We start from the raw sequence: 144,179 nt of genomic DNA on the forward strand, positions 1-144,179 counted from the left end.
TAACTTTTCAGTGGAACTGCAAGGATGGAAATCAATTGCATTCTTGCTAAAACTTACATGTACTCATTCTGGCTTATTTCACATCAGAGATAATTTCACCATCCCGCTTAAAATCACCTCCTAAAGAAGGTTGATAAGCACACCGTATGCTGCGCTTCTCCAGATGGGCGTTTGGTACCATGATCATACACAATATATCTAACGCAATATATCTAACGTCATTTGCAGTCTGTCTGTTCAATTCTAGATGTTGTTTTGTAAATACTATTCAGAGCCTCCATGGAATTTTACTAAGTGTTTTCTCTCTTTTCAGTGCTGGGGAGAATGATAGGAAAGAAACAGCAGGCGAACTCTATTAATAACATGGGAAACCTGAGGCTGCCTTCGGGAGAGACTAGCTGGAAGGGGTTAATATCCCCGGGGCCTAGGGAACTCCTATTTGCATATGTTCAAAGGATTATCTCCCAAGATTTCTTTAACCCCTGAACTGGGGCTCTTTCTCTGTTCCCAAATGCCTTTCCTCTTCAGTACAAACCAGTCCAAACCAAAAAATATCCTACAACCCTCAAACCCCACCCGCATCAGCAAGATTTAGGAATCTGAGTCTCCGGCCAGCCATCAGCAGACAGAAGTTGGCGACTGTCTCCGTTCTGAAGCAGGGCTGAGAGGAAAGACTCTTAGGTGGAATGTGCAGCTGGGCCTAGGGCCCAGTTTATATTTTCCATCAGCAAACATTACCTTAGTTCAGGGTGAATATCTGTAAATGCCCTTTCCACTTGCCCTTTCTCAACATGAGAGATTTTTTTAAAAAAACTAGTATGATCTGGAGCGATAGCACAGTGGGTAAGGCATTTGCCTTGTACGAGGCCAACCCGGGTTCGATTCCTCCACCCCTCTCGGACAGCCCGGCAAGCTACTGAGAGTATCTCGCCCGCATGGCAGAGCCTGGCAAGCTACCCGTGGCATATATTCGATATGCCAAAAACAGTAACAGCAAGTCTCACAGTGGTGACATTACTGGTGCCCACTCGAGCAAATGGATGAGCAACGGGATGACAGTGATACAGAACTAGTATGATCAAGGGGCTGGAGAGAGAGTACAGCAGGTAAGGCACTTGTGTTACACATGGCTAACCTGGGTTTGATCCCTTGTATCCCATGTGGTCCCATGGTCCTTCCAGGGAATGCAGAGCCAGGAGTTACCCCTGAGCACCTGAGCACCACTGGGTCTGGCCTAAAAAGAAAGGAAAAAGAAAGCCTATTGTCATAAATCCTTTTGAATGCCAGAAAACAAAAACAACAGGGGCCAGAGTGAGAGTACAGCAGGTAAGGTGCTTGCCTTGCATGTGGCTCACCAGCGTTGAACCTCCAGCATCCCCTGTGGTCCTCCAAACCCACCAGGAATGATTCTGGTTTTTTTTTTTTTTTTTGCTTTTTGGGTCACACCCAGCGATGCTCAGGGGTAACTCCTGGCTCTGCACTCAGGAATTACCCCTTGCAGTGCTTGGGGGACCATATGGGATGACGGGCATTGAACCCAGGTTGGCCACATGCAAGGCAAATGCCCTACCCGCTGTGCTATCGCTCCGGCCCAGGAATGATTCTTGAGTGCAGTCAGGAATAACCCCTGAGTATCACTGGGTGTAGCCCAAAAAACAAACACACACACGAAAGGAAAAAACTCCAGTTAACACAGAACCAAAATAGGGGAACTTATTTTCAGTTAATTCTTTTTCGGGGAGGGGGCACACCTAGCTTTGCTCAGGGCTTACTCCTGCCTCTGTGCTCAGGGATCACTGCTAGTGGAGTTCAGGGCACCATATGTTGTGCTGTGGATTGAACCTGGGTCGGCTGCATGCAAGGCAAGCACCCTGCCCACTGTACTATCTCTCTGATCCCCTACTTCATTATTTTCCCCTCGGAACACCAGTGGTGCTTAGGGGTGGCTCCCCACTCTGCTTTGGTGAGGAGCATTCAATGCTAGGGCTAAAAGCATGTGAATTTTATTATTTTATTTTGGGGAGTGTTGATTTTGGTTGCACCTGACTATTCTTAGGACTTACCCCTGGCTCTGTACACAGAGCTCACTCCTGGTGGTGCTCTGGGGTCCATATGTGGCACTGGAGAGTGAATCCAGGCCAGGTGCTTATAAGGCAAGAGCCATCCCTGCTGTACTCTTAGAACCCTATGCATATGTTTTATTTATTTATTTTTTGGGGGGGCACACCTGGCAGAGCTCAGGGGTTACTCCTGGCTATGCACTATCAATTACACCTGGAGATGCTCGGGGGAACATATAGGAAGCCCAGAATTGAATCTAGGTTGGCTGTGTGCAAGGCAAGTGCCCCACTTGCTATACTATCTCTTCAGCCCCTATTTTTAAAAATTTTTAATTATTTTTTTAATTGAATCACCATGAATTACAAAGTTGTTCATGATTGAAGTTCAGGCAGAGTTTCAGCACCAATCCTTTTACCAGTGAATGCTATAAAGAAACCAAGGAAAGGGCAAATAGTACAAAACCCAAACCCCAACCCCAAAATAACAAGGGAATAGCTCCTTTTTTTTTTTTTTGGCTTTTTGGGTCACACCTGGCTCTGCACTCATGAATTACTCCTGGCGGTGCTCAGGGGACCAGATGGGATGCTGGGAATCGAACCCGGATCGGCCACGTGCAAGGCAAACATCCTACCCGCTGTGCTATCACTCCAGCCCCAACAAGGGAAAGGTTCTTGCAAGCATGGAACCCAGGTTCAATCCCTGATATGCCTGCATCCAGGTATAAATCCTGCATGCAGAGCCAGAAGCAAGCCTTGGGCGCTGCTGCATGTAGTCCTCAAACAAAAAACTGAACATGCCTTTTAAGTGGCCTACCTAGTTCAATCCCTAGGATCTCATTATGGTCCCTTGAGTACCTCCAGGCGTAATTCTTGAGTGTAGAGCCAGGAATAACCCCTGAACATCACCGGGTGTGGTCCCCAAACCAAAACCAACCAAACAAAAAATGAACAAAAAGAAACCAAGGGGAGGGTTGGAAAATCACTCAGGGATCTGAGGACAGCATGGAACACAGCAACACAGGCGTTGCATGCTGAGGCTGGGGGTTGGTCCCCAGCACCAAGTCCCAGAGCATTGCCAGGTGTAGCCTAAAAACAAAAGAACCAAGAGGAAAAGAAGTCCTGCATTCAATCCCATTCATGGCCCAAAACAAAGAAGCCAAAGTGAGGGATGTAACTGGCTCTAGGAATTCAAATTGTTGAGAACTCAGACAACATTTTCTCTCTGTCTCTCCAATCTGCTTCATTCTTATCTCTAGGACAGCCTGTTTTGCTACTCAGGCTTCATACAGATTATTACTGCAGCTAACTATTGAGTTAACCCCATATATCTTGGTTGCACAGAGAAACAAAAGCTCTCTAGAATTTCACAGATTTTGTTCTTCTGTTTTGCTTTGGGGAAATACCGACAGTGCTCAGGGGTCACTCCTAGCTCTGCACTCAGGAATCACTTCTGACAGTGCTCAGGGGACCATATAGGATACAGGGGATTGAAAGCAACTCGACCATGTGCAAGATATCTATATCTATCTCTCTCTCTATATATATATGTACACACATACAAGGGCTGGAGCGATAGCACAGCGGGTAGGGCATTTGCCTTGCATGCGGCCGACCCGGGTTCGATTCCTCTGCCCCTCTCAGAGAGTCTGGCAAGCTACTGAGAGTATCTTGCCCGCACGGCAGAGCCTGGCAAGCTCCCCGTGGTGTATTCGATATACCAAAAACAGTAACAACAAGTCTTACAATGGAGATGTTACTGGTGCCTGTTCGAGCAAATCGATGAGCAAGGGGATGACAGTGATGCAGTGATACACACACACATATACATATGTATATGTACATTCACACATATACCATCTCTCTAGTCCTATATTTTGTTTTATTTAAATGATCTTCAAATAACAGTGAATGGAGTTTTTTGTTCAAATGTTGCAGTAGTGATAGTAGAGAGGGTAGGGCATTTGCCTTACATATGGTCGACCCAGGTTCGAGCCCTGACATCCTATATGGTCTCCCGAACACTGTCAGGAGTAACCCCTGAGCACAGAGCCAGTTTTGGATGTGAATCCAAAACCAAAAACAAACAAAAATTTTAAAACAAACAAACAAAAGACTGTTCTAGTGAAAAGTCTCCTAACATCTTCCCTCTAGTGACCCCCTTCCCTTTCTCAAAGGCAATTAATGGAAAGTTTGTTTTAGCACTTATACTTGAAATATTTCCAGAGATATTTCAAGTATAAGTGATAAAACACATGCATTTGTCTCTCATAATTGTCTGACAAATGTTCTCTCCCTACATATTCATAGTAGTGGCAATATATCATGCACACACTTTTCACCAAATATTTGTCCTGGAGACTGTAAGGTACCAGTGCTCAGACTATGCCCTCATTCCTTTGTATTACAGGATTCTCTGGTACTGGGCGTGGTGTCAGGGAGCCCTTCCCCATGATGCTGGTGGCCATTAGCATTGTACCTTGTTGTACTTAGGATGATAATGTGGTATCCAGGATAGAATCTGAAGTCTGTGATGCCAGGCACATATGCGCTCTAGTCTGTGATCTCCCTGGCTCATAGGGAGATATGTCCTCTGTGTGTGAGTGTGTGTGTGTGTAGCTGGTGCTTCTTAGGGGCTGCTCCTGACTTGGTTCTCTTGGTTGAACCTGACTGTGCTTGGGGTACCGTGCAGTCACTGGAACCAGCCTTGGTCTCCTGCACAAGTTCTTTGAACTATTCCCTTGACTTAGGGCCCTACATTTTTTTTGGTTTGCTTGTTCTTGGGCCACACCTGGTGATGCTCAGGGGTCACTCCTGGTGTGGCTTGAGGAAACCATATGGGGTGTGGAACAAATCTTGGTTGGCTTCGTACAAGGCAAGCTCCCTACCCTCTATACTATCATTTGGGCCCATTATTTTGATTTTTCATAGTAAATTAACTATTTTTTCTAATTTTCCTTCCTGGTTTTACTGAGGTAAAATTGACAAGAATGTACATATAGATATATCTATGAAATGATTAACACAAGCAGTTCATATACCTGTCACCTCACAAAATATTTATGCTTTTTGAGTATAAGGTGAAAGCTTTAAGATCTATTCTCTTAGCAAATTTCAATCATGTTTATTTTGCTTTTGATTTTGGACCTTCTCAGGGCTATGGGTGGTGGTGTTATGGACGTCCTGAGTGCCGGGCTTGAGCTGCGGCTCGGTGCTCACCAGACACATGTTCCAGCTTTTTGAATTAGTGCCCTGGCTCCACATTTTGTTTGTTTTGGGGCCACATCCAACAGTATGTAGGATGTAACTCAGCGATAACTCCTGGCAGGGTTCTGGGAACCACATGGGGTGGTGGGGATTAAACCCAGTGAGTTGGTGAGTACAAGGCAAAAGCCCTACCTGCAATACCATGGCTCTATGTCCCACGCTCCCCAGCTGCATATTTCAGTTTTTCCTTTTGTGGGTGGAGGGTGGCAAACCCAGCAGTGGCGTCTCTTCTTGGCTCTGCTCAGGTGTGAGTCCTGACTGTGCTCAGGGGACCACATATGATGCTGGGGACTTCAACTGGAGTTGGCAACATGCAAGGCAAGTGCCTAAATTTCTGTCTTATTTCTCTGGCCCTCAATTATTATTTGTTAGTTTTTGGTCCTGGGGGACCATATGGGTGCTGGGGATTAAATCCTGGGTTGCTAGATACAAGGCAGTGCTCTCCTTCCTGCACTATCCCTCATGCCCCTGATAATAGTCTGATAATAGTAATAGTATCCACTATCTACTTTCTGCCAAAATCTAAGTCAGAAAACACAGGCATTTCAGCATGTTGGTCCTACTTTCTCTCAGTAGTTTTTGTGACAATTCTATAATAAGTTTAGTTGGGACTGAAAACAAATATTTACCAACTATTACGTAGACGGGGAAAATCCTGAGACAGATTTTCTCTTGATTTGCCATATGCGGTCGTCAAAGTGTAGTGCTTACTCATTCTCCCGCTCTGCAAATATCCATGAAGTATTTATTTTGTATACAGCTCTGTACTTGGCAATGAGGAACACGGGGTGTAATGGGAAACAGCACAGAGCTCCAAGGAATGGGTGTCTATTCAGGGAAATAACAAATTTATAAATAATTGTAATTAAGTAAGAATGCTCCAAGTAAAAAGCAAAGCATAAGAATGTAAATGTGCTTAGATTAATTTTTTTGATTGGGAAGACTCAAACTGGTGACCTAAGGAAGTCTTTTTTGTTTTGTTTTGTTTTGAAATGGAGTATTGCTATTTTTTAAATCATTGATTTAGCTGTTTGAAGTGGGCATGAACTCCACATTCCTTTTTTATTTTGTTTTTTTATTTTTTTCACATTCCTTTTTTTTTTTTTTTCTTTTTAGGTCACACCTGGCTCTGCACAGGGGTTACTCCTGGCTCTGCACTCAGGAATCACTCCTGGCAGTACTCAGGGGACCATATGGGATGCTGGGAATCGAACCCGGGTTGGCCACATGCAAGGCAAATGCCCTACCCGCTGTGCTATTGCTCCAGCCCCTCACATTCCTTTTTTAAAATAAATTTTTAAATTGACTATCTGTGAGATAGACCATTACAAAGCTGTTCATATTGGGGGCTGGAGTGATAGCACAGCGGGTAGGGCGTTTGCCTTGCATGCGGCCAACCCGGGTTCTAATCCCAGCATCCCATATGGTCCCCTGAGCACGGCCAGGGGTAACTCCTGAGTGAAGAGCCAGGAGTAACCCCTGTGCATCGCCGGGTGTGACCCAAAAACCAAAAAAAAAAAAAAAAAAAACCAAAGCTGTTCATATTGGGTTTCAGTCATACAATGATCTAGTACTCCACCACTGTACATTTTCTACCAACAATGTCCCCTATTTCCCTCCCACCATCCCCCAACACCCCCACTCCCCCCAGCCTCTCTCTATGGGAGGCACTTTCCTTCTTGCTCTCTCTCCTTTTCCTTTTTTGCATTATGGTTTGCAATAGAGGTACTAAGAGGTCATGGTGTTTGTTTAGGACATGAAGTATTTTTATCAGGATGGTAAGGCTAGAGTAGCTTTTTAACTGGGTGGCAGCTTTGGGGTGTGGTTGTGACCACCGAGGCTTCTGGAAGTACAGGGAGGTAGGGGGAGGTAGCCCATCCCAACCCCGAGAAAGCCTGGAGATTTCAGTCACAAAACCCACATGGCTGAATTTTCAGCAGATTATATCTTGGTGAGATCCATCCTGAGACTGTGGAGTCAGGCAGGGGGTATGGTGGTAGATTTTGGATTACAGAAGCAAGCAGCTTCTGGGGGCTCTGCTTGGGCAGCACCAGACTAACCTGCCCCCCTCTGATTTACCGGGTCTTTTCAGCATGAGTCTGAGATTAACTGCGGACTTTGATCTCTTTTGAGATCTCTCGCATACCTAACTTTTGGCCATTTAATTTCTTAGTAAACTTGGTTCCAAGTTGTTGGGGTCCGGCCAAAGGCACAGCAGCAATTTTGAGGTATCAGGAAGCCTGAAGGTGCCATCAGGCTATTGGTGCACTTGCCTCACAGGTACAGGTTGACCTGCTGGCTGCAACATACCCCCAGGAGGAGTCTTACCTCCTTTACTATCTCTGTAGTCCTACATTGGCTATTTTATTTACAAAAATTCAAGATATTTTCCAAAGTCCAAACTTACTATTTCTCTAAAAGAATTAAAAAAAAAAATGTGGTTCCTTGTATTGAACTGAGGGCCTTCCACTGAGGCACATTCTTGCTTTAAAGGCCAGTTTTTTGTCACCTAATGAAACACCAAGGTTCATCTTCAAGGGTAAATAGTAGACATCTTATCATTCCACAGAGTCATTTGAATTTTTTAAAATTTTGTTTTTGGTCACACCCAGCGATGCTCAGGGGTTACTCCTGGCTCTGCACTCAGGAATTACTCCTAGAGGTGCTCAGGGGACCATATGGGACGTTGGGCATTGAACCTAGGTTAACTGCGTACAAGGCAAATGCCCTACCTGCTGTACTATTCCAGCCCCATCATTTGGCATTTTTAGGAGTTAAATACTATACGAGTCCATTGTAATAGAACCAATTGATGACTAGGGTGTGATCAGTACTGGCATCCTGGTTTCCAATGTATATCAATGACACTCAATAATGAAAGATTCTTAAACTTCTTTTAAATTAACATATAAACAATCTTCAGGCCAGAGTGATAGTATAGTAGGCAGGGCACTTGCCTTCCACATTGCCAAGCAGGTTTGATTCTCACTATTCTGTATGATCCTCTGAGCCCTGACAGGAGGGGTCCCTGAGTACAGAGCCAGGAATTAGCCCTGAGCACCACAGGGTGTGGCCCATTAAAAAAAAAAATCCAAAGAAGAATCAAGAATTTAAAAGCCAGTTTTTCATGCTGAGTATTTTCACCTGAACAAAATTAATATAAATTTGCTAGATTTGTTTGAAGTTTATAATTACTAGAGTCCTTTCATTTCTAAAGTGGCCCATATTACTGTTATTAGTCTCTTTTAATGGTTGTTAAGGGGCAGAGTTAATGTTAGGTTCTCAGCAAACGCTATTTATATCACGAGGTTCTCATCATTTATTCAAATTTTTGTTTTTGAAATTTAATAAAAGCACTAATAATGATGTTGGTAGTGTAGTTTCTTCACATCCCCTAGCACTCAGGGGTCACGTGGTGATGGATTTGGATTCAAATATAGTTCTCAGCTGCAGCCACATGCAAGGCAAGCTCCTTAATCTCTGTACTCTCTGCCTGGTACTACATTTTCTTTCTTTTCTCTTTTGTTTTGGGCCACACCTGGCGGTTATTAGGGCTTACTCCTGGCTGTGTGCTCAGGGATCGCTTCTAGTGGGACTCGCGGGGACCTAATGGGGTGCAGAGGGATCAAACAGATGTCTGCAGCGTGCAAGGCAAGCGCCCTACCCGCCCTATCGCTCTGGTCCCAGTTGTACTTTCTGGACACTGGGACTCCAGGCTCTTAACATCCCTGGCACCCGCATGTTAATTACCCTGAGCACTTTCAAGAATTGGGCCCCCCTAGCCCCCCAATCATTCAAAAGGGGAAAAAAAAAGACAGAAACAAAAACAACTTCCTTTGTATTTGCGATAGATTTAGTTGGAAAAATGGCCCTTCCGAGGTCTCTGCTAAAAACATTACTGGGTTCTGGGAAAACCACTAGCATGTTTTCTCTGAGTGGGTGTTCCAGCTGAGACCTAGAGACAGATAAAATTCCACTTGTGCGCTCACCAAATTCCCACTCGGAAACAAATATTGTAACAACATTAGACTGTCTCGAGGAGGCAAAGGAATACTTTGCAAGATTCATTTCTCCACACCAAACACCGAGGGAGCAATAGAAACTGAGAAGAGGAGGCGGTGGTGGTGGTGGTGGGAGATGCGCCCGGACTAAGAAAGCACCGGAGCCCCGCCAGAAAGCAAGGGTGGAAATAAAATTCCGTGCGCCCGAGAATATGGACTGGGTATTTCCCATCTGCAGCCAGACTCCCGCCAAGGGGGAGAGGACTGGCGGGAGGGGCAAAGCAGCAGGAAGGGCTGTGTGTGTGTGTGTGTGTGTGTGTGTGTGTGTGTGTGTGTAAATCAGGCTCATCCTCCAGCAGTCGCCCAGGGGGAGCAAAACTGTGTAGGGAGGAATGCAGTGTAGGGAGGAACATAGCAGAGCAGACGTGTGTGTGTGTGTGTGTGTGTGTGTGTGTGTGTGTGTAGGGAGGAACGCAGCAGGCGTGTGTATGTGCGTAGGGGGAATGCAGCAGGCATGTGCGTGTGTGTAGGGGAAACGCAGCAGGCGCACGTGTGTGTAGGGAGGACGTAGCAGGCGTGTGTGTAGGAGGGAATGCAGAAGGCATGTGTATGGGGGAGACGGAGCAGTTGTGTGTATGTGTAGGGGGAACACAGCGGGCGTGTGTGTGTACGGGGAACACAGCAGGCGTGTGTTTATGGGGGGAACGCAGCAGGGGTGTGTGTATGTATAGGGGGAACGCAGCAGATGCGCGTGTGTGTGTAAGGGGAACACATCAGGTGTGTGTATGTAGGGGGGACACGGAGCAGGCATGTGTATGTAGGGAGTATCACAGCAGGCATGTGTATGTGTGTAGGAGGATTGCAGCAAGTGTGTGTGTGTGTGTTTGTACGGGGGAAACGGAGTGGGCGTGTATATGTATGTGTGTGTGTGTGTGTGTAGGGGAAACGCAGCAGGCGTGTGTGTGGGGGCAAACGGAGCAGGTGTGTGTGGAAATGGAGCAGGTGTGTGTATGTGTAGGGGGATCGCAGCAGGCGTGTTGTGTGTAGGGGGAAATGGAGCAGGTGTGTGTATGTAGGGGGGATCACAGCAGGCGTGTGTGTGTGTGTGTGTGTGTGTGTGTAGGAGGGAACGCACCAGGCATGTGTGTATATGTAGGGGGGAACGCAGCAGGCGTGTGTATGTGTAGGGGGGAACGCAGCAGGCGTGTGTATGTGAAGGGGGGAACGCAGCAGGCGTGTGTATGTGTAGGGGGATTGCAGCAGGCGTGTGTGTGTGTGGAAATGGAGGAGGCGTGTGCATGTGTAGGGGAAACGCAGCAAGCGTGTGTGTAGGGGGAAATGGAGCAGGCGTGTGTGGAAACGGAGCAGTTGTGTGTATGTGTAGGGGGATCGCAGCAGGCGTGTTGTGTGTAGGGGGAAATGGAGCAGGCGTGTGTGTGTGTGTGTGTAGGGGGAAATGAAGCAGGAGTGTGTGTGTGTGTGTGTGTGTGTGTGTAGGAGGGAACGCACCAGGCGTGTGTGTGTGTAGGGGGGGACGCAGCAGGAGTGTGTATGTGTAGGGGGATCGCAGCAGGCGTGTTGTGTGTAGGGGGAAATGGAGCAGGCGTGTGTGTAGGGGGAAATGAAGCAGGCGTGTGTGTGTGTGTAGGAGGGAACGCACCAGGCGTGTGTGTGTGTAGGGGGGGACGCAGCAGGAGTGTGCATGTGTAGGGGGATCGCAGCAGGCGTGTGTGTGTGTGTGTATGTGTAGGGGGAACGCAGCAGGCGTGTGTGTGTATGTGTAGGGGGAACGCAGCAGGCATGTGTGTGTGTGGAAACGGAGGAGGCGTGTGTACGTGTAGGGGGACCGCAGCAGGCGCGCGGTGTGTGTGTGTGTGTGTTAAAACATGGCATCTTCCTACTCGCTCGCCGACACCGAGCGGGGTTCAGGCCGGGCCGCGGGCAGCAGCCGCGCTCGGGTCCCGGGCCCGCACCCCGGCGCACGTGGGGCGTGCAGGCCCGAGCGGCCGCGCCAGCCCGCGCCGCGGCGCCGCGGGCCCTTTGTCTCTCGCGCCCGAGCGCGCGGCGGGCCGGCCACGCGCCCGGAAGCCTGTGCGGGCGGCGCGGGGCCGCGGCGGGGGCGTTCGCGCGCTCTTCCCGGCGGCGGCGGCGGCGGCGGGGGCCGCCTCGCGCTGGCGCAGTTTGGGGCGGGAGCGGCGCCCGCGGCGGTGGCGCCCGGCCGCTCCGGCCAGCCCGCGCGTCCCCGCTCCGGGCTCTTCCCCAACACGTTGAACTCAAACAAAACCCCGAGAGGGGCTCGTTCCCCCCGGCGACCCTCGCGCCCGGCCGGGGTGGCTCCCGTCGGCTTCCCGCGGGCGTCGGAGCGGGCCCGGCGGGGCGCCGAGGGCGAGGCGGGCGAGGCCGCGGCCCGCGCGGCGCGACTCGGGGACGAGCCAGAGGTCGCGGCCCGGGCGGGGGAGGCGCAGGGGGCGGCGACCCACCTGGGCGACGTGGCAGCCGCTGCCGACGCCGCCACCCCCCTCCGCGGCCGGCCGCCCACCCGCCCTCTCGCGGCGGCCCGCGCGGCTGCCGGCGGCCAGGCTGCTCTTCCGCGGCCGGACGGAGAGCGGCAGTGTGTCCCCGCCGGCGGCCCGCGCGCGCGAGCCGAGCCCCCGCCCGGCCTCCCGCCCGGCCTCCCCCCGCGCCCCCTCCCGCGGCCCCCGCTGCTCGGCCGCCAGCGCCGCGCCGGAGAGCGCAGCGGCGGCGGCGGCGGGAAAGGGCTGCGGACGACGCGGCCGCGCCGCCCCGGTGCCCGCGCCGCGGAGCAGGTAACAGCGGCGTTGGCACGGCGGGGCCCGGGCGCGCGTGTGTGTGTAGGCGGGGTTGTCGGGGTTCCCCCGGCGGCGCCCGCTGGGAGCCGGGGCCCCGACGCGGCGGCGTGGGCAGGACGCGGCGGGCCCCGAGCCTGGGGCCCCGGAGGTGGGTCGAGCCGGGAGTCCGGCCCGCGTGGGCCCGGCCGCGCGGAGGGAAGGGAAGTGAGGCGCCGGCGGGAGGCGGGCCCTGGCGCGGCGCCCGAGGCCGGCTGCGGGCGGCCGCCGCTCCCTCGGCCTCCGGGTCCCTGGCGGGCCTCCAGGCCCCCGGGACACACCCCTCCCGCCCCCCTCGCGAGCCTGCCCTGCCTTCTGCTCGCTTCCCGCCGGGACGGGACCGCGTGCCCCGCAGCGCGCCTTCGGCGTTGCCCAGGCGGAGCCGCGCAACTCCGGGCCAACCCCCTCCGAGCCCGCGTCCCGGCGGAGCTGTTTATGTGCTCACTCCCGCGGCTGCAAGCCGGGCGCCCCGAGCCCGGGAGGCCGCGGGGGGCGAGAGACGCGCCGTGTGCCCGCGCTCTCGCCGCCGCGCTGACCCTCTTCCACGTTGCCCTCTCCGAGTTCCCCTCCCCCACCCGCCTCGGAACTTTGGATCTTCACCGCGACCTCACTTGACCCCTCTCCTCCAGGGGCCACCCCGGGCAACGGGACCCCCTTCTCGGGATGCCGGGTTGGAAGTGGGTCTTAGGTAGTGAGTCATTTAATCCGGAGGGGACACCGTTGGTTTCTCGTACGCGCGCAGTTTTTTTTTGGGGGGGGAGGGGGGAGTGAGGGAGGGGGGGCGGTATCCCGAACAGTGCTTGGGCGCTCCGAGGCAGCTGGAGTAATACTTGTAAGCAGGCGTGGGCGCCAGCTCCGGCTCGGGCCTGGTTTTGAGTGGCTTTAGAAGTAGATCTGCTGTCTTTGGCACGGGCAGGTTTGTACACATTTCTCGCCATGCAGTGGTTGTAATGTCTCCATGGCACAGAGCTGACTCGGGGCCCTGATTGGCTGGCGTCCCTACTCGCCGCGTCTAAGCCAATCAGGAGGCGCGGCTTGCCCGGAGACTGGTTAACCCAGACTCGCTGGGGATTGGTGGAGCGCGGAGCAGAAAATCCTGGCGCTCCTCCTGGCCTCTCTGAAAACTGATTTGTTGCTGCTTCACTTCTCCCACCTTTTTTTTTTTTTTTTTTGCTTTACCCCCCTCCCCCTCCCCCTTTTCTTTTCTTTCTTTCTTTTTTTTAAATCTTACCCTGTTCCGTTTCATTATTGACATTGGTTTTCTTTCCAACACCCTGTGCTTGCTTTGTAACTCGTGGTAAGCAGCCTGCATCCTTAAAACGGTGTAATGTAACATACAAGCTTTCAAGATTGTCTCCGTGTCAGCATCCAGTGTTCCGTGGTTTGGAGAAGCCAGATTCAGTTTTCTTTGTTAAAGGTCAGATATTACATCCATTTCTCAGAACCTTTGCTAGTAGGTTGGGGGGGGGTGGCTGCGGTGGTGGAGAGGGTTAAAGAAAGGAATGACTGTTTTACTACAAGGAGGCTTCAGTTTTTGTTCATAAAGGCTGATTTTTGAATTCGTGATTTGAAAAAAAGCTCAGTACAAATCGTGGAGTGCTGGTGATGTCAATTTTTGTACCTGTTGGCTTCGGAGTGTAAGGGGAAGGAATTTCATTGAAAAAGTGATCTCAAGTTACCTTAAATTAATGATTTTTTCTTGATTTATGTTGGCATAATATTTTGCATACTGTAGAAACTACCTATCAGCATAGGCACCCCCCCTTTAAAAAATTATTTTTGGAACCATACCTGGTGTTGCTCAGGTGATGCTCAGGAATCACTCCTGATTTTACCTCTGGGTCCATATGGGGTATTGGGGGTGAAACCATCTGAGGAGTTTCCTTCTTCTTTTTTTTTTTTTTTAGTGATTACTGATGGTTAGACGTTTGCAAACCTGTAATCATTGTGGATTTTAGAAATTAGGTACCATCTTTGCCTTCTTTCCTTCAGTTTTTTATTTGAAACTTTACATGGTTGGGCTGGAGAGATAGCACAGCAAGTAAGGCTCTTGCCTCCCAGGTTTGATCCCTGGCATTCTGTATGGCTCCCTGAGTACTGCTAGGAGGGATTTCTGAGTGCAGAGCCAGGAGTAACCCCTGGGAAAAAAAAAACAACAACCAAGAAAATATACAAGGTAATTTTTTTTTTAAAAGAATCATTATTTTTTTTCTGATAAAGTATGGAATCACAACAGATTACTATTACTTTGAATTTTATTTTTATTTCTTTGGGAGGACTTTCCAGCAATGCTCAGATTCAGGGGTCAGTACAATTAATACTCAGCTGTGTGGCCTCCCCATTCAATCCTAGGATCCTGTGACACAGTGCTTCTTGCTACCAAGGGTTCTGGGACTGTACCTAGCAGGTGTGCTGTAGGAGATCAAACTCAGGGCCATTGGAGCTTTCTCCCGGTCCCCAATTGCTGCATATCACAGATTGAATGTTATTTATTCACTTTTTGAATGATACCTGACAGCTCAGAGTTTATTCTTTTTTTGTCTTTTTCTTTTTGGGTCACACTGACAATGCACAGGGGTTACCTCCTGGCTTTGCACTCAGGAATTACTCCTGGCGGTGCTCAGGGGACCATATGGGATGCTGGGAATCTGAACCCGGGTTGGCTGCGTGCCAGGCAAACGCCCTACCTGCTGTGCTATTGCTTTAGCCCCTCAGAGTTTATTCTTGACCCTGTGCTCAGGGATCACTCCTGGTGGTGCTGAAGATTGGACCTGGATCTGCCTTGAGCAAGGCAGGCCCCTTATTCCTTGTGCTATCTCTCTGGCCTGCATTCTGCTATCTTTATAGACTTTTTTAAAAAATTTAAATTTTGGGTCACACCTGGCTGTCCTCAGGGTCTGCTTGGCTCCGTGCTCCAGATTGTTTTTGAGGTATTCAGGGGACCACGTAGTGGCAGAGTTACTGAACCTGGGTCTCCCGTGTGCAAAGCTTGTACTCTTGCAAATTGAAATATCTTTCGTGGCTCGAAACACGTATTCAGCTGTACTCAAGGCAAGCAGCTTACCCACTGTATTATCTCTCTAGCCTCATTATTATTATTTTTTGAAGCAAGAAGGTTTTTATTGATACTTATTTAAAAAGATGTGAGAGGAAAGAAAGGAGAAGTGCGTGTGTAAGAGAGAACACAGGTTTCTCCAGAGTGGAAATAGGTAAACAAACATTGAGACAAGCAAGCAAGATAATGTGTTCAAGGGAGAACATGGACTTTAAGAGCATGCCATTTTTTTCCCCCATTTTCCCCGACCACTACCAGTAGTAACTCATGAATACAGAGACAGAAGTAACCCTTGAGCACTGCCTGTGTTACCACAAATGGGAAAAAAAATTGAGCATGCAGTTTCTCTGCTAAGAACTTTTGTGTGTGTGTGTGTGTGTGTGTGTGTGTGTGCGCGCGCGCGCGTAACTTTTCATTGACTTTTGAAATTATCTTTTTTTCCTCAGTAGTGCCAAGATCAAATGTAACCCAGGATCCCACACATATAAAGCACGCTACCTCTGTCTCACCTCCCTGCCCAGAAGTTCAGAGCCTTGAACTTCTAAGTTGACTTTCAGGATCTTCCTGATTGACTTCTGTTTACCTCTCCTACCCTCTCACTTCCTTTGCCCTCAGAGTGCTCACCATTTTTTTTGTTGCTTTCAAAAGAACTTGACCTTATGTCAAGTTCTGCCTTCTGTCTAGTTAGTTGAATCTAGGCCTGAGTATAGAAGCTTCCTTCCTCACTGTCTTCTTTAGTTCCCTGCTTCCCTTGGCTTCAGTTCTGGTAACTCATACTTGCCTTTGGGTCTCAGTGGAAGGAGCCCTTCCTTGGATGGGGGAGCCCTCCTTGGAACTTAATGCTGGGTTAGGTACATACATCTTCCAGTTGTTTTCCCAGTGCTTTACAACTTCTTTTTCTTGTTTTGCCACCCAGTTTGTGTTTTATTGGCCCTGTGATGCGCAGGTCTTGATGGTGGGAATAGCTGTTCTTTGCGGTGGTTTCTTGGTTCTCAGGTTCTCCTCATGCTTGTTTGCACTTTTATGTGGTATGTTTTCTTGGTAGGACTAGGGACTTCATATCTTGCCATTTTAGACTGTGTGTGTGTGGCGGGGGGGGGGGGGAGTGCCCCACACCTGGTGGTGCTCAGGGCTTGTCCTGGCTCTGTGCTCTGGGGTCACTCCCGGTGGTACTCGAGGGACCATGTGGTGTCAGGGATCAAACCCTGAGTAGTTGGTGTGCAAGGCAAGGGCTCTACCTGCTGCACTATTGCTCCAATACTCTTGCCTTTGTAGACTTAAGCTTCTCTGTCTGTATTTCATGAATGACCAGGAAAATCCCAGTGATGGATTTGCGGACAGCTGATGCCACCCCAACCCGGCACTGGCCACAGTCTGGGACAGCTTCACCTTTAGTTGTGCAGCTGTCTCAGCAACTCCTTGTCACAGAGTTCGTTGGTCCTAATCTTGGCCGTGAAGGCACACAAGCTGCAGCTTGTACTGCTTGCTCAGAGGCAAAGCGCTTTCAAGTTCTTTCATCACAGTGAAGCTGCTCCTTGTAGGACTGAGGCCATTAGCCGATTAGCTGAAATCCTAACCTGGTGAAAAAATGAGTTAGGACCCAAAAATTACAATTCTTTGTCTTTGTCCCTCCCCTTCTCTCCACTCCCTCCCCCTCCCCGTCTTTCTCCTCCCTTGCCCTCCTCTTCCCTCCTTTACAGCTCCCGCTCCCAGCAGTGCTCACTCCTGGCTTTGTGCTTAGGGACCACTGATGGCTTATTTTTGCAGGCGGTGCCGTATGTGATGCCATGGATCGAACCAGGGTTTTTTCTCATTGTTAAATTTATTTTCCTAGGTACATTTTTTGTGAAAAGAGATGTTCTTTATTATGGACCCGAGTATTCCAGGTACTGAATTGGTAAGTTTAGTTATATTTAAAAAAAATATTTGAGGCTTCTTCCCCTCTGGAGAAGCCTCTGTGTTCTCTCTTGAACACCTCTCTCTCTCTCTCTCTCTCTCTCTCTCTCTCTCTCTCTCTCTCTCCTTAATGTTTCTTTGAGAAAATTCCTGTAAATAAACATTAAAAATTTTTGAAAAATTGAAATTTAAGATAGTCTAATATTTCAAGGAACTAACCATATTGGGTCCTGGGAATTGAATCCGGGCCAACTGTGTGCAAGGCATGTGCCCTACCCACTGTACTATCTCTCTGGCTCCTGTAATGGCTTATTTTGTGTGGGAAACAGGTAATTAGAGACAGGAGAGTCGACCACCCCCAAAGGGAGGCAGAGGAAGAGGAGAAGAGGAATTGGGAGGGGTCTGATCTTAGAAGACTGAAGGAACTAAGCAAGTCTGCCCTTGGTATTGGCAGTAAGGAGTGAAGAACAGTGGCGAGGTAGAGAAATGTATCTTTCTGTAATTCTTTGGCAGAATCTGTCCATTATTCTTGTACTATCTCTCCAGCCTCTATTGATATCCCTTAGGACAGATATATTTTAATCTCGGATTGGGGGATGCTTCTCAAGGGAAGAGCACGTGTTGTTCTTGTGGGAGGGCTTTGACTGGTACCAGGTGTTGCATTGCTAGAACACTCGTGGACGTCTGTGTCCTGGGCGCCTTTGTACCGTAGGTCTGATCAGTAAGAGTCTGGTCATCCCCCTGCACCTCCTAAGGGAAGGTCGGTGTGGGGGTGCTGAAGAGATAGTATGGGGCTAAGGTGCTTGCTTTGCAATCTATTCCTGACTACTCTGGAATCACTCCTGGTATTGCTCAGGTGATTGCATGTGGTGCCGGGATCAAACTGAGATCAGCCTTTACCCTCTTTCTTTAATCTTTTTTTTTTTTTAAATTTTTTTTGGCTACAACTGTCAGTGCTAAGAACTTACTCCTGGCTCTGTGTTCAGGGATCTTTCCTGGTGGGGCTTGGGAGATCATATGTGGTTCCAGGGATTGAACCCAGGTTGGAAATGAGCAAGGCAAGTACCCTACCTGTTGTACTGTCGCTCTGGCCTCCTGTTGTTGGTCGCCCTAAAATTAGTTTCATAGTTTTGGGGTTTGAGAGATAAGACAGCGGGCAGGGCTCTAGTCTTGCATGCATCCCACCTTTGTTCAGTATCAAGTACTGTATGTGGTCTTTGATACACCGCTAGAAGTAGTTCTTGAATGCAGAACCAGGAGTAACCCTGGATCATCGCTGGGTGTGGCCTTAAACTTTCCCTCCCAAAAACAGTTTGATAGTTTTGTGGATTTGTAATCACAATGAGTAACTCAAAATCAATAATTTTGAGTTAATTTCTCTATTACGTATGAGACTCGGAGTTTCACTCGGTTAAATTATTGTGGTTTCCGGGATTACAGACTTGGTTTGTAGTATCCTGAGGTCACACACTTGGTGGGGATGCCGGGGTCTCACTGGTTTGAGGTGCTGGAGATCTGACATTGCTGTCCTGGTGATACTGAGCAGTGCAAGGGATCAGCCTCATACTCTGTTGCGAACCAGGTGCTCTACCACTGAACCCCCCGCCCCTGCTCCTCCCCCCACCCTGGTTTATTCTACTTAATGGATATGTTCTTCATTCAGTACCATTACAATTTTTTTTGGAGCGGGGGTGGGGGGGTGGCTTGCATGTAGCCCTACCCAGATTCCATCCCGGTTTCCCATATAGTTCCCTGCGCCTTGCCAAGAGTGATCCCTGAGCAAGAGGAGCCTAGAGTAAACCCTAGCAGAGCCGGTGTGGTTCAAAAACAAAACAAAACAAATTTTTTTCGGGAGGTGGGGGGGTCTCTGTGGTTTACATTCTTGCATACAATATTCCAACACCAGACCCTTACCAGAGTGTGCTCCTCCTCAACCCACAGCCTCTCCTCTCTCCAGTACCGTTTGTTCAAAAGGTGATTTTAATTCCTTAAGTATCAAAATCAGGTTAATTGAATCTTTCTACTATTGTCCTTGTTGCCTTCCCCTCCCTTCCACTATCAACCGGCAGTACTAAGGACTGACTCCTGGTTCTGTGCTTAGGGATCACTCTTGGCAGGGCTTGGGGGACCATAGGGAGTGCCTGGAATTGAACCCTGCATACAAGGCAAGTGCCCTGTCGCTGTACTGTTGCTCTGGTCTTTGGAAAATGTGAGGGGAGAGAAAGGGAGAAGTCCATGTTTGAGATAGAACATAGGCTTCTCCAGAGTGGAAATAAGCACGGGCTTGAAGAACAAATAAATTCCTTCCTTCCTTCCTTCCTTCCTTCCTTCCTTCCTTCCTTCCTTCCTTCCTTCCTTCCTTCCTTCCTTCCTTCCTTCCTTCCTTCCTTCCTTCCTTCCTTCTCCCCCTCCCTCCCTTCCTCCCTCCTTCCCTCTCCTTTCTTCCTTCCTTCCTCCCTCTCTCTCTCCCTTTCCTTCCTCTCCTTCCTTTCCTCCCTCCCTCCCTTTTCCCTTCCTCCCTGTCTCCCTGTCTCCTTCCCTTTCCTTCCTCTCCGTCCTTTCCTTCCTCCTTCCCTCCCTCCCTTTGGTGCTCAGGGCTTATTCCTGGCTTTGTGCTTGGGGAATCACTCCTCGTGTTGCTAGAGGGGTCTTACATGGTCTGGGGATAGGATCTGGGTATGCAGCATGTAAAACAAGGCCCTACCCACTACTATCTCTCTGACTCTGTAATTTTGATAATTTATGCTCTTTTTGGGTTAATGTTGTCACTGGTTTGTCAATTTTCTCGATATTATAAGATGACCATCAGTTGTTTCATTGATTCCCGTACCCCCCAGCCCTAGTCTTTCTATTTTAAATTTCATTTATTTCAATTTTGTCTTTTTATTGGGAGATTTGGGAGTTGGGGGGTTGTTCCTGGCTCTGTATTGGGGTGAGCAGGGGGTCTGTCTTGGTTGTGATCAGGGAAATATGTTGCTGGGCATTGATTTGGGCTCTGTCAAATGCAAGGCAAGGCCCTGCACTCTCTCTGGTTCTCATTTCTTTGTTTTTCTTTAATATGCCTTTTTTGCTGCCTTTGGTTAATTTTGCTTTTTTTGCGGATTTCTTGAGTTGGAGACTCTAATGATTATAAAACTTCCTTTTTAAAAATAACGTATGTTGGGGCTGGATCGATAGCACAGCGGGTAGGGCGTTTGCCTTGCACGCGGCTGACCCGGGTTCGATTCCCAGCATTCCATATGGTCCCCTGAGCACTGCCAGGAGTAATTCCTGAGTGCAGAGCCAGGAGTAACCCCTGTGCAATGCTGGGTGTGACCCAAAAAAGCAAAAAAAAAAAGATGCATTTAGTGCTATAAATTTCTATCATGGCTGCTTTAGCTGGTTGTATAAATTTTGACATTTAGAAAAAATATTTATGGTTTTGTGTATTTAATCCAGGGCTTCATATTTTCCAGGCAAGTGCTCTTGTGTTAGGCTAGATCCTTGCCCCCTGTATTTATTTTAATTTTAATGAGCCGTATCTGTTGGTGCTTGAGGGACCTTGCCATGCTGGGGATTGAACCCAGGCTCTCTGAAAATTATGCATTCAAGCCCCTTGAGCCATCTCCCTGACCTCAGTGTATCTTAAAACTTTCTGTTTTCTGGGGACTGGAGTGATAGCACAGCGGGTAGGGCATTTGCCTTGCACGCGGCCGACCCGGGTTCTAATCCCAGCATCCCATATGGTCCCCTGAGCACTGCCAGGAGTAATTCCTGAGTGAAGAGCCAGGAGTAACCCCTGTGCATCGCCGGGTGTGACCCCCCCCCCAAAAAAAAAACCTTTTCTGTTTTCTCTTTTTTTGGGGTGGGGTTTGGGGGCTGGGTCACACCAGGTCATGTTCAGAGGTCACTCCTGGTGGTGTTGGGGGACCATATGAGGGACCAAGGATAGAGCTGGAGTTGGCCTTCTGCAAGGCAAATTCACTGCCTGTACTACCCTATTTTCTTCTTTTTCCCCCCTGCTCCACACCTGGTTGTGTTTAGGGCTTACTCCTGGCTCTGTGCTCATAGATTGCTTTGGGCAGGGTGCGTGAAATTGAACCTGGTTTGGTGTGGAGTCCTACCTGCTGTACTGTATCTCCAGCCCCCATCTTTTCTTCCTTTTCTTTTTTGCTTTTGTTTTTGGCGGAGCAGGACTCTCCAGCAGTCCTGGAAGCTGGCAAGGCTATTCCTGTTGGCGCTTGGGAAGCTGTGCTGTATGTTGGGTCAAACTTCCGCATGCTTGGTGGAGGCCCACGCTCCAGCCCCCTAGAACTAGCTCCTTGAATTCTCTCTTAAGGCTTCCGCTTTGAGGGGCTCGAGCGATAGCACAGTGGGTAGGGCGTTTGCCTTGCCCGCGGCTGACCCGGATTCGATTCCCAGCATCCCATATGGTCCCCTGAGCACTGCCGGGGGTAATTCCTGAGTGCAGAGCCAGGAGTGACCCCTGTGCATCGCTGGGTGTGACCCAAAAAGCAAAAAAAAAAAAAAAAAAAAGACTTCTGATTTGATCCATGGATAATTTAGCATGTTGCTTAGGTTTTAGGTGTCTGGAGATTTACCTGTTATCTCTCTTACTAATTTTTAGTTCGGTTTTATTGTAGTTGGAGAACATACTTATGATTTCAGTTCTTTTAAATTTGTTGAAGTTTCATTTTATAGCCTAGAATATGGTCTCTCAACATAGACTGCATGGCGTATGGTTTGTGGGCATTTGGAAAAGTAAATATTCTTTTGTTGGGTGTAGTGTTCTGTAAATATTATTCCCCAATTGATCATGTTGAGTTTTTCTATGTCCTTGCTGCTCTGTTTAATTAGAATCAGTTGTTGAGAAAGAGTATTGAAGTCTGTGAATATCATTGTAGATTTCTCTATTTTCTCCTTTCATTTCTGTCAGCTTTTGTTTCATTTACTAGTCTGTTATTTGGTGCATCCACTTTTAATATTCTTGTGCCTTCTTGGTGGCCCAATCTTTTATGATTATAAAAAAATCCTCCATCTCTGATAATTTTTCTTTCCTTTAAATTTTACTTTTTCTGATATTAATATATAAAATGTAATTTATTTAATTTAAATTTAAATAGGCACATTTGACTGGTGGCTGCCATATTGAGAGTGCAGTTCTGGAAGATGGAGAAAGCTTTGACACAGTAAATTTAATTAAAAGGTAAATGTTACAGTATGTTAGAGATGCTAAGAGAGATGTATGGTTAGCAGAAAAAGGGAGATTGGGGCAGAGGGAATTGGGGATATGATTTTAAATGGACAATCAAGGAGAAAATTACTGGGCTGGGGTTGTGCTGGCAATAAATAGAACATATGTTTTACAGGTGTGAGACTCTTGGTTTGCCAAACAAATAAAAGAAAAACAAAAAACATGGAGGAATCGTGTGACATTTGAACCAAGATTTGGAAAATGTGTATTTGGAACATAGCAGAGAGGAAGACCCTTGTAAGAACTTTAGCTTTTACTATCAGTAACAGCGAGAACCACTTGAAGATTTAGGACAGATTCTGATTCATTCTGACATTTAAAATGACTTTGGAGGTCATTGTGGCTGGTGTGTTGAAAATTGACTAAGTCAAGGGTTGGAAGCAGGTAGGTCATTTACAAGACAGAAATATAAGTTGAACTATGTAGTAGCCAGAATAAATTTGGGGCTGAAAATTTGACACTTCGGGATATATTTGAAATGCTTACTTAGACATATTCAAGCAGAAAAAAGTCTTATTTTCCATATATATCTGAGTCCCTGTCTTTGTGGAACTTACACTTTTCTGGAGTATGTGTAACAAATACAATAGGTGAAACAGAAGAATAACACCTATGCTGTTAGAAAATGGTTAAAAAAAAGTCAACTTTGGTGTTGTGGGACTGACTTCCTGACAACATCTTATTTGAGCTTGTGTTTGGAACATAGCAGAAAGGACCTTATTGGAAGATCCTGAGGAAATAGTTCTAGATGCCAGGGGGAATAGTAGTTTAAGTAAAGGGCTCTCACAAGAGAGAGGAGGCAAAATGTGACTGGAGTGTCATGAACAAGGCAAAGAGGGGATGCCAGCTCTGCGGTTCTGAAAATGTGTATTTGGAGCATAGCAGAGAGGAAGACCCTTGTAAAACTTGAGCAGTGCAGACCATTTTAAGGAGCCTGGCTCTTACCCTGAATGAACACTGGAAGGTAACGTATAGCTTTACAAAAGAGAGGCATAATACGAACTGTCGTTCAATTGAATCTTTCTGAGTTGTTCTAAAGACTGGAGGGGACAAGGGTGGGAGCAGGAGGTTGGCCGAGAGACTGAAAGTAATCCAGGTAAGAGGTGATGGTGAGGAATGATTATATTTTGGATGCATTTTGAGGGTGGCACTGACAAAATTGGCTTATTAATTGGATGCGAATGAGAGAAGTCAGGAATTAGTCCAAGTTTTGTGACCCTCTGAGTAGTTTGTGACTGTAGAAGGCTGGAGTGTCATTGAGACGGGTGAAGCAGGTTTGAAGGAGGTGGTCAGGAACTCAGTGTTTTGTTTTTCTTTTTGGGCCACAACTGGTGGTTCTCAGGACTTAACACCTGGCTCTGTTCTCAGGGAATCATTCCTGGCAAGGCTTGGCACCACATGTGGTGCTGGGGACCAAACCTGGGTCGGCCATGGGCAAGGCAAGTGTCTTAACTGCTGTATTTTTGCTTCAGCCCAGAAGCCCAGTTTGGAACACGTTAAGTTTATAGTTTCTCGTAGGTATCCAGATAGAGAAGTTTATGAGGCATTTGGAATTATAAAGTTCTTTATTGGTGCCTAACTCAGTGGTGCTTAGGGCCATACCTACCTCTGTGTTCGGGGGCCACTCCTGGCATTGTTGAGAGGCCACATGTGCTAGGATGCAAAGTAGTCATGGCTGCAGCTGCACGCTAGGCCACAGCCTTAATTAATCTTTGTACCATCTCTCTGGACCCTAAGGCATTTAAATTATGAATATTGTTGTATTTTTTATTTTGGGCCACAGATGCCAGAGCATAGTGGTTATTCCTGTCTTGGTGTTCAGGAGTGACTTTGGTGGTGCTTAGGGGACCATAGATGGCTTGAAAACCTGGGTTGGTAGCATGCAAGGCAAGTGCCCTGCATCTTTTTAATCCTTATTTCATGTTTATTTTATTACTCTTTTTGAGTGGGAACACACTGAAAAATTTAGGGTTCTCGGGTCACTCCTGGTGGCTTCAGAGAGTTGGCCTGGGCCTCCTGCATGCAAAGCCAGTGCTCCAGCCCTTTGGGACATTGCCCGTTCCTAGTATGTTTTTCAAAATATGAAATAATGGCATATAACAGTGCACTGACTGTTTGAAACTATGTAACTTTTTCTTAGGAACATATGTGTGTGTGTGTGTGTACATACATACAATTTTTTTTTTTTTTCATATGGGGCACACACAGCCGTGCTCAGGGCTTACTCCTGGCTTCATGCTCAGGGATGACACCTGGTAAGCACCCTGCCCCTGTACTATCTCTCCAGACCTAGAAATAGTTTTATTTAGGAGATTTGAGTGAGATAGAGATGGAGATACCCATACCATAAAGCAAAGGAAGAGAACTTAACATACTCTGAGCTGGGATTCCAGATTGGATGGAGTACACCTGCATTTCTAAATATCTTAGGGTTTTTTTTTGTTTGTTTGTTTTTTTGTTTTTTGCTATTTTTTTTCTCTCTTTGGTCCATACTCTGTGGCCCTCAGGGGTTACTGCTGCCTTGCACTCTGGAATTACTCCTGGTGGTGCACAGGGGACTCTAGGGGATGCCCATGATTGTACCCGGGTTGACTGCATGCAAGTCAAGCACCCGCTGTACTATTGCTCTGGCCCCAAATATTTAGTATTTAGTAACATATTTAGTATTTTAGTATTTTTAGCATGCTCCATGCTCAGTCCTGGCAAACTGGCAAATGTTAAACTTTGCTGGTGAGAGAGAAATTGATTCACTGTCACTGCTTTTTGCTTTTCCTACAGTTGATAGTGCTTTCAACTATCAACTTAAATAAAGGCGTCATTAAAGACTTCAATAAAGAAATGCCAATTTTTTTTTTTCTTTTTGGGTCACACCCAGCGATGCACAGGGTTTATTCCTGGCTCTGCACTCAGGAATTACTCCTGGCGGTGCTGGGGGACCATATGGGATGCTGGGAATTGAAACCGGGTCGGCCATGTGCAAGGCAAACGCCCTACCCGCTGTGCTATCACCCCAGCCCCAAAGACATTCCAATTTTAGGAATAGAAATATAACTATATAGTCTGAGTGTTTCTACTTGCTTTCTATTTTAGGTCCTATTTCCTCTGGATTGTGCAAGATATTTAACCCTGTTTTATTTGAGGTATGACTTAAATATCAAGCATCTTAAATAAGAAAAGGGGAACCCTTTAGTTGTGGAAGTCAGAATGCCAAGGAGAAGGAAAAATGTTGGGGGAAATCCTTTTCGGAAGACTGCAAACTCTCAGAGAGTTGTTGGATCCAGTGTTGCTGGTCACGAGGAGCCAGCCACTGCTGTCCCCGCCGTATGTGAGACAAACACTGATCAGGAAGAACTCTTCGCCAGTATCTCAGAGATGTTTTCTGATCTGGATCCCGATGTAGTGTATTTGATGCTTTCTGAATGTGATTTCAAAGGTGAGAAAAAAGGTTTAGTTTGAACCCTTTTATAAGACTTCATGTAAATGCCAAGTTCACTAGTAATATAGAAACATGACTTATTTTGTTTTATTATTTGTTAGAGCACCTTCTTTGGGCAAGGAATGTTGAGGAATATGAAGAAGAATAAAACATAGTTTCTGCTTTCAAGAAATGTGTAGTTCTAGATGTAAGATAAAGATATGTGTATATAGATGTGTGTATGTTTTATTTCATTTTATTTTATTTTTTTTCTTTCCTCTAGAACAGGTGGGCACTGTTGATGTTTTGGACCAGATAATTCTTTGTTGTGAGTGCCTCAACTGCGTTGTAGGGTGTTTGGAAGCAATTCTGGCTGGTACTCATAGATGACAATAGTATTCCCCTCCCCTGTTGTGACAATTAAGATTGCTTCGCTGTATTGTCATATGTCCTTTGGGGTGGGCTCCCCAGGTGAGGACCATTCCCCTAAGAATTTAAGGTCTGCAAAGACAAATCTTAAAAATTGCTTTGTTTTACTGCTGTATCCCCAGCTTCTAAAATACATCACTCAAAGTCGAAACTCGGTAAATATTTGAATAAGAAGCTTCTTAGATTTGTGGGACCGGGAATTTAAAAGATCAGATTAGAAGAAAAATATGACTTCAAATATTCAGCTTTCTGATCAAGAAACATTTAGATTTTCAGCTTTGCTACTTAACCTCTCTGGGTCTCAATTTTGTTTTGTTTTTTAATTCTTTTTTGGACCTCACCTGATAGGCTCAGGAGGGAACATTGCTTGCTCTGCACTCGGGAATCCCTTCTGGTGAGCTTGCAGGGCTGGCTATGTGGAGGGCCAGGCATTAAATTGTAGTTGGCCATGTGAAAGGCAAGTGTACCATACCCACTGTATTATCTTCCCAACCTCTGTCAGTTTTCTTGTCTGTTAATAAGAAAAATAACAGTACATACTTCATAGGACTTTTTAGTTGAGGATTGAGTTTTTCCTCTTTTGGTAAAGGTTTATTAATAATAAGGTTAGTAACTTATAATTCAGAAGTAAAACTCATAGTTGACAGGATGAATATATTAAACGTTGATGATTATTGGTTATAGTTGATATAAGGTAGAATTATTCTAAGTTTGGGAAGTTTGGTATTGTGTGATAAAACTTTTCTCCCTCTCTTTTGGGGGGGCGGTGTGCTTTTTGGGTCATACCCACCGATGCTCAGGGGTGACTCCTGGCTCTGCACTCAGAAATTCCTCCTGGTGGTGCTTGAGGGACCATATGGGATGCTGGGAATCAAACCTGGGTTGACTGCCTGCAAGGCAAACACCCTGCCCGCTGTACTATCGCTCCAGCCCCAACAACTCTAGTTTTCTTACTTCACGTCTTTAGAGCTTATTTGCTATACATACACTGGCATAACAGTAGGGAGTTATGAGAAAAATAGGTCACTTTATACTCTAACAAAAACCATTCTTTTCTAGATCTTCTCTATGCCTTGTTCATAAGTACTGTTTTGAGGAGCTTAAATAATAGATTAGATAAAAAATATTCTGCCTTTTATCATGAGTTTAATGATTTTTGCATTTTGCTCTAACCTTTATTTTTTAGTAGCTCTCTTTTCTTTGTTTCTTTTGGGGGGAGTGGGTGGACCACATCCAGCTATGCCCAGGGCTTATTCCTGCCTCTGTGGTTAGAGATCACTCTTGGTGGGGCGTGGAGGAACCATATGGGATGCCAGGGATCGAGCTCCGGTAGCTTCATGTAAGGCAAGGGTCCTACCCTTGTACTATCTCTCCACCCCCTAGTATTTCTTTCTTTTGGGGTGGGGGGAAGGCATTCTGCTCCGGGCTTCCTTCCTGACTCCTCAGGCATCTCTCCGGGGACCATATGGGGGTTCCAGGGATGAATGCATGTTGGCGGGTGTGAGGCAAGCACCCTACTTTCTATACTATCTCTCAGGCTCCTGCTTTTCAGTTGTTCTCTAATCCAGTTAGTTGTAAGTTAGCTCTAATTTATTTAATTCTGTTTTTCTTGAATAATTAATGTTGTAGAAAGTATCTTCAGATAAATAGCCTTTCCTTCTTTTGGTGTTTTTCTTTTGTTCAAAGATTTATTTTCTTGTGTCATAGGACAAGAACAGTTAATGGCTCATGTAAGCACCCTGCTAAATTGTTTACCGGAGGGGTTTGCTGATTCGTATAAATGTATTGTATAAATGTAGTGTTTTCATTTTCATTGTGGTCTTTTCTTTGTGTAGTGTATTTTTTTTTTTTTTCCTTTTTGGGTCACACCTGGCGATGCACAGGGGTTACTCCTGGCTCTGCACTCAGGAATTACCCCTGGCCGTGCTCAGGGGACCATATGGGATGCTGGGATTCGAACCCGGGTCGGCCGCGTGCAAGGCAAACGCCCTACCCGCTGCGCTATCTCTCCAGCCCCATGTGTAGTGTATTTTAATGGAAATGAAATTATACTTTTTTTGGTTTTTATCTTTTTTGCCACACCTAGTAATGCTCAGGGTTTACTAACTTTACTCTTATATCTGCACTCAGACGATGCACTGCTTCTGGTGGTAAAACAAGGGACCATATAGGATATTGGGGATTGAACCCAGGTTGGCAGTGTGTAAGGCAAGCACCCTACCTCCTGTACTATCTCTTCAGCCGCTGGTTTATCTTTTGATTGAATAGGAATACTGAAAATGGAATATTTTGAGTATTTTTGAATATTGAATAGGAATTCCCAAAATTGAATATTTTGGGTACATGGTTGTTCATTAAATATTTTTTGGTTTTGTTTTTGATCCATACCTAGTACTCCTGGCTCTTCTGGAGAGTCACTGCCTGTGGTATTTAGAAACCGTTCGGTGTTGGGGATTAATCAGAGTTGGCTACATGTAGAGCATGGCGCTAGCTTATTGAGTTATCTCTGTATGTTGATTCTTGTATGAATTCATAGCTTTTTATTGTTTCATACCATTATTTTTTTTTTTTAATTTTGTCTTCTTTGTTTTTGGGGGCCATACCTGGCAGTGCTCGGGTACTTGTGGCTCTGCACTCAGGACACCTGGTGGGGCCTGGGGGACCATATGGGATGCCAGGGATTGAACCTGGGTCAGCTGCTTGCAAGGCAGATGCCCTACCCTCTGTACTATTGCTCCAGCCCTATTTTAGTATTTCTAACAATATGTTAAACCTTTTTTTGGGAGGCTGTGACGTCTTGTGGTGTTAGGGGGCAACCATGTGATGCTAGGAATCGAGTCTGGGACTTCTATATGCTTGCCCTGAGGCTCTTGACTCTCTCTCTCTCTCTCTCTCTCTCTCTCTCTCTCTCTCTCTCTCCCTCTCCTTTTTTGCTTTTTGGGTCACACCTGGTGTTGCACAGGGGTTACTCCTGGCTCTGCGCTCAGGAATTACTCTTAGGTGTACTCAGAGACCATGTGGGATGCTGGGAATTGAACCCGGGTCAGTCGCGTGCAAGTCAAACTCCCTACCCATTGTGCTATCGCTCCAGCTCTGACACTCTCTTAGGTCTAACAATTTCCTTTTTTTTTTTTTTTTTTTTTTTTATGTGGGGGAGCTGGGAGTGTTCAAGCCACATCCAGCAGTGCTTAGGGGGCTACTCTGGGCTGTGCTCAGGGTTCACTCCTGATGATTTCTCAGGTGGTTCTCACTGCACCATATGCAGTTCTGGGAGTTGAACCTGGGTTGATTGCATATGTAGCAGCATTTTAACCCCTGTATCATTTCTTCAGTGCTTCTGTCTTCAGGATCAGAGGGTGAAAGGGAAGGTCCTGGAGCACCCCCACTGTTGGGGGCCACCAGTGCCATAGCCAGTGTTGCCCTGGTGTAGTTATATGGAGCTGGGGATGAGACTCAGGGCTTGAACAGGTAAGGCAGGCACTCTAGCACTGTGATATACACGGTTACAAAGTTGTTCATGATTGGTTTCAGCCATACAATGTTCCAACAGCCATCCCTTCACTGGTATACATTTCCCACACCGGTGGTGGGAAATGTAGCAGTCAGTCTTTATTTTTCATTTGCCTCTTCCAATCCCTTTGATTTAATACTGTTTTTATTATACACGTTTTTTGCTCTCTCTCTCTCTATGTATATACACACACACACACACACACGTGTGTGTGTGTGTGTGTGTATAGCACTGTCACTGTAGCACTGTTATCCCATTGTTCATTGATTTGCTCGAGCGGGCACCAGTAACGTCTCCATCATGAGACTTGTTGTTACTGTTTTTGGCATATCAAATACACCACGGGTAGCTTGCCAGGCTCTGCCATGCGGGCGGGATACTCTCAGTAGCTTGCCGGGCTTTCTCAGAGGGACAGAGGAATCGAACCCAGGTCAGCCGCATGCAAGGCAAATGCCCTACCCACTGTGCTATCACTCCAGTCCGTGTGTGTGTGTGTGTGTGTGTGTGTGTGTGTGTGTGTGTATATACATATATATACACACACATACATATGTATATATATATATTCACACACAACACTTTTTGGAGGGCTTGGTTGTTTTTGGGCCACACCTGGTGATGCTCATGGGTTACTCCTGGCTCTGCAATCAGAAATAACTCCTGGCAGTACTCAGGGACCATATGGGATGCTGGGGATTGGACCCAGTTTTGCTGTGTGTGAGACAAACACCCTGCCCTCTGTACTATCACTCCAGTCCAAATATATATATTTTAACATCATTTTTTTCTGTTGTGGGTTTTTTTTAGGCGTTTGTGCCACACCCAGCAGTGCTCAAGGTTACTGCTGGCTCTGTGCTTAGGAGTCACTCCTGGTGGGGCTGTGGCGACCATATAGGGTGCCCGGGATGGAACCTTGGGTCACCCTGCGCAAGGCAAGCACCCTATCTGCTACACTATCTCTCTGACTTCCTGTGCATTTTTTTAAAAAAGAAAAAAGTACTACTTATATTTGCTTGCTTTTCTTCTTTTCTGCATTAGGATTTTTTTTTTTTGTTTGTTTTTGTTTTTGGGCGATACCCAGTGTTAATCAGGGTTTACTCCTCACTCTGCACTCAGGAATTATTCCTGGTGGGCTTGGGCACCATATGGGGTGCCAGGGATTGAACCAGGTTCGCTAAGGTAAACGCCCTACCTGCTCTACTATTGCTCCAGCCCCTGTATTAGAAGTTCTTGCTTTTATTTTATTCCTATAGTCTTCTAACTTATCTGTCAGGCTTGGCTCTTCCAATCCCTGTTTGTTTTTCTTCTTTTGGGAACATTAATTGGGCATGTCCTAGGTGCTAGTCTTTGCTTTGTGCACAGCACTTTCTTATGGATAATTTCAGGGGCTGGAGCAATAGTACAGCGGGTAGGGCATTTGCCTTTTTTTGGGGGGATGCATTTGCCTTTTATGGATAATTTCATTTGATCCTTACAACCCTACAAGGTAGGTTTTTTTTTTTTTTTTTTTTTTTGCTTTTTGGGTCACACAAGGGTTACTCCTGGCTCCTGCACTCAGGAATTACTCCTGGCGGTGCTCCGGGGACCATATGGGATGCTGGGAATTGAACCCGGGTCGGCCATGTGCAAGGCAAACCAGCCCCCAGGGTAGGTTCTTTTTTTGGGGTGGGAGGGGCAGACTTCGTGCTGCTCAAGGCTTACTCCCAACTTTGCTCAGGGATCACTCCTGCCAGAGCTCAGTGGGCCGTTTGATGTGCTGGGATTGAACTTGGGTTGGCTGCATGGAAGGTGTGTACCTTAGCTGCTGTACTCTTTCTGGCCCCCAAGGTAGTTTTATTATCCTCAAATGAGGAGATAAGGGCTCTGGAAAATTAAGTGACTTGTCCAGGTATGTTCTAGACAGCAAGTAAGGATTTGTTTTAATTGATTCTATTAGACTGTAGAGGTCTTTTAAGTACATTAGCAATTTTGTCTAAAATATGTCTAAATACCTGGCAGGGGAGATGGTCCCAGAGCAAGGCTTATTCTTTGCACTTGGGATATGCTGGCAACATTTTTGTTTTGTTTGTTTTGGGGCCACACCTGGTAGTACTCAAGGCTTATTCCTGGTTCTTTGCTCAGAGATCACTCGGTGGGCTTGGGGGACCATATGGAATGCCAGGGATCAATCCAGGTAGGTCACATTCAAGGAAACACCGTACCTGTTGTACCATTGCTCTGGCCCCGAAATGGAAAACTTGGCCACGTGATTTGAGATAGCAGGGGAGTGTGGTCATACTCTCCTATAAAAAGAGAGCAGAACAAAATATGTCTAATATGTAGTATTTGCTGAGACTCTTTTTGGTATTAAGATTGAACTATAGTAGCAAATTAGATTTTTTTTTTTTGGCTGAATCGAAATGCTCAGGGGTCGCACCTAGTTCTGCACTCAGGAATTACTCCTGGCAGTGCTTGGGGGACCATATGGGATGCTGGGGATTGAACCTAGGTCAGTCTCGTGCAAGGCAAATGCCCTCCCCGCTATACAGTCACTCCGACCCTGGAGTGGTTCTTGAGCAAGAGCCAGGTGTGAGCCGTGAGCATGCTGGAGGATGCCCCAGAACAATAATAGCAACAAAAAATAGAGTTTTTTGGAGAGTACTTGAAATGAGAGTTAAAAGGACATAATAGGTGAGTGTGATGGAGTAAACAATCTTTTTTTTTTCTTTGGGTCATACCTGGTGATGTTCAGGGTTTACTTCTGACTCTGCATTCAGGAATTACTCTTGGCATTGCTTGTGGGATGATATGGGATACCAGGGATTGAACCTTGGTTGGCTGTGTGCAAGGCAAACTTCCTATCCTCTGTACTATGGCACCAGCCCAGAATAAATAATCTTTTGGTTGGGGGAACCACACCTAATGGTGCTCAAAGGTAACTCCTGTCTCTGTACTCTGGAATTACTCCTAGTGATGCAAAACAAGCACCCTACTTGCTGTATTATTACTCCAGTCTTGAATAAACAATTGCCTTTTTTTTTTCTTTTTGGGTCACACCCGGCGATGCACAGGGGTTACTCCTGGTTCCACACTCAGGAATTACTCCTGGCAGTGCTCAGGGGACCATATGGGATGCTGGGATTCGAACCCGGGTCGGCCGAGTGCAAGGCAAACGCTCTACCTGCTGTGCTATCGCTCTAGCCCCAAACAATTGCTTTTTTAAGCTTAAATAAACCCTAATAATGTACCATTGTAAATAATTTTATATTTACAAAATAGAGATGCTTTTATAAATTAAATAAATTGAACTGACTAACTTAAAGGCTATTTATTTGATGACTGTTCATTAGCTTGGTTTCTTAGTATTATCTGAAAGGAATAACTGCATGTCTTTCATTCAGTCCTTTGACTAATATAATCTGGCATGTTTATAAAATATTAAAAAATGACTGAAAATACTTTCACATTGTGTTCGGAATTGCACAAGCCGGTATCATTTAACATGGATTTTGGCCAAATAAAGTTTCAGCATTTTTAATGAATACATATTTTTGTTATTATTGTTATCCTTATTGTCATACAGTTGAAAATGCCATGGATTGTCTGTTAGAATTATCTGCCACTGATGCTAAGATAAAAGCACCTTCAGAAAACCTCCTTGTTCCTGAGAGTGACGTAAGTGCACTGGAATGTGAAATAATGGAGAAGTATACTCCTGAAGAAGATAGTGAAGAATCAAAAATGGATTCATTTTTGGACATGCAGCTAACTGAAGACTTGGATTCCTTAATACAGAATGCTTTTGAAAAATTGAACTCTTCTGATGACCCATCTTACTCTTTTTTGCCTTTACAAGATGCTAATGGTTTTAGTGACCCGAATACATTTGTGAGTTCAGATTCAAGTAGTAGTGTGGTTCCCATTCTTTCTACACAAAATATGGATTTGAATAGTGAAGATTCAGAGAATTCTGCCTCTGTGTCTTGTTCAAACCTCTTAACTTTACATTCGGTCTCAAATGAGTGTGAAGGCTTTGTAAGTGATAACAACTCACTGGCACTGGAAGAGACTTTTGTCACTCATCCTGTAAGTGTGGGAAGCAATACTGTGGTGGGGTGTAGCAGTCTCAGTCAGAGTCACAAAGAGTGTTCAGAATCTGAGAGTGCTGAGGCTCAGTTCTCCCAAGACCCTGGACATTTGGATATCCATGAACCTCAGGCTTTAAATCTTCCTGTGCAGAATCCAGGAGTTGGTTTACAAGATGCAGGTGGTGATCAAAGTTCTACTTCTGCCTCTGATGTGTTTGTACCTTCTGAAGAATTCAGTTTCAAGCCTCACAAACATGATCTGGCGCCAAAGGGCAAGGATGTGAATTACTGTCCAATAATCACCCCTCTCCCTCTGCTGCTGCCACCGCCTCCCCCACCACCACTTTGGAATCCAATGATTCCTGCTTTTGACCTCTTTCAAGGGAACCGTGGCTTTGTAGCTCCTGTTGTAACCACAGCTGCACACTGGAGACCTGTCAACTATACATTTCCATCCCCCGTAATTTCTCACACTTCCCCAACGAAGGTTTGGAGGAATAAAGAGGGAACAAGTGCTTATCAAGTACAAGAAACTCCGGTTCCTCAGGTTGTAAGGAAGAAGACATCATCTTATGTTGGACTAGTTCTTGTACTTCTCAGAGGACTTCCGGGATCAGGAAAATCTGTTTTGGCAAGGTATTGAAGTTTAATTGAATTTGGAAAAAGTAATATGTAAGCAAGAATATTTATAGCAGATAGAGGGTATGAATATTGCAATGCTTTTGTTTAATGGAAATGTTTAGTAATTTAATAATCAGTAAAATGTTCTTACTAATAATTTTTAACTTTGTAGCTAGCAACTCAAACTTTCATCAAAGAACTCCATATACTCATACGGTTTTGTTTTTTTTTTCTCTTTTCTTTTTGGGTCACATTCGGCGATGCACAGGGTTCACTCCTGGCTCTGCACTCAGGAATTACCCCTGGTGGTGCTCAGGGGACCATATGGGATGCTGGGAATAGAACCTGGGAAAACGCCCTACCCACTGTGCTACTGCTCCAGCCCCCTCTTAGATGTTTTTTAAGATTTTTTAATTTTAATTTTTTTTTAAGCTCATTAAGGTTGTTAAGGTCTCTACTTTTAACGGTGACCTTACACTTTGAGTGGAGGAAGTAGATCAGTATGTATGAAGTGATCAGATTAGGGAGGTGTTGTGACTCATAATATGAAGCATTTACAGTTACTGTCCACTGGTGAGCCCCTGGGTTGGATCTCTGGCACTGACAAAATTTTTTTTACATGAGCAAAAGAGTCTTGCTTTAGGTCAGTTTTCTTGGGAGTACATAATTTTACATAGAGAATTTTCAATATGATTTGTTAGAATATATTTACATAGTTATTCTTAAAATTCTTATTTGATTTATAAAGACATATTAGAAGAAAATAAAATTTGTGAAAATTATTCCATTTATTATTTACAGGACTTTGCAAGAAGATAATCCGAATGGTGTGATTCTTAGTACTGATGATTATTTTTTTATAAATGGACAGTACCAATTTGATGTAAAGTACTTAGGAGAAGCACATGAGTGGAACCAGAATCGTGGTAAGAACAAATATCAGATTTTGTATAATATTAAAAGTCATACGTAAAGGGAAAAAATCCATTTGTTATTTGAGACAAGTAACTTAAACAAGTTATTAGTAAGTTTAATTTTTTTTTTTTTTTTTTGTTACGGGTCACATCTGGCTGTGCTCAGGCTTTCTCCTGGTTCTGCACTTAGGGTCATTCCTGGCAGGCTTGGGGAACCATGTAGGGTACTGGGATTAAACTTGGGTCAGCTGCTTGCAAGGCAAGTTCCTGACCCACTTTGCTATTGCTCTGGCCCCAGTTTAATTGTATTATATATAGTATGCATAACATTTAACTTACGACTTTGGTGCTCAGGCCTTGCTCCTGGTTCTGCACTCAGGAATCACTCCTGGTGGAATGTGGGGGACCACATAGGGTGCTGGGGATTGAACTTGGGCAGCTGTGTACAAGGCAAGTGCAGTGCTCTGCCTGATGTATTGTCTTCAATCCTAACCAAAAATAAATTTAATTAATTTATTTTTGCCATACCAGGAGTTATTCCTGGCTCTGTACTCAGGAATCACTCCTGGAAGTACTCGGGGACCACATGAGATGCCCGGGATCGAACCTGTGTTGGTGGCTTGTAAGGCAAGCACCTTACCTGTTAAACTATCTTCTAGTCCTAGCCCTGGTTTTATTTTTTTAAATATTTTTTTTTTAATAGAGCACAGTGAAATGGACATTAGTGCTCATTATTAGATTATGAACTTGGCATCGAAGCTGCCTAGGGCACTTGTGACCACACTCCTGATTTTCCTTAAGTCCTCTAAATTGCCACCACTGACACTTACATGCACCTCTCATGGCCATTCAAATCCTCTAGAGCCTATATCCCTGGGTAACACAACCTTGACTCACTTGTTCTCACCTAGGTCCACTTGAACCTCGAATACAAAGACTGCTGGTTATTTAAAATTGTGATCCCCGGTTTTCACTTAGGCTTACCGCTGAGTACTTTTGACCTTGATTCCTGTTTATTGTCCCGACCTCTTGAAGTTGGTGCCACAGGCCTTGCCAAGTACTTGTGTCTATGTATCCTTGTTTGACACCTTTGCCTGCTTGATTTTGATGGTATTGCTGCTCTCAGGCACTCATTACCACAAATTCCTGGTGTTCATCTAAGTTTGTACTAAATTAGAGTCGTGGCTGTTGCCTGACCCTCACTGCCATGAGTTTATGGCTGCTGCCCCGCCCTCTCCAACTACAGGTCCCCAGCCCTGGCTCTTGAGTAGCACCAGATGTCATGAGGAGGCAGAGCGACTCACCTGCACTCAGGTGGCAAGAAAAAAGTGAGAAGAGCCCTGAGTACAACAGAGTTAAATAAACTTCCTGAAGAGTTCAGAGCAATACTCCTAGTAATACTGAAATATTTTATAATATAATAATAGTCATAGTCAGCAAGGACAAAGAAAGTATGAGCGAAGTCTAAACAGAAACATAGAGCTAAAGAATGTAGTAAGTGGGTAGGGAGATAGCACAAAGTACAGAAGTGTTTATGCCCTGGATTCAGTGCTCAGATCCACATGGTTCCCCAGGCATCTCCTGGTGTGGTCCAAAAACCAAAACAAAAGATAAAGTATATAGGGGCTGGAGCAGTAGCACAGCGGGTAGGGCATTTGCCTTGCATGTGGCCAACCCGGGTTCGATTCCCAGCATCCCTTATGGTCCCTTGAGCACCGCCAGGAGTAATTCCTGAGTGCAGAGCCAGGAGTAATCCCTGTGTATGGCCAGGTGTGACCCAAAAAGCAAAAAAAAAAAAAAAAATAAGTATAGTAACTAAACAAGTAGTACTGAAAAATGCAGTGTATGGGGTTCACTTCACGATATAGAAGCTGATGATTGAATAAGTGAGCCCAAGGATATGAGTAGAGGAAATGATAGAGAAACCGCAGAAAGTGAAAAAAAAGAACCGGGATCTGTGAATCTGCTCTCTGTTACAGCACTTGCCTTTAATGTTTGAGGCTTAATTCTGACACTGAAAAAAAAAGTGAATAACGCAATAAAAAAATATCCTAAGAGATTAGTGGGACAATTTGAAAGAAACAATATTTACAGCATAGACAAAGAAGGGAGGAAGGGGCTGAATTCTAATGTTAAAAAGTAATAACCGAGAACTTCATTTTGAGGAAGAAAATACACTCAGCTCCAGGAATCTCAAAGTATTCCAAATAAAAGAAACTCGAACAGATGCATACCAAAACATGTTTTAATTAAAATAGCAAAAAATCAAATCCAGGGAATTCCCCCAAACAGCAAGATAGCACATGTACGGGAACTCTCATAAGACTTGCCAATTTCTGAACAAACCCTGCAGACCAGGATGGCATGGCAAGCTATACAAAAGTGCAGAATGGAAAAGACCTCCAATCATGGGCACTCCACCCAATTAGGCTGTTGCTGAGGCTTAAAAGAGTGATAAATCACTTTCCAGACAGGGTAGTAGACAGGGTAGCAGCTCATCCCTAATCCCGCTCTGCAGGAAATGCTGAAGGATCTTCTTTAACAGGAAAAAGAAATCACAGTTGGAAAAATAGCAAGATACCTCCAAACAAAATGTAGAGAATAGTAATATTTGGGACTCTTAGAATGATCTTGAAATTTATTTGGTTTAGCTCTGTGTCTAAACACAATGATAATTTCAAAACAAAAATGTCTAGAAGAAACAAGCTATAAGGAAAAAGAAGAGAAAAGATCAGAGACAAACTGCAGTGACAGAATTCATATAGGAAAAATGGCAGTTCCTTTTGGGGCTGGAGCAATAATACAGTGGATAGGGCATTTACTTTGCACAGTTAGATCTCTGGACCCCATATGGTCCCCTGAGCCCTGCCAGGAGTGATCCCTGAGCACAGAGTCAGCAGTTAGCTCTGAGTATCGCTAGGTGTGGCCCCAAACTCCTCAGACCTGCCTCAAAGAAACCACAAAAAAACCTAACCAAGAGAAAACCAAAAAAAATGCCCCCAAAATGGCAATGCCTTTTATCAATAATTTTACTAAACCTCAGTTGTCTGAAAACATCAAAAGGCACAGTGGCCAGATTGATCTGGAAACAAACTCCAAAATTTTGCTATTTAGAGAAGATTCATTTGAACTGCAGTGATAGGCTCAAATAAGAGGTTGCTAAGCAAATAACCTTAAAAAAGGCATGTATAGCTATATTACACAAAATAGATTGATGCCGAGGGTTGGACAGGGGCAAGATGTGTGCACTCAAGCATCTTACTCCTGTATTATCTCTTTGTTCCCAAAGCATTCTTTACTACTTGCTGAGATACATAACAAGATTTTATAAAATTTTGGTGCAGGAGAGATAGTACAGCAGATAAGGTTCTTACCTTGCATGTGACTGACCCAGGTTTGATCCCTGGTAGCCAATGATCTCTGAATGTAGAGTAGGAGGAAGCCCTGAATACTGCCTGGTGAATCCCAAAACAAAAACAATTCAGTACATTTTTAAGATTGAGATAATACCTAGTATCCTGGGTCACAATGAAATAAAACTAGAAGTTAATCAGAAAAAAACAAAAACTGGAAAAATTAAAATACATGAAGACTGCATTGTATACCATGCTACTGCAAAACAATGAGGAAATCAGATGGAAGCAGACAAAAATGAAGTGACATATTGAAACATGTGGAACACAGTAAGAACAGTACTAAGAAGGAAGTTCCTAGCAATATAGACATAACAGGAAGTAAGAAAATCCCAAGAACAAAATAGTCTAATTTTCTATGTTAACTAGCTATTTGCTGTTTGATATACAAGATGATTAATTGAATTGTTTTCTTGTGTATTGGAAACTAGTATGTTGTAGCTTATATCTACCTCCATATGAAAATAGAGTAGTAAGGGACTGGAGAGATAGAGCAGCAGGTAGGGTGTTTGCCTTGTATGTGTCCTATCTGGTTTTAATCCCAGCATCCTGTATTGTCCCCTGCACACTGCCAGGAGTAATTCCTGAGTCCATAGCCAAGAGTAACTTGAGCATTGCTGGGTGTGGCCCGAAAACAAAACAAAACAAAAAATAAAAGAGTAAATTAGTACATGCTTATCGGTCCATTTTTAAAATGTACAGATAATATTAAAATTGTCATTCTTTGTGTTTTTCAGCAAAAGAAGCTTTTGAGAAGAAAGTGTCTCCTATAATAATAGATAATACAAACCTACAGGCATGGGAAATGAAGCCATATGTTGCTTTGGTTTGTACTATGAATTGTTGAATTTTTAATAAAGGGTTTAAATTTTTGCAGGGATGTTAATTGAACAAGTGTTTCTCAAGTATTCTAAATCCTTGAACGGTATCGTAGGGCATTCTCTAGTCTTTGCAAAATAAGATTTTTCCATTAAACAAAGATTATTGAGTTTTCAGTGAGATTCAGTTGTCTTAAACCTGAGTTTTGGAGACCTGAGCAATACACAGAGGACAGGACTCTTGCCTTGGACACGGTCAAGAGTTCGATCCTTGGTAATATGGTCCCCTGAGCCATATCAGGAGTGATCCCCGAGCACAGAGCCAGGAGTCAGCCTTGAGCACTGCCAGGTGTGGCCCAAAACTCAGGGAAAATTTTTTTTTTTGGGGCAGAGAGATAATACAGTGGGTTTTAGGTGCTTGCCTTTACATGCATTTGACCTGGGTTTATTCTCTGCCATCACATATGGTCCGCTGCACACTGCCAGGAGTAGCCCCTGAGACAGAGCCAGGAGTAAGTCCTGAGCACCACCAGGGGTAATTGCACTCTCACAAAAACCTAGTTTTAGATGTCTTATGAAAAGATAGTGCTATGAAGTGATATTTTGTGACTGTAAAATTTTATTGACTCTACTACTACCAGTTTCCTTTTATTTCCTAGTATTATTGTGTCCTTATTCAGGAAGTTAGTGCTCAGGTTACTAAAAAACTGGCTATTCTTTTTTGCTTTTATCGCATAGTGGCTTCTTTTTTTTTTTTTCCCCTGTAGTGGCAATACTTGGGGGACCATATATGCTTCCACATATTCAGACTGGGATCAGCCATATGCAGGCAAACTCTTTAATCCCTGTAGTAGCTCTCTGCTCCCATCTGTGGCTTATTTCTCTCATACTGTTATGCAAAATGTTTTTCTTCTGTTTATTTTTGTTTTGGTGGTGACACCTGTTAGTGTTCAGGGTTTACTCCTGGCTTTGTGCTGAGTGGTCATTCTTGGCAGTTATTTGGGAGACCACATGACTGGGTATTAAACCTGGGTCCTGTGTGCAAGGCCTGATCTGGCTATACTATCTTTTTGACTTATGCACAATGCTTATATAATTTAATAGGTCTTTTTTTCAGCTGATTTTACTTACTGTGCTTCAGATAGTGTATCTTATATTTTGTGGGCCACACATAGTCTTCATTGTATATTCTTTTTTTTCATAAACTACCCTTTAAAGCTAAAAGTCAGTTATTTGCTTGCAGGTTACGAATACTGATTGATGGGCTATTTAAACTATTTCTTACCCATTTGGTTATTGAGAAACCCACTGTCTGGCTCTGAATAGGTTGTGTTTAATTTGGTGCTTGGGTGAAGAGGTAGAAGTGAGTAATAGCATAATTCATTATAGGGCATCATATCACTGGTCTGGGTTTGCTTTGTGTGTTTCTGTGAGCAGTGAAAGAAAGTAGCAGTGATCACTTGGCATTTTTGTAAAACTGGGAGGAAACCATAGTGGAGGAAAGGTCAGAGAAGTAATGGGAAATGGTTGGGCTGATTATGGAAGGGCTCATAGATCACTATAGGGAATTTAGATTTTACATTGAATTGCTTGGATGATACATTACTCTGCTCCTACTACCAGAACATGACGCCATAGATTGGGTGCCTTAATGAACTGAAAAGAATTTTTCCATTGTTTTGGAGGCTAGCCTTAGTCTGATAGTCAGGGCCTGGCAGGATCATTTTTCTGGTGAGGAATCTGCCTAGCTAGCAGAGGCTGTCTTCTTTCTGTGCTCTCATGAAGTGGAGAGCTATGTTTCTAATCTTGGGAAAGCACAGTGATCTTACCAGATCTGAAACCTCACTTGGCCATAGTTACTTACCTAAAGACCTGATAAAGGGCTTTGAACAGAGAAGTGACTTGACAGGATCACTGCAGTACATGGTTGAGACTGGCCATAGTGGGAACAGGATGGAAGTAGATGAGAGGACTATAGCAGCTATTAAAAGAAGAGATTCTGGGCTGGAGAGAGCTCAGGGGAGTAGAGTGCGTGCTTTCCACACAGGGAACCTGGATTCAATCTCTGGTATAGCATGGGAGCAGTCCCTGAGCAGTGTAACCAGGAGTCCCCTTTGAGCAACACCTGATGAGACTCCCAAACGAAAAAAAAAAAAACCAAACAGAAAGGCTCAGGCCATCAGTGGCAGTGAAAGTGAAAATGATAATTTGATCTGGAGTTAAATATGAGTTCAAAGTTTTTGCTTGACCTGTGTAGTTGGAAATTGTAACCAAGGATTGTTACCTGCTAGAGAGGAGAAGAGTATAGGTAAAATAGTTTGTGGAGGAGTGAGTGGGCATGGATTTCAGGACTGCAGGTTTTGGTGGTGGTGGGCATGGCCACAGTGCTCAGGGCTTAGTCCTGGCTTTATCCTCAGTGATCACTTAGGGGACCATATTAGGTATCAGGGTTTGAACCTGGGTTTGCCACATGCAAGACCAGTGCCCAACCTGCTATGCCTCTCTCCAGCCCCATCAGGGTTATAGATTTTATTTATTTTATTTTTTTTGCTTTTTGGGTCACACCCGGCAATGCACAGGGGTCATTCCTGGCTCATGCACTCAGGAATTACCCCTGGCGGTGCTCAGGGGACCATATGGGATGCTGGGATTCGAACCCAGGTCGGCCGCATGCAAGGCAAATGCCCTACCCGCTGTGCTATCACTCCAGCCCCAAGGGTTATACATTTTAAAAAGTTGTTTCATTCAGTGGGTAATTGAATCTGTGAGTTTGGAGTTCAGGAGCAAATTCTGGACTAAGGAGATGTAATTTTTGAGGGGCTGGCTCCCTGCTTACTCTCTGACCCCATAACATTTTTTAGTGTTTTATGAATTTGTCATCTAGGTCCAGGTATAGTGGAAATGTCTACTGATGTGGGTTTAAGAGAGGCTAGGAGTAGAGGAGTTGGAGAGAATATAATAATTTGTTTGGAGTGTTTTCCTGCACATCAGAGAGGAGAAATGTAGAGATTGTTGGCAGCAGAGGTTGGGCCATCTCATAAAGAACTTAGATTTTCGTTGTATAGTTGAACCTATATTCAGGCTCACATTACAATCATTGACTTGTTTGTATTCTTTTACTGCAATGATATATATATAAAAAATAATAATGAACTATATATCCTGTGTGTATATATATATGTATATATATATGTATATATATATATATGCCTTGCATGCACATACAAAGTAATAGCTGATGTTACTAGAAGTTATTTACAGAGTCAGAACCATTGTGCATTTTATCCTTTTAATGCAGGATAAATATTTAGGTCCTTTTCAGGTTTGTATTTTTGTGGGTTTTGTTTTTTTGAGTCACACCCTGGCAGTGTTCAGGGTTTGCTTCCAGTGGTGTTTGGGGGGAATCCTGAGGTTCTGGGCCTCCTGCATGTAAAACATGGGACTGTTGAGCTCTCTTGTCAGCCCTAAAATGCTTTTAATGTGGGAGCAGATACACTGAATTTCATGGAAATAATTATTTTTAAATGATTTTGTCTTTGTTTTATATAGTCTCAAAAATTTAAATATAAAGTGCTTTTTCGGGAACCAGACACATGGTGGAAGTTCAAACCAAAGGAACTGGCAAGGTAAACTCGGAGACTCTGACTTTTTTAGTTTTACAGATCATATTAAGTCTACCTCAGATTTTTCCTTTTATAAATATTGAAAGAAATGAATTAGACTGCAGCTTCATCACTTAAAAATCATTTACAGGTTTTGTATTATCTAAGGGGATTTTGCTTTTCAGTTTGTGAAGAACTTGCATCCTTTCCTAATATGAGCTAAAATTCCAATGGTGTCATTCAGTGCCTTATCACTTACTAGTAATAAAATCTCAATAATCAGAGACTAGAATAGAACCTTGGATTTGGCATTCCTGAACTAGTTTACCACGTGGACAAATGTATGTGTGTAATACCTTTTAGAGTATTGGAAGGAAATGAGGAAGCATTTGCAGAAAGGATAGCAAATATCTAACTCTGCCCCATGCCGGAGGGTGGTGGAGAGAAAATGTTACATGGACACAGTATGTTTTGCTGTGTGCAATGTCACTGTCACTGTCGTCCCGTTGCTCATCGATTTGCTCGAGTGGACACCAGTAACGTCTCCATTGTGAGACTTGTTGTTACTGTTCCTTTAGAAATAGCTCTGACTTAGTTTTCATTAGGGTATTGTGTTCTTAACCAAATTCAATACTAATTACAGGATATCTTAATGTTAGTAACTATTTATATAATGCCGTGCCACCACCACCATTACCTAGTTAGAGAACATTGCCGTCACTTCAAAATAAAGTGTATGTTTGCTCCCTATTATTCCCTCCCCTCGGCAATTCCTAGTCTGCTTTCTTGGCCGTATGGATTTGATGGATTTGCCTATTCTGAACATTGCATATAAGTGGAATTATTTACGTGGCCTTTTGTGTCTGTCCTCTTTCACTTAGCACAATGTTTCAAAGTTCATCCCTACGGCAGCATGCATCCGCACTTTATTTCTTGTTATTCTTTTGACAGTTTTCTAGATTTGCTTTTCCACTATTTTCAGGATTTTTGTATCATAAATGAGAGACTAAGTGTGTAGTATTTTCTTCTTTGTCCTGCCTTTCATAGCTTTGGTGTCATGGTTTTAGGTTCATAAGCTTGAGAAGTGTTTTTTCTTTTTTCTCTTCAGAAATTTATGTGAGTGGTAATGTTTGATAACTTCGTTTATGAAATTGTCTTGATCTGGTGTTTCTTGAGTTAGAAGGCTTAGTTGCAATTTGTCTTATATTAAAGATTTAAAACTTACTAAAACCTGATTTTCTTGCCAGTTAAATCTCTGCTGCATCTGTTCTTTTCAACTATTATTATGTGTTTATGTATTTTTTCCTTTTTTTCTTGATTATTTTCACCATGGATTTTTAAAATTAGCCTTTCAAATTAACATTTTTTTTAAAAATTTTATTGAATCACTGTGAGATAGTTACAAGCTTTCAACAAATAAACAATCCTTACTTGGTGTATTTTTCTATTAAAAAGTATATTTTATGTTCAAATCATTAAAAAATTCTTTTATTCTATGTTGTTTTAAATGTGCTTTGCTTTGTTATTTTGAAAAAAATCTTCTCTAAGATTAAATTGTTTTTTTATGAGCCTTGATGCTATAAATTTCCCTTAGGACTTATATAAACTGCTCCCAGAATTTAATGTAAATACTTTCTCTTATTGTTTATTTTCTAATTTTATTTGTAATTAGAAATTACAATTTTTTTGTTTTGGGGCCATACCTGGTGGTGCTTAGGGCCTGCTCCTGGCTCTGCACTCAGGGGTCACTCCTGGAGAGGCTCTGAGGACCATTTGGGGTACTAGGGATTGAACCTTGGTCAGCCGTGCGCAAGGCAGGTGCCCTACCCACTGCACTGTCAGTCCTGTCCTTTAGTTTTACTTGTCTATTTATTTTTTATTTTTTAGGGTAGCAGTATTCAGCTATGTGAATCACTCCTGGTAGGGGTTGGGGAATCATATGAAGAGGGTATTGGGGATTAAGCCCAGTTTGGTTGTGTGTGGGATAAGCTCCTTATCTCCTTGTAGTTTTACTCTAACCTCAGTTTTATTCTTTATGTTTAATTAAAATTTTTGTTTGTTTTTTTGGACCACACCCCGAGGTGCTTGCTCTTGTGCTCGGAGATCACTTCTGGCTGCCTTGACCATATGGGGTGCCAGGGATTGAACCTGGGTCGGCCAAGTACAAAGCAAACACCCTGCGTACTATACGATCTCTCCAGCTCCCTAGTTTTACTCTTTAATTTTGTCATATAAAACTGTGTTTATAAGATTTTTAAGCAGATGGCTTAAAAATTTATCCTTTGAAAAATTGGATTTCAGCTTCAGTAGTCAAAAAATTTATGTGATAATAAGTCTATGATATATATTATTATATATATATATATATATATATATATACTGCAGAGCCAGGGGTAACTCCTGTGCATCGCCAGGTGTGACCCTCCAAAAACAAAAAAACAAGTAGTGCTCTATCACTGTGACCCTCCAAAAACAAAAAAACAAGTACGTGCTCTATCACTGAACTGTATCTTCAGTCCCAGAGTAGGTTTATTTTCTGTTGTTCTTATATTACTAGGGTTTGATCCCAGGGCCTCAGGCATGTAAAACCTGAGCTTTAGCACATAACCGCATCTCATACCTTCAGAGCTTCAGAATTTTTAAAGAGAAGTGCTCTGGGGCCCTGGACTCAGCATGCTGGGCCAGACATTTGAATGCTGGGCTCTGAGCATGCAGTGCCCTTTGGGTACTGGGGACTCTAAGACCCACGGCTATGGTTATATCCCTTGATACTCAGGTGGCGATCTGGTGCCAGGAATTAAATGGTACTTTTAATGTTTTTCCCACCCTCACCTCCGCTTCCCTCCCACAACTTGGCTGTGTTGAGGTCTTACTCCTGGCTGGTGCCTAGGAGTTAGTCCTAGTGGTGCTTAGAGGATCACATGTGGTACTAGGAATTGAGCTGATTCAGCCACATGCAAGGAAAGCATCTTATCCTTCTATCTCTGTGGCCCCTCAAGATAATGTATTTATGACTGAGTTTATGGTCATTGTAAAGGTTTCATGTGTACTTGGTAAGAATATATATTGGCTGTAATAGTCTGTTGGAGACAGGCCTAGGCACCCCCTGCCTCTGTCCCTGTAAACAGGGACTGGATGAGGAGGGGGCCTAAGCACCCCCTACCTTAGTTCCTGTAAACGGGAATGGGTATGGAGAAACTTGGCGTGAGGATGAGTCATCCCCTGACAGCCGACCTTGACAGGCGGCCGAAGGGCCATCATGCTCTGGCAGCCAGCCTGGAAAGGGGGTCGAAGGGCCACCATGCTCTGGCGACCTGCCTCGTGAGAAAAGTTGAAGGGCCACCATGATCTGGCAGCTGGACTCGAGAGGAGGCTGAAGGGAGGATTGGCTCGTATCTGCCATGGCCATGCTCAAGGCCACATCTGCTTTCCCATGTTTCTCAAGGCTGAGAGAAGGAACCGAAAAACAAGTGATATTGGCAAAAATAAAGTTGCTTGCACCACTTGATTAATAATGTTTATGTAACCTGCTGATCATTGCTAAAACAGGACTATATAAACCCTCTTGGATTTCAGTAAACTTGCTGTATGCCGCATATTGCATGCAGTCCTCCCTAGCCCATTCAACTCTCATTCCCTCTCTCCGGCTGAGGTTCAAGTTGGCCGCGCGGGCCGAGGCAATATTCAGATCAGTATACCATACTTACTCTGTTGATCAGATCTGTAGCTTTACTTTAAAAATACTTGCTTGACGGGCCAGAGGTACAGCACAAGTTGTGGAGCATATGTGTAGCATGTGTGAGATCTTGATTTCCATTCCTTGGACTGCAGGACCCCATGGGCACTGCTGGGTGTGGTCTTAGTATCCCCACCTCGATACCTACTTCCCCTGTCACTGATGGTAGGCACTTGACTTGTATGCAACCCAGTCGTGGTTAGACCCCTGACTCTCCAGAAGTCACTCTTGAACACAGAGCATAAGTCCTGAGCACCGCTGGGTATTGCCCAAGCCCCCTCACCCCAGGTTTTTGCCTAAGTTTGGGAGATGGCACTATGAAGCCTCTGACCACTGTCAGGTGTGGCCCTGATGACCCTGGATCACCACCAGGGTGGTACATGCTTGTGCCATAGCTTAGAACCACTTGACCCAGTTTGGCCAAGCATGTTGGGAGTGCCTGCATCCCCGGAGCCCTGCTGAGAGGCTCCTTCCTCCCTCTAAATTTGCTTGATCGGTGAAGAGAGTAATAAAGGGGGTCGGCGCAGTAGTACAGCACAGTACAGCTCTCGTCTTCATACTGCTGACCCTGGTGTCTAGCTTGGCGCCTCCTCTGGCTGGCCAGTGACGGCTAGGAGTGATTGTTGAGCTCACGCTAGTACTTGAAAACTGCCAATTGTGGCCCAAAAGCCAAAGAAATTTTAAAAAGAGACCTAAAGAGATCTCTTATGGCTTCTTATGATTTTTGCCTATTTTCAGTTTATGTGTTTTGAAGATGTTTTTTGAAAATCATGAAATTTACCATTTAATTGGCCTCTTACCCATGTCTAATAATTTTCCTCAATCCTGAAAATTAATTTTTCTTAGATAATCTAATTTATCTAGTATTAATAGTACTAATACAGGTTCCTTTTAGTTAGTATTTAAGTTTTATTTTCTTCAGATTTTTATGAAATGGGTAATTTCTTTAACTTTACTATAATGTACTTCTTGCAACCAGCATGGTTGGATTTTTTTTGTAAAATCCACTCTATCTTTGTCATTGAACTGATAAGTTTAACTTTTATGGTTAAAAAAAACTGGTCTTATTTCTTACTGTTCCCTGTGTGCTTTCTACTTATCTTTTGTAAGACTATCTCATCCTAGCACAGAAAGTTACATATTTGAATTATTTTCTATCATTTCTTATTTGGATTTTTATTTATATATTTATTTTTGAATGATGAAAAGTTTCTTGTTTTTTTCTTCTCTACTAATTGGGAAATTATTTAACTTTTTTTAGGGAGCTGGGGCTTTTGGACCACAGCCCTGGTGGTGCTTACAGTCTTCTGGGGGTGCTCAGGGTTTGGTCCTGGAGAAAGAACCTTGCGTGTCTCGCAGATGCAGAGCGTGTGCTCAGCCCTTTGAGCTGTTTCTCTGGCCCCGTCAACATTATTTTTATTCCTCTTCAAATTAACAATTTTTTAAAGAAATTTTACATTTTAATTTTCACGATTCAAAATTTAAACTTAAGTAGTTTTCTTAGCCTTTCTATAAATAGGAGGACTTTGAACACTGATACTTACCTCCTTCCTGCCACTGGGTCACGTCCCTTGCCTCCCTTCTGCCTTATGTAGTATCATCAGAATGTGCACAAATTATTTGTTTTCCAATCATGTAGTTGTCACTTTGTGATTAATTTTTCTTTAATCATAGATCTTTCATCTGGGAATTTCCTTCTGCTTGATACTTATCTTTTATGGTTTCCTTCATAGTATAGGTCTGCTTCATATTAAACTTTTTTTTACATCTGAAAATCTTTTTTATTACCTTCATTCTTGTAAGATATTTTGGCTGGGTAGTACAAGTTCTTTTACTAAAGTGGTCAAGTTCTGTTACTGAAGATAACATTTAACTCTTCTGACTTCTATTGTTATTGTTAGCTGTTAATTACAGATAGAACTAATTAAAAGATTCCAGTTGCTTTTAATGTCTTCTCTTTGTCTTTGGTAAATGACAGTTTTAGTGCTTCAACTTGTGAATTTCTTGTTGTTTACCTTGTTTGGGATCTGTTGGGCTTCTGAGGTCGGGGATTGATGTCTTTCATCAGTTTTAAAAAATTGCTAGATATTTTTCTTTAAATTGCTTCTGTCCCACATGCTCTCTTTGCTCTTTCTGGGACTTGGATTAAATATATACGAGACCTTTTTTGCTCTGTCCCCTGTGTCTATGTCTCTTAACCTCTCTCTTATATTTTCTATCTCTTTGCTTCTCTGTGATCTGAAACCAGACAAGATCGAGGTAGGTAATTATGAAAGCCAGCTTTGCCCAGGTAGCAAAAGTTCATTTCAGCCCTTGGATTCAGTCTGATAGAAAATAATGGCAGTTGATATGTTTTCAAGAAAAGACCCTTAAACATACCCGATGGCAGTCTGGCCAGTGCAAATCCAGAAGATGGGTTTGAGTGACAGCGCCCTCAGTTTGGAGCCTGAGTATTCCCATACACTTAACTAAATGTTAGTTTATAAACAGAAACACACAAAGGAATAAGCCACCTGAATGAAAACACAAAACTTACAAGTTTCATATTTAATTGTCCAAAGGCTTTTAATACTAAGACTTTTCTTTGGTTGAGCTTAAAATATTAAGATGTACATTTGTTTTAATTTACTTGGAATCTAGTTTTATAGTAATAGGAGAACGCTTATTTTTATCTAGTCTGCATAAAATAGAAACCTCTGTGGTGAATTTTTTTTATACACTAGTTAATAACATATTAACTAGTATATAAAACTAGTCCAGGAATGAAGTTCAGTGGCAGAACATTTGCTTGTATATGTGAAGCCCTGGGTTTCATTCCCACATTGCAAAAATCCAATAGAATTTTTTGAAATGATGGTCATAATCTATTGTTAGATATTTGGGCCTCCCAAGCATTATGGGTGGCCATTAGGCTATGCACAGCATGTGCTCAGGAGGCCATTGGTAGCTGGGATTGAACCATGGATTTTGTGCATATTGCTCATGCATTCTAACCCTTTGATTTACCAAAGTCCCAAGGATAAGAACTATTTTTTGCAGAATTCGAGAATAATTTTTTCTTTTTAAAAGTAATTGGACTGGGTAGCATTTTCAAGTTTGTAAAAGATTGTTTGAAATTATAAATTAAATGGTAATTTAAGACATCTCAAGTAAATGGAAAATAAAAATTATGCAGTATATGTTATGTTATAATAAGCCAATATGTTTTATGTGTTTGAAAAATATGACTGTTTTTCTTGATGTTGTTTATGGTTAAAAAACCCCTTAAATTATGAATATTTCTTTTATCCTTTCCTTCTCTGAAATTTTCAGGCGTAATATTCATGGGGTCAGCAAAGAAAAAATATCAAGAATGTTGGAGCACTATCAGCGTTTTGTTTCAGTGCCAATAATAATGAGTTCTTCAGTTCCAGAGAAAATTGAACGTATTGAGTTGTGTGCATATTCTTCTGAGGACAGAAATGCTAGGTTGGTTAACATTTCTATGTAGAATATTCAATGTGAGGCATAATTTTAAAAAATATTATCACAGTTTTAGAATTTGTGAAATCACTAACAAGCATCTTTTAAAGTAAGGTAGACATTTCTTTGAGAGAACATATATATAGTCTTGCCTGGTGAAGGATATATCTATATATAGGTGGTTGTATAGCATTAGCAAGAAAAGTCAAGTTTGGGGTCAGAGAGATAGTACAGTGCTGAGGGCACATATCTTGCATGCAGCCTACCTGAGTTAAATCCAGGCACCACATATGGTCCCCTGAGCCCGCCAGGAGTGACCCCTGAGTGGAGAGCCAGGAGTTAGCCCTGAACACAGCCTGGTGTGGCCCAAAAACCAAAAAAATGGAGAGGAAAATTTATACAAGCCACAACGGGTTTTATTTTCCATTGTCTGCAGGGCTTGTGATGACTTTTCTATGTAGTATGAAGATTCTGGCCTTTACTAACACTTCTTGATAATTCAGTATCATTTGTTACTTTATTGTCTGTTATTTTAATGTAGTTATATCATCTTTTAATTTCCTTAGAAATGAGTAAAAATATTATTTTAAGCTAGTATAAAAATTAATTTTTTTGTGCCACTCCAGGCTCTGCTCAGGGCTTACTCCTGGCTCTGCCCAGGGATTACTTCTGGTGGGGCCTGGGGGACTGTATGTAGTGCCGGGGCTAGAAATCTGATTGATGCGAGCAAGGCAAATGCCTTACCCACTGTACTAGTTCTCTGGCATCCAAATTTAAATGATTTTTGTTGTTTTGTAGTTACTGTTGTTGTTGTTTTGGGGCCAGACCCGGTGATGCTCAGGGTTTATTCCTGGCTTTGCACTCAGGAATTACTCCAGGCAGTGCCCAGGGGACCATATGGTATGCTAGATATTGAACCTGGGTCAGCTGTGTGCAGGGCCTCACCCCTTATCCACTGTGTTGTCTCTCTGGCACCTAAATTAATTTTTAACCCCCGACAATGCTCGGGGGTTAACTCCTCACTCTGAACTAATTACTCCTGGCGGTGCTGGGGACCATATAGGAATCGGGAATTGAACTCTGGTCAGCTGCATGTAAGGCAGACGCCCTACTCTCTGTACTATGGCTCTGCCCCCCAAATTAATTCTTAATGGCATACTTTATAAGGCTTTTGAAAGCTTATAATCCAAGATAGTACTGAGTCTAAATATTTAGGGCACATAAATTTTGGATTGATAAATGAGTGAAAAAGAACTATTGTTTTCTACCCTTATCTCTCATGGGAAGCCTTGATAGACTTTCTCAAAAGGAGCAGAGTTGGGAAAAGGTTATTTGTAACTGTTCTTTTATAGAGGCACAATGCTGTGAAGTGTTTAAGAGCAGGGCTTCTTAATCTTTCGGCATACCCAGTGATGCTCAGTGCTTACTCCTGACTCTGTGCTCAGGGATCATTCCTGGAGGGTTCAGGGGACTCTCTGTTGTTCCTGGAATTGAACCTGGGTCAGCTTTGTGCAAGGCAAGCTCCCTACTTGCTGTACTATCTCTCCAGCCCTAAGAGCAGGGGTTTTGGGTAGTATTTTTTTTTTTTGTTTTTGGGTCACACCCGGCGATGCACAGGGGTTACTCCTGGCTCTTCACTCAGGAATTACCCCTGGTGGTGCTCAGGGGACCATATGGGATGCTGGGATTAGAACCCGGGTCGGCCGCGTGCAAGGCAAACGCCCTACCCGCTGTGCTATTGCTCCAGCCCCCTTTGGGTAGTATTTTTTGGCTTCAGAACTGATTTTTAATCTTTGACAGGTTCTGAAATCTCTTTATATTTTAGCTCTTCTTTCTCCAAATTTGTATAATTACTTTGTTTATAAAGATCTTAAAAAGATTATGATTTAATATGTTTATATGATTTAGATTTCAATCTAATGTTTAGAAAACTCTTGGATATGATTTAATTTGGGAAAACCTCCTGGGCATATTAGCACTTTGAGAGCTCCTGGGACAAAGCAAGGATGGGACTGGAGAGACTGAAAGGCACTGGGCTCGCATGCAGTAGATCCTCGTCACCTCCAGGAGTGATTCCTGAGTGCAGAGTCAGGAGTCAGCCATGAGCACAGCGGATTGTGCTCCCAGCATAAAAGGAAGAAAGGGAGGGAGGAAGCAAAAGAGAGCTGATTTCGAAGTTAATGCTGAGACTAGTTATAAACTTTTTTTTTTTTTTTTTTTGCTTTTTGAGTCACAACCAGCAATGCTCAGGGGTTACTCCTGGCTTTGCACTCAGGAACCACTCCTGGCGGTGCTTGGGGGATCATATGGGATCCGGGGATCGAGCCCAGGTCGGCTGCATGCAAGGCAAACGCCCTACCCGCTGTGCTATCACTTCGGCCCCTAGTTATAAACAATCCAACAAGGAATATCGGAGAGAGAGAGAGAGAGAGTGAGAGGGAGATACTGCTCCCTGAGTGAAGCTTAGGCATTTTCCTCTGTAGCAAATGGGTGGTGTAGAGGCCAAGCTATCGCACATTTTAATCTTAAATAGTTGGAAAAGAGCAAGGAAAGTGTGGAAACAAATTTAGAATCTTACTTACTAAAATGCTTGATGAGAATACTATTCTCATGTTTACTGTTCAATTTGAAAAAGGGTTGAAAACTTCCTATTCCACATACTTTGCTAGGTGTTGGGGTACAACAAAGATATGTGCATAATGCATAGGGACAATTAAAAATAAGGTTTTGTAGATTGAGTTTATTTCTTGAATTTTCAGAATTTTAGCATCTTACATTTCAGTTGAATACTTCTTTACAACATTAAGAGGTTTTTTTCTCAATAATGAAAAAAAATTTTGCAGCCCAAGAGACCAAGAAGACACCACCTTTGAAAAAGAAGAAAATGTTTTATCGTCATCTTTGAAGCACCTAGAGTTGATTGAAGAGAGGAAACCCAAAGAAGCTGTATTATCTGAGAATGTTACATATCTTCCTCACGCAGACTTAAATAAAGAAACAAAAGAAATGAGTGGTATGAACCTTAGCATTCAGAGTGCTTTGATTCAGGAGGCCCCAGATACGCCTTTTTCTGATTCTGAAAACCAAGTTCAGGTAAGAGACAAAACTGAAAAAGAAGAGCATGTGGAGAGAGCTTCTAAGATAGAGTGTAGCAAACCGGATTTTGTTGAGAGAGTGTCACCAACTATTTGTTACAGTGAAAATAATCAAGAAAACCGTGACCTTTCAAATATTGTACCACTTCAAATGGAAAAACCTTCTTCAGGTGAAATAGCAGAAGAAAGAGTAACGGTAAAGAAAAAAGCCTTTGGAAAACAAAAAAGTAAACCAGCTGTAGAAAAGCTCCCGAGAAATGAACTGTCAAATTTTGTTGGTGACTGGCCAGTAGATAAGACTATTGGTCAGAGGGTAAAAAGAAACCGAAAAGCTGAAAAAGCTTCATCTGTACAAAGTGACAAGAAGCATAATCACCCTCCATCACACACGGTGTTAGATAGTAGTCAGTCTGTGAATTTGGATCATTACCAGCAACAAGGATCTCTGCAAGAAGGTATAGAAGAAGCCAAGTGTGATGATTCAGAAGCTTTCAGTAGTTGTAAGTTTGATACTTACAAAAATACCGAAAATACCACATTCAGTGCTGTGGGTGACTGGCCTTGCTCTGAGTCTTTAGGTCAGAGGGAGAACAGGTCAAGAATGCCAAAGACAGGTTTAAATGAACCTAACCTAGAATTTAGAGCTAATGACAGTGTGAATGAAGTATCTTTATATCCAGCACATGAGGCCTATTGGGGCACAAGTCCTGAAGAACTGAAATCACTGGGTTGTTCCCCTCTTGGAAGTTCAGAATTGCTTTCCAGTGAGATGACCCACAGCAATAAGACCTGTTTAAGTAAAACGATTCACGGGCCGCATTCACTGTCGCTTACTTTTCCTAGTAGTGTTCCAGCTACTTCCGGAGCGGTACGAGCACACATTTCAGGTGAATTTTCAGAAGGGACACCAAACGAGTTCCTTGGCCTAGAAGTAGGCGTGTCTTCTCAGACTGAGCCACAAGATTTTGCTCTTCTTTGGAAAATAGAAAAGAATAAAATTAGTGTTTCAGATTCTGTAAGAGTATTAACAGGAAGATTAGATGGATTTAAACCAAAAGCTTTCAATATTAACACAAAATTAGATGTTCAAGAAACAATTCCATACAGGGTAATGTATGATAAAAGCACGTATGTTGAAGAGAGTGAGCTTACCAGTGCTGATGAATCTGAAAATCTTAATATTCTTTGTAAACTATTTGGTTCTTTTTCATTAGAAGCCCTTAAAGACTTATATGAAAGATGTAATAAAGATATTATATGGGCCACAAGCCTTTTGTTGGATTCTGAAACAAAATTATGTGAGGATACAGAATTTGAGAATAATAAAAATTCCTATGACGAAGAACAAATTGGACCATTTTCTCTGGGACTGAATTTGAAGGAAATTATTAGCCAAAGAGGATCCTTTGAGGATTCTAATTTTTCTGTGCCACACTATAGTCATGGAATTGGTATCGGTGACACTAATATGCAGTCCATTTATGATTCAGAAAAAGCAAACTTAGAACAGACAGAAACAAGAATCACAACCACTGACAAACCTGCATTAGCAGCGAGTATATTTCCTGACGGCAATGCAGATCTAAAGAACACTAAGGAAGCCCCAGCTGATAGTCATGCTGAACTTTTGGGATTATATAATGCTAAGCAGTCATTTCCAGGTATTCTCAAAGCTACTGCTGACAAAGACAAAAGTGAAATTGAGAATCTAGAAGTCAGAGACATTGGAGACAGTAGATGTTCTTTGAATTTGTCTAATAACTTAAATTCTATATTGAGCACATCAAATCTTGCACTAAATGAAACAACTTATTTCACCGACTCCTTTGAAATGAGGAAAAATGAAAAAGTTCCAAAGGATCATGGAAAATTTACAAATACAGAAGAATTTATGAGTGAAGTTGAACAGGAAATGGAGAAACTTTTAATGACAGGGAGTACTTTGTCAGCTGGTGGTGGTGGTGAAGAAGGTAAAACAGAGATGTTGAATGCCACGCCAGTGACTGCCAAATCTCTGACCATAGACTGTCTGGAATTGGCCTTACCCCCCGAACTGGCTTTTCAACTCAGTGAATTATTTGGTCCTGTTGGTATTGACTCAGGTAAGGAAAAATTAATTATCTCATGTATGTCATTGCTTGACTAGAGAATATAGATTTAGGGTTGTATTTTGCTTTCTAAATTATTTCAGATGTTAATTGAATTAGAAAAGTAATTTGTGTTGATTGCCCTGGTTTCTTTTTTCTGTGTGTGCATTTTGTTTTGGGGTCACACACCCAGCAGGTTTTACTCCTGCCCCTGCACTCAGGAATCACTCCATGTGGAGTGCTGAAGATTGGCTGAATCCAAGGCAAGCGCCCTACTCTCTGCTATCGCTCCTGCCCCAAGCCTACCCTGCTTTCCACACAGTGTGTTTGTTGAGGTTTTTGAAAAATGAATCGAGGTACCAGAGATGAATTTTTTTTCTTTCTCGCTCTTCTTTTTAAAATTTTTTGAGACTTGAACAAGGCTTTTTTTTTTTTTTTTTGGCTTTTTGGGTCACATCCGGCGATGCACAGGGGTTACTCTTGGCTCATGCACTCAGGAATTACTCCTGGTGGTGCTCCAGGGACCATATGGGATGCTGGGAATCAAACTCGGGTAGGCCGTGTGCAGGGCAAACGCCCTACCCACTGTGCTGTGGCTCCAGCCCCGACATTTTTATTTTTTCACCATTCTGAAGGTTGGGAGTCTTTATAGTTGGGAGAAAAATATTAATTTTCTGGAGGCAGAGGAATCTCCTTTTCATTCTTGTGGGAGATTAATTTCTTAAAGCATAATTACTGAAGCATTGACTAATGGGAATGAATCAGTTAAAAATATTTGAACAATGGGACAAATAAAATAAGTGTTTTAAGCTTTGTGTATTGTGTTACATAACTGAAGACAGACTCAAACATTTTCTAAGAGATTTAGTAACTGGAAACATGTTAGTAATTTATAATACAGATTAATTTTATAATGCCTAGGGTGGTTGAGCATATTCTGCAAATGTATAAAGAGTAACAACTGACTTCTTTTTTCCTTTTTTCATTTTCCCTCATAAGGATCTCTCACAGTTGAGGATTGTGTGGTTCATATAGATCTCAATCTAGCTAAAGTGATTCATGAGAAATGGAAAGAGTCTGTAATGGTTGGTAGACTTTTTTATAAAGTACTTTTTTCTCTATTTTGTCATCATTGCTTTTCAATATAACATCATTATTATTTATTATTATTATTATTATTACTATTATTATTATTCAGGCCAGAGTGATAGTACAGCAGATGGATATTTGTGCAGCCCACTCAGATTCGATCACTGGCATTCCATATGGTTCCCAAGCACCACTCCCAAGAGTGACCCCTGACCACAGAGCCAGGATTAAGTCTTGAGCACTGCTAGGTGTGCCCTCCAAACCAAGAAAACTGTAACCTCCCTTCTCCCTCCCCCTGCCCAAAAATACCCAAGCCTCCAAAAGCATAATATGCTGTTAGAGTTCTTTTGAATTTTGACTGTGAGAATGATGTCTCCCCCTCCCCTTGTTTTTGTTATTTTGGGCTATACTCAGCAGTGCTCAGGTCTTATACCTGGATTGATGCTCAGGGGTCCACCCCGGGCAGTGCTCAGTAGGTTTTATGTGGTACCAGGGATAGACTGCATGCAAGTCAAGTGTCTTAACCTCTGTACTATGTCTCTGCACCCTCTTTTTAGGGGACGGAGTGAGAAGAGGTTAATTTTTACCAGTTAACAATTTTTTTTTCTTTTTCCAATGTTTTTGATTATTTCCAGACTGGTCAAGTTAATATAACTTATGATGAAGTTCATTGTGATTTTTTTTTTTTGAATCAGTAATAGTAAGTTTTTGTTCTCTAAGTTAAATATTTGATTTACTATCAAAGTTGTTTTGTTTCTGGGCCATGCCTATAGTGCTCAGTTTCTACTCCTGAAAAATAATTTGGTAAGATGTGGCATATCGGAGGGGTTGGAGGGAGAACTCAATAGACTGAGGGCATGCTCTGAACGCAGGAGGACTTAGGTTTGATCCTGACACCATGTGAGGTGTGAATAGCCCCTGAGCTGAAAACCAATCTCTCCCCCCCAAGTTTATAAGTTTATAAATATGTAAACAAATGCAGTCATGCTTCATTTTTCTATTTTTATGACCACACCTACCTGTGCTTGGGGCTTACTCTTAGCTCTGTTGTCAGGGCTCATTCCTGGTAGTTCTCGGGGATGGTTTGCTGGTGCCAGGGATGGAATTGGGGTCAACCAAGTGCCTAGATCCCTGTACTGTCTCTGGCTCATACGTTGTAAATTTATTGTATTATATTTAACAAGAACTATTTATAGAAAAATAAATATAAAACTATATATCTATAAATCACTGTATCACTGTCATCCCGTTGCTCATTGATTTGCTCGAGTGGGTACCAGTAGTGTCTCCATTTTTGAGACTTGTTGTTACTGTTTTGGGCATATCGAATACACCACGGGTAGCTTGCCAGGCTCTGCAGTGCGGGCGAGATACACTCAGTAGCTTGCGGGGCTCTCCGAGAGGGGCAGAGGAATCGAACCCAGGTTGGCCACGTGTAAGGTGAACGCCCTACCTATGTGCTATTGCTCCAGCCCTTATTTATAAATAATTAGATAAATTTAACAAGAACTATTCATAGATAGATAAACTGTAGAACTGACTTCTAGAGAATAATTATGTAACCTTGTTTACTAATGTACCCTTCCTTTGCCATGCCCTGTTCTGTATTTGTGTGTAGGAACGACAGCGACAGGAAGAGGTATCCTTGGGCAAACTTACACGAGGTAAAACAGTCTTTTTTGTTCATGTTCTTGTCTTGACTTTGACTTGGTGTATCTAGATCAGTGTTAACTCATTTTATTACTGTTTTTTGAAGTAAAACTTTTTTTTTTTTTTTTTTTTTGCTTTTTGGGTCACACCCAGTGATGCTCAGGGATTACTCCTGGCTCTGCACTCAGGAATCACCCCTGGCGGTGCTCGGGGGACCATATGGGATACTGGGAATCGAACCCGGGTCGGCCGCGTGCAAGGCAAACGCCCTACCCGAAGTGCTATCACTCCAGCCCCAAAGTAAAACATTTTATTTGGAGTTTTTGAAGGGAAGGAGGAAGAGAAAGTGGGGAGAGGGTGGAGAGTCCGTGCTCAAGAGAGAAGCTGGGCTTCTCCAAGGGTGAAGAGAGTCCCTACACACATCCTAGCATTAGACACGAAAGCCTGAAAGTGCACATCTCAAAAGGGGGGATGTGGGCAACACCCCTGTCCGGATGACACATGTGCTCGGCCGCGGGGGCACAAGCAGCACATATTGGGTAGCATATGTGCCAGTCTTAACTCATTTTACATTATACTTTCTCAAAATACATGATCTAGAAATTTTGGTTTGCAGATAAAATTTATTAGATAATATTTAATGTTTAATAATGACAAATAAATAAAACTTAAAGAAGTTCTTACAGTATTTAAATTTAACCAGTTCTGTGGGATACTTACGTTGTTTTAATACATATGGTCAAGATAATTCCTATTAAGATACATGTTCGTGTGTTTTGGAACATGGTTGAAATATTACTTGGTTACAAAATTACAATGTGAGGCATAAAAGAAAGTTTGCCTTTTTAAAAATAGGCTAAAATGAAATTAGTTTGTTTTGGGACAGTGTTCAGGGCGTACTCCTGACTCTGCTCAGGAGTCACTCCTCGCAGGGCTCAGGGAACTGTGTGTGGTGCTGGGGATCAAACCCAGGTTGGCCACATGCTAGGCAAGCACCCTACCCATTGTCTTATCTTGACTGCCCCTGAATTAAAGATACTTGCTTCCAGAGTTCTCTTGGGTAATGCTGTTCTTAACTATCAGTGTAGGGTGGTAGGCCTGTTAATGGGACCCTCCTTTTGTCGTTGAGTTCCTCGACATGCCTTGTTTTTGTTCTCCACACTGGAACCCACATTGAGGATTCTTAGGATCTACTTTAGTTAAGTTCAAACCAATAGTTGTGCTGTAGCTTCAGCGGTTAAAGCTGCTTGAGATGGAGAGGACCTTAAGTATATCAGAATTGTGTCAGTGATTCTGTGTGCTGTTACCTCACTCCATAAATGCTAAGGTTTCTGTCAGAATGTATCCATATCGGGGCTAGAGTGATAGTTCAGCTGGGAGGATGTTTGCTTGGCACTCTTCTGAGTGCAGAGCCAGGAGTAATCCCTGTGCATCACTGGGTATGACCCTAAAGCAAAAAAAAAAAAAAAAAAAAGGAATGTCTTGATATCTCTTAGAGATGCTGAACTGTTAAACATTAAATCCTGTTGTGAACTTCTTAGAATATTCAGTTTCTTTTTCATATTGAATTTCATTGACTCGGTATCTTTTCAGTGACTATATACTAGGAGCTGAACTGCATTACAAACTTGCTGTGCTTACCACTGTGTGTATACGTATATATACATATGTACATATGTATATATATGTATCCATGTCTATCTTCTGTGTGTTGATGTGAAATGGAAAAGATACTGAATAATACTCAGATTATTGTTCACTTGAAATATTCCTGCTTGAATATAGTATTTCTTTTAGCTCTGTAATACATGACGTATTTATAATTTAAAAGTAAAAACTTTGTTTCTGGAATTATCTCTTATCGAGATATTTGTGACAAAATGAATAATTCTTAATTTTTACATTTATTTTTGGTGATTTGACATTACTTATACTGTTTTTGTAGATCCTTCCCTGGTTGAACATTGTGGTTTTGATAATGCTGAACAAAAAACACCTCAGAAAACAGGCAAAAAATTGCTAAAGACTTTAGCAACATCTGAAATGCTACCTAACTTATTGGATCATTGGAACACTCAAACTAAAAAAGTTTCACTCAGAGAAATAATGTCAGAAGAAATCGCCTTACAGGAAAAGCATGGTTTGGTATGGCTGATATGAATATCAAGTTCTTGTCTGACTCCGGGTCGTGTTTACTCTGTAGAATACTATACTATTCTATACTACCAGATTCTATACTATTCTGGAATTTCTATTTGAATGTACAGAAATTACTGTTAGAATTTAAACACTTAATTTTATTTTTTGTGTGTGTTTTGCATTTTGGGCCACATCCAGTTGTTTGTGCTCAGGACTTGCTGCTAGCACTGCACTCGGGGCTCGCTCCTGGAGGTGCTGTGGAGAACACGAGGGTGCCAGGGAGCAAACCTGGGTCTGCGGCGTGGAAGGCAGCCTCCCCGCCCGCTGGACTGTCTCTCCAGCCCCGTGAAGGGAAGCATTTATTCAAGCATTTTGATTTACTGAGTTATTTATAGTTGGGCTTTAGACGTAGAATGTTCCAGCACCAATCCTCCACCAGTGGAATTGAAACATTTTAAATATAGTTTAAAGTTGGAGGTTTTTCCTTAGTCTTCTGTTACGGAAACCAACTGTATTAAATCTCTATTTCCTTAATTTTTCAGGTGACTTAACTGCATATTTCTTGGGAATTTACATTAAAAAAAATTTTTTTTGGGGGGTGTGGCAGACCTGTGTTCAGGGCTTACTCCTGATTACGCACTCAGGCATTGAACCCCACTGGCCATGTGCAGAGCAAACACCCTACCCTATCTCTTCAGCCTTGTGTTTCTTAGTTTTTAACTTTTACTGGTATAAATGTTTAAAAAGATATGAAAGAAATCTATCAAGTTAAAATCTGTCAAGTTACTTGAAAAAAAAATTTTTTTTTTCTTTTTGGGTCACACCCAGCGATGCTCAGGGGTTACTTCTGGCTTTGCACTCAGGAATTACTCCTGGCGGTGCTTGGGGGACCATATGGGATGCCGGGGATCGAACCCGGGTCGGCCGAGTGCAAGGCAAACGCCCTACCAGCTGTGCTATCGCTCCGGCCCCAAGTTACTTGAAAATTTGTAATAAAAATTCTAAACACTTCCTAAGGAAGTGTTCAATTTTTTTTTTTTGCTTTTTGGGTCACACCTGGCGATGCACAGGGATTACTCCTGGCTCTGCACTCAGGAATTACTCCTGGCGGTGCTCAGGGGACCATATGGGATGCTGGGATTAGAACCCGGGTCGGCCGCGTGCAAGGCAAATGCCCTACCCCCTGTGCCATCGCTCCAGCCCCCCGATTTTTTTTTTTTTTTACTCCCCATGGAAGTGTCCATCTTTTAAAGTTTTTGATGGTGCTGAAGGGACTAACTACCAAGTGACCGCATGGTGCCAATTGAACCGTGATTGGCCAGAGAAACACTTAAGTTCTGTAATGCCTCTCTGGTCCTCCTCTCTTTTTGTTTGGGGCAGCCCTAGCTGTGCTCGGGGTTTACTCTGACTGTGCTCAGGGATCATTCCAGGTGTTCATATGTAGTGCTGGGAATCGAACAGGGGTAGCTGCCTGCAAGGCTAGTTGCCTAATCCATTTGTTCTCTCTGGCCCTGGAATAATGGTATTTTATTTTTTTGTATTTTGTTATTGGGCCACATCTGGCGATGCTCAGTGGTTAGTTGGCTCTGCACTCAGGAATCACTCCTCGTGGTGTTTGGAGGGCCCTGTGGGATGCCTGCGATTGACCCCTGGTTGGCCGTGTGCAAGGCAAATGCCCTACCATCTGTCCTATCACTGGGACTCACGGCCCTGAAATAAATTCTAAAGATAAAAATTTTAGAAACTGAATTGTAATAAAAAAGAATGAATTCTGTTCCGTTTTCTCTCTAGCCTCAAGTTAAAACAGAAGCTTCACTTTGAATCTTATTTTTGTTCCTTATTAAATGAATTAAATGAATGTTTTGTATTTATTCTTAGTGCTTTTGGAAATTTTGAAAATAAATTTTAGAGAATTTTAAACAAAGGAGAAAGACCTTACAGGTTATTATTTTGGTTATATATTATTCCCTGGCAGTGCTCAGAGCCTGTTCCTGGCCTGGTGCTTGGGGTCATTCCCAGTGGTGCTTGGAAACTGAGGTACAGGGGAAAGCACCCAGGTCTTCTGCAAGCAAAGCATATGCTGTGTTCCTATGAACTCTCTCCCTGGGCCCCCTTAGCAGTTATTTGTCTGGTTAAAAAATTCTTAGATGGCAACCTTATACATTGTTTAATATGCTTTAACATTTACAAACTCCAAGGAGCACCATTATATTTAGAAGAAATATATTGAATTGGGACATTGGATGAATGATATTTTTTCACTTTAATATTTCTCAAGACGCCTTGTTAGTGCCGGAGCAGTGATCCACCGGGGAGGGTGTTTGCTTTGCACATGCCTGACCCGGGTTTGATCCTTGGGGAACCAGATGTTCCCCACCTGGAGCACTGCCAGGAATAATTCCTGAGTGCAGAGTCAGGTGTAACCCAAAAAGCCAAGAAAAAAAAAGAAAGAAAGATAACTTGTTAATTAAATTGAATATGTGCTACTGCTGGAATGTTTGTATATTTACATGATCCAAGAACAACCTCTGGAGTAGGATCTTACAGTTCAGTGTTTCAAACATCTTCCTTAATATATATGCAATATATTAGAGAAGTGAATTATCTTTAATAAAAAGGGAAAACATTATGGCTAAATGGTATGACCATCTTTTGTTCTCTCCTGAAACTCATCTTTATAATTCTAACTAAACTCTCAGTATGATAATAAATGAGCATCACAGAAATCCCAGTTAAATGCTGTTTTACAGGGGAGCATGGGGGCAGAGAGTCACAACTGGTGATACTCAGTACTTACTTTTTTTTTTTTTTATTCGCTTTTTGGGTCACACCTGTCGATGCACAGGGGTTGCTCCTGGCTCATGCACTCAGGAATTACCCCTGACGGTGCTCAGGGGACCATGTGGGATACTGGGAATTGAACCCGGGTCGGCCGCGTGCAAGACAAGTGCCCTACCCGCTGTGCTATCGCTCCAGCCCCACTCAGGACTTACTCTTGGCTCTGCACTCAGGAATTGTTCTAGGTGGTGTTCAGGGAACCATCTGGAATGCTGGGGCTTGAACCCTGGTCTGTCACATGCAAGGCAAATACCCTACCCACTGTACTATTGCTCTGGAACATTTTTTAGTCAGTGATTTTGAGTAGAGCTTCAGGAAAAACATTTCTCTTTTTTACTTTTTCTTACTTTGATTTTGGACCATACCTGGCTGTGTGCTTAGGGGTCATTTCTGGCAGAGCTTATGGGACTTGGTGGTGCTGAGAACCGGGGCCTTCCCTATGCACATCATGTGCTCAGCAGTTGAACTCTGTGGCCCTAAGGATTTTTGAGATGTTCTGTTTTCATTGTTCCTGTGATATATTTAATTTTTATCCATTCGTTTTGTTGGTCATGTTTTTACATATTAAGACTTATCTATTGTTGTTTTATGTCATAAATGACCTAAATATGGCTAGACTTCAAGACAATCTATAATTTTTTTTAATTTACAGTTTTTTTTTTTAGCCACTGAAATGTCATAATTTTCAGGCATTAAGAAGATCTTGATAGCAAGTCAAAAAAATTTTTAGCGCTCTTGCAGTGCCAGCAAATTGCCTTAGAAGTAGAAATCACATTAAGAATATTTATCAGAGGGGCTGGAGAGATAGCACAGCGGGTAGGGCGTTTGCCTTGCACGCGGCCGACCCGGGTTCAAATCCCAGCATCCCATATGGTCCCCTGAGCACGGCCAGGGGTAATTCCTGAGTGCAAAGCCAGGAGTAACCCCTGTGCATCGCCAGGTGTGACCCAAAAAGCAAAAAAAAAAAAAAAAAAAAAAAAGAATATTTATCAGAGGGCTTGGAGAGATACAGAAGGTAAGTCACTGGCCTTGCACATGGCTGACTGGGATTCGATCCCTAATGCACCAGATGGTCCCTGAGCACTGTTAGGTGTTTATCCTGAATGCAGAGCCAGGAGTAAGTACTGAGTACTGCCGGGTATGACCCAAAAGCTAAAAAAAGGGGGAAAAATTATCATAATCATAAGTTAGAATTAAAGTAGTATATTTTTGGTTTGGCAATTTAAACGTACTCATGTATGATTTATTAAAAAAATAACAACAGTAACAATTTTCATATTTTTTTTCCCCATCGGGTTTTTGGGCAACACCCAGTGGTTTCAGAGCTTAACTTGCAGCGTTTAAGATTTCCTGTCAGTCTGAATTTGCAATTTATTTGTACATTATAGTTTCTGCCCATTGAGGAGACTATGTTTTTGAAGATGCTGTTCCCAGCATCAGTGTCCTTATTAAGAGGACCCAGGTGAGAAATTTTTCTCAGGTCCCAGGAAATGCTGGACTTCTCCTGAGAAACTTTTTTGCTTTTTTGTTTTTGACACTGAGAATCTTTGTTTCTCTCTTTGCTTTGGCCACTAAGAAGCTTGTGGAACTGAATTTTTGACTTGTTAGTAATTGTACAGAATTTTGTGTCATGCTTTTATATGCTAATTTTACTTGCTAACTTATATTCTTATCTTTATTTTCTCTACTGACTTTATTATTTATATCCTGTTCAAATATATATATGCACGTGCATGTATATATATTTATATATATTGTTTTTGTATATTTGCATTTTATGCATATTAAATCTATTCTTTTAAAATATATTATGTTGTATAATATATACAATCAATATATATGATTGAATGTGTTGAGTGTATATGTGAGTTTGTATATATTTATATGCACAGGCACACATGTGTACGTGATTGTGTTTGTATATGTATTATGAGGAGCTTCAAATACTTTAGAAAAAATGGGATATAAATAGTGCAAGAATACTTACATTACTAATTTCAGCATTAAACAGTGAAGGAATCTGATTGCTTTTAAATTATTAGTATTTTTGCAACAAAATAGCCATGCTTTTGGATCAGCATAATTAGTATTTAAAATTTCATCTTAAGGATGATTTTGTTTTGTTTCATTTTAGAAAAGGGATCCACTTATGTTTGAAAAAGATTGTGCCACTAAACTAAAAGAGAAGCAGCTCTTTAAGATATTTCCAGCCATTAATCAAAATTTTCTGGTGGACATTTTCAAGGACCACAAGTGAGTGGTGGAAGTATTGTCTGTAGTTTCTAGTGTGATGTCATTCAAATCATGTATCATGCATCTTAAGCTTTTTTTTTACTTTCCTGATATTAGAAATAAATTAGATAATTATAAACTATTCCAATGCAAAATACACAATGTAGAAATAGAGCAGTTTTCTAGCAATTGGTTCCTTAAAATTGTTTCCTTATATATAGTTATGTGTGTTTGCATACATGTGTCTGTTTGTGTGTCTATGCATAAATATATATATTTCACCAAGTAAAAGTTTATGTACTTTTTGTAGTTTTACTGGCATTTATTTTTTCTTTCCATACTAGTGATCTGTTCTTTTAACAAAGTCCGCAGAATATTCAGTAGGTTTTTTTTTTTTTTTTGGGGTGGGGGGTGGGGGGGCTGCAGCTGGCAGTGCTCAGGCCTGACTCCTAGCTCTCTGCTCAGGAATCACTCCTGGTGAGGTTCGAGGGGACCATATATGGTGTCAGGAGTAGAATCCAGGTCAGCGCCTGCAAAGCTAGTGCCCTATCTGTTGTACTATCACTTTGAACCCTCCACAGTATTCTTTAAGGTGATTTCTTCAGTGCTGTGATTTATTTAAATAGATCTCTATTTATTTTATTGTTATCTTTGACTGTAAGGAAAGTTGTAAACTATGTTGCACTGAATATCATTGAGTATATCATTTTGAGTACGTGAATGAATGCTATTTGAAGACTAGTTCCTAAAAGTGAAATTGCTAGTCCAGAATGTGCATTGAAATATTTTATAGATAGGAGCTGAGGAGATTGGTTAAAGGACAGGATTGCATACTTTGTAGGAGTCTGATTTGATCCCGACATCCACAAGGTCCCCCACGCGGCTGTGTAAGGCCACGCCAAAAATGAGTGTTTCCAGACAATACCAAATTTCCTTTGGTAAAGGCTCTCTGTTGTAAATATGTGCACTGGCAGTTTGAGTGTTCTTTTTGTTATCTTCTTGCTTTGATATGTGTCTTTTTAATCTAGTATTATTTCTTCTTTTTTTTGGGAAGCAAGATTGTTTTTATTGAAATTTATTTGGAAAGATGTGAGGAGAGAGTTCTGAGAACGTACGCAGAGTGGAAATAGGCAAGCAGAGAAGCATTGAGGCAGACCAGTGAATACGTGTTCAAGGGAGAAAAGGGCTTGAAGAGCAAGCCTGTTTCTTTCTTCTTTTTTTCTTTTGTGCTTTTGTGGCCATACCCTGCAGTGCTCAGGACTTATTCCTGACGCTTTGTCATGACGGGGCCTAGGGGGCCATATCGGGTACCGGGGAGCAAACTTGGGTTAGCCATGTGCAGGAAAAACGCCCCGACTGTGGTTCTGTCTCTCTTGCCATAGTATTATAGCAATCATACATGTTTGTGCATGATTGGATGTAGTATTTTGCTTTTCCAAATCTGTTGGGTGAATAATCTTCTCCATTGATATAAAGTATAACAGTATTTGCTGCATTTCCAAATTAAATTTTTTTTCTTGAATACTCTCTGAAATATTTAAAAATTTTGGGACCACATCAGGTGATTTTGGGAACTTCTTCCAGAAATGCTTATTTACCAGTGGGTAGCAGGGATTGCATTTGGCATTCCTGCATGCAAAGCCTGCAGTCCAGCCTTTTGACTCATTTCCCTGGCTTACAATATTTTTTTCTTATCTTAGTAATACAGTACGTACTCCAAGTATCTATAGATACGGAGGCAGTTTTATGACATTTTAGAAATTTGTACTACATTTCTGGATATGCCTGGATAATGTAGGGGTGAGGATAGTGTCTTAGGTTTTTTTGTATTTCCACTTGGAGTTTTCTTTGACTAGACTGTAATAAAAAGTGAAAATTCACACTGAGGCCGGAGTGATATACAGCAGGTAGGGTGTTTGCCTTGCAGGCAGATCACCCGGGTTTGATCCCCTGTGCCATACGCTCCCCGACCCCACCAGGAGCAAACTCTGTGTCCTCGGAGTGTAGGGCTTGGAGTAAGTCGTGCACACCACCAGTTTCCCCCTCTCCAAGTTTTTTTTTTTAAATACACACACAAACATTAGTTTAAAGATGTATTATTTACAGAGTATTTGAAGAAATTTTAAGACAACTGAAGCGAGTTGTGACTCTAACAAAGGGCCTAAGAGGTGTAGGTGATAAGATGAAGGATTTGTCGCAGGCAGTCTCCTAAAATGAAAGGCTAGAAAATGAGTCATTAGTATGTTACCCCTGGTATTTTGGGGGCGAGGGTTTGGACACAACTGGAGGTGCTCAAGGACTGTTCCCTGGTTGTGTCTCAGGAATGACATTTTCTTCTGGTCATTCTTTTCCTCACTGAGCATTGGATCTTAATGTTTAAAAGTTAGCCAGTTGATCATATTCATTTAAAATATTTGACGGATTTACCTGTGCTTATGTTTTCACTTAGCTTTTGTTTTTATTTACTGACATGTTTGTGTTTAACTCTACAGCTATTCGTTAGAACACACAGTACAGTTTCTAAATTGTGTTCTTGAAGGAGACCCTGTAAAAACAGTGGTAGCCCCAGAGTTTGTTCACCCAAATGAGAGTGTCATTTCTCATACTGCACCGAAGTCAAAGGAGAAAAAGGTATGGTGTTATTTTTTTTTCCACTATAATTTGTAAAAAATTCTACTTGAAAATATGAAAAATTTTTTAACTTGTTTCCTCTGACAGGATACAAGACAAACCCCCAGTTTGCTTGAGTTTTCAAGGAGGCTTCCTTTGCCCCATGAATGGGCAGTTAAGACATAAGTCCAATTGGCAAAGTGAGAAAGGGGCAGAATATGAATGGTTTATTGGGGAAATTTTATGATTCTTTTTCCCCTTTTGAATAGGTTGTAACTTGAACCACCAATAGCGTACTTGGTTTAGAGTATTCATTTAGATGCTGGAGTGATAGTATAGTGGTGAGGGTATTGTCTTTTCGTGCAGCCAACCTGGGCTTGATCCCTGCACCACATATGGTCCCCTGAGCACAGAGTGAGGAGTAAGCCCTGAGGAGCACTGGATGTGGCCCCCCGCCCCCCGCCACCCACCCAAGAATATTTGCTTACGCAAATAATAAAATTGTTTTGTTTCAGTAAGAAAAGTTTATTGTAAAGTAGAAGAGAAAGGAAAAGGAACTCCTCACATGTGGAGGAACTTAGTATTGGATTAAGTTCTCAAATAATAAATTTATAAGTTGACTTTTTTCCCCCTTCCAATGTCATTGTGCATGAGAAGTATTTGAATTTCCCTAACTTTTCCTCTGTAGAGTGTACAGTACTAGTATGAGGCTTACTTGAGTATCAGTGGGCTGGAAATAGGATGTGATTTTGGGGCATAACTGTGTTGGCAGCTATATTTAACCTCCTAATAAAACTTTGTTCCTAAAGTGAATTTACCATTTTATGTTCCTACTAGCAGTGTGGTAGTTTGTTCGTATACTCTGACTCATGATACCTGTCTGATTTATAGCCACCTGGGGATATGTGAAGTTGTTTTAAAGTATCAGGGGCGGGGCCGGAGTGATAGCACAGCGGGTAGGGCGTTTGCCTTGCATGCGGCCGACCTGGGTTCGATCCCCGGCATCCCATATGGTCCCCCAAGCACCGCCAGGAGTAATTCCTGAGTGCAGAGCCAGGAGTAACCCCTGAGCATCGCTGGGTGTGACCCAAAAAGCAAAAAAAAAAAAAAAAAAGTATCAGGGGCTTTGAAAAATTTGTTTCTTAGGCCACACCCAGTGGTGCCCAGGGGCTCTTCATGACTTTGTGCTGACAGTGCTCAGGCGCCCATGTGCAGTGCCTGGGGTTCAGCTCCAGTTGGCTGGATCTGTGGCAGGTGCCGTCATCACGGTGCTAGTTTTCTGGTCTTTGAATTTGCTTTCTAATATAAAGAAGGAATTTCTTGCTGTTCGCCGATCCCCTAGAGATCAGAGGCAAGATCTGCCCTTTAGGGTGCTCAGGAGGGCAGAACTGGAATTGAGGGGGGAAATTGGCAATTAAAAGTTGTTTTCATTGATTTCTTATGTTTTCTGTTGGATATACTGGATGATAAAGGGTGAGCAGCTTTAGGATTGGCTAGTTGGAATGATTTCAGTTTGCTTGGGGGTGTAGGGGTCGTTCTTGGTGTCCTGCTCTCAGGCCTCCGTGATTATGATATGAGGATAGTGACCATATGAGTGAGTCTGTGGGGGAAGTGACTGGGGTAGGGTCTGTGGATGGGGCATGTGCATATGCGAGGCAAGCTGGCAGGCTTATTGTTTGCTCACTTTAGGAATTAGCTAGCCCCATGGTGGGGTTCTATGTCTGTAGGGGTTAACAAGATTCCAGATGTCAGAGGACCGAAAATATAAGAAATAAAATGATTTAAAAAAAAAAAAAGAAATAAAATGATTTAATGCAGAAGTGATATCTCTGTGGTTTTAATTTGCATTTATGTTTATTATTTCCAGTAGTATTAATATCATTATTAATTTTTGGCTTTTCAGCCACAGTCAAGAGTGCTTAGGGGTTACTCCTGGCTGTGCATGCAGTCAGGGATCACTCCTAGAGGTTCTCAGAGAACCATGTGGGATGCCGGGGATTGAATTCAGGTTGACTGTGCGCAAGGCAAGCACCCTACTGCTATAATGTCACTCCAGCCCCTCTTTTCTGTGCTGTTATAAATAAAATTATTTTCTAAATTTTATTTTGGGATTGAAGTTATTTTATATACTAGTCTTAGTTTTAGTTACTTTTTAAAAAAAATGCAGGCCGTTATCATTCTGCTAGTCTTTACTTATTAATAAAATAACTCATGGATAACCTTTTTAATCTCCCTTTGGTTTTGGGCTGCACCTGCTGGTGCAGGGGCAACTTCTGGCTTGGTTCTTTGGGGGAGTCACTCTTCATAGCACTCAGGGACCGTGCTTTGCTAAGGATTGAACCCAGGGCCCCCGAGTGTGTGTTCAGCCCTTTGAGCTCTCTCTCCATTCCCTTTCCTTTATTTCTTTGTATCCTTCATGGTTATTTAGTGGATCCATAGGGCTTGGGCAAGGTGCTGTGCACAGAGCAGGACCCCGGTGACGGCACTGGGGCCGTGTTAGTCATGGCTGGATTGTACAGTCTGTATCAGGATGCAGAGTGTAGGAGACGATGCTGGTCATTTCATTCCAAATCAGATTTGGAATAAAGATTTCTCCCAAATATTAGTTGGGAGTAAAGATTACGTTTTTCTCTCGATAATTCAGCCACTGTGGTTCATTCCGGTGACAGGAGAGGTTAATGGGGATATGGTGTGTGCATTTACTCAAAGTGAAAATGATGGAAAGATGTTGCAGCCTAAAAAGGAAATTTTGAGTTACATCATACAATCGTGAAAAGATAGTTTTATATTGTTCTATGTATTATTCTGTGCATTCTGTGTATTATTCTTGAGTCTTTCATCCAATGTTGACAGTTTCACTATACTGATAGAAAATGTCTCAAGATTTATAAGCAGAACAGTGTTGTCTTTGCTGTATAACTGAATATACAATTCTTTTGGGTGGTTAGGGTGATCCACACCCAGGGGTGGTAGGGGGTACTGCATTCTTGGTGCATGTAGTTTAGGGAACTGTGTGGTCTTTTGTGGATTGAACTGATTCTATCCTAATGACTTCCTCCACAGACTCGCTCATATGGTCACTATCCTCATATAATAATCACAGAGGCCTGATAGCAGGAAACTAAGAATGATCCCAATACCCACTTATGCATGCAGCTTTTTATCCATCTTGATTTTTGTTATCTAATTAAATCTTGATAAATTTAAACAAGTTTTTCACACCTTTTAAGGTAATAGTGATTTGATTTTTTTTTTCTTTTTGGGTCACACCCAGCATTGCACAGGGTTTACTCCTGGCTCAAGCACTCAGGAATTACTCCTGGTGGTGCATGGGGGACCATATGGGATGCTGGGAATTGAACCCGGGTCGGCCGCATGCAAGGCAAATGCCCTACCCGCTGTGCTATCACTTCCGCCCCATGATTTGGTATTTTTTTGTGTGTGATTTGCTGTTTTTATTGCATGAAAGAGTTCATGAGAGTTGTTAGTAACATACCTCAATTATTTGTATTATTAGGTAGCCACTGGGAAGAATTGGTTTCTTGACAAGAAAATTGAAAATAATAGGACCCATTTTTTCCATTAGCACTTTTTACTTTTACCATGTTTTATTGTATAATATTTTTCAGACAAAGAAATCGAAGGAGACTGAAGATGTGCCAGGGGAACCGTCTTTCCAGGACTTTGAGTACCCAGAGTACGATGACTACAGGGCAGAGGCTTTCTTGCATCAGCAGAAGAGGATAGAATGCTACAGCAAGGCAAAAGAAGCTTATCGAATGGGGAAAAAAAATGTTGCTACGTTTTACGCTCAGCAGGTAAGTGGGAAGCCTATACTATTTTTCTAACGTACAGTGTTTGAATAATCTTGAAGCAGATAATATTTGGATTGTTATTATTTTGGGTTTGGGAACTGTGGACTAAATAAGATATCCAAATATATAATGATTGTTTGGTTCTAAGAACTTGATCTCTGAAATGTTCTTTTTCTGTGGTTGCTTTTCCGTATGGCTTACATAAGTTGGAGGTTATTCTTACAGGCCATTTTTTCCATTTGGGTAGGTTCTATCCAGTAGGTTTTCTGGTGGAAATACAGTAGTGTTAGTACAGACTAGCAGATCACTTCAGATTGGGCTTATAACTTGTGTTTTCTTTCATGTTTGAAATTTTAGTAATATGTTTCTTTTTCTTTTGGTTGGGCTTGGGGAGAGCTTTGAACCATACCTGGCTGTGTTCAGGGCTTGCTCCTGGCTCTGTACTCAGGAGTCACTCCTGGCAGTGCTCAGGGGACTATATGTGATGCTGGGGATTGAACCTGGGCAGGGACTTTCCTTGGCTGTACTGTCTTCAGTCCCTTTATTGGCACTTTTATAGCCGAGAAGGAAAATTAAATGGGGATGTGGGACATGGCACAAAGGCCAAAAGAGCTTGCTTTGCTTATGAGAGCCTCAGATTCTATTCCTGACACCTCATGGTTGGCTTGCCAAGTTGGCCTGAGAGTAAATAAAAAACCCAAAAATATAAATTTGTGAAATAGATAATGTACTGTACTTTAGAGAAGTGAAATTTGTAAATTTGTTAGGCCCTATTTAGCATTGTAGTAAATGAAACACAAATTAGTTTTTCTTTTTTTGTGTGTGGTGCCACATCTTTCTTTTTCATGATAGCGCCAGCCAAAGTGTCAGATTGGTATTATCCTCAGAACCTGTAAACCATGAATGACAACCGCAGTGGCGACTAGAGGTGTTAGCAGGGGTTAAGCCCTAGATTATTAAAGTATATGGGAGGTGTGTACGCCAGTTTCTTCTATATGATTTTTAATTTAGAAAATATACTAGAAATGTTTTGTAGTTTAAGAACCTTTTTATTATTATTTTGGTTTTGTGGTCACTCTAATGTTGTTCTGTGCTTGGGGGTTGCTCCTGGCGGCACTTTGGGACCATTTGGACCTGGAAGTGAACCTGGGCCTCCTCCCACAGGACCGTGCTCGGTCCTGTGCTCTCCCTCTGGCCCCTCGAGAGCACCACGGCACTCTGGCTGTACTTCAGGCCGCTGAAGCCCAAGGGAAGTTTTGGCGTGTTCTTGAGTCGTATCATTTAAACTTTCAGGTTGTCTGCCCTTTTTTCTTTGCCTTCACTTTTGGGTGGGCACTCTTTGCTTCCTCATTACCTTCTAAGTAGAAAGTAACAAGTCTTTGCTGAGCCTGTGTTTGTGATTAAAGGGGAGTCTCCATGAGCAGAAGATGAGAGAAGCCAATCACCTGGCCGCCGTGGAGATCTTTGAGAAAGTCAATGCCTCCCTGTTACCACAGAATGTTTTAGACCTCCACGGATTACATGTGGATGAAGCGATTGAACACTTGACAGCAGTTTTACAGCAGAAAACTGAAGGTAGGACTGTAGCAGTGAGAACATTTTAACTGAAACTATGTCTCTGGCTTTGGGGTGCCAGGAATTAAACCTGGGTCGGCTGCATGCAAGAAAAGGACCCTACCCTTTGTACTGTCTCTCTGGCCCGGACAGGTTGATTTTTTTTAATAGGCCTGCAGTCCATCTTGAATTTAGTGAATTTGCTAACACCCATACCTAGAGGGAGCTTTATGTCCTATTACAGCTTCTTGATGAGGAGAGGCAGAGGCACAGGTAGGGTAGGTAACTTGTCCGTCTGTGGTCATGTCACATGATCCTCGACTGGCCCATCCTACTTTTCAGACCAAGGCTGGCTGAGTTCAGAATGTTTAATTAATAGGGTTGTTGTGAGTCTTAGTTAATACATGTCAGTGAAGCAATGCTGACTCCATGTATGTGATAATTGTCAGGTTGTCATCACTATTGTATTATTGTTATCACTGTTTCAGAGAGAACTTCCGGTAGCATACAGAAATCTCCCACTCCACAGAAGTTCTTTTTTGTAGTCTTTAGGTAGAAGAATTGCAGGGAGCCTTCCGTACTGACAGTATAAATGAGGCATAGATTAAAATTGTTTTTGTCTTTTGGGTTACACTGGCAGTTCTCAGGGGCTCTTGTTCCTCCACGAACCATATGTAGTGCTGGGGATTGAATCTGGACCTTCTGCATACAAAGCATGCACTTTTCCCATTGAACTATGTTTCTGGCCCCCATAACATACATTTTGGTGGTGGGGAATTGGACACACCCTGAGTTCTTGGGCCTTACTCTTGGTTCTGTGCTCAGGGTTCACTCCAGGCAGTGCTTGATGTGCCAGAGATTGAACCACAGTCGGCTGAGTGCAAGGCAAGCACCTTAACCCGTGTATGATCGCTCCAGCCCCCAAAACATACATTTTTATGGGACTTTTCTTTTTTGGAGTTTTAAATCTGTAAATCTATATGAAAATAGTTTTACATCGTGTTTGATTTCTTTTTTTTTTCTTTTCTTTTTTCTTTGGGGGGAGGGCGGTTGGTTATACCCAGAGATGCTCAGGGCTTACTCTTGGCTCTGCTCAGGGATCACTACCAGTGGCATTTGGGGACCATATAGGGTGTTGGGGGATGAATGTGGGTTGTCTACACTCAAAGCAAGTACCCTACCCACTGTACCACCTCTTTGGCCCATTCATGGTGTTCGAGTAGTCAAGATCTTTTTTCTATTGAGAATGTACAATGAGTGAATTATAACAGATCTGATTCCTGTTGTAACAGAATTTAAGCAGAACGGTGGGAAGCCCTATCTGTCTGTGATTACGGGGAGAGGAAACCATAGTCAGGGAGGAGTTGCTCGCATCAAACCAGCTGTCATTAAATACCTCACAAGCCATAGTTTCAGGTGAGTATAATTTTCCTGTTCTTAGTAATGATAGTTACCCATATAGAGCCAATAAAGACTAGAAGTATGCATAGAATAATTTGTTACAATAGTCATTTAACTCTAATGTCTAGTCTTAGCTACAGTGTAATTCATGCATTTAATTTATGCCTGCATGATGATGAAATGTTCTCATGTTCTCTTTTGGATTTATGATGGTCTTTAAACTGGAAGTGGAAGAAAATGTGTTTGTGATGAATGTAATCTGAAAAAATCAGTTTGTCTAAGTTTTGAATTCTCAAGTGAATACATTAGGTTTCTTTGATAATGTATTTGGTAACATATTACTCATAGTTTATGGTCATTTTATATTCCTTTGCAAGATTATTCTTTTGAGGATTTTTGGAGGAATTGGGAGCTTATATGTGGTTATAATTTGGATTTGTTAAAACTTTAGCTAGAGTACTCTAGTCACTCTGAATTTATACATCTTCTTAAGTTAAATGCCACTGAATGATCTTAGCTGACAAGTACGAAATCTCCTTATTAATTACTTATTATTTAGTAACAGGAAATGACAAGAGAAATCCAAGAATAAAGATCTGGAGGCCAGAGAGGTAGTACAGGGGTAAAGGCATTTGCCTTGTGCACTGCTGGGCCTGGTTTGATCACCATGGTTCCCTGAGCACAGCTGAGAATAACCCCCGACAAAGAATAGTAAACCCCTCAAGCACTAGAGGATGTGACCGCTAACCTGTCTGATGATGCATAAACTCTCTGAGGATTTATGTCATTAAGTGCCCCCTTCCCCTACATCTAATCTTAATTATTGTAGCTTACTTTATGTTGTATATAAAAAGTTAAGTAATGTATTTTGACCAGAATATTATCATTTTGGGGTTAATGATCTATTTTAGAGACTAGTCTTAAATTTCAAACTGAGGGAGTCATAGCGTGAATTATACGTAACTGTGTTTTATTGGAGATTATTAAACTTGGTACTGATGTAGTGCACAGAAATAATGTAATGCAGATGCTTTTCACACAGCTCTATTTCATGAAGGTCAAATTCAGGCTTGACAGTTTTGTAACGTCTTAAACTATAGTAACTACGAAAGTTAGAAGTAAACCCCAGCTTTAGTATTGTGCTTATTTTGACAATAGATGAGAAGTAATATAAGCATAGATATTGGTTTGAGATATTAAATAGAGGCTGATAAATAGTAATTTAACGTAGACCCATGGAATTGGTTATAATCTTATTGCCTTACTGCTTTAAAATTTTTATCTTTAAAAATAACTTTTTTTTTTTTCCAATCCTTTTTGCAGGTTCTCTGAAATCAAACCAGGGTGCTTGAAAGTCATGCTAAAGTAAAATAAATGTATTTGATTTAGAAGTGTAAAGGTTTGTAGGATAAAATTAGTTTTTGTAGTAAATTCAGCTTTATTGTAAACGTGTTGTATTAGAAATAATGTCCGGTTATAGAACAGAAAAGCATTATGATGTTTTTCAGAGTTCAAGAGTTTAATTTTTTACTGAATCACATGCCAAATATGTTGCCTGTTATTAAAGAGATTTTTATTGATTACAAATGTTTAAGAAAATGATCAGCTGCCGTTTTAAAGCTTGAATTACTCTGATTCTCTTTCAGAGAAAATTTTACCTTTGTATTAATTGTTGTTTGACATTCAGCAAAGTTCTGAAGGTGTTTATAAAAGGTATTTAACTTGTCTAGAGACCTGGCTCATGCCCTTCAGAGGCTTGTATTGAAAACAGAAGAAAAGGTAGTAGTAATGAAAGAAAGATTTAATGGTAACACTTGAATGTTTCTTTTATTTTGAAACCGAACACGTAAAATCCTTTCATTTTGCCATATCTTACAGAAAGAAAGGCTTGCTGTTGTACTTTCGTATGCTTTCTATTTGATCTTGACCTTTTTATTGTATTTCTTCCTTTGGTGTGTCTGCATATTCTGGGAACAGAGTTGGGGTCTAAGATTATATTGTAGTTTTATCCTTCCATAGGCTGAAAAGGCTTCAAAGAAATAGAATTGGTTAGATAGCTACCAAGTGATGCTATCATATAAAGCGTGTAATTTCTAAATTGCAACAGGTTAGAATTCTGTTAAATATAAAAACCATTTTTGAAATAATTATAAGGAGTCACCTTTGTAAAAGGAATCTTTCACTAATTGTATTTTCTTGTTGAAGAAAAAATATTCTTAGTGTGTCAATTAAAATTTTTAATGTAGGTTTAATGCTATAAGCTGTAATTTCCAGTGTAAACAGTGATCCAGTTTTGACTTTGAAATGGATAATACTTTCAACATACATAATTTCAGCAAACTGTTGTGTTATTTTGATAGGCCTAAGAAATCACTTGAGTCAGGATATATAGGGTTGATTATTACGGAAAGAATTCTGAGTTATAGAATAATTTTCCCAAAAGATCAAACATTTTAATGAAAGAAATTTCAAAAAGATGTTTTATGTATACGAAAGCATGCTTCAACAAAAGAGCTATATTAGTAATTTGTATTTGCACACAAAGATGTTTATTATTTAAAAGTGGTTAGTTGCTGTGTTAAATATTCACATTTTGTGATTTTTTTGAAAAAAAAAAAGCCAATAGTTTTGCATTTGTTTTTGTGATGTTTATATGAATTACAGACATTAAAAGTAAAGCAGTTCATTTCTAGAAATTATCTAAAACTATAATTGATGTAATAAACTAATTTTCTTGCATAAATTAATATGACTTAAGAGCTTTGAATAATAATACTAAAATCTGGAGTTACAGAGTATATGCCAGTGTGTACTCATCTTCACTTTTTGTATTCTCTTATCCAGTTTAAAAGAACATCATCTGAGTACTTCAGCTAGACTTATTTCAGTATCATTATAACTAAGGTGGGAACATTCAAAAAGAACAAGAGGTGAGGTATTTTTAGGGAAGAAACCAAAGGAAAGAAGCTGTGTTCCATATTGTATCAACTTAAATTTATGCCTTAGTTTGTTAGATCTAGTGCTATTTTTTCTTAATTGTTATTCATAAATATATAGGTGAATTTTGAGCATCACATCCGTTTTTATGAAGTTATTTAATTTGAAACTGCCTCCCCCACTGCTATTTTGCTTAGTTTAAACAACACAAAATTATAAAAGAGAATTTTATAATCTCTTCTGTTGTGACTACTTCTAGACCATATGTATCAAATATTGTTTGGGAATTACCATTTTTTTTTCTCTTGTTCATATCTAAATTCTCTGTCAAAAGTAAAGACTGTGTGAATTATCAAAGTTTTCATGTGTTGGTAATGAGATAATATATGCCTCATTAGAATTTCTCTTTGCAAAGGTATTTAATGTTTTATAAGGACAACATTTTTGATGTGTGGAAAGTTTTAGTGATGATTACTTTCTCTCAGTAATTTCTTACCAGTTTCTATTGGGGGGAGAAAGAGCATTAATGTAACTATAGGGCAAGTAGGGTCTGTCTGTCTGTCTGTCTGTCTCTTTCTTTTTCTCTCTCTCTCTCTTTTAATTTTGAATCACTGTGAGGTACAGTTACAAAGCTTTCATGAGGGGGTTTCAGTCTACAGTGTTCCAACACCCATCCCTCTACCAGTGTACGTTTCCCACCACCACTGTCCCCAATTTCTCTCCCTGCCCCCAGGCCCCTCCTCTCTCCCCTTCCTCCTCGCCCCATGGTATCACTTCTTAACAGTATTTTCATCCATTCTTTTAATTTGTGGTAAGAAATGAAAGGATGTTGTCTTAACTTTACTGGTCGTTCATATATCTTGACGATTTTAAAGTTGAGTTCTCCCTCCAGTCCCCCATTGTGTTAGTGTTTTCATTTTAATTTGCTCTTCGATGGCCTTTAAAATAAAGAATATATTATACAGTAGAAATCCTGACTTAACAGGTGTTCGTCTATTTTAACACGTTTTGAGAAGAAAAGTTAAATGATTCTGTTGGATTGTTTCCAGTCATTTTTCTTTTTCTTTCTAAATTTAAGTGTGTTTTGTTTCTTTTCAGGGGGACGGGGGATTACGTTTAGAAAAAGGACACTATAATAGTGAGGTTGGTTATTTCTGCGCTGGGAATTGGAAAACTTAGAAACTCAGGAAATTGCTCTGACAATGTTTTAACTGCTCTCAATTTAAGAAAAGTGACAATGTGTGTGTGTTGCGCATATATATAAAGCCCATAAAAAAAGTGTGCTGTTTTTTCCAAGTGCTTTTTCTAAGTGCTTTTTCATTGTGCAATGAGGTGAAGTTTGATAATTTTTCTGTGTAGTGGTTAAATAATAGTTATTTTTATTTACGTGCTTAACAAAACATTTAAATTGTTTTTCACTTGAAAGTTTATGTAGAATGTATGTTAAATGGTGCTTTTTTAAAGTGTAATTCATGTTTACAGTATTAATTCCTCTTTGCAGAATTTAATAGTATAACAAGGCTAGAAATACATCTCCATTCTAAAGTCTTTTGTAACTTCATATTAGATGTTGACAGTTTTTGTTATTTTCCTTGAAGTTGAGCATTTGACTTTTATAGTCCAAATGATGAACCTGTTATTAACAAATGATTGAATTACTGTGATATTTCTCATTCAAGTAAAACATTTCATCTGTTGTTGGTGAATATATTATAACATTTTCAGACAGTATATAGAAACAAAATGCTTTTATTTGTACTATAAAGAAATGTAATTTTGCTGTTAACGCTGTACTTTTTTATTGAAAATGTTTTATAACTTTGCTTTTAAAATTTCTTATGAAGCCATTTGCAAATTGCATAATTAAATAAAATACTTTAGCCACAGTCTTGTGAGAAACTTTTATTTGATGTCATCTGAGTTTAGTGGTTTGAATTATTTTTATACATAACTTTGTAGTTTTAGGGAAAAGAGTAATAACTTTCATTTCTGTACCACAACTGTTTCAGTTTAAGTTACATTGTCACTGTAAATAAGAATTCTCTTCTGAAACAGATAAGTAGATTAGCTAGATTTTTTTCTCTTCACACTCTCTTTTGACTTTCAAAATTAAGAATAATATCTTTTGGGGGTGGGCTGGAGCAATAGCACAGCAGGTAGGGCGTTTGCCTTGCACTCAGCTGACCAGGGTTCGATTCCTCCACCCCACTCGGAGAGCCCAGCAAGTTACCGAGAGTATCTCGACTGGACGGCAGAGTCTGGCAAGCTACCCGTGATGTATTCGATATGCCAAAAACAGTAACAACAAGTTTCACAATAGAGACATTACTGGTGTCCACTCGAGCAAATCAATGAGCGATGGGATGACAGTGATCTTTTGGGGGCTGGAGCAATAGTACAGGGTATGATGTGTCCCTTGCAAGCAGCTGACCACGTTTGGGTCCCTGGCATCCCATATGGTCCCCTGAGCACTGCCATGAATGATTCCTGAGTGCAGAGTTAGGAATAACATAAACTCTCCAAAAGGAAAATTCAACATAACTAAACCTTACAAGACTCAGTCAAAGCTCTTTGTGAGGTTTAAAAGCAAGAATTTGAGAGGCCAGGACAATAGTACAGCAGGTAGGGCACTTCCCTTGCATGCAGCCAACCGGGTTCTATCCCCGCATCCCATGGAGTTTCCCTGCGCCCATCAGGAGTGAGACCTGAGCACTACTTGGTGTTTCCCAATAACCAAAACAGAACGAACAAACACCAAACCCACACTTGTCCACGCGCGGTTGCTCCATCCCAAAGAGAGCCGTTCCCTCTGAGACTTGAATGCCTCCCTTGCTCTTGGTCTTGATGGATAGGCTTGGTCCCCAGGGACAGCCTTGAGTTAGAAGTGACTTAGTGAGGAGCCCATTATAGCTTTACCAGCAGAGGTCAGAAGCAAACCTGTAAATGTAGAACAACTTCCACCATGCTTGGGTAGACACTTTTTGCTTGGTTCTTTTGGAGGAGTTCACGTTACTTACCAGGTATAGTTGAGGTTCAGTCCCTTCTAATTTTTTGTTTTGTTTTGGGGCCACACCCAGTGGTACTCAGGGACCTTGGGGTGTCAGGGATTGCATCCAGACGTTGTGCATGCCAAGCCTGCACTTAGTGCCTTGGTGTTCTCTCTGACCCAGGCTTATATCTTTTATTTTTGGTCTACACATGGCGGTGCCCAGGGATTCTCCTGGCTCTGCACTCAGGGATCGCTCCTGGTGGGACTTGGGGAGTCATGTGGGGCACTGGGGTTTGAACCTGAGTTTGCCGCGTGCAAGGCGGGTGCCTTACTCCTGCACTGTCCCCCTCCCCCTGTATCTTTATTATTTTCAATCTATTTTGTGAAACCATGTTTTTGCTAAGGTACCATGATTTATGATACTGTTAGTCATACTTTTCATGCGTCCATCTTTTCAGCACCCAGTACCAGAGTCTGCCTCCCTCTGTCAGTGTCCAAGGACCCTTCCCCGCCACTGCTTGTCAGCTCAGTTCTGTAGACAGAATCCTTGATGACTTGGATCACCTTTTCCCTTACATGTTCCTGTTTCTCTTTTTAAAATCTTATATTTGGGATAGATCTCTCTCTTTCTTAAAAAAAGTGGAGGCGGTGACCCCTGTACATAGAACTGACTAGAACTAATCTGCAATTCCACAAAATCAATCGATGATTAAAAAATGTTTTTTAAAAAATGCATGTATTTTTATAAGTAGATAAATTAAAAAATTAATATAAATAGTTCTGTGCTAATACTTTATTGGGGGGGGGCACACCAGGCAGTGCTCAAGATTCCCTGGCAGTTCACTCAGGGATCACTCCTGGTGGGACTCTGAACCTGTGGTTGCTGCGGGGGGGGACCCTGTTTTTTTTTTTTAATACCTAGTTTTAGTAATGATTACTTGGTATCTTAAATCCATTCACAAACATTAGCCTCAATTATTTGGGGGGGTTACATCCCAATGTCAGTATTCATTGTGGTAATATATTTGAAGATCACATATGAATAGAAATTGAGCCAGGCTGATTTTAGAAAGGATACATCTATGAGCTTAGTGAGCCTCAGCCGTTTTTGTGCCTAATTGGAAATTATTGATTTTATATATATAATCTTAGCCATATCTTTCAGGGTGAGTTGCTACCAAATGAGATCATTTCCTGTTCAATCTATATCAAGTTATGCATTAACCTAAATGATAGGGCTAATGTGTCACGGGCCATTTAAGACAATGCAGCTGTATTTCAAATTTCCTTATTTGGTTCCATGATGTCTTTCTACCATAGTTCCTTTTTAGTGTGTTGGAGAAGGTTTGAGGAGAGGGAATAAGTGATATGAAATGTGTCTTTAGCAGACTTACAATGGGGAGAGTTATTTTCAGGGAACTTGAGATGTGAATTTCAATACTTTGGTGAGCGAGCAGACTGGCACATATTAGCAGTGTCCAACTTGGTGATTTTATGGGTTATGCTGGGAAACGTTTGTAAGGGGTATTTCAATCTGGCCAGCTCTCTTTGGGGTTGCCTGCATTTCCACGTTTCTATAATGTTCCCGAACAGGACTTTCGGGGCTTTTTGTAAAAGCATCTCCTGGTGTTTCTGCTGTTTCTCCCCGAGGTGACCTTCTCCCCCAACTCCCTCTCCATTTTCATCCTGACACCCCTCCCCGACACAAGAGCCCTTCACCTTCACCCCACATGCCGTCTTGTTCTTGGTCACCACAAATTGAAGGTTGATCTTTGGCAGTAAGGTCCACAGTCAGGTCCACCTTTTTGGGAGCCTCTTGACCAGTCTCAGGAAACTGGACTGGTCTTTTGCCTTAGGACATTGTTCAGGTCCCGTAAATGTGAGCAAACTCACAGCCCCATTGAGGCGAAAGGCTCCAGGGTATCCTGGCTGCGGGCATTCACCGGAAGTACCCCGTGTCACCAAGAGCCCTTGCTTAGCACAGAGCTGGAGGAGGTAGGTGCACATGTGCTTTTGCCACGGGAAGGCCGGCAGAGACACTCCCTGGCCTCTCAGCTCAGGTCAGAGCTGTAGACCAGTTCTCAAACACTTGCTTTGATATTCCCCTACTATGTCTTTTAATATCCCACATATGAGGTGGGGGTGGTCTGGGGAATCAGCCATGAAGGGCTTCCAGGAAGCCAGGCGCTGAAGCAGAATTTTGACAGAAGGGGGAGGAAACGTGTTCTGTGCATTTGGGATGGAGAGGCTAAAGGGGCAAAGAAAAGAGACAGGATAATCCTAGCAAGACTTTCCCTTATCAAGAGTCAAATATCACCAGTCGAGCCAAATTAATTATAAAGATTGAATTGACTTTTTATTTTATTTTATTTTATTTTTTGCTTTTTGGGTCACACCCAACGATGCACAGGGGTTACTCCTGGCGCTGCACTCAGGAATTACTCCCAGCAGTGCTCGGGGGACCATATGGGATGCTGGGAATCGAACCTGGATTGGCTGCGTGCAAGGCAAATGCCCTACCTACTGTGCTATCTCTCCAGCTCCAGGAATTGACTTTTTAAAAAGTAGTTTGCAAACTGGCAGTCCCCCATGAAGCAACTAGAAAAGTGTTGCACAAAAGTAGAGAAGACCTTGGGGAGGTGGTTCAGTGGGAGGGCAGATGTGAGACCTTGAGGTTTTGATCCTGGGAGTGTAGGGGTGTATGACTGATCAATAAGACATCCAGTGCGATTTGGACAGGCGTATTCCTCCCAGCTCTGGTTAAGGACGACAGGATTAAGGGGCTGGGGGTACAGTACAGCTGAAGGGGTCCTGGGCACATTTTTTACATGCAGAAATCCCATAATGTCCCGAGTATCACTGGTAGTGACTCGAGCTGTGAGACAGGAGTAGTCTCTGACACCGTTGGATTGGCCTCCGAAAAACAAGCAAAAAGAACTACAGGGTTAAATAGGCTCTGAAATCATTCCCTGGTGTCTGGGAAAACTAGACAAGGATCAGAGTCATCATAGAGACCCAGATGATTACAACATAATGTTCACCCCTGAATTAACTCCATCAGACTCAGTGCTTACCTCTAGAATTCAGTCAAAGCAGTTACTACCAAGAGCATTTTTGCTACAGACTGTGGGGAATCTTTCTTTCACCTTCCAGAATTTTCTTCCAGTTATCAACTTGGACAGAAGGAGGCTTAGGGCAGTTCCTGGCTAAAGCTCAATTTTGAAACAATTTACAGTATTAAAATTAAAAAACAATTCTAGGCTCTATGATTTACAACACTGTTGGTGATAAGGTCTCATGCAAATGACACAGCACCACTCCTTCCACCAGAGGGTCCCCCATCAGCCCACCTTCCCACCTGTCTCCCACCACGCTAAGCTTAGATCTGTAGACCAGTTCTCCAACACTCTTGCTTTTGGATATTCCCATCCTATGTTTTATAATATCCCACATATGAGTGACATCATTCTCTGCCTCCGCTACCTGGCTTCACTCAGCGTGATACTCTCCAGACCCATTCCTATATTAGAAAATTGCTTGATTTCCTTTTTTCTTTTAGCCAAATAGTATTTCATTGTGTATCTGTACCATAATCTCCTTATCTAGTCATCTGTTCTTGAATACAGGTTGTTTATAGATTTTGGCTATTGTGAGTAAAGCTACAACAAATAGAGGAGTACGAATGTCTTTTCTGAATAGTTTTTGGGTTCTTGGGATAGATGCTAAGAGGGAATTGCTGGATCGTATGGAAACTCCTGGTTTTTTTGGAGAAGTGTCCATATTGTTTTCCAAAAATAGTTAAAACTGAGTCTCCATTCCCACCAACAATGGAAGATGTTGGACTTGGGTTCTGTATAAAAGGGAGCCGTCATCCTGGTTCTTCCTGGGCTTGTTCAGTAGTTTGGTATTAGAGAAGGAAGGAGGGAGTGGGGTGGCTCCTTGCTGCATTGCTCTTTAAGACTTTGTTCCACTGTATGAGGATAGCTGAGTTTTTAATATCAGGCAGATTAGCTCATTATCTGTCATCAGAGTCTTATTTGGAGAGTACAGATGAGTCTGCTCCTCTAGACTGCTCTTGGCCCTAATGTTCTACCATTTCTCTGAAGTCATTTAGCAAATAGGCTTTCATTTTGTTTTTGTCAAGCGATCAACTCTATTTTTATAAAGAATATGCGGCATGAATGTCTGCTGGGGTCACCCTGTCCTTTGAAACTAAAAACAAAATTGCTCAAATTAAATCCTTTCATTGAAATAAGAGTCACAGAAAAAAAAAAAGACCGAGCATTTTAACTTAAGCAACTAGAAAATAACAAAATCAATCAAAGAAAGCCATAATGGGATGGATTGTTTGCTCAGAAATAAGAACAGTATAAAAGCAGTCTCTAGCTTTCCTTCCCCTGGCAAAGTCCACACAAATGAAATAGACAAAATAAGAAATGAGTGAATTAGAAAATAAGAATGTAATGAGTTGATAAGTAAAACCAAGAGCTGTTTCTTTAAGGTATATAAATATAACTCTGACAAGACTAAGAAAAGAAAAAAAAACTTTAAAAAGAACCCATCCACTTCACGCATGAAAACCATACTCAGATATAGACGAGATAAAAGGTTTATCTCACGTTTCTTATGAGTAGTTTCAACTGTTTCATAGCATGTCTTGGGTAGATTTCAATGATTATTAGCAGAAATGGGCATATTTTTATCTCTTAAAATAATGAACCATCTTCGTCTTCCAGCTACAACTAGCTCTAGAAGAATGATCTTGCCCTCTAGATAACACTAAGTATATTTCATCCCATTATTATCACAGAGTTTATGATTATTTTGTGTATGTGTGAAAAAGTGGACTAGGACCATCATCATATGAAGCTTTTAAAAAATGGAGTCAGACACCTCCACTGCAAATAAAAAGAAGATCTCCCTCACGTGGAATATAAAAAACATAGTAGGGGCCAACAAACAGCCAAAGTAATCGGAACTGGAGATTTGTTTGTAGAACTGGGCTTCCTTGGGACAGTGGTGGCGGCAAGCCAGCTCTTTGGTGATAGGCATGGTATTGAGATGATGGGTGCACGAAAAAGAGACTTAACTATTTTTTTGGGTGAGGAGGCTCCACACCTGGTGGTATTCAGGGTTAACTGCTGGCTCTGCACTCAGGAATCCTGCAGATCAAACCCCAGTCGGCCACGTGTAAGACAAGCACTTATGCCTGCTGTCCTATCTCCCCAGCCCTAGAATTAACAGTATTGCAAACCCCTGTATCTCAATTAAAATTTTTTTAAATACTGTATTTTTTTAAAAAAAAACAAGGCATGATGACTATGTGATGAAATATGGTAAAGATGCCCATAGCGGGGCTGGAGCAATAGCACAGCGGGTAGGGCATTTGCCTTGCACGCGGCCGACCCGGGTTCGATTCCCAGCATCCCATATGGTCCCCTGAGCACCGCCAGGGGTAATTCCTGAGTGCAGAGCCAGGAGTAACCCCTGTGCATTGCCGGGTGTGATCCAAAGAAAGAAAAAAAAAAAAAGATGCCCATAGCTAAACAAAGCTTTTTTTTTTTTTCTCCTTTTTTTTTGGTTCACACCCAGCAATGCTCAGGGATTACTCCTGTCTCTGCACTCAGGAGTTATGCCTGGCAGTGCTCAGGGGACCATATGGGATGCTGGGAATTGAACCCGGGTCGACTGTGTGCAAGGCAAATGCCCTACCTGCTGTACTATTGCTCCAGCCCCTAAACAAAGCTTTTGGGAGACTTGAAACCAAGGTCAGTCGTGAGACATGCTAACTGGATCAGATCACTGTGTAGAAAGTGAACTTCCTTGACTGTGGAAAGACATACTTGGCTTTGAGGGATCGAGCCGGAGCAGCAGCTGCAGTTTGAGAGCCATCAGGGGCCAGGCTCAGCCGAGAGGTGTCATTCCTACCAGCTGCTCTTCAACCTGCTTACCACATGGGGACTCTGCAGCCGGGCCTGCTCTTTGATTTTCGGTGTCTCTGCTCTTCTCATTTGTCGTCTGCAGTTTCTAACTTCAGTTACAGAGTTTCATTTTTACCCATACAATGACAGAAAGGTTGAGACCATAAATAAGGACTGGATGCACTTCTGGAACATTTATTTACGGATCATATCAGATGGTAAAACATCCTTTCACTAAATCAATGCACAAAAATATTTGTTATATTTTATATCAAACGCATGGTCTTATATTTGCTATACACATATGCAAATGAAATAGATATTGCTGTGGGGTATATAATACATTATATATCACATGCAGACCATATCTATTGTACCTTAGAATCCTTAGGATCCCAATAGTTAGCAAATAGAGGAACCTATGTATTAAATAATCTATCGGTTATCCTAGAGGTAGTTGGTGATTGGCAGTCCTCTCACGATAAGAAAAGAACTCTAAAACAAATTGTTAGTGGTCTGGGTTTGTTTCTTCAGAGTCTGGAAACAGTGTTGTTATGATAGTATATATATATATATATATATAGATATGGGTCCTGTCCTCTCCTTTCTGGAGGGGCTTCTCTTGATTCCCAGGAGGGAGGCCCTACACCTAGACTTGTAATTTTCCACCAACCAGGCTGACAGTTCAAGAGAGGGCCTGAGAATGCAGTGCTGCTCTGGGATGCAGTGCTCAGGGCCACCTGGGGATTTTTCAGGACATCAGGGTTGCCCTTGCCATGCTTGGGAAACCATACGGTGCTGGAGACCCACTGGGGTTGATCACTTGCAGGCGCCTTGTATCCCTGTACTATCTCTCTGGCCCCGTTTGCTTTTTTATTTTCACATACAATATTATGTCATGAGCATCTCTTCACCGATCACATGATTTTCCTAAATATATTTTCCTAAATATTATTGAAAACTGTGCAGTAACCACATAAAATAATTTACCCACCCATTCATTTTTTTGGAGGTCTTTATTGAGACATATTTGACACAACATTACGTATAGCTAACCATTTCCTGTTGACATTCTGAATGGTTGTAGACTGGGGTGGGTCTATATCTGGGATAGCTATTGACTGAACTTTTTTTACATTCTATAAAATATCGATTGCTTCAACATCAGATTTTATTATTGGCCACTGCATTGCTGGCAGCCATTCAGCTGCAATATTAGAACAATTTACGGGGACTGGGAAAATGCAGGCATTAGATGAACTCAATGAAAGTCAGACCCAGGCAGTGGATTGGAATCAGGTTTTGGCCTCCGCCTCTGCAGTTTTCCTGGCTTTCCCGGTTTCCTAATTAGCTCAGGAGGGCGGCCAGAATTTTCTGAGCATCACATTTCCATATGGGAAAATGCAAAGCAGGAAGGGAAGGCCTCGGCCCTGGTCATAATGGTAAAACTGGCTGGCGAGGAACTGCTTCCTCAGAAATGCCTAAGCAATGTTTCTGGAACATTTCAATGACTTCGTCTGAACCCCATTGCTATGATTGCTCTAAGGGAGGCTGGGCAGCCCGGAACTGATAGCTTCTCTTTCACCATCTTTTATTTTATTTTAAATCTTACATTTTTTGTTGTTGTTGTTGTCGTCGTTGTTTTGGGGCCACATGCAGCGATCCTCAGGGCTGACTCCTGGTTCTGTACCCAGGAATTACTCCTGGCAGTGCTTGCAGAACCACACAGGATCCCGGGGACTGAACCCTGGGTCGACCGTGTGCAAGGCAAGTACCTACCTGCTGTGCTCTCACTCCAGCCCCTCTTTCACTGTCTTAGACTGGCCATCATCAGTCATCTGCTGGCTCAGGATACTTTGCCCCTCCCGAAGTAGAGGCTTTTAACTTGCAGTTACTATTTTTGTGGGGGTGGACCATACCTGGCAGTGCTCAGGGGCTATTCCTGGCTCTGCTCAAGGGTCATCCCTGGTTGTGCTCAGTGGAATATATGCAGTGCTGGGAATCTGACAGGCTGGGCAAGTTCCTTAACCCCTCGTACCAGCTCTGGTCCCAGCCAAGTACAGACATTTTGGAAGAAATGACTGCGGGGCAGGTAGCTCTCCAAATTGGCAGACAGACATGGACACTTACTGTAGAGACAGAAAAAAACCACAGAAACGGTTTTTTCCAGGTAAATTCTCAAAGCTGTATTACTGTATTACTACTTGGGCTGACCCTCCACATTATAGCTCTGTGATTTCACAGAAAGTTTTTTCACCATCGAAACCACAGCTGCCTTTCTTATAGACAAAAAATTCCCAGCAAAGCCTACCCCCCTACAAAAAAAAAAATGGAAGTGAAACTAAATGTATTAAAACATCACTGAGGAGAATTAACTACTCTTTTAGTACTTCATGAAAAACTGCTTTTAATGTTAATTTTTTTTTGATTAGGGAGTTAATCCTCACCATTATTGAAGGTTTGCAGAAAGAAGAAAATGGAAATTTATTTCCAGTTTCATTGTTCAAAGATGTCACTGCTACTCTAATAATTATATCCAGTTATTTATTTATTTATTTTTCTTTTTGGGTCACATCTGGCTATGCTCAGGGGTTACTCCTGGCTCTGCACTCAGAAATTACTCCTGGCGGTGCTCAGGGGACCATATGGAATGCTGGGGATCAAACCTGGGTCAGCAGCATGCAAGGCAAACGCCCTACCCACCCTATTATCGCTCCAGCCCTATATTCAGTCTTTCAGACATGAACTATTTAAAATTATTTTCTTGACTTCAACTAAAATTTTCCCACTAATTTATCTTTGGTTTATATGAAACTCTTTCAAAGATAAAATTGTTTTTTAAAATCAGATATCGGATATTAATCAGACATATTTAGTTGTATTAATTTTCAGTTTTTTATCAGATATTTACTTGTACTATTATTTATTTTAATAAATCAGTGACCTTTTGCAAAGAACATGTTTTCTGTACCTTTTTTTACATGTTTATTTTTAAGTGCATGTATACATCTTATTGTGTTTTTATAAATCAATTAAAAAATAATTTGTTTTCTGGGAAGGCAGTGTTGTAGGAGCCAATTTTTTTTTTAATCACTTACTGGCCATGTGGTCTTATATAAGTTATTTATTGAGCTTCAGCTTTCTCGTTTTAAAATGAGATCATGGAGGATAACAATAATTTTATTTTTTGCTATTTTACATAATTCCATAAGCATCAAATGGGTAAACTGAATATAAGAGATAAAAATAGAAGAAAATAACAATTCATATTTTTATTTGAAAGTATTACAAAGCCTCACTAGTTTAGATGATTAACAGAAGGCATTACAGAGAACAAAATCAATCCCATATTTTGTATAATAAATATAGTAAACCATTTATTTCTGATAAACATTTAATGACTTAAAATTTGTAGTTAGGAAAACAATGTTTTTTTAAAGAAGTTTTCCTTTTTAAAGTTCCTTGTGGTTAAAGAATAAAATAATACATATTTATAATTAAACTTGAAGCTTTGTGTATGATTTTGAATGTTATTTAAACAGAAAATCTTCCCAAGGAAAATGATTTAAAATGCTTAATTTTCACCTAAGTGCTTTAAAAAAAAATGCACAGCTTATGTAACAATGATAAGAAGAAGAAGAAGAAGACGACAGGTCTGGTTTGAAACCAGATCTTGTAATCCTTGACTGCACTTGTCGCAAACATGTTTTCCTCTAATAAGCATCAAGCATTTCCCACTACCTCTTTCTTTTTGAGCTGAGACACAGAATAAGTTTCCCGGAAACCTCACTCTTTCATTTCTGAGTACACCTTTATTTTTCCCATGAGAAGATGCAGCTAAAATAACCTAGGATATCTTTCCCAGCTCTGATTTTCATGTCATGGGAATATTCAGACAAGACTTCTAAGAGGTTTAGTGCAGAGAAATTTTTGGAATTCCTTATTTGGGTGTGTGTAAGTGGTGGAGGTGGGGGGTGTTCTGTCTGGATTTGGAATTTGCATCTGGTTGCAATGAGCTAAATGTGACTTGTGTAGGCTCAGTGGCAGGAAGATAAATGTTGCATGGTTCAGCTGTGGGCCAATGATTCTCCTCTGAGAACCCTTTCCTATAAGAGCATTTGTTCTTACACAAAACATTTTGGCAGAAGCAGTGACAAACATTCATGAGAAGAAGGCAGACTTGCTCAATGCAATTATAGAAACATTTTTTTTCAGTCCAGTTTAGATAACTAATAGATGCCTATTGTGGAAAAGTAACGCGGCTGACCTGGTTTCGATTCCTCCGTCCCTCTCGGAGAGTCCGGCAGGCTACCGAGAGTATCCTGCCCGCAAGGCAGAGCCTGGCAAGCTACCCGTGGCGTATTCAATATGCCAAAAAACAGTAACAAGTCTCACAATGGAGATGCTACTGGTACCCACTTGAGCACTGCTTGTGATGAACAGCCGGACGACAGTGCTACAGTGCTATTAAAAAAAAAAAAGGAAAATGGAAAACATAAACATCACTAGTGTTCTGTCATCACCCACCTCTCTTTTGGCATTTGCATTATGCAGAGAATAGCTGGTTGAATTCAAATGAAAGTTTTGTGATTTTTTTTATTGTAGACTGCTTTTTTCTAGATCAAAACTTAAAAAAATATATATATAGTAAAACGAAATTGCCTGTTTCTTAGTGTAGTCACCAACCACAAGGAAATGAAATCAGTGCCTTTCAGAAAGTTTTTGCCTTGTCAGTATGTCTCTTTCTTTTAGTCTATGGCTATTTCTCCCAATTAGCTAGAGAGCTCATGTCCAGTCTCAGCTGAATGGCATGATGTTTGGTTTTGTTTTGCTTTAAAAATGATTTTTGGCCTAAGTGTAATATGTAAACATATATAGACTTTCATGTGGATGTTCCAAGCTAATTCTCTCTAGGTATCAGTTATAACCTGAACAAAATCCACAATATTATTTAGTTGGAGCAATATTTGTCAGTTGAGCAAGTGGTTATACCCAAGGCAAGAAGTTAATGGATGAGGAGTAAAAGATGTGCTCATTTGGATCTGGCTTGTCAAAGTTGTTCTGAATCTGGCTGACCAAATTATTGCAGGTTTGCCAACTGGTGAAACAAAAATTTTCTATTGAAGTAAACAACAGCTTAAGAAGTATGATACTTTCTGGTGAATTCAAAGTGTCCCCATTTGTGTTTCTCACCTATTCTATTTTAAATTTATTTTTATTATTATTTTTGGGGGGTCACACCCAGTGATGCTCAGGGGTTACTCCTGTCTCTGCACTCAGGAATTCTTCATGGCAGTGCTTGGTGGACTACATGGGATACTGGAGACTGAACCCAGGTCAGTTGCATGCAAGGCAAACACCCCTATCCACTGTTTTATCACTCTGGTCCCTCTATGTTTCAATTTTTTAAACTTTCTGGACCTTGTCCATCAGTGCCCAGAGGCTACTCCTGACGTGGTGCTTTGGGTGTGGAGGGGAAGTGTGGTCACTCCCAGTAGTGCTTGGAGGATCAGGCAGTGCTGAGGATTAAGTTGAACCTATGAGAAGCATGTGCTCCAACCCTTTGCATTATCTCTCCCTCCCTCTCAACTGTTCTTGATACGGTAAACAGAATTTAAAAAAACAAAGATTTACCTACACCCAAATCTAAAAATTTCCACATGTTCTGGGAATTTATGCAAAAATATAGCACTTGTGCTATTATGTAATCACAGTACCTAATGACACCTTACTTTCCTCTCAGAACGTACATACTCTGACTTCCATGAGTGAGTTCTGTGTTTCCATCAGATGTGTTTAAGAGACCAGCCTGTGCCTATTATGAACTGCCAAGACATAGGAATGGTAGTGTCTTGTGTGAACCAGTGCATGCCTGTACCAGCTTCCAGAACGTTATTCAGGAGAGTGCTCACGCAAGCCACATGCCCTTCACATTGTCAGCACCACTATGCAGCCATGGGTGAAATTCCTTTTTCTATTTGTACCATGGCAATGGTTAATCACAATAGTATCTAAGATGAATGTGTATAAGATTCAAGCCTATATGCTAAAGCAGGAAATGAGAGTATCTTGGGAGAAAAGAAAGACACAAAAGACAGAGAACTTTCTTGAAAAAGCTCTAAGGACAGGATGGGCTTGATGAAAATCGTGTTTGTTTTCTGGGATGAGAATCAGGGTAGTTTTTCAAAGTTTAAAATTCATCTTTATCAGTGAGTCATGTAGAAAGTAGGATTAGGAACCAGGTGTGTGTGTCTGTGTGTGTGTCTGTGTGTCTGTGTGTGTGTCTGTGTGTGTGTGTGACTGGTGTGGGGGCGGGGTTAGCCACTCATCTGGTATTCCAGAAGGGATAAAGGCTCCTTTCCTTAAGTGATACAGATGTATGATGCTAGGGTCAAAGGCACCAGAGATAGTGGCCAAATCCTGCTTGGTTGCCATGACAAAACTTATTAAAAGTTTGGCATCATGCCACGTCATTTACTGTGCGTGAACTTGAGCAAAACACCAAACCTCCCTGTGCCTCTGTTTCCTCCTTGGCAAATGTGCAATTTACCCTCCCTGTAATTGTTGGGATGGTAAGGAAATACATATATAGTGTTTTATTGGCACATACCACTTTATGAGAGAGAGAGAGAATTTTATTTTATTTTATTTTATTTTTGCAGTGCTGGGCATCAAACCCAGGGCTTCACACACACAAGGTGAGTGTCCCACCGCTGGCTCCTTTTCTTGCCCTGACACGTGTGAAATGCTCAGAACGTCCTGGGCCAGTGTGGCTGCTACTGTTGTTCTTATGTTCTTGGTTGTGAAGATCTAGGGAGCCCAGAAAGCTAAGATGCAGGACAGGGGTTGTCACATTGTCCTAACGGGCTCCAGTCACTGTGGAATTTTCCAGGATGCACTAGCTCCGGCTGTTTGTCTCTAGGTGTCCGCTTTCCACCGTAACGATGACTTTCAAGGAGAACACACTCCACAAGGACCAGGAAGGTGGAGGATGGAGCAGCTAAATGGCTCGCTCAGGGGCAGGCAGAGGAGAGAGTGAGCCTTGTCCTAGTGAGAAGGCAGTGGCAGCGGAGGATGGCGAAATGAGGCAGTTGGATGATGGTAAGGCCACCTGAGCATGGAGATGGATAAGATGGGAAAAGGAGAGGGCTGGAGAGAGAGAGAGAGAGAGAGAGAGAGAGAGAGAGAAAGCGAGAGCGAGAGCGAGAGTGAGAGAGAGAGCGAGCGAGAGCAAGAGCGAGAGTGAGAGAGCGAGAGAGAGCGAGAGAGAGAGAGAGCGAGAGAGAGCGAGAGAGAGCGAGAGAGAGAGCGAGCGAGAGAGAGCGAGAGAGAGAGAGAGCGAGAGAGAGCGAGAGAGAGAGAGAGCGAGAGAGAGAGAGAGAGAGAGAGAGAGAGAGAGAGAGAGCTCAATGGCTAAGTGCATACCTTGCTTGCAGAATGCCCAGGTTCCATTCTAAGCACTGTAAGCTCCCCTGAGCACCAACTCCGAGCACAGAGTTGGGAGTAGCCCCAGTTCTGCTGGGTGTGTATCCCCAAGCAAAGCATAAAAAAAATAAATAAAAAGGGCCAGAAACATGGCTCAGCAGTAGAACAGACTTTACAGCTTTGCATGTGTGAGGCCCTAAGTCAGATTCGTAGTATGAGACAGTGCACACGAGCGAGCGAGAGAGCGAGAGTGAGAGAGAGAGAGAGGAGAGAGAGGAGTGAGGAGAGAGAGAGAGGGGAGATAGAGGGGAAGAGAGAGAGAGAAAGAGAGAGAGAGAGAATCCCTCATCTCTTCTCTTCTCAAGAACTTGCCTGGTAGCACTATTTGAGGTTTCACCCCACCCAACCACCCAAGTTTCCTAAGACTCTTGATTTTATTTTTCTCCTTAGTAACAATGCAGTAACAATACTTTATCACCAAGTTTGTTCATTGCGATCTCTCTAGAAGATGTAACTCCTGAAGGCAGTCTATTTTTATTTTTTTAAGCTCCACTGAAACATTTACTTACTCAACTCTTTACCAAGGTAACATTGGCTTTTAACGTCGTCTAAGTGCAGGGGCACAGCCAAATAGCTCAGTGGATATATATCCCACATCCTGTCCACCGCCCAAGATGGAGCTGCCACCTGTGCCCATGCAGTTATCCCCCTGACCCATTACCTCCCACCTTCCTCTTGGATAGCCATGCTCTGTTCTCTGTATCCAAGAGTTTGTTTCTGCAGGCTGCTTTACAGTTTGGGGTCATTATTATTGACTGTGATCTCCCTAGTACCTAGCCCAGTGCTCAATAAGTGTGGCATCAAATGTCAATAAATATTTGTAGGTGCAAAGAGGATCAGTTTTCATTTCTCTCCAGGCGAAGCAAGAAGATGGTCTTAGAGGTCTCTCTGAAGTTTTTGTTCATATTATATGAAGGAGTAAAATAGCATTAGCATCTTGATTTTATTTAAAATATTTTGTGTATGTGTGAAGAAAGATAATTTTTGTTTGTTTTTGGACTGTACCTGGCGATGCTTAGGGGTTACTTCTGACTCTGTGCTGAGGAACGACTCCTGGTGATGCTCAGGGCACCATATGGGGTGTCAGGGATTGAACCTAGGTGGGTCACATGCAAGCCAAGTGCCTTACTTGTTGTACTATCTCTCCAGCCCTCTGAAGCAAGATAATTTTTATTGAACAAACTTACTAAGAATTGAGGGTAGAGAAGGAGTAAGTACCTGTTCAAGAGAGGACATGGGCTTTTCCAAAGTGGAAAAAGTTAGCAAGGAGAAAAGCAAATGGGTTACCTGTTCAAGGCAGAATAAAGGGCTTAAAGAGCAAGCAGTGTCTTGATTTTAAAATATTGAGAATCTGTTAAGAAAATAAAGGTTAGAGTCCTGTGCATGATAGATGAGTTCATTTTGCTTTGCGTTTAGGCCACAGCTGGTCGTGCTTAGGACTTATGAGTTTGTACTCAGGAGTCAGTCTTGGGGGTGCTTAGGGGACCCTATGTGGTGCAGGGATCAGATCTTAGCCTCTGTATTATTAGCCTAATGATCAATAAGTCCTTACTTGATTCAACCAGCGTGTTGCCACGGATAAGACTTCTCACACCTGAAATCCAATAGCTCTAACTTTTTTTTTTTTTTTTTTTTTGCTTTTTGGGTCACACTCAGCGGTGCACAGGGGTTACTCCTGGCTCTGCACTCAGGAATTACTCCTGGCAGTGCTGGGGGACCATATGGGATGCTGGGAATCGAACCTGGGTCGGCCACGTGCAAGGCAAACGCCCTACCCGCTGTGTTATCGCTCCAGCTCCCTATCCAATAGCTGTAACTTAAAGGGGCTAGGGATGAAGGATAAAACTCCTGAAAGCAAAACCCGAGACAGGAGTCACTGACAATAACCACCATGCACTGACCACCTCCCAAATTCCAAGCAATATATCATTTTTTAATGAAATACTTCAAAGGAATAAATGATTAGATAAAAAGATCAGGGCCTCGCTCTTTCTCAGAAGTGGAGCTGGGGCTTGAATCTTACTTTGTCTAACTCCAAATGTACGCTTCCTTTTAAATTTCAGTTTACCTCTGGGGATAAGCTGCAACGTGTTCCCCCCAACCCCCCCCCCCAAGAACTGTGTGGGAGCTCTGTTGTTTTGACAAGCTGGCAAGTTAACATTGGCCAGTCTTCTAACTGAAACATCTGCAGGCGCCCGCCGTGAGCAGGTGCTCTGAGTTGCTGTTACCCCGTGATGTTTGTGCCTAAACCCAAGATCCCTATCAAGACACAGAGTAAAACGTGAGCTCATGAAGAAGCTGCGATGGCCTTTTCCTTTTTTGCACCCATCCGAATGTCTGCATCAGAGCCCATGCTGCTTGTGAGGCCGAAGTCCCTTGGCAGCTCTCGGCCCAGGGTTGCTACTCTGACTCCTGTCACGTTCCCAACTGATCCTCTAATCTTGCCCTGGGAGCTCCAGGCTCATTCTTGCAAAGGCCTGCCACGAGAGCCAGTCCTGAAATACGAAGGGCGCATCTGAGCTTGGGAGACATTTCCCGGGAAGCTCCATCCAGTGACTAAGGTGGGTGGTCACATCATGTTAGATATTTGCATCAACGCCAGGCTGTGAACAGAATGCAGTGATGCCGGTTTTCTTTTGTGCTTTATGACATAGTATCTGTTCCTAAAAGGGTTTTTGGCTAATGTCTCCAGTGTTGGAGAAATGTCTGAACAACTGGGGCATCGCTCTGAAGGCTTCACTTGTCACCTCGGCTGTGCTTAGACAGTTAAGAACAAAGTCGAGTCTCATGGCTTGAAGGACTGATTGCTTTGCTCCTGTCATTTTCTGCACAAGACCTTGTGCTGTTGGGATTTACAGCTGTGCAATTCAAAACAGAACCAGGATGCAAATGTTTGTGAGATAAACAGTTGCACAGGGTCCCTTGGCCGGGGTAGAAAGGCAGTTCAGATACTGAGGGCCTTGTAGTCCTGGGAAGGAAATGCAATGCATTATGTGACACTCAGGCCAATTGAAGAGAAAGCATTCAGTGAGAGAAACAGTAGGGTTAATGATGTTTTTATAAATTTGGCTTTAAGAGGAAAGCTAGAAGTTGTTTGAAACAGTATTCTGATCTAGTTAGGGAGGTGTTGCTTAGAATGAATTAAACTGTGTAAAGAAGAAACTCTTCCTGTGCTTTCTTGCTAGTGGCATTTGTGATAAATTTTAAGATTGAGAAGTTTAGTATCCATGTAAGTGTACGTGTACACTACGAGTGGTATAGGAGGAGGAAGTTTTCTTTTACTGAGAATTTACAGTTCATAATCCCCATCATGAGATCTCACAAACAGTATGTGTCTTTTGGTTTTAAACAGTGGTTTGTCATTGAAAAGTGGGCTGGGTGAAAATAATGACAGTATCACCAATGCCCCGGGTTGAAACCTCAAAGTATTCAGATAAGGTCTATTCCCTGTCTTGGAGCCCACTGGAATACTTTGTTTGATTAGGTGGCACATAACAAACAAGACTCTCTCTGTGTAAACATTAAGAAACTCTGTGCTAAATCTAAATCATCCCACTTAAGATGATCATAGTAAAAAAAGGGGAGGCCCACATTAGCTCGGGGTTACGACATACTTCAGTAGATGACTGATACCACAGCATTTCCCAGATTTGCTGCACTCTGCAATCGCCGTTGTTATTAAGTGTTTTCTCTGGTGTAAACGGCAGACAAGTTTGGAAGGAGCGAGAACACTGTGCCCGGTAGATGAGCTCAGGGCCCATGTACTGTAGTGACAACATTTCACAATCCTCAATAAAATAGGTCTTTGTTCTCAGGAGAAAGACCTAAAGAGAAAGTAAGTTGGATATTTCAAATGAAGGGGTTTTCGAGGAAGCGTCTTGCACCTGAGGGGGTGGTGTTCGCCCTGGATCCCAGAGCAGGGGCGTGTGGGAAACAGAGAGCGGACTCTGGGTTCTGGCTAAGTCATACCCTCAGTGCCGCAGGCTCCCCAACGCTGCACGGAGCTACCAGCTGCTGGGACACACGGACTGATGGGTGGGGTGAATCTTTGTTCTGCTTTTTCTGGCTTTCATGCAAGTCTCAAACCAACAGAGGCCTCCTTGGTTGTAAAATACATTGAAGAATATTTGCTGCCTCAGACTGTGGTGTGAGCAGTAGGTAAGAGACCCACGCTGCGGCTCAGCCTCTGATGGCTGCATGGCTGTCTACTGGGGCCTCTCGGCCAGGTCTTTCAGGCCTGTGCAGGGGCCACCAGGGCGTTGGCCACCGTGGCAGCCTGGAGGAGGGCACCCAGTCAGGCTTGCCGTGGGCAGCGAGCATGGGTGATGGGCAATGGAAGACTTTCCAGAACATGATTTACAATGAGGCCAGGTTCCTACCCAGAGCACCCTATCTGGAGTCTTTCTTTACCCCGATATTGAACAACCGTATTTCTCCCACCTCTGCCCCAAGCCTAGACTGTAGGGATCAGAACCGACATGTGGAGAGATCTGAGGTGTGTGTGTTTCTAGAGGCAGCTGGCGTGCACATGTATGCTAAGTCATTTACTTCCTCCCCTCACCACGACCTCTGTCTGTTGAGAGAATGGACATGGGGCTGGGGTGGAGGGTAGAAGAGCAAAAGGAAGAGGAAGAGGGGTCCATGACACCCCCATCCTCCAAGGAAGCCCCCGGTGAGGTGAAACTCTGCGATGGTTAGAGCTGTGGAGGAGGCCACGGGAGAAAATGTTTCACGGGCAGGAACAGAAGCAGCGCCGAGGCCTGACGGTGCGTGTCGGAAACTACAAGCCAAAGCCACAGAGAGCGCAAGTGCCCCAGGAGAAGCAGCGTGGTTGGGTGGCGGGATTCCAACCTTCCCAGGCTCCTTCCGGATGGGGTGGGAGGGTTTGGACCTGGGAATGCACCCCGTGTCTCCTGCCCCGGAGTGTGTATCACCTTGTGTGGAGAAAGAAAAAAGAGACAAGGCATGAGGCCCTGAGCTTCATAAATCGAGTTTGTGGGGCCCCTTGCTTTAATTCCCAAAGAGCAGTCTCATCTCTCTCCTGCTAGAGGCAGCACAGGGTCTCCTCACCCCATTCTCCTGCTTTTGTTGTGGTGATGGGCATTAAACACAGGCCTCCCACCGCAGGGCATGTCCCTAACCTGCAACTACGCTCCCAGCCCCTCTTCGGCTTTCTTTTGGTGGGGGGGAGTGGAGGGGTTGTGGGGGTGGTTTAAGCCAACACCCAGTGGTGTTCAGGGGTTATTTTTGGTTTTGAGCTTAGGAGTAAGTTCTGGTGGTGGTGGTGTTGATGGGGTGGTCTATGCAGTGCTGGCGGTTGAACCAGGGTTGGCCACACGCAAGGCAAATGCCCTCTGTACTCTCTCTCTCTGGTCCTCCTCTGCTTTCTTAAGGAACACCAGGACATTGAGAAAACTACCAACTGCCTTGCTGGAAGGTCAATTAATTTTTAATTCTTTGCTGCCTCTAAATTTCTTTAAAATTTAGATTAAAAAAAAAAACAGGGCCAGAGCGATAGCACAGTGGGTAGGGCGTTTTCCTTGCACGCGGCCGACCCGGGTTCGATCCCCGGCATCCCATATGGTCCCCCAAGCACTGCCAGGAGTAACCCCTGAGCATCGCTGGGTGTGACCCAAAAAAGAAAAAAAAAAACCTACATACCTCATGGTGAGTCAATAAAAAAAGAAAAATTCCGTCCTCTTGAATTTCCTGAAGCATTCCTGAAATCAATTTTCATCTCCACATCGAATTGGCACATCAAAGGCACATCTTGGGGTCGCTCACACTGACTTGGTTCCTGGCACATCCCACCTGTTCCTGCTTGAACTTGGCTCTTCTGTCAGCCAGCACTGGCACCTTCCTCTCTGCAGGCGCCTGCATCCCTTCGTGGGGTGTGTCCTTGCATTAACACCTTAGTGTGCTCCTCCCTTGCCGGGGAAGCCTGCGTTCCCTCTTGCATGCGTTAACTTTTCTCTCTCCCCTTGAAATAAAATTCTTCTCTTGAAAAAAAAAATTAGCCTACAATGAGAAAAATGTAAGATTCATGTCTTGTGTTTAAGGTCAGGTTAGTGCTCCATTTGGGTCATGCTCTCTTCTGGGCGGAAATCTAGAGAAGGCTTTTCTCCTTGGTCTCAGCCCTGAGAAACCAGGAACACTTTGTCAGCTTCATTCAGACTGTCTTCTGCTCCGTGCCAGGTAGCAAAAACCTTAGAGACACATGATAATGTCTTTTTTTTTTTAAATGATTGTCAATATTATCTTTGCCTTTCGCTTAATTTCTTGGTGAAATTTTATTTTATTTTATTTTGGCTACATCCAATGATGTTCAAGGCTGACTCCTGGCTCTGTGCTCAGGGATCACTCCTGGCAGGGCTCAGGGGACCATACAGGGTGCCAGGGATTAAACCCAGGCTGAACATGTGCAAGACAAGCATCTTACCTGCTGTACTATCTCTCCAGCCCCCTTTAAAATTTCTAATTAATTTTATATTGTTGATGCTAAGGTAACCTTATAATGTTGACCTTACTGTTGGTGCCCAACCAGACTGTTAGGATGAGCCCTTGGACACTGACCCACAAGCGGGCAGAAACACAGGCCCCATGAACATGGGCGAGCCATGACTCGTGTGTCCGGATGAATCTGGACAGGGTTAACACCTCTTCCTTTGGCTGCCTTTCAGCTCTTAGTATTACATGGAAGCAATCTCCCCTCTCTCCCGGTCCCTCACCCAGCTCAGCCTTGGGAGGCGGACATTCTCCCACACCCCCTTATCACTCCAGGTGCAAGGGGCTGTAGCTCCTGGCCCCAGGCTGCTTGGCCTTGCACTCCTCCTTGGAGGCTGGTGATGGAGCAATGTCGCCTTGATTGTAACCTCTTTCCCCCCTAGTGCTTTCCCTGTACTGAGAGCATTAGCTGTGTGTACGAAGGATAGTAACTAAAAAAGGCCGTGGGATGCTTCTCTGCCCAAGCGAGCAAGGAGCCTCTCCGGCAAATCTCATTTCTCTCGCGTCTCTCATCTCAGTGCCCCCGACTGAAAGAATTCACACAACACCTTACTGTGTGCTAATTTTCGTTAATGTGTCTTCATGTTTATGGTCTTGGTCAATACACTTACCACCACCTAAGTGCTCAATAACCTCCACCAGTGTCCTTCTGCTATTTCTAGTCTACCTCTTCATGCCTCCCCTTCCCCCTTCCCTCCTTTTAGCTTCATTTTTATCTTCATTTCTGTTAGCCTCAATTTTTTACTTCTCGTTTTTAGTGTTTCCTCTGTCAAACTGCTCTTCATCTTTTGGTGATCCAAATCAGAGATAAATGAAGTCTCCACAAGCCAGCTGTTCCACTCGCCCACTAGTGTCACAGCAGGATCTGGCTTCCCACAGAGAACGCTCTAGAAGGCAAGTGCTCGAGAGGACTCAAGGATCTTGCCCGGCAGATTGAGCGCTTGCTGCATACTCACAAAAAGACCCTTGGGTCATGCCAGTGTCTCCTGAGGCCTTAGCAATCATCTCTGAGATCGCTCCTCTTGGATCATCCCTTTCGGCCACCACTACCCATAGCCCTGCATCCTCTAGCACACCCTTGAACATGCCAAGTTCACCGCTGTCAGGCTTTGCACGTACTTTTGGTGTATAGGGTTTATGTTTAGCTTGTGGTGCTGGGGATGGAACCGGGGGCCTTACATCTGCCAAGTCCCATCCCTGAGCCACATCCTTGTCCTCTTTGGTTCTGCTTAGTGTGATTCCCTCATCCCTGCTCCCTGGCCCTTTTTTCTCATCCTTTAAAGTACTTGGCAGCATGTTAGAATAACCAAAGGAGCGTTTGTGGATGCCTGAGCCTAAACCAACCTAGTGAAAAAAGAATTTTTGGGTGTCCAGCATAGGTATTTGTTTAAAGTTTTCTCACATGGATGTCATTTTAATTTTGTTTATTTTAAAATTTATTTTTAATTTCAATTTTTTTGAATCCCACCATGAAATACACAAATACAAAGTTGCTTGTGATTAGGTTCCAGTTATACAATGTTCCAACCCACATCCCTTCACCAGTGTACATTTCCCACCACCAATGTCCCCAGGTTCCCTCCCAAGTGTCATTTTAAAAATCTGTGCTTTAGGTCTCTGCTTAAACTTGCCCACTGCTCAGAGAGGCCCACCCGATCTCCTCCAGACAGAGATGGTCTCTTGCTCCCTGGTGCACCTTCTCAGGTTCCTTGGCCTGGTCACTCCATCATAACAGCTGTGTTTATCGCAATATTTTTATGGGGCTCCCACTAGCACACTGGCCTGAGGACGGGAAGGTCACGTGTCAGTCTTCAGGATTTTTTTCAGTGCACAGGTGGGGCACAAACTCAGGATTCAGAGTTGGCGACAAGGAGCATGACCATCTCTGATAGATCCTGGCTGTGGGGCAGGAACGGGGCTCGGGAAGCCAGCCAAGGCTCCCTGCATGTGCTGAGAGACTCCAGGTCAGTGCTTAGTGTTTCTTAGTTCCCTTGCAAAATGTTGACATGTTGTTATTTCACTTGACCCTGGCGTCCCAAGAATTCTTTGTACAGAGATGCCAACTCTCCTTCGTGTCCAGGTCTTTCTCCTTGTAACTTTGCCCATGGGAAGTGACAGATCCTACCTCCCTGGTCTGTCTCTATCCCTAGCCTGGCACCTGACCCAGGACCTTGCATGCAGGAGTTGACTTTATCCTTTATCCTGGCAGAGATATTTTAATTTCATGCTGGGTATCATTAATTATGATGACTCAGGGATTAGAGGCATGGGATTGTGCCGATTTCATGAAAGTTAGCTGTGTTGCTTTAGGTAACTCAGCCAGAAGTTAACTCACTCCAGATGGTCGGCACACCTGGATTCCACAAAGGGGCCAAACAAACAAATGCGAGTTTGGAGGCAAATCTCAAAACAGAATGTGAAAATAGCTCAGGCTCATCGTCCTCACCGCACAGCGGCTGGTCCCGGAAGGGTGGAAGCGGGTGGGCTGCCTGAGTTCTTGCTAAGGCTAATTTTTAAAGTTCTTACTTTCCAAATTATTCGTGTGTAGTTATTAATAAAGCGAAGTTAAGCCAGCCACCCATGGACCACTTTCCCCCAAAGTTAGTATGGTCACTAAATTGACTTGTAACTTCTTAGGTGCTTTCCCACCAAGCTGAAAATAACCAAGACTGGTATTTTTGGATTTTAGAACTTTATCCATTGTAAGGAATCATTCAGGGGGCTGGAGAGACAGTATTGTGGGTAGGGCGCTTGTCTTGCTTGTGGCCAACCCAGGTTTGATCCCGGCATCCCATATGGTCCCCCAAGCCCGCCAGAGGGACCCTACTGGGGTCATTTCTGAGTACAGAGCCAGAAGCATTTCTGGGTGTGTTTCCAAAACAAATAAACAAACAAGCAAGGAATCATCCTGGCTTTTCATCCCCATCCCTTACCATCCTCAGTGTTTCCAAAGTGACTTGCTGTTGGGGAAGTGGAGGGTCAAGGTGGGGAAGGTGAAAATGGTTTAGGAGGAGTTGGTAAATTAAATATAAATTCAATCATGCTTCAAAACCTGATTCTACCTCTGATCGAGGGAAAATTTTCACATTGTCATGGAGAGAAATGCATGCGTGCACGCGCATACACACACGCGCACACACACACACACACACACACACACACACACCCCTAAACCCACACAAGTGAAACCCCTCTTCGGAGAAACCAGCTACAGGAAATTGACTTATACACAGGAACTTGCTAATCTCTTTGTCACATTCAGATTCTTCCTGCTGCCTGGGTTACACTTTAACCCAACCATCTTGGGTTCAGTTCTCTACAAGTCCAGTTGAGTCTTCTGGAGTCACTCCAATGGGAATAAATTGCACGTTTGGAGAAGAAAGCAAGGTTGATTTTAGAAGGAAATGCTAACAGCAAAAAGGCTGGGGCTGCTTTTATTTTTACTCATCTGCCCAGAGTAAATGTGACTTCCGGAGTCAGTCATTTTGGTGTCAAGAAATTTCTTCAGCGTTCTACAGAAGGTAAGATGTTTGTTTAATAATTAAAAAAGTTATTGCTTCAGTGCCAAAGAAAATCTTTTTGATTTGATGTAGTTTTGACTCCAGGGTAACTGTAGCATCACTGTTGTCTGCTTGTTGGAGAAATATGAGCCTGGGCACAGGGCATGGGGGAGTTGTTCTGTTCACTCATCTCTTGTGGGGAGCCTCTGAATTTTGGAATGTTACAAGTTACAACAGGGGGCTAGAGGGATAGTACACCGGGGAGGGTGTTTGCCTCGCATGCAGCTAACCTGGATTCAATCCCCAGCATCCCACATGATTCCACGAGCACCACCAGGAGTAATTCCTGAGTACAGAGCAAGGAGTAAGCTCTGAGCATCACTGGGTGTGGCGCTCAAACATGAAAACTTATCATAGTTGGCTCTTTGGATTTTCAGGTATTTGAGAGAATTTATATGCTTCTGTTTACCTGGAGCTTAATTATTCATATATCACCCTCTATTTATTGAAGTAAGTCTAAAAAATCCTCTAAGTTATATAAATATGAGTTAAAAATTTCTAATTTAGAAAAGAAATAGTCCCAAATGTATCTATTTAGATTCAATAAATAATAGAGGTAGATCTGGAATGCCTAGTTTTTTGGTGGTGGTTGGTAGTGTTGTTTTATATATTGCCAATGCAAAAATTCTCTTTATAAGAGTGACTTGTGATGGAATAAGTCTATATTTTATTTCATTAGATTTTGGAGAGGACCTGCCAAGCAGTGCTTACGGCACCTATGGGCCACTCACTGTGAAACTGCCAAATAGGCTAGAAGTTTTAGTGCTTGGGTTCTAGAATGCTCAGTGGCATCTAGGGCAATTACTGGTGATGGTTGGGAGACCGTCTGATGCTGGGGATGACACTCAGAGCCACTAACACTCCTGGTGTGACTCCAGTCCTCTGAGCTGATTCCCCATTGTGCTAGACGCCATTCAAGGCTCTGGTGGTCAAACTCGGGATTTCACATATGCAAAAATAGAGTGCTCTGCTTCTGAACTGTATCTCCAGATTAAGTATATAATTAAACATTAATTCTTTTCTTTTTGGGTCACACCTGGCAATGCTCAGGGTTACTCTTGGCTCTGCACTCAGGAATCACTCCTGGAGGTGTTTGGGGGACCATATAGGATGCCGGGGATCAATCCATGGTCAGCTGCATGCAAGGCAAACGCCCTACCCGCTGTACTATCGCCCTGACCTCTAAAGATTAAATGTTTGAGGTAGCTTGAGCTAGAGACACACTATGAGGTACCAGTCATCATGTAGGGCAGAATTAAATAAGGTGTCTGGTCTGTTTTGCTCAAGCTGCCATGGAAATATTCAAGCAAGCCTCGGGTGGCCAGCAGTCGCTGGCTGATTCTAAACTGCTGTTTGCTGTAGGGGATGTGTGAGAGTCATCAAGAATTCTTGACTTCCCAGAACCTTAGTAGTGGTTTCCTAGTAGTTGTGACAAGAGGTAGCATTCAGGAAGCAGGGCTGGAGTGATGGTACAGCAGAAAAGGGAATTGCCTCACATGCAGTCGACCCTGGTCAATCCGACTTCCCTTACCCCTCCTGCCCCCCCCCACCCAATACTGATTCCCTGAGCACCCCGAGGAGTCATCCCTGAGGACCATATCAGAAGTGAGCCCTGAACACCCCCAGGAGTGAGCCCTGAGTGTGGTGTTCAGGAATGAATTGGTGCAGGAGTGTGTAAGAGCTGAGGCATTCTGAGAAGCCTTCAGGGTAAGGGCAGTCCTTTGGACGGCCCCAAAAGATAAGATTTTGTGGAGTCAGAGATGTGAGCCGGTGGTTCCCACTTTGGGGGAACTGATGGGCAAAGGCCTGGGAGATGCCCAGTCCCAGACAAGCGATGAATTTATTGTGCACATTGGCATCATATGAGCCGAATAGATTAGGGTGTAAGGTGGTTGTGAAGGACCTTCTGGGGTGGCTGAAGAGAAGAAACTCTATTAAAATACTTCTCTATTAAATACTACCATTTAATTCTTGTTTCTCTGCAACACCACCCAGACTTTGAAGAGCTCCACTCTTCATCGTTGAGGTCCTGTGGTTGTCTTCATAACTATGATAAATCTTTTTCCACATGGGCCTCCCCTAGACCATCTTCCCCCAGGGAAGTGGGGGTTCTGTGAGAACTCTTGATGATTATTGCACTGTTGAGTGGGCCTTTAGTCACCCAGTTCTATAAGTGACTGTCCTCTTCTTGCAAGGAAGGATCTCGGGAGGAGAGTTTGGCTGGTCATTCCCAAGTATATCTTTAATTTAATTTAATTGGTTTTGGGCTACATCTGGCAGTGCTCAAAACTTACTCCTGACTCTGTACTCAGGGATTACTCCTGTCGGTGATTGGGGGACCATGTGGTGATAGAACCCAGGTTGGCTGTGTGCAAGGCAAGTGCCCTGTGGGCTATTACTCCAGCCCCAATACTTAAAAAATTTTTTTCTTCTTGGGTCCACTTAGCAGTTCCCAGGGGTTACTCCATGCTCTGTGCTCAGGAATTACTTCTGGCAGTACTTGGGGGAACCATATCGGATGCTGGCAATTGAACCCGGGTTGGCTGCGAGCAAGGCAAATGCCCTATGTGCTGTACTGTCACTCCAGCCTCTTAAAATTTCTTAAAAATTTGGTTTATGGGCCACAGGTACTCAGGGGATACTCCTGCCTTTGTCTAGGGAACCAATGGGATGCTGGGGATTGAACCTAGATCAGCCATACGGGCTGGCTGCAATATACTATTGTTCTGGCCCCCACTCCAGCCCCAATTCTTTAAAGTTCACCTCCAAATCTCATAAAATTTCTGTACTTTTGTGTTAAATGAGACATTATGGATTCCTTGTTCTTTTCCTAATGATTCAGAGTGATCCCTCCCTCCCCAGCCCCCGAAATACCAGTGTTAATATCAAGTCAGCAATGTGATGTGCGAGTAAGAGTTGTGGCCCTAGAGCCAGACCATCTTGTGTGGCTCACTTTGAGTAGTGAGAAACTCAGATACATGATCTAACTTCTTCAGTCCTCAGATTTAAGGCACAAAGTCTTTAGAGAGGCTTTAATGATATCCAAAAAATCTAATTTGGGAGGTTGTTGTAGGCAGCAGCATGGAAAAAATAAAGTATTTAACCTGTTTGCCTGTGTAAAATATACTCCCAATAGCCCCTACTCTGGGTTTTATTTAGGCTTGAGGACATGAAGATAATATAGTCCCTGATTTGGGGATAAACTATCAGTAAGGTAACTTTTTTCTTAATATCAATATTCCTTTCAAAGGAAAATGGAGTGGGCAGAGGCTGAAAATTAATATGGATTTTTTTCCATCAAGTACAGACTTGGCACAGGGTTGGATATTTTATAGTGATAATGCATGTTAAAAAAGAAAAAGTTAGGAATTGATTTTTTGAGGCTTTCTATATCAACTTCTCAGACTTAGAAGACAGCTCTCTGAGTGCCTCTGAAGTGATTTGGGGCATCCATGGATTATGTTCTTGGAATGCTTTGGAGGGACCATAGGGTGACACTTGGCATTTTTGGTGAGAGGGGACCCTTGGCCAGTCGTAGTAAGTGACCCACTTTTAGAATAGTTTTACTTGAGAACAGTTTAATTTTTAGCACTAGCAAAGTGCAGCTGGAACATCCAGTTCTCTTCAGGAATTGGGACCATTTGACAATGAGGGGCATAGGCAGTTCAATTTAGTTTCGAACACCAAGATGAAAAGATGAAAAGGCACTCTGATTTTTCATTCTGCACTCCGTGTTATAGGTTCCCTTGGGTTAGTTATTCCCTTCAAACTGCAAATGTGATTGACTATTCGCTCGGCAGGGAACTCTCAGTAATCTGTCCAGATTCCCTTGGCTAATTCTTAATCGTGGTTTTCTTTAGAGCCCCTTATAAAGGAGGAAACTGGCGGCGGGGGGGGGGGGGAGGGGGGTGGGTAGGGGAGGGCGGTGCTTTGTGTGTGGGGAGGGATGGAAACCACAAGGAAGGGGATGCCAACGTGGAAAGTGGTGGAAGGCTTCCTGGCTGAATGAGGTGCTGGAGTGGGCAGTGAGGGTCAGGACAGGAGTCGGACATGCAAAGGGTGAGTGGGGTTGGAGAGAAGATGCCGCTCTAGAAACCAGGGCCCCTCTGTCACTCTGCAGACAAGCAACAAGCAGCTGCCTGAATGCCCAGAGAAACGCTGGAACACATAAGAAGTCTCCGGTTGCTCCCCAGGTGCGGCTGGTATTTTCTGCAGCTGCCGAGGTAGCAAAACCACCTGTGGGAGGCTACTGTACAGGGGTGGGTAACATACATAGTGGTGCTCAGGACTTGCACCTAGTTCTGTGCTCAGGGGAACATATGGGGTGCCCGGGATCAAACCTGGGTTAGCTATGTGCCTCCTCTACACTATGCTATCTCTCTGGCCCCAATTTGCAGAGATTTAAAAAACTGGTCACCATTTTTAATTTTTGCATTGGGATCTAGGAACCTGTACGGTAATAAACAGCAATCCGTGTCCCCACAGGTATTTGGAGGCCATTATTCCATAGGTGAACCTTTGAGAGCCATTAATTCAGAACTCTTCAAGCCCCGAGTTGGTAAGTCTAGTAAGCTCTGCCATGAAACAAAATGATCTCTCTTCATGGTTCACATTTCCACACAAAAATCACTTCCCTTTGTTTTGGACTTACTTCTTAGGCAGATTCTTGGGAGTGTGTTGACTAGGTCAGGGGGGTGAGATGTCTAGTTTTATTCATCATAATTACGTGCTTAGAGGGTGACACTTGATGTACTCTAAAGTCTTACGGACATGTTGAAGTTTTTCATTGAGATTCAGGGAAAGTCCAAAGAACAGGATTTGTTCTAAAAGGAGAAAGTGCCAAACCATTTTCCCCACTGAAGGGTATACTAACGAATTACTTTTGGAAGAAACCATCCAAGTGTTACAGAAAGCTAAATGGCCCCCGAGGCGTGAAGTGGAGCTTTCTTATCTCGGCACTCAGTTTCTTATAGCACTGAAATCATCAGTGAACTCTTCTCCATTCCGTAGAAGAGCAAACCAAGGAAGAGAGAGATTAAGTAATAAGCAGTCTGGTTCTCATCACAGTTACTGGGGGAATCCTGTCAGTCATTGAGTAAATAAAGGCTTGAGTAGTTTTTCTAGGTGACCCAAGAAGAAACACTAGAAAATGAATGCATGCAGAGAGTGTTTTCAATGGGTGACGGCTGGGTATTGGAACAATGTCCAGTCTTGGACAACTCTGTATCTGTTTATCTCATGGTAATTTAATAAAAAACTTTTAATCCCCCTTCTAAAACAAACAAACAAACAAACAAACAAATTGGTGGTGGCTAGGCAGAATTCATTAACCCAAATAGCTCTTCTGTGTCTTAAAAAAAAGGATACACTTTATTCATTATGCATGTACATAATGTGAACCTAAAAGCATGGTGATTGTGGCACAAATGGAAATAAGATGAATTTTCAATGGCTTTTTTTTTAAAAAAAAAAGCTCTTGCAAAATATCCTGCGAGCTCTCTGGAGTGGTGTGCCAGTGGGTGCCTGCCCTTACTTGCAAGAGTGGACTGTAATATTTCCAGAAACTTTGCAAGCCCATTGCAAAACATAGCAACCATTAAAAATTAATGTAAAAAACGTATAACATAAAATTTATGACTCACAGATAAACTATATTTAAAATAAGGGCAATAAATACTCAAAATCCTTACCTTCCCCAGTTATTTACTTCATTTACTATGGTCTCTGCTTCTCAAGTAAATCTTGAGGTGACTTACTTCAGTTTATCTGGGTGATGAAAATATTTTGTCATGGCTTGGTCCTAAGCAGTGGTTTTCAACTTTGCCTTCCATGAGGCGCTGTTGATAGCTTGGAACAGGCTGGGTAAGAGTATTTACACCACAGAAAATGGCAAACGCCATAAATCAGGCTTTCTATCCCATTAAAAAATATTCTCTTAAATATTTATTAGGTTACCGTGGAGGAACGGTGTAAAATATAAATATGGTAACTTGGCGGTATGTGTCAAGAGCCATTAAAATGTTCATAAGTAGTGATTTATTAATTCTATCCCTGGTAATTCATTCAAAATACATAATTCAGGGAAGAAAAAAATTACATATATGAATACATTCATTGTATTGTCGTTTATAGCATCAAACCCAGAAAATAACATAAATGCTACACTCCAGTGATTCTGGCAGCATAAACAGCATCAACTATTTTGTAGTTATTAAAGTCCTAACTCTGATAGCTATGTAAATCTATTGGCATGATATTAGATTAGAAAATAGGATAAAAATTTCACATCATTCTGATTTCATTATAAATGAGGACTTAATGTAACCTGAAAATATGACAGCACTTAGGTGGGATATGAGAGACATATAATAAGAAGACAACCTGTGGTCATAAGCACTAGGAGTAGGGCTGGAGAGGTAGTCTAGAGGGGAAGATGCTTGCCTTGCATGTGCCCGACCCAGGTTTGATCCCTGGAATTTCATATGGTCCCTGCCAAGGAGCAAAAAACCAAATACCAACCAACAAACAACCCCATTCCCCATGGCCCCACCCAAAGCCTAAGAATTAGAGATTTTGTTTACAGAATTGAGCTGACATGGGGCAGGAGCATTGGGAAGGGCCCTTGGGAGTCTGGGGGAGGGAGCAGAAACTCTGGTAATGGGTGTGGTGTTGGAATGATGGACTCATGAAAAAAGATAATGACAATATGGTAAATCGTGGTACCTCAATAAAAATGCTTAAGGGGGGGAAAAAAAGGAAAAGAAAGCACATTTGAGTGGTGAAATAGTCAATTTTTTAAAAAAACCCAAAACTTGGTTTATAGCAGTAGTGGTGCACATGCATTTGAAAACTGAAGAAAGCCTGTGAATAAATTTTTATTTAAAAATTAAAAAAAATTTTTTTTAGGGGCTGGAGCCGTAGTATAGCGGGTAGGGCATTTGCCTTGCACACGGCTGACCCGGGTTAGATTTCCAGCATCCCATATGGTCCCCTGAGCACTGCTAGGAGTAATTCCTGAGTGCAAAGCCAGGAGTAACCCTTGTGCACCGCCGGGTGTGCCCCAAAAAGCAAATAATAATAATTAAAATTTTTTAAAAATTATTTTTATTGAATCACTGTGAGATACAGTCGCAAAGCTTTCATGTTTGAGTTTCAGTCATACAATGATCGAACACCCATCCCTCCACCAGTGCACATTTTCCACCACCAACGTCCCCAGTACTCTTCCTATCCTCATCCCAGCCCTCCCCTCTGCTTTTGTGGCAGACAGTTTCCCCCATACTCTCTCTCTACTTTTGAAGCCCATGATTAAATTATCTTACGTAGTAGTTGTAACTTGTGACCTGTAATATTCTAAAGGGCGTGTGGGTTGCCTTTGCTGTGCAGGTGTGTCCTGATCCCAGAGCAGGGTTCTGTAAAGGGAAGCAGGCCAACTGGTGTGGGGGGCAATGGGGTGTCTTTAGGCAGACAGGAGGTAGGAAGGAAGGAAGAAGGGAGGACTGGGCCCCGCGGACTTGCTAACATAGACAATTAAGGCCAAGAAGTGGTTCTTCTAACTCATGACTCTCAAGTCTCAGTACTTTTATTTTTTATGTTTTATTTTTTCTTTTTTGGGTCACATCCGGTGATGCACAGGAGTTACTCTTGGTTTTAGAACTCAGGAATTACTCTTGGCAGCGTTCCAGGGACCATGTGGGATGCTGGAGATTGAACCCGGGTTGGCCGTGTGCAAGGCAAATCCCCACCTGCTGTACTATAGCTCCAGCCCCAAGTCTAAGTGCTTTTAATAGTCCCTCAGTTGGAAAGGAAATTTTTTCCCCATTTTTATAGATTCACTGGGAGGTACAGTAGCAAAGCTTTCGTGTTTGTGCTTTGATCATACAATCATCAAACACCCATTCCTTCACCAGTGCACATTTTCCACTACCAAAATCCCCAGTACCCCTCCCCCCCATTCCACAACTACCCCTCCCTGTGTGGCAGACACTTTGCACAATACTCTCTTTCTCTACTTTGGTTACTTTTGTTGTTTCCAGCCCCATCCCACCACCACTCATACCTGCCAAAAAGGCAATGTTAGACATCATGTTTTGTATTGCTTATTATGGATACAATATAATGTCTTTAGGAATTCTAAAATTTTAGTAATTAGGGTCTGGAGAGATCGCTGCAGCTTGGGTTGCTTGGGTCCAAGATTCGTTTGTGCGTCTCTGGATCATGGCTGTGCGGGAGTTTAAGTAGACGGTGGCCGTATGTGGGCGTCATTCTCAGAGTCCCATTGGGGCAGGGGGCCAACTTCTCTCCTGTTCTGTGAGGCCTGGTGTTTGCCACCACCATCACCCGTACCTGGAGCTTTTCTCTGAGTTCTAGAAGATGGCAGCCACCGAGATTCCCAGGGGGCAGGCAGAGGGGCGGCACCTGCCCCCACCTGGAGTGGCCGGCGAAAGTGGCTGACTGCAAAGTTGGAAAAGAAATTTTTTAACAAATGCGGCTTACTAGGTGCCCCCTCAGGAGGCCTGAGCCAGGCAGGTGTAGGGCTGGCAGAAATATGTTTTGGTTTTGAATTTTGGTTTGGGGCAACACCCAGGAGTGCTGAGGGTATTTTTGTCTCTATGCTCAGAGAGTACTCCTGGGCTTGGGACACCCTATAAGGTGCCGGGCACTGAACTCAAGTTGACCATGTTTGAGGCCAGCGCACCCTCCCTGCTGTGCTATTGCTCCAGCCCAGCAATAGGCATATTTGTTTGTTTGCTTATTTATTTATTTATTTATTTAGGGGCACACATGGAGATGTTCAGAGGTTACTCCTGGCTCTGCACTCAGGAATTACCCTTAGCAGTGCTCAGCAGCGGTATGTGTGTGTGGGGTGGTCATATGTGATGCCAGGGATTGAAATTGGGTTGGCTAAGTGCAAGGCAAATGTACTATTACACTGACCCAGAAATCGAAATTTTTTTTTTTTTGCTTTTGCTTTTCACATCCGGCATTGCACAAGGGTTACTTCTGGCTCATGCACTCAGGAATTATTCTTGGGGTGCTCGGGGGATCATATGGGATGCTGGGAATCGAACCCGGGTCGGCCGCGCACAAGGCAAACACCCTATTGCTCCAGCACCAGAAATAAGAATTTTTAAACAAGCCTACAAACCTATAATAATTGTGATACTGAAGGCCTACAGATAATACTTTAAGAAACACTGTAGGGGGCCAGAGCGATAGCACAGCGGGTAGGGCATTTGCCTTGCACGCGGCCGACCCGGGTTCGATCCCCGGCATCCCATATGGTCCCCCAAGCACCGCCAGGAGTAATTCCTGAGTGCAAAGCCAGAAGTAACCCCTGAGCATCGCTGGGTGTGACCCAAAAAGCAAAAAAAAAAAAAAACCACTGTAGATTAGTCGTGATCATTTGGGTTCCCTTAGGAAATGTAATATATGTGTGTGTTGGGTGGGGGGGAGACCAGATTTGCTACTGTTATCTTGAAGCTTAGGATTTAAGGGAACGTGGTGGGGATGGGTCTGTCCTCAGAGAAAACCCAGAAAAGACAAGTTAATGTGCTGAACTGTTGAAACACACTGAAAGCAGGAGGTTGTTTATTTCTTTCTTGTGCTATGAAACTCCCTTCTACAGTTCAAACAGCCTTTTTGAACCAACTAAAACTATTATGAACAAGAGAACTATGGGGGGGGGTTGGGTAACACAGAGAGAAATGACTATAGGGAGAGTCCAACATCAACAAAAACCCCACCACAGATGATTGGGGGGTATTTATTAATTTGGTTTTTGGGCCACACCCAGGGGTACTCAGGGCTTATTCCTATTGGGGCTTAGGAGACTGAATATGTGGCCCTGACTATGACTATGTCAAACTGGGTTGAACCCAGTTTGGCCACATGCAAGGTGATCACCCTACTACTGTATCTTGCTGCCCCCAGAATAATCCCAAGTAGAATTAGTGGCACTATAGTTGGAAACTTTTTTGTTTTGGGCTTTTTAGGTCACACCCGGGAGTTGCTCAGGTGTTACTCCTCACTCTGTACTCAGGAATCACTCCTGGCGGGATTTGGGGGACCCTGTGGGATGCCGGGGATTGAACCTGGCTTGGCCATGTGCCCCAGAAATTATTTTGATCCATAGAGTTTTATTACATTGCATTAAGGGAGAAAATAAAATGTAATATTTGATGAGGTGTTGTACTTTATATATAGAACTTTAGCCCTTGATATAGCAGTGACTGTTAAGACACATGTCATAGTATATCCCTGAATAATTGGACTGAAAAGAAATGTTGCCATAATAGGAGTCATACCCTGACACTGTCACCGTCCCCTGGCTTTAGAAGACCCTTTGTGATTATACTAAGTCGCAAATCACTGTCCACATCATGGCTTCTTTGAACTTGACACTGAAATTGGTTCCTAAGAAGTCCTTCAAGTTCCCCCTAGCCAAGGCCCTTAGTCTTGTCGGCCGTGGTTTGATGACTCAACCATTATCTTAAGGGGGGAGGCTCAACCCCAGGTGGGCTGAGTGGGCTGGGGGGTGACCTCTTCCCAGCCCTTGCTTTCTGCCCTATTCCCCACCGAGAGTGTGTTGCACAGACAAGTTGGCTTATCCCCTAGGGCAGTGCTTTTCAGTTCCTCTTTAGCTCACGTATAAGAGTCTGATGAGAGCTGTGACCTTCCTGACGAGAACAAACACATTTATTAGCCTATGCCGTAGGATCTGAGCAGGGCTGACGTCTCTTCTAAAATTAGCTGGGAATCCTCACGAGTCCCAAGACCTACCTCGGAGACCGTCCAGATGGCAAAGACCCTGCTGGAGTGGGGAAAGTTCTGGTTCCTGCTGATGTCAGCTTTAGCTGCCACAGAGAAATGCAGACGCCCCTGGTGGAGTCTCAGTTGAGGACAAGATGGCGGTAGATGTGTCTAATGTCTTTCAGCTCTGGGTCCTTAGTTGGAGATAGCATGTGCGACTAACGTTGATTCTTTTTGTTTTGTTTTGGGGACACATCTGACTTGCCAGGGCATCAAATCTAAAGTTCTGGAGTCCTTAGTTCTGAGTTCCTTTAGGTCAGGTGTCATTTTGGGCGAGCAGGTACTAAGATTCTACTTTAATGATCACCGACATGTGGTAATCTGGTCAACACTAGAACTGCAGGGGTGTTGTGAGTATTGAGTGAGGCAACATGGTAACTGGCTGTGGGGTTCACTGACACCCGTTGGCCAAGCCACGGTGAGGGGTGAAAGGCCTTAGCTAGTGTGCGGCATGCTGGTTTCCGAGGGTCAATGTAAGTCTTCCTCTCTGAGGTGGAACATATGCTTGGGCCAAGATGATTCTTTTTCACCAGTGTCTCCTCTGTTTCCTATGGCTGCCTTTTCTTCCATTAGTGGGGTGTATGTATGTGTGTGTGTGGGTGTGTGTGTCCATGTCCCCTGAGAGACAATGCTTTTTGTTAGTTTCCTGTCCAGCTGTGCTGTGATGAGGGCTCACTCAGCCCAGCCCTAGAGCTAGACCCAAGTCTGACTGTTAAGTGAGACAAATCCTTGGCGATGATAAGATTATGTAATCATGGATGGTCATAGAAGTGGAGGAGAGATGGGAAGGAGAAGGGACCTCATCTTTAAACTTCCAGAGAAAATTATGCGCAACTGGCTATATGTGAGTCAGGATTTTTTCTTTTTTCTTTTTTTTTTTTTAGGAAAGAAATAATGTAAGAGTTACAAATCTTCCTCAGAGATAGAACATATAACCCGACAACAAATCACTCACCTCAGTTTCCATAGTCGTTTAAATTTGACATTATGACCAGATCTCCTGCTAATTGCAATGCTGTGTATTTAGCACCTTCAGTATATATTTCAATGTAGCTAATATATTTTAACTCAGTGCATTAAAGGCATTTGATTTTTTTATTTCAATTTTTATTTAATTTATTTGGGTTTTGGACAAAATCTGGAGATGCTCAGGGGTTACTCCTGGCTTTGCATTCAGGGATCACTTCAGGCATATGGGATGCTGGGAATTAAACCCAGGTTGCCTGCAAAGAAGGCAAACACCCAACCTGCTGTACTGTCACTCTGGCCCCCTATTTTAATTAAATTTTTTTTATTTAAAAAAATTTTTGGAGGGGCCAGAGCGATAGCACAGTGGGTAGGGCGTTTGCCTTGCACGCAACCGACCTGGGTTCAATTATCGGCATCCCATATGGTCCCCCAAGCACTGCCAGGAGTAATTCCTGAGTGCAAAGCCAGGAATAACCCCTGAGCATCACTGGGTGTGACCCAAAAAGCAAAAAAAAAAAAATTTTGGAAACACCTGGCAATGCTCAGGTTTACTCACGGCTTTGCACTCAGAAATCACTCTTGCTTGACTCAGAAACCATACAGGTTGCCTGGGATAGAATTCAGATCAGCTGCTTGCAAGATAAATGCCCTACCTGCTATGCTGTATTTTTTTCCCCATTCAGTCAAAGCATTTTAATAGTAATACTACAATCCCAGTTAGAGTCCTCTAAACAGAACTCTTCCATACACTCTGAAGCCCAGCAGCAAAGTCTAGATGGCTCTAGTCTAGAGATTGCTTGCCCAGCTTTGTCTTTATCCCCAGAATTGAATCCCGTGTGCTAAATTGGGGACACTGGCATGTACTTCTTCCCTAATGCTTTTCCTTCTGTTGAGAGGATCCTTTCTTTGACATGCATCCGACTATTCCTGTCTGTCTTCCCTGCTATTTGGCTGTCACCCTTTTGAATGTTTACAAATACTCAGTCCTCGTTATGAGCCTCTTCCTCCCCAGCTTGCACTATTTTCTCAGTTGCCACACGGTTATACACAATCTGCTCGTCTTTGTTCCGGTTGTCAGCTGAGAATGACAGCCACCATGATATATAACTTCCCTTCCTCTTGTTGGAAGGAATAACCGCAGACCTTCTTGCATGTATCAGTCATGGAGGAGATGTTCCTCAAACTGCATTATCTTCGGGCAGTGCTTGCTATAACTTCTAATAGTCTCTGACTCTGTCTTCCTTTAGTCATGAGAGGAACTAACAGTGCCACTATTACTGTGTAACAGGACTGCTAACATAATCTTGTCACTCTGTTTCTTTTTCACAGAATGCCTGGTCATATCAGAAATGTATAACAATATCCACATGCAATTATAGCACATGTGGTGTACAAATTTTACTTAAATACTTTAAAAATGCCACCATCCTAGTGTTTTATCTGAAAAAAAAAAAGAAGTGTAAAGTCTATAGAAAGAAGCTTCAAGTAAATAATGCTTACTCCAAGGCATCATTTGAATGAATGAAGGGCAATCATGATATCTTTTCTAAGTCTTTGGACATATTTTTCTCTTTTTGACTTTTTTTAAATCTCTGGGAGTAAAAAAAGGAATTTCAAAATGTAGATGATGGTGATGTTTCTGTTAAATTCTAGGACCATAAAAATACATCTGCCTGGTGAATGGGTGGGTGGGGTGTGGGGCTTGGGAGTTTGATGTAAAACCCAGATTGAAAATTCAAAACTCTTTTAAACTAGTCATTCTGGATTTCCCCAAAGTCTACCAGTTTGACATGTCATGCAGGGAAGATCCCTCGCTGGAATCTACCTGGAAGGAAGAGAAAAGAGTCTTTCCTAATAATGTCTAGACTCTTGTGGCTTTCGGTTTAGAAGCATGATTGTACAATTATACTCATGAAAAATAATTGCTGCTTTCAGCCTGGAACTCATATACACACTTGTTTTTCAACCTGTGACCAAACTTAATGATGTTTCATAAATACATATAATACCTAACACACATATATTTGGCATATTAACATTGTATTCGTTTCAGGTTATAACATACTAATTCAATATTTGTATTGTAGATCAGTCACTACAATAAGTCTAGTTAACTACTTAACATCTTTAACTAGTTAGAAGTAAGTAACTACTTAGGTTATAAAATATTTTTCTTATGATAGGAAGATCTACTCTCCTACTAACTCCCAAATATCAAGTTCAGTATTGACACAGTATGCTGTGCATTACACTGTAGCAGAGATTTCTTTCTTAAGTGGAAGTTTGTATCTTCTGATATACTTTTATCCATTTGCCCAACCTATATCTTTAGCTTCTACCAATCTGCTTTCTGTATTTAGGTGTCTGTTTTTTATTGTTTCGTTATTTTAGATTCCTGAAGTTATATGATCTTAAACCTTCCTTTGCTTTTCTGGTTTGTTCTTTTGTTTTCTTACTTGCTTGGGTTTTGGAACCACACCCAGTGGTGCTCAGGGCCAAGTCCTGACTTGGTGCTCAGGATTTGCTCCTGGCAGGGCTTAGGGGACGAGGTGGTGCCGGGGACTAGACTGTCTCCTGCATGCAAAGTAAGCACGTCAGCTGTTGACTTATTGCTCAGGCTCTCTTTCTGTGGGAGGCCTTCCCATCAGAACTAAGGGCCACCTACTAGAGTTGTACTCTCTGGCCCTTGGAATGACAGGCAGTGCCAGGGATCAAGTTTGGGATCCTATACACACCAGGCACGTGCTCCAGTGCGTTGAGCCATCTCCAGATTTTAGAGGGCTGGGAATATTTATGCTTGAAAAAAATTATTCTACTTTCGCTCATGCTATTAGAACCTTCAATGTTGGTTCTCCTCTTTGTTATGTGTTTGGCTATGCCTGGTTTTATTTCTCAGCAATCATGAAGCTCATTAATTTATCTGCCAGTTTTAGATTATGTCTTACCATTAAAAAAAAAGACTTGAGGGCCACACTGAGAACTGTTCAGGGCTTTCTCCTGGCTCTGTGCTTGGAGATTGCTATTGGTGGGCTTGGGGGACCATATGGGATACCAGGGATCAAACTTGGGTAGGCCATGTACAAGGCAAACACCCTACTCACGGTACTATTGCTCCAGTCCATTTCTTGCCTTCTTTTGGTTTATGTTTTGGGCCACACCCAGCTGTGCTCAGGGTTACTCCCATCTCTGGACTCAGGAATCACTCCTAGCAGTGCCTGGGGAACCTTATTTATTTATTTATTTATTAAAAATATTTTGAATTGCTGTGAGATACAGTTACAAAGCTTTTATGTTTGAGTTTCAGTTATACAATGATTGAACACTCATCCCTCCACAGTGCACGTTTTTCACCACCAGTGTCCCTAGTATTCCCCCTACCCCCCACCATCCCATCCCTCCCTCTGCCTCAATGGCAGACAATTTTCCCCATACTCTCTCTCTGCTTTGGGGCATTATGGTTTGCAATACAGATACTGAGAGGCCATCATGTTTGGTCCTTAGTCTACTTTCAGCACACATCTCCCATCCCAAACAATCCCTCCAACCATCATTGACTTAGTGATCCCTTCTCTATTCCAGCTGCCTTCTCCCCCAGCTCATGAGGCAGGTTTCAAACCATGGAGCAATATTCCTGGCCCTTGTGTCTACTGTCCTTGGGTGTCAGTCTCATACAACGTTATTTTATATTCCACAAATGAGTGCAGTCATTCTACATCTGTCCCTCTCTTTCTGACTCATTTCACTTAGCATTATACTCTCCATGACCATCCACTTACAAGCAAATTTCCTGACTTCATTATTCCTATTAGCTGCATAGTGGAACCATATTTAATGTCAGTAATTGAACTGGAGTGAGCTACATGCAAGGCAAGTGCGTTAACACTTGTTCTAAGGCTCCAGTCCTATTATTTTGGCCAATATTGAGAACACATAATAATTCTTAAACACTGTATCTTTTTTCTTTTCTTTTCAAGTCACACCCAGCGATACACAGGGGTTACTCCTGGCTCTACACTCAGGAATTACTTCTGGCAGTGCTGGGGGACCATATGAGATGCTGGGAATCGAACCTGGGTCAGCCACATGCAAGGCAAATGCCCTACCCGCTGTGCTATCACTCCAGCCCCAACAGCATATCTTTAATAAATACATTTCTAGGGTTTAAGGCAGGATAAATAACCAAAAATTGTTGCTATTTTAATCTTTCTGAATTTGATGAAGAACTTAAAATTGTTGAATTTTTCCTTTTCTTGAAAATATTAACCAAACTTTGATGTATAATATCAGTATGATAATCTGGAACAAGAGTTGAATGAGATCTTTTTCTTATCATTTAATATGTCGTATTTGAAATTGTTGTTTTGAATTATTTAAGATGGCATTTAGAATTAGTCTTTGTTCCAAAAAAATTAAAAATTACTGAACAATATGAAAAACTAGCCTGAAAATATTTATAGCTTTTGCAACTTCTGAGAATTATACCCACAAAAATAATAAATGGTGTCTTATTATAAAGGTAAAACTTTCAAGTTTTTTTTTTTTTAATTTTTGGGCCACACTCGGCGGTGCACAGGGGTTACTCCTGGCTCTGCACTCAGGAATTACTCCTGGTGGTGCTCAGGGGACCATATGGGATCTTCGTACTCAAACCTGCGTTGGCTGTGTGCAAGGCAAACACCCTACCCGCTGTGCTATCGCTCCAGCCTTCAACAGTTTTTTAATAGCTGAGAAACTGAAAGTCACCTGAATAGTCTAACAGAAAGGTATAGTTACCTAAATTAATTTCAGCTTATGAAATTTTCATCCAAATATTTTTGAAGAATCATGACAAGTGAAAAATCAGACTATGTCAAATTATATACTTTTGGTTAAAGTCATATAGTTTTGAGGAAAGCCTAATTCTTAAGGAAAGACCTAAATCAATTCAATTTTTCCTTTAAGATTTTCAGATCTTTGGACTTAGCAGGATTTAGGGGTTTCTTAAATTTTGAACCCTGTAAATCCTAGAAGACCCCTTTTGTGAGGGGGCTTCCCATGTAACGCAGGCGGGATCAGGGCGTCACTCCCAGAGCTACTCGGCTCCGTGCTCCACTCACCTGACGCTGTCTGGACCCTGCAGTGTGTTTGGGGGCACTCGGTGGGAAGGATGGAACTCGGGGCCTTGCATAAGCAAGTTGTGTGCTCCAGCCCTCAGGGCTATTGCTGCCCCGGCCCGTAGAAAAAGACTTTGAATGACTTTTAACTTGGAGCTATTGAGTAGGTTTGTGAGTAGTTTATGTTTAAAAGAAGAGTAGTGAATTAATTTTATTTAGTATAAGAATTTAAATAAAATACAAAATATTTAAGTGATGAATATAAATGATTATTTTAAAATTTATAACACATGAAAAGATTCCCTAAGGGATCTTTTAGGAGGCACATTTTCCTTACGCATCTTAAATATTTAATTTAGAGATAATTGACTTTCAAATATTTTGAGAAACATGCCTACTAGAAAAAATCATAATGTATTATTCATTTTGGCATACAGTAGGAAAATTGCCTTGTAGCTTTTCATGGCCATATTTTCTAGGTAAAACTATCAACATCTGAAAGTTTCTAAGTTTCAAGTACCAAATATTAGTTGGAATATTTTTAAGGTATTTGAAATCTAGGGGCTGGAGCGATAGTACAGGGGGTAGGGCATTTGCCTTGCACACGGCCGACCTGGGTTTGATTGGGTTTGATTCCCAGCATCCCATATGGTCCCCTGAGTACTGCCAGGAGTAATTCCCGAGTGAAAAGCTAGGAGTAACACCTGTGCATCGCCAGGTGTGATCCAAAAAGCCAAAAAAATTTTTTTTGAAATCTGTATTATTTTTGTGATGAAGATAATTTTTATTTTATTTCTGTGGTGCTAGGAATTGAAGAGTTTTCCTTTAAGATAAACAATTAAAATCCTGGACCTGGAGCAATAGCACAGCGGGTAGGGTGTTTGCCTTGCACATGGCTGACCCGGGTTCGATTCCCAGCATCCCATATAGTCCTCTGAGCACCAACAGGGGTGATTTCTGAGTGCAGAGCCAGGAGTAACCCCTGTGCATTGCCAGGTATGACCCATAAAGCAAAAAACAAAACAAAACGAAACAATTAAAATCCTGCATTTGATTTGTATTAGTATTCCTGATTATGGTGGCATCTGCATTTGTGTTTCTCTCTGACTGTGGGTTAACAATAACTCAGGTTTGATTACTTTATGATTGTGATATTTTCTAGTATTTTGTTTTAGAAAGCAATTTACAAAATATAGTGTGTGCTTTATTCTTCTAGTTCTTATACACACACACACATACACACACACACACACACACTCACACTCACTCCCAGAGCAGTCAGGTTAGTGAAGTTTTGTGCGAAGTTGTGAATTCACTGGAAGGTTTAATATTTCTTGGTTAAAAACTTTTTGGAGGATAAAACAGGATGAAGCATCCTGCTGGATATCTGCATTATGGATATATTCGGGTTGGCTAATGCTGATATCCAAAGTGGTTCCTTTGGAGTCTCACTGTTACTGTCTCCTGAGAATAATTTTAGGTGAGCTAAGGTAACTTAGAGTAAGGTAAGTCTAGAGTAGCTCAGACCAAGAGGAAAATTAAGCCATTGCAGGAGCAACTGAACTTTTAAAAGAATTGGAGTAACATTACATTTTGACATTATGAAGTTTAAGTTGTACATACTTAAAAAAAACAACATCTGTATATATTACAAAAATTCACCAAGATACTACCAATTCTATCCCTCACCATATAATTGGCCCCTTCTATCTAGTTTGCCAAGCTTCTCTGATTCCCTTCTAATAACCACTAATTAGTCTTAGAGTCAAAAGTTCACTTCAGTTTTATTTAGTTCATTTGTTTTGTTTTTCTCTATGCCACATATGAGTGAAATGATAGTTTTTTAATTGCTACAATTAACTGGGTTTCACCTATATTTACATCTGAGAAGTATGCTATTGTGTAGATATATCATATTGTCTTTATCCACTGAACAGTTGGATTTTTAAAAAAATTTATTTTATAAGTTTTATATATTTTATTTTTATATAGTTCATAATAGTTCATTGCAGATAATATTCAAATACCAATCCCACCACCAAGCACCTTCCCACCACAATAAAAGGGAAGTGTGTGAAGATTGTATTTCATTTTGGAGTCATTTAACCCATATATAAGAGAATACAAGCAACTATATTAAAACCAAACAAATGTGTGCTACTTTTGGTACGTACGTAGGCTAGAGTATAAGAGCTTGCGTCGTTGCAGCTCCAGCAAATTCTGTGTCACTCTCTTCCAGAAGCTTTGGTTTATAGTCTCTGGATCTTGGCCGTTGATGAGATTACATGGCACCGGTGTCAGTTTGTGGGTGTGACTGCCTAGCTACTGGAAAACTGGGGAGCTGGGGGGAGGAGGCCCAGTCCCGATCTGAGCGGGCTTGGAGATCTCAGCCATCGGTCCTGCATACCTGGCTTTTTCTGTTGGTTCCCACTTGAATGAGGCTCACCCAAGTGTGTGGAGAGTGGCTTTGAGTATGGTAGCAGTTGGGTTCTGGAGGTTTTTGGTTGCTGGATTTCTGCTTGGAGCGGGGAGGGAACTTTAACCCGCGCCCCTTAGAGGTGCTTGGGTGAAGACAGCCTGGCACGCGGTCAGGACATTCTGCCTGAACAGCTGGATTTATGTGAAGCAGCATTAATGGGAGGAAAAGGGTGGGTCATTCATGGAAACAGAAATAAGTCTGAGAATTACAGGTTGGCAGTGCTCATACATGTACTACCAATAGAGAGAGAATTTTATTTTTTGCTTTTTTTTTTTGTCACACCCTGTGATGCACAGGGGTTACTCCTGGTTCTGCACTCAGGAACCACCCCTGGAGGGGCTCAGGGGACCGTATGGGATGCTGGGAATCAAACCCGGGTCGACTGCGGCCAAGGCAAACGCCCTACCTGCTATGCTATCGCTCCAGCCTGAGAGAGAATTATTTATAAGCCCATTAAGGAGGGAGTGAGCATTCACTTCCTTAGTCAAGGAATGCCTTGATCATCCTCATACTCAGTGACAGATGAAGAGAGTCATCCTAAACCCCAAAGTGGTCTGCATCTCTGCTACACAAGAGACCTCTTCTTTGAGGATCATGTTAATTTCCTCGGTAATTTTCCCAGAATGTTGGCAGGACGGTGGGGGCACAATGCAACATCACTGGAATATTCCAGCTTAAAAAAAAATGTAAGGGGCTGGAGAGATAGAGTAATGGGGAGAATGCTTGCTTTGCACACTACAGCCCTGGCTTCGATCCCTGGCATCCCACAGGGTTCCCCAAGCCCACCAGCAGTGATCCCTGAATGTAGGAGTAAGCCAGGAGTAAGCCCTGAGTACCACCAGATATGGTCCCCAAACACAACAACGATATATTTTTTAAAGTTTCCCCTGCTTCCCTTCCGTTTATTGTTTTGATGGTTGTGGTGTGCTGGAAAGCACAAAGGTCTGGCATCGGGCATCCCCGGGGTAGTGCCCCCAACATCGAGGTGACATGTGGGACAGTGTCAGGGATCGAGTTCTTGGCCTTAGCCGCAGGGCAGGTGTTCTGCAGCTCTTCTACGATCCACATCTTTGGGTCTTTCTAACTTTCTCCCCCTTTATTAATTTCCAAGTTCTGGCTGTGCAGGTAGGTCTTTGTTGCATTGTTGTTGTCAAGGCAAAGAGCTCCGAGTTCTGGTGGAGTCTTAGCAGGATTTTTTGTTCCTGCTGAATTGTCTCCTGAAGGGAGTCAGTCAGAGGCCTGAGCTGGCTTATGAAAATCTGCATCGGGGTGTGGCAGGAGGAAGGATAACTTTTCGTTTCTTGAAAGTCGTTACCAAGGTCCCTCCTACCTGCTTGTTAACGTCAGTACCAAGTTACCCTGCATTTTTAAGATTGAGGCAGAGGAGAGTAAAAATGAATAGAACTGGCCAGTCAGTAGTGGGGGAGAGTTTTCTTAGAGCTAGGAGCTGCTTTGGGATTGTTCCTCCTGGTCTCAAACATGTTCACATAGAGAGGGAGGATTCCTCCTGTATTGGGCACCAGAGTCCAGCCCAGAGCTGTGGTCATTTGAGTGAAAGCTGAAAGTTGCCCTGTAAGAGAACCAAATGTGTCCATCCACCACCTGTACTGGAGCTCCCCCTTCACTGTCAGCGTGGGGTGTTTTCAGGGTACGGGATGTGCTCTGTAGAGCTTCTGACCTCGGGGTGGCCAATCGGGAGCCAATGTGGCCAATGGCTTCTTGTTTTGTCTAGACAGTCATGAGGATGATGTGGAAAAGTGAGGGGTTTTATGAAATCCAAAAAACACTCACCTTTGGCTCTCCCTCTAGATGGGAGGGGTGTTTTCCCCAATCAGACTCTAAAGACGTGCTAAGATATTCAGTACTTACAAGCTCTCTCTGTTACCCATTATGTCCGTGAACTCTAAACTGGACTGGGACATGAGCCCTGGAAAAGATGACCAAATGCTGTTTCCCTCTGCTATAAATCCACAGCTATGCACAGCCTGATGTACCTCATGGGGCCCCCTTGTGCTTTGTTGGCTGATGAAGACCCTGCTGAGGCCTTTTCGCCATGAGCGCTCCTGGGTCCAGGTGGGGATGCAGAGGGAGGATAAGCAAGATAGGGGGAGAGGGAGAACCTGGGGGTAGAGAAAGGTCAGCTCCGGCGGGAACTTGGAGCTGCCCCTTCTCTCTTCTCTTGACTATCTTGCTTAGAGAGCTGCATGCAGTGACCATGCTTCCATGGAAACGTGAAGGATAGAGCCCACTAAGTTCAATGCCTCACTTTACAGAGGAAGAAACTGAGCCCCAACAGATGCTAACTTTCTGCAAAGACCATTCCCACAGTCAGGGCAGAGCCAGAATGGGAGCCTGACTTAGTCCAGGGCTTTGCCAGTTATAAGCTGCCTCTACACACCATAGAGTGAGCATGCGAGTTAAAACTGCCTCCGTTATGTCTCTGTATTGTTGTTATTACATTTATGTTTTCAGACTATACATTACAGAAGCAGCATTGGTCAGTCCTCTCCCAAAGGACTTTAGAAGGAACCAGGAAACTCCGTGTCTACTGACAGATGAAAAGTCCATGAGCTATTCTTTAGAGAAAGGCAGAGAGAGGACAATTCCATGTGCTGTTGTTTCTGGTATGTGGGTGGATACATGCTATATTGTAATAGCTTTGGAAAAATGCATGGGAAATTAACCTCAATGGGTCTCTGGGAAAAGACCTTGGGATACCATTAGGGCATGGAAGAAAGACATTTTCCACTTTAGTACTCCTTGAATTTTGTTGTAGTCCTGAACTATTCAAAAGAGTAACAATAAAGGCATTTGGATAAGAACAGGCAAGCTCGACTAAAGGAGAAAAGGAAAGTGTCCTAGCAGTTTCTGGAAGGCTTTTTGGATGAGGTGGCACTTGAGCCTGAAATCTAGGACAGGTAGAAGTTTACCAGGAAAATCCAGAGCAGAGAAGATCGTCATGGGGTCCCCTTGTGCTTTGTTGGCTGATGAAGACCCTGCTGAGGCCTTTTGTCCAGAGATGAGGACAATACATTTAAGGTTACTATTATTGTGTTAATTAGTTTTGGTTTTGATACCACACTTGGAGTTGCTCAGGTCTTACTCCTGGCTCTGTGCTCAGAGGTCACTGCTGGCAGTGATCGGAAATGGAATGAGGGTCACCTGCATGCAATATGACATGCCTTACCTGCCGCGCGGTCTCTCCAGGTCCTGTGTTGAAGGGTATTAGGCAGGAGAGAGCAGCAGTACTGTCCAGCAGTCCTGTGTCACTGAAGGCTGGCCTAGAGAAGTGGGCACGGGCAGCAGAGAAGGCAATGGGAGGAAAGGCTAGTGGTGGCTGTTGTGGACCTAATGTGCATAGAAGGTCTCGAAAGCCCCCAGTCTACTTTCCAAGATCGGCCCCACCACAGCCCGAGCCATCCAGCTCAGCTCTCCTCCCAGTCAGATATATCCCCCTCACCGGCCACTTCCTCTCTTGTGACCTGGTCTCCAATCCCACCTTCTTCCTTGTCTTCCCCTCCCCCAAGACCCCTTTCAAAGGTCACTCCTCACTGCCTCCTCCATCCCCTCTGCACTGGAGGATGCTTTGCTCTGGCCTCAGCAAGCACCTGGTAGCTCGCATTTACCTGGGTTACTGCCCTTGTTCACTTACATGTTCATTTCAGTGGTGGTGGTGGGGATGCAGCCGGATGTGTGTGAGGTCACTTGTAGGCAACACGTTACCACTTTTCTCTGTAATTTAGGATCTTGTTCCTGGGGGCTCTGGCTCTCTCAGGACCTCGTGATGGAGAGGCATATGCTGCTTTGGCCAGGCCATGAAGTTCTCCCTCCCCATGGAGTCAGTGCTTTGCCAGAGAACAGCAGCCCTCAGACGGGAGGGTCAGAGACATTATGAGCTAAAGAAGAAAGCTTTTAGAAACCTCTATGCTGAGCCACTTTGGTTCCAGTTTTGTTTTCATGGCTATAAATATATATGTGTGTGTATATATATATATATATATATGAAATGATTATGTATTACAGGTATATACAAGTTTATTTTTTAAATGTTCACTTTGCTATAATAGCAAAGATAAAAAACAAAATATTCAGTAGCATGCAGATGGTTAAATAAATAATGCTGCTGTTAAAGAAACATCATCACTAATGGAATATTATTTCATCATTAAAATTAATTTTGAAGAACCTTAGGAATATAGGAAATACTTAGAGACATTAGCTAAGGAAAGTAAGATGCCAGGCTACATGTAAATATGATAGTTATTTTGATAAAAAAGACATGTAAAAAGAGAAACAGGAAAAGGCACAGTAATACCTTCCAGCTTTGGGTTCTAGCTGGTAGTTGGTTTTCTCCTCTACTTCCTCTTGAGCATTCAGAATTTTTAAAATATTCTTTCAGGTGTGTGTACTAAATTTATTTTAATTTCCTTTTGACACTATTTTTTTTGGCTCTAATTTTTTGCTTTGGGGACCCCACCTGGCAGTGCTCGGGGCTTACTCCTGACTCTGACCTCGGGGATCACTCCTGATGGGCTCAGGGGACCAGGTGGAGTGCCAGGGACCAAACCCAGTTCAGCCACGTGCAAGACCTTCACTCCAGCTTCTTGGTATTGCTTTTACCATCCCCCAAGGGGGCATGTTATAGAGGAAATGAGGGGAGAGCAGATGAGCATGAGGCTTAGGCCGCCTGAGTAATTCGTAAATATCGGTGCTGGAGGCATTGCGCTAGTTTTAGCATTTGTGATCAACTAGGGGGATGGGGCAGTGAGGTGGGGAGTCCTGGGTGGATGGAGGGGGTGTAGAGCTAGGAGAAACCTCTGACTTGGTGGATCGATCCCGACCTCAATCCGACTTCTGTTTTCACAGTCGGTCCAGACCAGACAGGTGCTCCCTGCATCTCATGCCCCACGAGGGAGTTTTCCAGGGTGCGCCCGGTACAGAGGGAGTCCCCATTACTCTGTTATTCTGATTTGTGATCTGGTTTTGGATGTGTCATCCATTTTTCACTCTCCAGCTTCCTTTCTTTTTAAGTCCTTTCATGATGACTTCTGCTCTTTTGCAAAGAGCTAATTCTGCAGAATTGAGGGGGAAGGGGAAGTGAGTGAAGGTCACTAAAGTGGATAGGAAGCAGAGTTCAGGTCCCCTCGAGAAGCTTTGGGTGTACCCTTTGGCTGGAGTGTATTCTAGAATCTACTTCTAGGGATTGGGCAGTGTTGTCCAGTTGAAAAGCAAGTAGAGTTGGTCATTGGAGCTCAGGGTTTGCTTTCTGTTTTAAATTTTTTTTTTTTTAGGCCATACCTGGCAGTGCTCAGGGCTTGCTAATATGGCTCTGCACTAGGGATCACTCCTAGTAGAGCTCATAGAACCACATTTGGTGCCAGGGATCAAACCTGGGTAGACCATTTGCAAGGCAAGCATCGTCCCCACTCTACTATCTCTCCAGCCCCACAATTTGCTTTTTATGTATAGGCTAGAAAATTCTCACCCAATTCCACGACTTTTCTTCTTTACTAGGGGAGGGTTTTAGGGGAGATAGAGCACCCCAGGTCTGTCCTGCCTCTGCAGTTGGACACACCCACATTCTTTCAATTAATTGGGAAAAAATTCTATAAACTCTACATTTTGGGGGCAACTGTTTGTTTGGGGTTTTTTTGGATCACACCCGACAATGCTCAGGGGTTACTCCTGGCTCTGCACTCAAGAATTATCCCTGGCAGAGCTCGGGGACTATATGGGATGCTCGGATAGAACCCGGGTTGGCCGTGTGCAAGGCAAATGTCCTACCCGCTGTGCTATAGCTCCCTTTATTACTGAAGATGAGAGTCAAACTACAACTTGAATGAAATGCAGTAGAAAATAAGATTGACCTTTTAAAACATTTGTTGTGAAAAGCTTCAAGCATACAAAAGGGAGAATGGGCTCATGCATCCCCCGGGCTTGTCTGTCAATGGCTTTTAGCATTTCCCTATCGCCCTGTTCATCGATTTGCTCGAGCGAGCACCAGTAATGTCTCCTTTGTGAGACTTATTACTGTCTTTGGCATATCGAATACACCATGGGTAGCTTGCCAGGCTCTGCTGTGTGGGCGGGATACTCTCAGTAGCTTGCCGGGCTCTCTGAGAGGGACGGAGGAATTGAACCCAGGTCAGCCACTTGCAGGGCAAACGCCCTACCTGCTGTGCTATTGCTCCAGTCCTAGCATTTCCCTAGGCCTATTTTATCCACTCATCAACCTCCTTTTGTTTCTCCTCGGATAACAGAATCAAAACCAGACATCAGGTTCATTTTGTCTATTGCTTAATAACTTAAAAAATACGGGATTACAGGGGCTGGAGAGATAGCTCATTCTGCATACAGTCAACCCTGGTTCAAACCCTGGTACCACACGGTTTCCTCAGCACCACCAGGAATTATCCCTGAACACAGAGCTGGAAATAACCTCTGGGAACCACGGGTATGAGCCTGTCCCTGCCCCCAACCCAATATGCCTACAATATGATGCTCTTGTAACAAAATTGGCAATAGCTCCTTGCACTGAGCCATCAGTGCTTTTCCACAAGCTCTGCACTTGACCAGTTCAGCCTGGGCCCCAAACATGCGTGTGCAGGGGGAAACGTTGAGCTCTCCAGCAAGTGCAGCTCTCATACCTTAGCAAGAAGTTGGAGACTCGTGACCTTCTTGGAGTGGCTGTGTGGGAACTGCAACCAATCTTCAAATCATTCTTTCTTTGGTGGAGGAAATGCTCAGGAGTAGCTCATGGCTCTGGGCTCAGGATTCACTCCTGATGGGGGAAAGGGGGCTGAAACTGAATCAGCCAAGTGCACGGCACCCATAGGCAAGACCTTAGCCCTGTTCTATCTCTTTAGCCACTCAAACAGTTCTTGTTTTGTTTTGGTTTTGGACCACACCCAGTGGGGCTCAGGGCTTACTTCTGGCTATGCCTTAAAAATTTTTAGAATAGTGAGTTCTGTGTTGAAACCCCAACAACAATAGTGAATTTTGGGTTGAGATATGGAATGTACTCAAGGTAAAGAGAAAATGAAATGACTTTTATCAGTTATGCAGGTGGGGGTGGGGGGTGGGGGGGTGGGAGGTGTACTGTTTTTTGGTTTTTTTTGGTGGTGGAATATGGGCACTGGTGAAGGGACGGGTGTTGAGCATAGTATAACTGAGACATAAGCCTGAGAACTTTGTAACTTTCCACATGGTGATTCAATAAAATAAATTTTAAAAAATTTCCTGTCAAAAAATAAAATGGGATGTGGGGGGGAATAATAATAAAATAAGAAGAAAAAGTTAACATTCAGAATAGAATAAAAAAGTTATGTGGAGTTCATGCCCAATTCAATCAGCTTAATCAATGTGAATAAATAGCAGTACTCCTACGTTATTAAAAAAAGTTGTGGGGCTGGAGCAATAGCATGGCGGATAGGGCATTTGCCTTGCATATGGCCAACCTGGGTTCGATTTCCAGCATCCCATCTGGTTCCCTGAGCACCGCCAGGAGTGATTCCTGAGTGCAGAGCCAGGAGTAAGCACTGAGCATCGCTGGGTGTGACCTAAAAAGGAAAAAAAAAAAACTGCTGCTGTCAGTGCTTGAGGCACTAGATGCTGGGGGTCAAGTATGGGTCAGCCTTCAGCTGCAGGCAAGACGAGTGACCTGCCCTCTGTGCTATGGCTCCAGCCCCCCTCAAGCAGTTCTTGAGACAATTTCTTCCATGACTTGGGAGACAAAGGCATGGTGACTGCATTTCCCCGTCACTGTGATTTGGGGTTAAGCTTCTGATGTCTCTTCTTGGTGCCCGTGAGCCCTATCCTCTGGTTCACCGCTGGTTTTGGACCAGGCTGAGAAGTGTAGGTGTGAGACGATGGTGCTGCTGGGTGTGGACGGAGCGGTCAGTGCAGGGTGCCCAGCAGGTAGCCAGGGGTTGCTGTCTGGGCCTTCGAGTCAAGGGGCAGGATTCATGAGCTCATGGCAGGCGGAGGGGAGTGTCGGGTTGTGATTTTGGGGGACTCCTCCCTATTGTGTGTGGAGGCACTCCTAGAGGTGCTTAGGGGACCCTGCAGTGCTGGGAACGGAACCCGGGTCTCGAATCTACAAGGCAAGTGAGTTACCATTGAGCCACAACCCTGGTCCCGGTGTTCCATTTTAATTCAGCTATGATGGGTTCTCGAGAGACTTTCTGTACGTAGAAATATACAGACAGCTTAGAATTCTGACTCTGGGCAATGTCTATTTGATGTTGCCGGCCAGTGTCTTGCAAGCAAACATGTAAAACACAATCTCCATTTGGAGTAGAGAAGATTTCTGTATGAAAATAAGCAGGTGTTGGGCCAGAATGATAATATAGTGCGTAGGTGTTTGTCTTGCACGAGGCTGACCAGCATTCAATCCTGGCCTCTCATATGGTTCCCTAAGCACTGCCTGGAGTAATTCCTGAGTGCAAACCCACAAATAACTCCTGGGCATCACAGCAGAAGGCCCCCAAACAAAACAAACATATGCTGGTATAAAAGTGGCTGTAATTTTGAGGGGGAATTTAGTCATTAAAAATAGACCAAAGAGAGTCTAAGCCTTGAGAATTGGTGGCATAAACTCTTGCAAGATGAAATTGAAGAGAAACCAGTCTTTGAGAAGCCGCTCACCGCAAACACACTAACCTCATTTTCAAAGTATGTTCTCCGAGGGGCTGTTCAGGCTGCCTGGGCAGAGCCGTGGGCAGAGCGTGGACCTGGGCCTCATCCATGCAAGGCACGTGCTGCCCCTCCTCAGCCCCCTCCTCACCTTCCCTGAGACTCCTGGCTATTTAGCATCATAGATAGTAATTACTAGCTGACAACATTATGACTACTAAAGGCAGCTGGTTGTGTTGGCTTGCTGTTGACTCTGTCCGTAGGACTTGTGTGCACAGGGGCCAGGGAGAGGGAGTACAGTGGGTAGGGAGTTTGCCTTGTATGCAGCATCCCATAAGGTCCCCCGAGCACCACCAGGAGTGATTCCCAAGTGCAGAGCCATGAATAAGCCAGGGCATTGCAGAGTGTGACCCAAAAACCAAAACAAGCCAACAAAGAATCTACATTGTCCACCCTGGTCTAAGCGCAGGGAGCCACTGACCTCCCGGAGACCCATCACCCGGGATTTATGGAGAAGTAAGCAAGGCTGAGGAGGTTGAGAACTGCTTAGCTCAGGCTCAGTCTGGGTCTACCCCACTTCAGAGTTCATGCTTTGAACCTGTTTGCCTCAGTCACTTCCTTTTGCAGATGTTTGCTCAGGAAATTTAAGAGTAGGTTCTGGAGAGATAACACAGCAGGCAGGGCATTTGCCTTCACATGGCCAGCCAGGGTTGGCCCCCCTGGCACCCCAGAGGGCGCCCGAGCCATACCAGAATGATCCCTGAGTGTGGAGCCAGGGGTAAGCCCTGAGCACCACTGGGAATAGCCAAAAAAAGAACGCCCTCACTCCAAATCGACCTTTACTTAATTCATGTTCTAGAAAGATTTTATGTAAGAACCAAAAGCCCAAGAGAGAGCACAAGAGTGCGGAGTTTGCCTTGTGTATGGCTGATCCTACTTCAGTCTCTGGCACTGAAGAGGGTTCCCTGAGCCTCTCTAGGAGGGACCCCTGAGGAGAGAGCAACGAGGAAGCTCTGAGTACCAAAGGGTATGGTCCCTAACTCACCCTGCCCTTACCCAAAACTAGTCTGGCACATGCATTTTTGTTTCCTCATTCCTTTTATGCTGCCTTGGGGTCAAATCAACTTGTAAAATGCTTTAAGGTTTCACACCGGCCTAAGTAACAAGTGGGGGTGGTGTGTGTGGGGGGAAGCGGTCACAAATGTATGGGTTTAAGCCACAGAGGTCTAAGAAGCCCAATAAAGCCCCCGAAGAGACTTGCTTGATGGCCTGGAAGACAGAGGTACCTGAGACGAGTGGGTGGGGTTTTCTCAGCATCAGGCACTGTCCATTTGGCACTCCAGGCCCCTTGCTGCCAGCATTCAGTGCTGGTCACTTACCTGACATACTGTGATTCCCCGTCACAGTGGGATTCTGAGATGCGCCAGCTTCTGAGCCAAGGTGGGCTTCTCACAGGCTGAAACCTGATCATCATCACATGAAAACGGTACTTTTCTCATCTCCCTAAGAATTGGTTGAAGAGACCAAGACTCTTCTCTGATGAAGAAAACGAGACTTGCCAGCTCTCTGTGGTTAAAAAAGAAACGTGAAAATCACGTGAGCGATTTATTTAAGGAATGCAGTCTCATCCCAGAGGCTGCGGTTATCCATAAAACAAAGACTTGAGCGAAGAGGTGGATGAGGACAAAGCTGTCATAAATTTTTGAGGAGTGATTTTTAAAAATGGTGTGTGACCCAGAACTTGGGTCTTCTGTACGTCATGTTCTGTGGGACTCATTCAGGAGGTGGCCTGTGGGGCCATCAGAAAGCTGATGGCAGGGATGACCTTTACTGGGTTTGGAAGATGTTCCTGTTGTTTGACACCAGGTCCACTTGGGGTGACGTCCCTCAGCAGACAGAAACGGTGTTGCCAGGGCTGAGCTCATCGTCTGGAGCCCATTCATCTTCCGTGCGTGAGAATTTATCGAGCCCTTTCTCGAACTTCAGACGGTGGCCTGTGTCTATAGCCCCATTTAATGGATGGCCTGTGAATGCGGTTTGCTTTAAAGCAAGTTATTTTTATTTAACCAAGCTCCTAGCAGAGCTCTGACATTGTTTGTGGGCAGCTGTCCCCAGACAAACACCGAGAGTGATAATGTCACCTTGTAATCACACGACACAATAATAATCATTGTGTAACACATTTTGAGCAGTGGTTCCAAAACAGATTACAATCTTGCAGGAGTATAAACTAAGGCCTGGAGCTCAAGTACCATGCTCAAGGTCATGTCTTTGTAAGGTACAAGAGCCTGATTGCAGGGGGAAAAAAAAGAAATAAAAAAAAAAAAAGAAAAAAAGAGGGGCTGGAGTGATAATTCAGTGGGTAGGGCATTTGCCTTGCTCGAAACCAACCCAGGTTCAATTCCCAGCATCCCATATGGTTCTCCTGAGCACTGCCAGGAGTAATTCCTGAGTGCAGAGCCAGGAGGAACCCCTGTGCATCGCAGGGTGACCCAAAAAACAAAAAATAAAAAAATAAAAAAAATAATAGAAAATAGTAACTTTTTTCCTTGTGATTTTTTTTTTCCCCCAACAGGCATGGCCAGATTTGTAAAAAAACTCCTAATTTCTCATCTCCAATCTTGAGCAAATCCCCATAGAAGCTTCTGGTACACACAACGTTGCCCTTTCTTGCAGCTCCCAAAGTGGCTGGGTGTAGTACTCTGCAACTGAGGCAATTGGTGGCTGATCTCAGGGGAGCTGTGACTCCTTCCCATGCCGCCGGCTTGCTGTGGAGGCCTTTCTCCTGCCCACCTCAGAGCCATTGCTGTTGCTTTCATCACGAGGCTGATTTCGGAGCTAAACCTCTTCTCTGAGCAGGATCATGTGTACATGCAAGCCTGTGTGTGTGTGTGTGTGTGTGTGTGTGTGTGTGTGTGTGTGTGTGTGTGTGTATGTGAGGAGGGGTCCTGGGGGTGGCTGACAGGTGGAGGGACGAGTGGGTTTGACAGTCACAGAGAGGTCTGCCCCTGAGGTAGGCCCCATCATCTCAAACAAGGTTTTGAGAAGGAAAAATTTAAATCCTTGCTTTTTTGTCTCTGTTCTTTGTTCTAGTGTGAAGGGGACTGTCCTTTGGATGGGAAGGAAGAAGGAAGCGTTCACAGAGGCCCGTCAGGGGGCCTGAGAGCACAGAAGCACCTGCCGGGCCACTGCCCAGCGGTGAATGGCCGCTGCTCGAGCCACCTCCTGAGAGCGCCTCGCCACCCCGCGCCAGCCCGGATTCGGACCCCGAGACGGGAAGATGCTGAGCTCAATCAAGTGTGTGCTGGTGGGCGACTCGGCCGTGGGCAAGACCTCTCTGCTGGTGCGCTTCACCTCGGAGACCTTCCCGGAGTCCTACAGGCCCACCGTGTACGAGAACACGGGTGTGGACGTGTTCATGGACGGCGTCCAGATCAGCCTGGGCCTCTGGGACACAGCGGGCAATGATGCCTTCCGCAGCATCCGGCCTCTCTCCTACCAGCAGGCCGACGTGGTGCTCATGTGCTACTCCGTGGCCAACCAAAGTTCCTTCCAAAACCTGAAGAACAAGTGGATCGGCGAGATCAGGAGCAACTTGCCGTGCACCCCCGTGCTGGTGGTGGCCACCCAGACGGACCAGCGGGAAATGGGCCCCCACCGGGCCTCCTGCGTCAATGCTGTGGAAGGGAAGAAACTGGCCCAGGACGTGAGGGCTAAGGGCTACCTGGAGTGCTCGGCCTTGAGCAACCGCGGGGTCCAGCAGGTGTTCGAGTGTGCCGTCCGCACCGCCGTCAACCAAGCCAGGAAGCGCAACAGAAGGCGGTTCTTCTCCATCAACGAGTGCAAGATCTTCTGAACCCCCCGAGACTCACTTATTCACCCCAAATACTAATCAGCCCCGGGGAGTGGGGGGAGCCAGCCAGGGTGGACGCTGTTGATGGGGCCATCCCCAGCCACATTTCTCTCTGGATACAGCGGTTGATGGGACGTGGTCCTGGGTTGTTCTCACTGAGGGATGCTCTACAAACTGTTCCTGGTCCTATGGACTGGAAAGCCCTCGGGGTTAGCTGTGATGGATAGTTCAACTTCGATTAAAAACAAACCTAACTACACTTTCATGGTCACTGTCATTCTGGACAGGGAAGTGAGTTTTCCAAAGAAGTTCGTTATTTCAAGACCCATCTTATGTAATAACAACAAAAACCTAAAACCTTTGTATATGGTTAGTTTCCCCACTTTCCAAATACCAACGCAGACTTCTCATACAGGGCATATCTCGAGCTCCTTGCCTTCTGTGTGTGGAATTGCTTGTGCCCAAGTGGTGGTTGAGAGATTTTCTTGTCTGCGAGATTTTCCCAGGTAGCCATATTTTGAAATGACCACAAGCTGCTCGTTTGCATTTAAGTTTCTGTCTGTGGATTGTGCTGAATTTTACATATAAAAGTTCAATAGGGGCTGGGAGATGCCTGGCATGTGCCCAGCCTGGGCTCCATTCCCAGTACCCTGTGGTCCCCCGAGCACTGTCATTTGTAGTCTGGAGGCTTCCAGCACTACCCAGTGACCCCCAAATCCCCAATCCTCAGCACCGCAGCATTGCATTCTCGAGCCTTTGCACTGAGCTCATGGCCCAGTTGAGGGGTTCCTTCAGCCTTCTGGCCACTGCTTAGGAGTCCTCCCTGCCCATCACCCCAGAATTCAATATTATGAGAGACTTTCATATTGCTTAAACGTTTTTTTGGGGGGTCAGCCACATTTAGTGGTGCTCAGGGATCACTCGTGGGGATCGTAGGTCATGCTGGTGATGTAATCAGGGGTCAACTGTGTGCAAGGTAAACACCCTACCCACTGTACTATTTCTCCAGCCCTTGCCTAATGATTTTAAAAAGAGCTATGACTCTATTTCTCAGTAAGTTTAAAAAACTGTCTCTGTCACTGTCGTCCCATTGCTTATTGATTTGCTCAAGCGGGCATCAGTAATGTCTCCATTGTGAGACTTGTTGTTACTGTTTTTTGGCATATCAAATATGCCATGGGTAGTTTGCCACGCTTGGCCGTGCGGGTGGGATACTCAAGGTAGCTTACTGGGCTCTCCGAGAGGGGAGGAGGAATCGAACCTGGATTGGCTGCGTGCAAGGCAAACAACCTACCTGCTGTGCTATCGCTCCAGCCCAGTTTAAAAAACATTTCTGATGTATGATGTTGTCTCTTCTACAAAGGATGCCAGCGAGGCAGTAATCTCACTTGCAAAGCCAGATCAAAGGACACCTTTCAGGTAAACAGTCCGACAGCTTGGAGTCCAGCAATAACCACTGGAACCCAGGCAGGAAGCTTTGTTCTCACCTCTGCAGTGGCTGTGCTGTGTGTCTCTCCCACCCACCTCTTCCTGTCTGGTAAGGACCCCTGCAAGACCGCAGGTGGACGCTCTGCTTGGTGGCTATGTAGCGAGACTATTCTCTTTCAAGCACTGGTCTGAGCTGTGGGACTGATTGATTTTAGGATCTAGCCAGAGTAATCGGGGCTGCATTGCTGCAGGTATATGCGTGTCAGGAGGGGAACTGCCAGGGAGATGGCTCGAAGGGACGAGTATACTTGCTTTGTGTGGGTGAGCCCCAGGTTTTATCCCCACAACTGCACTGCTCCCCAAGCACTGAGTAAGGAGAAACCTTGAGCACTGCCATGTGTAACCTCAAAGTTCAAAAAATATATGGCATGGGTCACTGTTACTGTCTCATGAATACGAAGCTCCTGGCAGTCTGGGGGGTGGTGGTGGTGGGGGCGCGGGGGAGAGTAGAACTCCACAGACAGGAAACAGAAAATTGGAGAGCAATTGCTTGATAATTAAAAGTTATATGGGGGGGTGGGGGGAGGAATATGGGAAAATAGGGCACATTTTCCCAAACCCCATTTTGCCTAGCAACTCAAAAACACTGGTATTGAGCATTTGTTCAGGCCCCACAAGTGACGATGGTGTGACGAGAGGAAGAAATGGCCTCAGCTGGTCCCCAGGTCTATGGTTCCCCAGCCCAATTTGGTAAAAGTTCGATGTTCTTGATCCGTGTTTATTCAAGTGTACTGTTCTGGGGCTGGACATGCTCATTTCACTATACGGAGAAGGTAGGGGAGAGTCACAATGATTCGATTAGGTTCACATAACGAGTTTCTCAGTGTCTTTATGTGGCCATTTCTTTGTCACTATTGTCGGGACCCAGATGAGCTGTGACCTCTCCTGTACATGCTCCCACCCCCTTCTCTCATCTCTCCCACATCCAGGCCCGCGGTGTGGATGGTTGTGTCTGGGGCTGATGGGTCTCCTTCATCCCAGCACCTCCCGGCTGTGACTGGTCCCTCCCCGGTGTCCCTGACAGTCCCTCTACCTCTGTGAACCTAGAACTGACCAGACAGGGCAGCTGCAGGGAGCTCATGTCCCCTGATGATACCCCCATGGCGCCTCACTGTCTCCTTGGGCACGCGGGAGCTCCTTTGAGAATGGGGTGACTCCCCATGTCAGCGGGAATGAGTGTCTGTCCTTTGCTGGGGGGGGGGGGGGCGGGGAAAGGACCATTCTCCCAGCTTTGCTTCCTGCTTGGGCAGGACCATGTGGAATGGGAAGGACCCAGGGCAGCTGCTTGACCCAAGTGACAAGGCTGTTTCCATGAGGGGCTGCTGGAAGGAAACAAACACAGACCAGGCACGTTAGACGCCTGTGCCCGCTGCCCCGGGCAGCCACGCCGATGAACCCTCTCTGCCGAGTGGCAGGAGCTCACCTTCTCCACAGAGACACCCGCCCTGTGAGGGGACCTGGTGGAGCCTGTGGCCAGTCCCCTGTGGTCTGTGTCTCGGTGCTTTCAGGCTCACACACAGAACAAGCTGCAGCGAAGTCAGACTGAGGGGTGTCGGGGAGAGAAAGGCAGGACCGGGCGGCCGACGCTCGGCCGGGTGGTGGGAAGGAAGCAGACACCTGCCAACCTCACAGAGCTACGGAATGAAAGCAGGTCACTTAGAAAAAAATATGTGTCGTGATGGTCGGGGAGATAGCAGGGGGATGGGGCATGTGCAAGGTAGGTGCCTGACCTCCCCAGTTTGATTGCTGACACTGCAAGGTGCCCCCAGCTCTGCCGGGCGTGGCCCCGGAGGCCTCTGGCACTGCTCAGCATCACCCTCAATGTCGTGTCCTACATGTTCTTTCTCAGAAGCAGAACCTGCGTCTTCTCACTGGGGAGCGTGGTGGCGTTGGTAGAACCGAGGAGGTGCAGCTCCACGGGACCCTCAGGTCGCACGATCTGCCTCTAGGGCGCTGAGGAGACACCTGTGAGAGGAAGAGAAGAACGAAGCACTCCACTGGGCTGAGAATAGGAGTTGGGCTTGTTTTTGTTTTTGTTTTTGTTTTTTTTGCTTTTGGGTCACACCCGGCAATTCACCAGGGTTACTCCTGGCTCTGCACTCAGAAATTACTCCTGGTGGTGCTCAGGGGACCATATGGGATGCTGGGAATCGAACCCGGGTTGGCTGTGTGCAAGTCAAACACCCTACCCACTGTGCTATCACTCCAGCCCGAGAATAGGAGTTCTTAGAGTGCTGAAGCAGTAAACACCAAAACTCCCCAACTCCCAAGAAACGTAATGGGTCACCTCCTGAAGTACTACTGTCTGTGTTAGTGTGTCCTGCTGTGAAGCTTTTCTAAACTGAAGGTTAATAAAATGTTCAATACTTTAAAAAAAAATTGAATTTTGAATTTGTGTCTCACCAGTTTCAGAAGCCATAAAAAAGTGTGGAACTATCGTGAAGAAAAATGTTTTCTCTTTCAAGGACTTCTGGCTTCATTTTATACTATTTTGGCAAGGACTGTATTTATTTTCAAAATGGCCTTTTTGTTTTGCTTTTCTTGGCACATTTGATTGTGAGTTTTCTAATTATGAAGCAAAAATTTCCTTTCTCTACCACGCTTTATGTGACAGTATTTAAAATTGATGTGAGTTCTTATGTCAAAAAAACTGATCTATTAAAGAAGTCATTGGCCTTTCTGAGCTGATTTTTCCATATTTTGTAATTATCTTTATTAAAAAATTATACTTGGGGAAAAAAATAATGTTTCAGCTCTGGAGACAGAACGTGGCCCAGGCAGTTTGGCCATCCCCGAGACTGCGAGGCAGCACTCGGCAGCACTGCGCCCTTTGGCTTGAGCACTGAGCCATTTGGCTCGACTTGCTGGTAGTCACCAGGAATGACCCCCCACCCAGGTTCCCTGCTAAAAGAAGAGCCCATGTAGCTTAGGTTCTTAAGCTGGCACTTCATCCAGACCCAGGCCCAGGCTTCTTACATGGCAAACCTTCTTCCTCCTTGTGCACGGTTGCATGTCAATTTTCCAATTTCTTTTTTTTTTTGCCTTTCTTCTTGTGTTGTTGCTGTGGTTTCTTGTTTGTTTGTTTGTTTGTTTTTTGCTTCTTGGTTCACAGCCAGCGATGCTCAGGGTTTACTCCTGATTCTGCACTCAGTAATCACTCTTGGAGTTGCTTGGGGGACCATATAGAATGCTGGGGATAGAGGATAGAGCCTGGGCCAGCCACGTGCAAGGCAAACACCCTAGTCCTGTCCTAACACTCCGGGCCCTCTTCTTTTGGTTTTGCCCAGCGCCGTGGTACTCAGGGCCTGCTCTGGCTCTGTGCTCAAGCATCACTCTCAGTGTGGATCAGGGACATCGTCACGCCCTCTCGCTGGCCCCTGCAAGTTGGTTCTTAACTATCCCAAGGACACCTTGAAAAGCGCCCTTGGCAGGCTGGTGACCGTCCCTCTCGGTTTTACCTGACACCACCTCCGCAGGGCAGCAGTGTCCTGTGGGAAGCTGTTTGAGAAGAGAGCCGGAAGTCTCCTGGGGGCTCAAGTCAGCTTAAGTACTGGGCACAGTGGGAGGCCCTAGCTGGCATCAGCCCCCCTACCCCCCATGGGGTGCTCGTGTTGGTGCTGTAGTGAGTTTCGTCTTCCGTGAGGACACCGAGGCTCAGCATGCAGATGTGACCTGTCCAGACGTCCCGCAGGAATACAGCAGCCCAGGACTCTTGAGCGGGTCTCTAGGACCCCAGAGCTGCTCGGGCCCATGGTACCTCACTTCCTCCCGGAAAGGCTTTGTATGGCTTTGCCACATCCCATCTCGAGATAGCTGGGGGGTGGTGGGGGGGCCCACTCCCAACAGTCACGTGGTTTGTACTTTTTAAATGATGTAAGTGGACCAGAGAGATGCAGAGATTGTACAGACATTCAGATCTTGCCTTGCATGCATCCAACCGGGGTTTGATCCTGGTACCTCATATGGTCCCGAGCCCTGTTGGGATGATCCCCGAGCAGAGAGCCAGGAGTCAGCTCTGAATACCTCTGCATGTGAAAGCATAGAAATGATTCTGTTCTTTGTCTCAACTCCCCATGTCCAGTGTCCCCGAATGACAGGGCAGAGAACCCAGTGATCTCCTTACAAGGCTTTGGTACCAAGAAGCGGTGCTGCTCCCAGCTGGGTTCCAGCGGGCACATTTGTGGGACTCTCACACGTGTGTGTATTTGTCTCCTCTCCAATGCTGAGAAGTCAGCCTGGTTGTGGCTTCTTTGCACACCAGAAGACTTTCACCTTCAGCTTCCTTACCTTGAAACGGAGAGACAAAAGCCTGGATTACTTTATTTTATTATTATTTCTTGCCAGAGGTGGAGGGTGGGTTTTAGGGTATACCTAGTGATGCTCAGGAGCTACTTCTGGCTTTGTGCTCAGGGTTCACTCCTGGTGGGGCTCAGCAGACCGTGTGGGATACCAGGGATCGAACCAGAGTTGGCCATCGGTTACTTACTGTGCTATCTCTCCACCACCCCCTCCCCCCACATACTCTCTCCACGGATTACTTTGAAGAACTATCACAACGAGGGCTGGGATAACTTTTCAGATATCCCCAAAGGAATAATGGAGTGTGTGCTTTGCATATGCAAAGCCCCAAGTTCGATCCCTGGAATTAGATGGCTCCACAAGCATCACCTAGTGACCACTGGTCCCACTGGGTGTGGCCCTCCTGGCCTTAATTATTGAACCATCAGGACTGCACTGCTGAGACAAGCATCGCCAGGAGTGACCCCAATTCTCACAGAGGAGGCCCCTAAAATTGGAAAGTTAGTACATTGATGATTATGGATGTGCCTTGTGTCTGTAAACTATTGTTCAGAGAGTGGTGTCATTACTCTTGGAATGGAACCATATGCAGACACATAGGCTGAATATTCTATATTAGTCTAGACTGTTCTAGAGCTTTGTACCATTGGGAAACCACACTGAGGCAGGTGCCATTAGTGGCAATGCCAGATTGATGGGGAAAAAGTGACACATAACATTTTTTTTAATGACAATTACGACAGTCACAGACTGCATCTGACTGTCTGCTGATTCTGAGTTCTGTGAGAGGCTTCTTACCCACATTATTATGTTTAATACCAGCACATCAATATTATTGTTCCTGTTGATAAGAAACTGACAGGTAAATGAAGATAATTCCCTGCATGTTTTCCCTCAAGTATCACAGTTGGGGCCCAAAAAGTTTGGATAATTACACTTGACCAGTTAACAGTCATCTGATGACTTTTAAGTAGCATGATGATTGCTAATTGAGAACGATCCATGTTCCCTGCTATAGGGTCACACTGGTGACTAGGGCTCAGAAGAGTGCCTGAGTGAGCTTTCTTTGTGCTGTTCTCTGGTGGTTCCTGTCCAGTGGTCCTGGCTGGTCTCTGCTCAGATTTTTTTTTTTTAATTTTTGAGCCATACCTGCTGGTGCTCAGGGGTTACTCCTGGCTCTGTGCTCAGAAATCACTGCTTGTGGTGCTCAGGGGATCATAGGTGGTGCTGGGAATTAAACCAGGACAGGCCCTATATCAAGCAAACACCTTACCTCTACACTGTCTCTCAGTCCCAAGAAGCGAAGATTGTTATATGACTTATCCAAATTGATTCTAAAAATTGATAGCAGACCCAGAACACCTCACCTCAGCTTTTAGGTAAAATTTTCTCTTAGCTTTTTGAAAAGAGTGCGTTGGCTTATTAAAAAAAAAAACAAAAAACCAAAAAAAACCCACTTATTTATTTATTTATTTATTTGCTTTTTGGGTCACACCCAGCGATGCTCAGGGGTTACTCCTGGCTTTGCACTCAGGAATTGCTCCTGGCAGTGCTTGGGGGACCATATGGGATGCCGGGGATCGAACCCTGGTCAGCTGCGTGCAAGGCAAAGACCCTCCCCTCTGTGCTATCACTCCGGCTCCCAGAAAACCACTTATTTTTTCGGTCCAATTTTTTATATATATATATATTTTATAATTCATAACTATTGCCTAGCACAAACTAAATGCTTTTCAATATCTTGCAGAAAGAATGGATGTCTTTAGGGGAAACATCTTCATTTACATATCTATTACACATCTATTTACATATCACTGACATATTATTTACGATCATTCTGCATCAACTCTGCCTTAGATTCCCTAGGTGGGTCATGCTAAGAGAGTCAAGGACCAAAGAGATAAAACCCTTGGCCATCTCTAGCAGTGCACTCACAACACTGGTTCATAGTGATGTTTCTGCATTTCCTCTCCCTCCCTGGACCTTGACCTTCTTAGCCCCAAGCCTGGCAACAGCCCAAGGTCTTGCTTTAGTAAAGTGGAGGATCAAGTTCGGGAATGCGCAGACGACAGATGTACAAACAAAACAGAAGAGGAGGGGTGATCAATCTATGAAGAAAAGTTTGGGGCTTCTGGCATATCCACGGCTGCCAGTGCTACCACTAACCCCTCATAACTGCTTCCTCTAGGACTTGTGGACAAACTCTGGGATAAAGAATTCACATCATGATGAAGGATAAGGGAATTGTTGGCATACTTTTAGACTTGATGGCTGCATCAATATGGTACTAAAAGATGTCACTG

At 43.5% G+C, this 144,179-nt stretch overlaps 2 protein-coding genes and 1 non-coding gene across 5 annotated transcripts; 2 read left to right on the top strand and 1 right to left on the bottom strand.

The window, feature by feature from the left end:
* Nucleotides 1–12,017: 12,017 nt before the first annotated feature.
* Nucleotides 12,018–79,676, top strand: N4BP2 (NEDD4 binding protein 2). 3 transcript variants are annotated; one of them, XM_004608013.2, is made up of 18 exons: nucleotides 22,280–22,307; nucleotides 22,471–22,739; nucleotides 25,446–25,788; nucleotides 33,273–34,413; nucleotides 35,200–35,324; nucleotides 39,463–39,551; nucleotides 43,093–43,169; nucleotides 50,194–50,349; nucleotides 53,187–55,540; nucleotides 56,525–56,610; nucleotides 58,233–58,278; nucleotides 60,210–60,409; nucleotides 65,376–65,494; nucleotides 67,966–68,104; nucleotides 71,713–71,901; nucleotides 73,305–73,473; nucleotides 74,745–74,868; nucleotides 76,177–79,676. In XM_004608013.2, exons 3-18 carry the CDS (start codon nucleotides 25,560–25,562, stop codon nucleotides 76,220–76,222), a joined length of 5,289 nt encoding a protein of 1,762 aa, XP_004608070.2. In that variant the 5' UTR covers nucleotides 22,280–22,307; nucleotides 22,471–22,739; nucleotides 25,446–25,559; the 3' UTR covers nucleotides 76,223–79,676. The 3 variants fall into 3 exon arrangements, with proteins under 3 accessions (XP_054995602.1, XP_054995603.1, XP_004608070.2); XM_055139627.1 differs by lacking the exons at nucleotides 22,280–22,307; nucleotides 22,471–22,739; nucleotides 25,446–25,788 and adding exons at nucleotides 12,018–12,132; nucleotides 17,061–17,123; XM_055139628.1 differs by lacking the exons at nucleotides 22,280–22,307; nucleotides 22,471–22,739; nucleotides 25,446–25,788 and adding an exon at nucleotides 17,008–17,123.
* On the bottom strand, nucleotides 68,174–68,297 carry LOC129405410 (small nucleolar RNA SNORA27). Its single transcript, XR_008630560.1, has one exon. It is a non-coding gene; the product is annotated as a small nucleolar RNA SNORA27 (small nucleolar RNA).
* A 55,692-nt stretch (nucleotides 79,677–135,368) lies between the features above and the next one.
* Nucleotides 135,369–136,205, top strand: RHOH (ras homolog family member H). The gene has a single exon (XM_004608012.2). It carries the CDS (start codon nucleotides 135,517–135,519, stop codon nucleotides 136,090–136,092), a length of 576 nt encoding a protein of 191 aa, XP_004608069.1. The 5' UTR covers nucleotides 135,369–135,516; the 3' UTR covers nucleotides 136,093–136,205.
* Nucleotides 136,206–144,179: the final 7,974 nt, after the last annotated feature.

The sequence above is a fragment of the Sorex araneus genome, chromosome 5 (genome assembly GCF_027595985.1).
Source record: "Sorex araneus isolate mSorAra2 chromosome 5, mSorAra2.pri, whole genome shotgun sequence".
Classification (NCBI taxonomy): Eukaryota; Metazoa; Chordata; class Mammalia; order Eulipotyphla; family Soricidae; genus Sorex; species Sorex araneus.

Coding starts and splice junctions, on each gene's coding strand:
- N4BP2 (XM_004608013.2), top strand. CDS start 25,560: ATGCCAAGGAGAAGGAAAAATGTTGGGGGAAATCCTTTTCGGAAGACT. Junction 58,279..60,209: donor CTTGGGCAAACTTACACGAG/GTAAAACAGTCT, acceptor CTGTTTTTGTAG/ATCCTTCCCTGGTTGAACAT. Junction 60,410..65,375: donor TACAGGAAAAGCATGGTTTG/GTATGGCTGATA, acceptor GTTTCATTTTAG/AAAAGGGATCCACTTATGTT.
- RHOH (XM_004608012.2), top strand. CDS start 135,517: ATGCTGAGCTCAATCAAGTGTGTGCTGGTGGGCGACTCGGCCGTGGGC.